This window comes from Larimichthys crocea, chromosome XII, assembly GCF_000972845.2.
Source record: "Larimichthys crocea isolate SSNF chromosome XII, L_crocea_2.0, whole genome shotgun sequence".
NCBI lineage: Eukaryota > Metazoa > Chordata > Actinopteri > Sciaenidae > Larimichthys > Larimichthys crocea.
This window is the reverse complement of record NC_040022.1, coordinates 22,570,365-22,708,321: the sequence shown is the minus strand read 5'-3', so window position 1 is coordinate 22,708,321 and position 137,957 is coordinate 22,570,365. Positions and strand designations below refer to the sequence as shown.

General features: G+C 41.5%; 12 protein-coding genes across 24 annotated transcripts; 6 read left to right on the top strand and 6 right to left on the bottom strand.

Annotated features, from left to right (window-relative positions):
- The first annotated feature begins 22,418 nt into the window (after positions 1-22,418).
- cbx4 (chromobox homolog 4 (Pc class homolog, Drosophila)) lies at positions 22,419-30,241 on the top strand. Its single transcript, XM_027285526.1, has 5 exons — positions 22,419-22,888; positions 23,012-23,055; positions 23,716-23,781; positions 25,870-25,936; positions 27,358-30,241. Exons 1-5 carry the CDS (start codon positions 22,820-22,822, stop codon positions 28,759-28,761), a joined length of 1,650 nt encoding a protein of 549 aa, XP_027141327.1. The 5' UTR covers positions 22,419-22,819; the 3' UTR covers positions 28,762-30,241.
- Positions 30,242-35,342: 5,101 nt separating this feature from the next.
- Positions 35,343-38,122, top strand: cbx8a (chromobox homolog 8a (Pc class homolog, Drosophila)). Its single transcript, XM_027285529.1, has 5 exons — positions 35,343-35,594; positions 35,718-35,761; positions 36,152-36,217; positions 36,668-36,734; positions 37,121-38,122. The coding sequence occupies exons 1-5, from the start codon at positions 35,526-35,528 to the stop codon at positions 37,943-37,945; spliced, it is 1,071 nt and encodes a 356-aa protein (XP_027141330.1). The 5' UTR covers positions 35,343-35,525; the 3' UTR covers positions 37,946-38,122.
- Positions 38,123-40,502: 2,380 nt separating this feature from the next.
- LOC104918859 (meteorin-like protein) lies at positions 40,503-44,568 on the top strand. The gene is made up of 4 exons (XM_019277268.2): positions 40,503-40,724; positions 41,089-41,495; positions 42,939-42,998; positions 43,702-44,568. The coding sequence occupies exons 1-4, from the start codon at positions 40,636-40,638 to the stop codon at positions 44,037-44,039; spliced, it is 894 nt and encodes a 297-aa protein (XP_019132813.2). The 5' UTR covers positions 40,503-40,635; the 3' UTR covers positions 44,040-44,568.
- A 2,389-nt stretch (positions 44,569-46,957) lies between these two features.
- Positions 46,958-48,490, bottom strand: aqp8b (aquaporin 8b). Its single transcript, XM_010730678.3, has 5 exons — positions 48,246-48,490; positions 47,852-47,978; positions 47,550-47,764; positions 47,233-47,367; positions 46,958-47,132 (listed from the first exon to the last, which is right to left on the bottom strand). The coding sequence occupies exons 1-5, from the start codon at positions 48,488-48,490 to the stop codon at positions 47,090-47,092; spliced, it is 765 nt and encodes a 254-aa protein (XP_010728980.3). The 3' UTR covers positions 46,958-47,089.
- A 2,785-nt stretch (positions 48,491-51,275) lies between these two features.
- On the top strand, positions 51,276-73,004 carry arhgap17b (Rho GTPase activating protein 17b). 5 transcript variants are annotated; one of them, XM_019277280.2, is made up of 21 exons: positions 51,276-51,671; positions 55,717-55,756; positions 61,900-62,004; positions 62,520-62,596; positions 62,821-62,932; positions 63,236-63,312; positions 63,426-63,528; positions 63,808-63,876; positions 64,040-64,121; positions 64,756-64,883; positions 65,461-65,572; positions 65,655-65,736; positions 65,870-65,950; positions 66,398-66,511; positions 66,614-66,705; positions 66,805-66,943; positions 67,767-68,066; positions 68,725-68,846; positions 68,931-69,344; positions 71,071-71,122; positions 71,656-71,793. In XM_019277280.2, the coding sequence occupies exons 1-20, from the start codon at positions 51,619-51,621 to the stop codon at positions 71,076-71,078; spliced, it is 2,310 nt and encodes a 769-aa protein (XP_019132825.2). In that variant the 5' UTR covers positions 51,276-51,618; the 3' UTR covers positions 71,079-71,122; positions 71,656-71,793. The 5 variants fall into 5 exon arrangements, with proteins under 5 accessions (XP_019132825.2, XP_019132826.2, XP_027141325.1 ...); XM_019277281.2 differs by having other exon boundaries at positions 71,071-71,116; positions 71,656-71,791; XM_027285524.1 differs by having other exon boundaries at positions 71,071-71,112; positions 71,656-71,678.
- slc5a11 (solute carrier family 5 member 11) lies at positions 72,631-79,622 on the bottom strand. Its single transcript, XM_019277283.2, has 15 exons — positions 79,483-79,622; positions 78,685-78,756; positions 78,450-78,554; positions 78,312-78,371; positions 78,112-78,216; positions 77,920-78,025; positions 77,745-77,825; positions 77,447-77,652; positions 76,594-76,729; positions 76,275-76,382; positions 76,036-76,186; positions 75,426-75,594; positions 74,976-75,191; positions 73,645-73,795; positions 72,631-73,552 (listed from the first exon to the last, which is right to left on the bottom strand). Exons 1-15 carry the CDS (start codon positions 79,609-79,611, stop codon positions 73,320-73,322), a joined length of 2,028 nt encoding a protein of 675 aa, XP_019132828.2. The 5' UTR covers positions 79,612-79,622; the 3' UTR covers positions 72,631-73,319.
- Positions 79,623-80,766: 1,144 nt separating this feature from the next.
- On the bottom strand, positions 80,767-106,871 carry grid2ipa (glutamate receptor, ionotropic, delta 2 (Grid2) interacting protein, a). 5 transcript variants are annotated; one of them, XM_019277242.2, is made up of 23 exons: positions 106,411-106,871; positions 104,611-104,864; positions 104,205-104,537; positions 103,959-104,113; positions 94,916-95,191; positions 93,894-93,979; positions 93,654-93,723; positions 93,144-93,440; positions 92,291-92,442; positions 91,956-92,117; positions 91,431-91,537; positions 91,187-91,334; positions 89,992-90,323; positions 85,904-88,402; positions 85,683-85,770; positions 85,301-85,390; positions 84,967-85,163; positions 84,711-84,866; positions 84,419-84,505; positions 84,163-84,292; positions 83,907-84,025; positions 83,616-83,780; positions 80,767-82,363 (listed from the first exon to the last, which is right to left on the bottom strand). In XM_019277242.2, the coding sequence occupies exons 1-23, from the start codon at positions 106,490-106,492 to the stop codon at positions 82,283-82,285; spliced, it is 6,066 nt and encodes a 2,021-aa protein (XP_019132787.2). In that variant the 5' UTR covers positions 106,493-106,871; the 3' UTR covers positions 80,767-82,282. The 5 variants fall into 5 exon arrangements, with proteins under 5 accessions (XP_019132787.2, XP_019132788.2, XP_019132789.2 ...); XM_019277243.2 differs by lacking the exon at positions 106,411-106,871 and adding an exon at positions 106,125-106,210; XM_019277244.2 differs by lacking the exons at positions 91,187-91,334; positions 91,431-91,537; positions 91,956-92,117.
- Positions 106,872-107,749: 878 nt separating this feature from the next.
- e4f1 (E4F transcription factor 1) lies at positions 107,750-114,099 on the bottom strand. The gene is made up of 14 exons (XM_010730685.3): positions 113,941-114,099; positions 113,576-113,700; positions 113,401-113,482; positions 112,771-112,952; positions 112,484-112,604; positions 112,235-112,387; positions 111,932-112,122; positions 111,611-111,847; positions 111,275-111,380; positions 110,893-111,110; positions 110,614-110,812; positions 110,365-110,525; positions 109,209-109,271; positions 107,750-109,076 (listed from the first exon to the last, which is right to left on the bottom strand). Exons 1-14 carry the CDS (start codon positions 114,026-114,028, stop codon positions 108,702-108,704), a joined length of 2,301 nt encoding a protein of 766 aa, XP_010728987.3. The 5' UTR covers positions 114,029-114,099; the 3' UTR covers positions 107,750-108,701.
- Positions 114,100-116,321: 2,222 nt separating this feature from the next.
- Positions 116,322-120,889, top strand: narfl (nuclear prelamin A recognition factor-like). Its single transcript, XM_010730686.3, has 11 exons — positions 116,322-116,429; positions 117,761-117,856; positions 117,959-118,102; positions 118,202-118,331; positions 118,405-118,539; positions 118,718-118,836; positions 119,133-119,262; positions 119,343-119,415; positions 119,511-119,648; positions 119,957-120,114; positions 120,214-120,889. Exons 1-11 carry the CDS (start codon positions 116,364-116,366, stop codon positions 120,453-120,455), a joined length of 1,431 nt encoding a protein of 476 aa, XP_010728988.3. The 5' UTR covers positions 116,322-116,363; the 3' UTR covers positions 120,456-120,889.
- A 63-nt stretch (positions 120,890-120,952) lies between these two features.
- Positions 120,953-126,070, bottom strand: LOC104918824 (hydroxyacylglutathione hydrolase-like protein). Of its 3 annotated transcripts, none has more exons than XM_027285531.1 (9): positions 125,859-126,070; positions 125,506-125,648; positions 123,482-123,546; positions 123,280-123,397; positions 123,080-123,188; positions 122,797-122,900; positions 122,442-122,540; positions 121,937-122,016; positions 120,953-121,830 (listed from the first exon to the last, which is right to left on the bottom strand). In XM_027285531.1, the coding sequence occupies exons 2-9, from the start codon at positions 125,608-125,610 to the stop codon at positions 121,680-121,682; spliced, it is 831 nt and encodes a 276-aa protein (XP_027141332.1). In that variant the 5' UTR covers positions 125,611-125,648; positions 125,859-126,070; the 3' UTR covers positions 120,953-121,679. The 3 variants fall into 3 exon arrangements, with proteins under 3 accessions (XP_027141332.1, XP_019132792.1, XP_010728989.1); XM_019277247.2 differs by having other exon boundaries at positions 122,442-122,543; positions 125,506-125,616; XM_010730687.3 differs by having other exon boundaries at positions 122,442-122,543; positions 125,859-126,069.
- A 358-nt stretch (positions 126,071-126,428) lies between these two features.
- On the bottom strand, positions 126,429-130,500 carry LOC109142687 (hydroxyacylglutathione hydrolase, mitochondrial). 2 transcript variants are annotated; one of them, XM_019277260.2, is made up of 9 exons: positions 130,343-130,500; positions 129,114-129,298; positions 128,610-128,674; positions 128,402-128,519; positions 128,208-128,316; positions 127,962-128,065; positions 127,755-127,856; positions 127,574-127,653; positions 126,429-127,455 (listed from the first exon to the last, which is right to left on the bottom strand). In XM_019277260.2, exons 1-9 carry the CDS (start codon positions 130,407-130,409, stop codon positions 127,356-127,358), a joined length of 930 nt encoding a protein of 309 aa, XP_019132805.2. In that variant the 5' UTR covers positions 130,410-130,500; the 3' UTR covers positions 126,429-127,355. The 2 variants fall into 2 exon arrangements, with proteins under 2 accessions (XP_019132805.2, XP_027141331.1); XM_027285530.1 differs by lacking the exon at positions 130,343-130,500 and adding an exon at positions 130,156-130,316.
- Positions 130,463-131,757, top strand: fahd1 (fumarylacetoacetate hydrolase domain containing 1). 2 transcript variants are annotated; one of them, XM_010730690.3, is made up of 2 exons: positions 130,463-130,561; positions 130,725-131,757. In XM_010730690.3, exons 1-2 carry the CDS (start codon positions 130,559-130,561, stop codon positions 131,484-131,486), a joined length of 765 nt encoding a protein of 254 aa, XP_010728992.3. In that variant the 5' UTR covers positions 130,463-130,558; the 3' UTR covers positions 131,487-131,757. The 2 variants fall into 2 exon arrangements, with proteins under 2 accessions (XP_010728992.3, XP_027141333.1); XM_027285532.1 differs by having other exon boundaries at positions 130,507-130,613.
- Positions 131,758-137,957: the final 6,200 nt, after the last annotated feature.

The following is a 137,957-nucleotide window of genomic DNA, read 5'->3' as shown; positions in this document are numbered from 1 at the left end:
CAAGACAAGTCGAAGTATTCAATATAATGTGCAGTAATTGTTGCTGCTTAAATCCCAAAATGTCCCCAAAAGATGCACAAGTTTGAGTAACATTTACTAAAAAAAAACACTACAGTTCCCAGCTGTTTCAGAAACATCACCGAGCCTTTTGTTAAAGAATTAAACTGTATATGTGTGAGACAATTTTTCAAATTTATGGGCTTCATATATAAACTATAGCTAATTAAGCTAATGAAAACAAAATGGCCTCATCATTTGATGTAAGCTTTAAGGACTAATCACTTTTCCCTGTAATTACAATCAACCGTTGATTAGCTTGGAGCTTAAAGTCATCTTGACAACCATTAGTCATGTTGCCATGATGTGTCCACACACACTCGGTGCGTTAAACCTTCCTGCTGTCCCCTGTTGTGCTTCGATGGGGCCGTGGGATATGTGCACTGACGCAAGCTCCAGTCTCTCTTGGGCAGCCATGCAGGTAAATAAACTGGTGATTGTGAGCTGAGGGAGGACAAGATGAAAAAGCTTGTTGATTACTGATCGGCCAGCCAAGCTAATAACGCTCTGTATCCTGTCTCTTAGCCTCAGGATGAAGTCTGGATCAATCTTTGATGGTGTGACTGAAATACAAACGCGGGGAAATTCTCCTTCAACCTGCATCATTCATTTGTGTTTAATTGCTCGTGCTTCGCAGCGAGGTATTGATTTCAATAAAGGCAGGTGATGAAAATAGTCTTTCACCTTAGTTACTGATCACTGTAAATAAATTGAAAGTCTCCTGTCATTTCATACGCAACAACATTTCTCCTCTCTGCCTTCACTGTGGATGACTTATTGCTACTTCATGCCACTGAGTGAGTCTGTGGCGCTGACACATCTTATCTTGGTCAGAAGATCATGATACCTCTCTTGTGTTGGATCAGCCTCAGTGTTACACTCATGTTGTCACTCATTATTAACGTCTGGAGAATCTCTGTGGCTTCTCAGCAGACAGTTTGGTCTCTTTATAGTTGCCTTGAACTGTGGTAAACTCACGCTTTGTGTGTTTTTATACCTGCCATATTTGTGAAACAGCTATGTCGGTATTTGTTTGACTCATGGTTGAAATATGTCGCTGTCTGAATGCGTGTAAATAAGCTACGTGCCATAACCATGACTGTGTTATGAGTGATTTCTGGTTCTTTTGATCCATTTCGAGTGAATGCAACCTTTATTTTAGCGTTTGACATTCAAGGTTAAGTTGTGAACACACACACACACACACACACACACGTCAGGGTTCTCATTAAGACAATAGCTGTCATTTCCAACAATGCCCCAATTAGAGTGTATCTTGTGCTAACAAAGTGCCTCGTTTGGCGCTCAGTTCCTGCCGTTTTTGAATCCAAATATTTGTCACCTCAAATGAAAAGCACTTGTAACATCACAAGGCCTATCCACCATTATCCCTCTTTACTATTATTCTTCTCCAATAAGCACCACAGCTACCCTCAGGGCAACAAGGCAAGGTTTGATGCAATTCAGTCCTAATCAGACACTGTTTGTCTGTTTTTGGATTGCCTGTTATGTTCTCTCACGATGTGAAAGGCACGGTGCCTCAGGCACAGCTGACTCTGAAGGGGGCCCCCACGAGGGACCCTATGGCCTCTCCATGGGGAGGAGTTCCTAATCCAGGATTATTCTTCCAGACTCACAGCCAGCTGGATTAGGAGATAGTCGGTGGAAAAGGGCACCGTCAGCACTCTTTCCTTAGCAGCTCAGTGGATTAGAGCCGTGGCTGCCTGCGAGGTGCAGAGGAAACGAGCGAGACTCGTCGGTCCCCTCGCAGCCACACAGCAGCACCATACATGGAGATGGAAAAAAGGAGATGGTTGAGTGCGCACTCACACACGCGATGATTTTTCCATTCTTGACTTGGGCTGTTCGAATATGGTGTCAGGAGATAATGGCTGTCTTTACAGGTGGATGGTGTTAAACTAAATTGAGGAAAAAGAAATTTAAATGAAAAACTGCATTCACACATTTGTAGTCATTATATCTCCCAGCTCCGCTGTGCGGGGCCGCACAGTCCGACAGATGACAGCTTCCATACAGCTGCAACCTGCCATCCCTCATTAGAGAGATTATCTACATTACAGTGTGTGTGGGTGTGCATTTCTACATTATACAGTGTGTTGTGTGTGTGTGTCTGTGTGTGTGACAGAGAGAAAGAGTGTTTGAAAGCAGCAACTGGTTGCATTTGTGTATATCTTGTGTTCATTGAGCTCTGCGTGTGAAACCGAGTGCACGGTTGCAGTAGCAGTAGCAGAGCAGTGTCAGATACCCCAGCTAGATTCTCCAGCCAGTAATCAGCTATTGATTGTGAAGTAGTCAATGAGAGTAGAGTCTCAATGTGCCCTCAAAGCTGCCGTGGACGGGTCGATCGCGGCCTGCTGCTGAGCCTTTGTGTGACCTGCATACTGGAATGTGCACACCAGTGTTTGCTTTCCTTTGGTGAGAACAAAAGAACATCTCTTGATCATTTTTTTTGCAAGATGTTGCAGCAATAGGAGATGTGTGGGGTTTTTTTTCTTGTTATTCATAAATTCAAAAGCAATTGGTTTATTACTGTGCAGACATCCATGAGCCCAAGATGCATGCAACCACATTACCTCCCCATCAAAACCACTTCCTATCAACTTAATGCAGAGAAAGAGGCCGCATTGAAATTGCCAGGTGCCTAATTTGGTCTTTGTCGCACATAATTGAAACCACTCATCCCTCCCCCCACTGTAGGGGAGAAAGAGAGAGAGAGAGAGAGAGAGAGAGAAAGAGAGAGAGAGAGGTGTGGGGGGGCGGGAGGGAGAGAGAGGGAGAGATAATTGCCTTATAAGGCAGTAGGCTGTTATGAATGTGACGTCTCATTCCCAGCAGCGTGCTGGCAGATGATACGGTAAAGCCCACATCTCAAATCCATCTGAAGAAAGCTGGCTCTCACAGGCTTTGGTTTGATAGCTCCAGCTGTCTCGTTTAGGACTGCATGCATGTGTGTGTGTGTACATGTATATATGTGTTTATGTGTGTGCTCAGAGGGGGGATGGTGCATGTTTGTGAGTGAGTGAGTGAGTGAGTGAGTGAGTGAGTGAGTGCATGTGTACCATGTTATTGACTCCTGAATTACTTCTCTGCAGGGGGATTTTGTTGGAATTTTGTGTGTGTGGTGGTGGCGGGCAGGAGAACATGGATGATGAATAGAGATGTGTGTGTGTGTGTGTGTGTGTGTGTGTGTGTGTGTGTGTGTGTGTGTGTGTGTGTGAACAGAGTGGGATGCTGAGTCAGGTGGTTGATTTACAGTGTAAGCATTGCAGTGCAGGTGGAGACACACACACACACACACACACACACACACACACACACACACATGTTAGACACGCCATAATTTTTCTGTTCCTCTTTTTGTTTTTTCTGCCCGGCATTCCACCTCCGATCCCGTCTCTCTCTCCCTCCTCCCCTCCTTGTTGCATCCTCCTCTGTTGCTCCTCTCTTTCCCCTCTCCATCACTATCCCTCACCGTCTCCCTGCATCTCTGTGTACCCCTCCCCCATCCAGACAGCCAGGCTGGATGTATGTGTGTGTGCATATGTGTGTGTGTGTGTGTGTGTGTGCTCTCCCAGCTGGGGGCAGCAATAGGGAGGGATGCTCTTTGGGGAAATGGAGGACGGTATGCAGTCTGCTCCTCTTGGAAAACCGTCAGTGTATCTTCTCTCGTTTCTCTCCATCCTTTGTCATTGCTTCTGTTTAAATACATCACAGTTTTATTGCATCTGATTCCTCCATCGGCTAAAGAAATATTTCACTCTACCTGTCCCCACCTCTCTTTATCTATTCTCCTCTTCTCTCCACATTGATGTGCCAGGATTTTTTTTCACTGTTGTTGGTGTCCTCTCAGCATGTGCCGCTGTCCCCCACAGAGAAGATTTTCTCCTGTCATTACACACTCCTCACAGGGTATCCTCTCGCTACCAACAATCTCTTTAAAGACCAGCCCTCCATTTATCTCAGCTCCCCTTTTCTTTTCTTTTTTTTATCTGCTCTCCTCCCTTTTTTTTAGAAGTGCCGCAAGCTCCTTTCAATTATCTTCCCCTGCCTCTCGGCGGTCGCTGGGAGACAGCTTTTCTGTGCAAATATTTGCGTTTCATGAATATGCCATCATTAAGCACCCTGCATAGGTGTGGGCGCAGCACCGACGAAATGTTAATTGTGGCTCGGCGAGGCCCTCTCATGCATTCCTCCCCTTGCAGGAATCTGGCAGGAGCTCAGACAGGGAACAGACGTCTGGGTCAGGGCAGGCTCAGGCAGAGAGAGTGCAAGAGAGACCCGAGAGGGAGACGAAGAGAGAAGGGAAGTGAAATGAGGAGTGTGAATAAGGGAAATAAGAGCGAAACTTAGCTTAGACAGATGTAAGCATGAAGAAGAAAATAGCTTTTAAAACCTCCATGTGCAACACAAGGTTCAGGCCTCTGGGTCTGACATAAACCACAGGGGAGTTTCACATCCCGGAAGAGCTGCTTTGTACCATTTGAACACACTTCCCGACCACCTGAAGGCACACCAGACATTTAAATGAATCCTGCAACATTTCTTAATAAGTCACTGCAGTATTTCTAAGTTACTAAAAAGCCAACCACTTATTCTTATGCCACAGCTTTAGATTCAGCCTTTTCCCTGTTGTTTTACCTGCTTTTAATTACCATGTGGATCTACGCTCCTATTTCCCCTTTGAGATTTGCATTTAATGAAACATGTGTTATTTATAAAATGCATGATCACTATTATTATTAAGGCCTGAGAGTGCATATGCCCGAGGGAGTTCACTTGTCAATTGTAGCACAACTGGATGAGGACCAAGAAGCCAGCATGAAAAGAGGGATTAGAGTCCATTTCAACGTGGAGCTGGTATCTGTTGCAAGATCGCCTTAATATGGTGAACAGCAACGGCTTTGTTTTAGGCAAGGAATGCAGCCGGTTCAGCTAAATTAGAGGCAGCCATTTCCGTTGGCATGAGGGCTTGGCTACGTTGGCAGAGCTCCTCATTGGGGAGACCGTGGACGCTGCGATATGGAGTAAAGCAGTCAAGAGAGCCAACTGGGAACCAAAAAAACATCGGCAATGATGTAATTGATTGAGGAGATCTTGACCATTCGTTGGCGATTCTCTAATGTTGGTTTTTAGACCTGCAGGATCAACGCTGCACCTTCGTTGGAAGAAGCACTGATGTAATTTAGTTAGGTGCCAATACAACCGTGCACAATACTCCATTGCAAGTTAAAGTCTTGCATTCCTTGAGATTGGAACGTGTGGGTATGTGTGGAATCGCTGCTGCAGACAGACAGGGTGCAGTCACAGGGCTTATGGATGACATGATTGTAGTTAGTTACACCAGACCAACGTGACTGCTGCCACGGCTGAATGAAGCCGGTTTGACACGCTGCGTCTGTCCTGCATCGCTCCACAAGTTTATTTTCTCACATTAAGGAGAGATGGGAGCAGGGAAGTTGCTCCTCCACATTTTGCCTCCAGGTCTATACACCGAAATGCACCTGACATGTGGATGTTTGTTTGGGTGGAAACTCACCAATTCCACCTTTTTTTTTCTCCGTTCTTTTCTTTGCCGCTCACTCCATCTCCATCTTATTCAACGTTTTCTGTCTTTCTTTCGTTGCTTTCGTCAACAATCAGGTGTCAACAACCAGAATGTGCAGGTGTGTGTGTGTGTGTTTATGTGTGAGTGGATAGAAAGATGCTTTCTTCCTCCTCCTCATTATCCTCCGTTTCATCCTTTTGCTCCGAGCCAAAAACCTAAACCTAAATCCTCCTCTCTTCCTCAGCTCTGTTTCTTTCCACAGGTGAATTCTCCACCACCCTCCCTCCTTTGTCTCTCGTCTACCACCACCCCTCCACCCCACTCTCTCCCTGCCTGCTGCTGCTTTCCCAGAGAAGTCAACCTGTTATCGGCAGGATCTATGAATAGCACAGGGTTGGAGCTGCGACCCACTCACCTCCCTGACATAGCTCATGTCTTATGCATTACGCCTGCATGTAGAATCTCTCAAGCGTTATTTCTACTGTTACTCGGCTGTACTCCTGCTACAACACCTAGTATCCAAAAACCATACCTTATAATGTCGTTAATGATGCTTTGAATGTGCAGATTCAAGGCACAGTTAATTAACAGCAGAGAGTTCATCTTCATGTCTTGAATGTGTGTGTCTCAGGTGACGTGCATCAGCTTTCTGCTGCTCTTGAGCTGAAAAAGATGATGTGTGAAACTGCTAATAAATACTTACTCTCATTTGCATTCTGCCCACATTTTCTCCTTCACTTTTTTTTTTGTCCGCACCAGACACCAGCACATACTGTATGTTCATCTAGAGATTGCAGTCAGAGCTGCACATGTACGCAGATGCAGCACAGAGATAAGCAACTGCTGCCGTCGATGCCATCATTCTTCCTATGTTGCTCCTGGAAATTCAGTTATGGCAAGATGCTTATTTCCCAAACACTGAAACCTGTTTACAATGCAGTGAGCAGCAGCATCATCCTCCCAGTGTTTCTCCTCTATGCCACAGCTCCAATAATACACCAGGGACAAGGAGCTTAGCAGTGACAGCCCCAAATCCCTCTTTCCACAGGACTGATTTCTGGATTAAGGAGGGGAGATTTCCACACCTCTGAATTGTATTGTGTTACGGGGCTCACGCATCTTTTCATGCATCTTTTCTTCTGTGGCGTGCATCGAAATTGGAGCATTTCCTTATTTACACAGATTTAGAGCGATTCTGGATGGGGCATGGGAGGCTATAACATGGATGAGGTTTGAGGCAGGGAGAAGGTGGTGAATAAGAGTGATTACTGTGGTAAACCTCCATTATGGGGGGGATTTTGGAGCCTTATAATGAACAGAACACCTAAACAGAGCGCTCGTACATATTTTGCTTCCTGAAAAGCATGTTCACTCAAGACAGGGTGTTTTAAAATCAAGCTGTGCTTTAAATCTGTACTCCCACTGTAGCTGTACTATTACTTTGACAGGTTTGGATGCCACAAAAAGGAAATATTTTCATTCCAGCGTGATTAAAAAAAGAACAAAACCCCTCCCTACTTCATTCCTCTTTTTCCGCCTCCTCCACTTCTCAGCCACTCCTTTTTTCCTCTCCCTCACTCCTGTCCTTCAGGACCTCCCTCACGTCATTTCTCCCCTTATTCCATTGCCCAACATTGTTTTGACTTTGCAGGTTCCGCATTCCTCTGTACGGCATACCGACCTGCCTGACGGACCACCGGAAGAATTCCTGACCTGTGATTATCCACTCATATTTCATTCACACACACTCACACACACACACACACACACACACGGGGGGCAATAAATTAATGGAATGGGCTGTACTCTTTTATTACCTCTGAAGAAAGGTTTATTGTTGCTTGTTGCAGGGGGTTGAATTGATTTACTGATACATTCCAAAATGTCCAAATGTCATTGATTTGCTTCTGAGCGATCAATCTAGGGAGATTTGTGTTTTTTTAACAGATGCCGTATGACAAGCTGAGCGTGTTTGTGTGCGTGTGTGTTTGTGCATGTGCTTTACGGTAATGTTCTTCTTTGTGTGCCAAATTAAACACAGCTTTATCGCGTGTTTATTTTACATTTACTGAGAAATTGACTTCCAAAGAGCAATTAATTAGAAGCCGGAAATTATAAAAATCTAAATCAATCAAAGTGAAATTTCCCTCATGGTGCAGCTGCAGATATGTATGTGCATTCCTAATTACGGCAAAACACACACTTTGTCTGAAAAACAGTAATTTTTGTCTGAATGGATAAACAAATTAAACCAGTTTATGTATCTAGAGCAGACACATTAATGCATGTATACACGCATGCATGTACATGCTCTCAACACAACACACACACACACACACACACACACACACACAAAAGTTACCAGTTGGCAGTGGGTGTTAATTGTGTTGGGCCTCAGGGCAAAAATAACATTGCACCAAAGACAGACAGAGTGTGTTCTGTCGTTCAGCAGCCTTCTACGAAGACAAAACGACACAATCATGCTACAGTCAAGAAAACACTGTAGCTCCTTTATTAATACAATAATTATATACTCTGATTACTACTGATACACATTAAGGAAAAATATATGCGCTATGTTCTTTTGTTCAAAATATCTTTCTTTTCTTAACTACAGCCTTTATCCCCCAGTGAATGCCAACAGACAGTGTTTTCATGACTATATGGCTGTTAATTGCTAATTAGGCTGGTGTAGCAACATACCCCTGTGTGAGGTGATAGCACTGTGTCAGTGTACACAGAATAATTACAAAGAAAGGTGTTGTAGGCGCGTGTCAAAATCTGTTCCCCGTGTGGCTGTAAGACAGGAGAAGGTCTGTGAGAGGAACTCTCACAGATGTGACAGGATGAGTCGATGAAGAGATTTTAAAAGCAAGAACTGAGAGAATATTTTTATATTAAATACATTTTCCTTCCTTTACATAGAAGCGTATACAATAACTACTTGTATTATTTAATGTAAATTGCATCATTTAACTTTTTAGATATATGTTTTTTTTAATATACAAGTCTGTAAATCCTAAATATAACTTACCTTTTTTGCAGGAAGATTTGCCCACAAACTAATACCCACCCACGCATGATCAGTAATTTCATTGGTAATTCACAGTGGAAAGCAATGACAGGAAATTTGTCAAGCTAAAAACAGTAAAACAGGGTTTAAAAGTTGAGAATTGCAACACACTGCTGTCGTAATGTGGCTCACATGCAAAACAGACACGCGGCCTCACATCCTCCTACGTTCTTCTTAACTCGCTGCCTACGTGAAGCATGCGTGTGAGTTTGAGGTTTGGGACTGCAGCATGCTGAAAAGCTTGTCTGTGGGTTGAACTGTTCTGAAAACACATGTTGGTCTAATGGATTTAATATGGCTGTAAATTACAGTCAACGGAGTGCTGGAGCGTCAGTAGCACTCACATGGAAATGAGCACTACTTGAGTGCCTTTTAACGCTGTATTCAAACCTTTATCAGTGGTGTGTGTGGGTGTGTGTGGGTGTAGCATCTTCATTTCCACACATCTTTCAGCAGACTAAGTTTGTGGTCAGTTATCTCAGTTATTCTTTTTTCTTGTACTACGTCCTCATGATTTCTTTTACATCATACATTTGTTTCACATGTGCGTCATGCATCATTTGAGTGGATTGTGTAATAATCCTGTTAATGCTCCTCTGAATTTGAACTTTAATTTGACTTTTATTGCTCAACATATAACATAGAAAATGAACACTTCTGAAAGTTTTTGGGGCTTGCTCATCTGTTTTTTGTTTTGTTTTTTGTTAATACAGCAACACAACGAGCAACACAAGTTTACCATTCGTGTAATTTGTCACATGAATGTTAATTTAAACTGTAATTCTTCTGCAGGGCTGTAATGCAAGACTGGATGTATGCATGTGTGCGCACGCATGACTAAGTGTGTGTGAATTTAAACTGTTGATCGTGCGAACGGTGGTAGCATGCAGGCAGATTTTAACCTGCGCCTCTGCCTCATTAGGCCTGCCTCCGTTGCCATGGTTGTCTATTAGAGCAGCAGAGATTAAAGACTAATTTACATGTGAAAGAGGAAAGAGAGAGAGAGAGAGAGAGAGAGAGAGAGAGAGAGAGACTGCACTCTACTCACTTTAGTGTATTCTAGGGGAAGAGGGTCAGATAGGGTGCAGGCAAATGTTTGCAGAAGCACTGACCAACATTTTGACCATTTACGTACTCTGTGTTATCGATTTGCTTTAATTCTTGCAGTATATCTTAATAAATGCAATTAAATACATTTTAGCAAACTTCTAGCCATAAGTGCTCATAAAAACATTTATGATTACGCATCATTATGGCTTGTAATTTAAGACAAACCGTGTAATCACACTATTTGCTGCATGTGAACTATCTCGCTCTTGTTGCCATGTTGTCATGCCCCCAAAAGATCTTTTAAAACCATTTAAACGAACCGCATCCATGCGTCATGTTTAAAGTTTGACATCTTCCTATTATGAATATATATTTGTGTGTGTGCTGCACTGGTTAGTGTGAGACAGGTGGAAGTTTTGCATATTGCATGTAGGCCAACATCTGGTATCCTGTCATACCTGATCCTCTAAGAAAGAAAAAGAAATGAGGAGAGAAGTGAAGTTGAAAATTAGCTATATTTCATAATTAGTGCAGAGAAGAAGAAGAAGACAAAAAAAAGCGACATAGAGGAAATGCTGTAATAAGTAGTCATTGTGGAGCTTGTTGTTCAGAGATCTGCAAGGTGGACTTAATGACTTTGAGCATGTAATTACCGAGACATGGGAGGCATGAGTCACCTCCTCACTCTCTCTCTCTCTCTCTCTAATGTTCATCATGAACTAAAGCAGGAAAGCAAAGCACTCTTTCACTCTGACTCACTCCACCACGGTGGCTTTGACCAAAACAAGCCACAAGATCAACCAAGTGACTCTAAAAACTCACGCTGCAGCACTGCACCATGAACCTGCTATCACTCAGCACATGGCAACAAATTCACAAACACACCAATTAGTCAAATAAAGTCTGATATTCGACAAAGAAAAAAGGAGACAGATAGTCTGCTGGATTTTTAACATGATCCGTGCCATGTATCACCTTCACATTTTCAGTCCACACAGGCAGTGCATGAAAATCACATTTGCTTCTCCCAACAGAGAGTCTGCTAGCCATATTTTAGATTCCTAATAAGCCAAGTCTGTGGGCTACAGGCAGCAACAGACAGCAAGGAGAGAATCTTCTCTATGAATATTAATGTGTGGTACAGGGGGAGGTTGAGTTGCGGGGAGGGTGGGGAACCAAAGCCTCCTCCAAATCCTTCGCAGATAAACTGAGAGGGGAAGAGAGATGATTACATGCATGGTTTTTCACAGGGCTCCACCAAATCTCATTTTCTGTAGTGCATTTTAATGGGATCCTTGCACACACCTCAGCCGGCTAAGTCTCTGGATGCTGCTGTTAAAGAGGGGGCCGATAAAATTCCCGGATCGCGTGAATTTTTTATGCAGCGCCACAAGGGTGTAAGGTTTTGTCACTTTTTTTTTTTGGTTTAATGCAGAGTAAAAACTGGGGCCTTGTCGACCTTTTGTCTCCGTAATGTGCCGTATGTATCACTGTCATTTAAATGCAAGGCTCAGACAATGGAGAGCTCGCGAGAGATGGATGAGATGAGGCGATGAAATGGGAATCAAAGTCATTCTCAGCTGCAGATGATTGAGGAGGTCACCATGCAGCAGCCCGCAGGGAAAAAGATTTGGACATATGTGTGACATGAAGACATGACGGGAAATGAGTTCATATGAAGAAGAATTGGTCACATTTGAGGCGGTATTTGTAGGCTCACCATTTGTGTTTAAAATAAAAAATAAAAAATCCAGAATGGACCTTTACTCTCCATAAAGTCATGTCACATGACATGATTTCCTGTTTTGAAATCTAAGACCCAGACATTGATCTCCGTCCCCTCTCTGTGCATCTTGTGTTTATTGCTGATAGTCATCGGATGACCAGAGCACACACGAGGGACTGTTTAATTACACACTGTTTCTCCACGTGTCCATCAATAATCCAACTGATGCAATCATTCATGTGGCCACTTCAATCAATACCTTCAAGAGAAATGCAGTCAAACTCCGGGGTCATCTGACTGAGTTTTTACGGCATCGTTACTTACGGCCATTTTACTATCTGGAGTTTACCAGCCATTTACTGTCAATCTGTTGGTTAAATGGGGCCATTCATTAGACTTAATGTAGTGACTGTTGGGGAGGGGATTTACAAACAGACAGATTAGCAGCTTTGGAAACAGGGTATTTTTGATATAGTTACAGATTAGCTTCGTCCCATGAGAGGAGGTGAGCTCAATTTGAAGATCCATTTTAAAACATGCCAGTTGTCTCGATGACTGCTTCATGTAATACTAGATATAATCAAACATGTTGAAAATTTAGTTTTTTTGTGTGTTTTTTGCTTCTGTATTTTTGCATCCCACCATTCTAATTTTCTTCTAATCTCATATCTCCTCTTATACTGTTAATAGCATCATTTTTTCTGAAGTAGCCCCTTTGCAGAAAAAGCAAAGGCCTTCAGGGAAGTAACGAGAGCTGATATCAGGAAGTAGTTTGTACCAGGAAGTTGTCACAGAAATAATTAGAATGTGTGCAGAATCATTCTGTTTCCTCATAACTATGAAAGTTATGAGGAAACAGAATGATTCTGCATTGGTTTACTGATAGCAAAGACTTTTCATAGGGGCCTGCAGAAAACGAGCAGACTTGTGTATGCGGCGCTAAAACAGCCTTGTCCTTCTCTTCGGCTTTCGAACATGTGCTCATGGCTCGTAGTGTGTGTGTGTGTGTGCTGAGCTGAGCTGCTATAAACAACACGATCTGACAGTTCTGCAGAAATATGAGAAAGCAGATGACAAAGAGTATGATAAAGAGGATGATGTGTGCGTGCGTTTTGTGAGAACTGTCTGAATTTGAAACATGATAAGCAGAAAGGTCATCTTGTTTGTGCAGTGACGGCTTGTGTAATATGGCCCACTTAAAGGTCTGGCCAAATGCATGAAATCTTTTTTGGTTGTGTGTTGGATTTTTGCTGTCCTCTTCCACCACAAACACCTCTCTATATAATCAATCCAGGTACAGGAAGAATCTCGCTTTTTTTTGCATAAATTTGTATAGTTGTTTAGCCCTACTGACGGTGAGTAAGAGTTACAAAAAAAAGGTTTCTCTCTCTCTCCTATATGTGCATGCATGTTTGCCTGTATGCGATCAGTCAGATTCAGTAGGAAGATAGAAAGGTGTGAGTGTGAGATCAGCTAGTGTGCTCAAAGGTGTTAGATTAACATCACACATGCCAGCGCTCATCCACTGCTCTGAAAGTCTCAACCCAGGCAGTACGGCATGCACAGAGAACTGTGTGTGTGTGTGTGTGTGTGTGTGTGTGTGTGTGTGTGTGCGTGCACACTAGAGAAGAGTCTATGAAACTGTGATCTCTTCCATAATTCACTTTCAGCCACAGCAGCGATGGGTTTGTTTGGCTTTGTGTGTGTATGTATGAATTCACACTGCGCGCAGTGTATGTGCGCAGTTTCTGCAAAGGTGTGAAGAGTGACACAATACTGTCTACAAAACAACACTTCAACTCTTCATCAGCCACTGTGATGTCTTTGTTGGTGTGTTTGCGTGTTTGTGCGTCTACTCTATTGCACATTGTCTATGTGCAGGAAATGCTGCAGCTTTTTCCAGTCCCACAGATCAATGGAAACACAAATAAGAGGCTCATCAGGTTTGATCAGACCGTGTTCGAGAAAACTGGATCACACTGACAGCTTGTTAGTCGTCCCGTTTTCTCAGGCTGCGCGAACACAAAAGAGGCTCTTTGAAAACGAGCCCCAGCCTCGACCCAAGGAGCTTGGCGAGAGCTTCACCCTGACGAGGACTCTCCAACTTGGGACACAGGGAAGACAACATTCCCTTTGTCAGTGCGGGAGCGTGGGTAAAGCTGAACAGTCGCAAACTGTTACTTCAGCTGTCACCATATCTGGATGTGAAGTTTTACTCCCTTATTTCCCACCTACAGCATCTACATCCATGCATACCTAAAAGCTATTGGCTACAGTGGTGGTGGGAATGATTAAGCAGGATTTTCTGTTGATCCTTAACCATCTCCTCCTCTTCCAGCAAAGCCAGGTTCATAGCATTTCAGAGGGCAGTGAGTCATTGAGGAATTGCGAGCTGTGTCAGAGATAAAGACGATGGAGGAGACTCTGACTGACAGAATGGAAAGCGTAAACACAGAGGACCTCCGGGCGTCTTGTCTTTTGACATCTTTTCTCCCTGTGGTTTTTAGCCTTCGCTGGTGGTTGGTGGAGATTCTTTTCCTTGTTTTGCTTGAATTCTCTCCTCCTCCTGTCATCTGCTCATTCCTTCCTGCAAACCCCTCAACTACATTCCTCTGTGTAATCATTCCTGTCTTCAATGCCCAGTAGGAAACTGCTGTCCAATCCATAAGTCATGATAACAACCATCTTCCTCCTTCCCTCCCACAGACACACACACACACTGTAACACACACAGTGGAAAACCTCCTCCTTGTTCAGAGCATGATGTCAGATGTCTGCCTGGCTGACAGTTCTTGCCATGGGAAAAACATGCTTAAGTGTGTGCGCACACCACAGTGGCCTTGCAGGCACATGTTTGTAAGCGCACACTAAATACACATCCACAGCTGTAATTGAACTGCCCACACACCGGACGAAGCCCACTGAGAATAAAAAACAAACAAAATGTATTTCTTGATTTCAGAAGGCAAATTCGTGACAAAATGATAAAGGGAAAGCTTGCATTCAATTCCTTAAATGGCAAGAATGATTAAACATTTATTTTTATAATTCAGTTTACAGATCCATTTATTCATTTCTACCAGAACTCCAGTCCAATTTGGCCTCCCATTCTTTAGGCCGCTCTATGAAATGCCCACTCTCCTTGTATGGTCTGCGTTATTGATTTGCCATTATGTTGTATGGGGGAGAAAATCTATGGCTCTCCCTTTAAATAACCATCACATGAGGACAAGAGAGATATATCATGGAGAAACCATATCGAATTGGAACACATGGGATGCCCAGTGTAAGCGAGGCAATCTTCTCTGTGTGTCTTATGTCTGACAAAGACGAAGCTGCTGAATTATCTTAAGCTTTGCTGAATCAGGCTTTCCGAGAGACCCTGATCTGTGTGTGTTTTGAGGGATTCCTCTTCACATAGAGGCTCCACCGATAAATCTGCATGTATTCATATCACTCAGTCAGCATGGTTGTGGTACTGTAGATGTTTTTTAAACACAGTTCTTGAACTTAGAAACAGTACTTTGACAAAAATAATCTAAACTCCAGGTGAATTTATGGTTTTTCACCAGCCAAATCTAATATAAGGCATCATTAGTTTGACTTAATGAAATGAAATCTTTGTGTTTTTAGAGGAAGAGTCTCTTTTTGTGCTATTTAACCTTCGCTGGCGCTCATCAAGGAAACAAAAAGAGGCAATGTTGCACTAACTTTGGCCGTTAACCACTTGATTCGACTCAGACTGCTGAGCTTTGGCTCAACTTAAGAATGCATTTTTGCACACAGCGAGTGAGGACTGTGGATTTTGTTAGGAGGGATCTCTTTAGAGCTAGTACAGAGAGGAGGAACAATTACACTTCGTGTAAGGGCACGTGAATATTGTTTTAAGACAGACATTAAAAAGTTGAACCTATCCTTAAATGAAATGCTGTTAAAACACCCACGCATCTAAAAACTGCTTTCATTCCTGCTTTTATTTAGAATCATAGATTACTAAATCATTGTTCACTGGATGCTGACGAGTAAAATCTTGCATTTCGTAATAGTCAACTATTCATAAACAAAGCAAAAACAACCTTGGTTTAGTCAGATAATTTTGAGTTTGTGTAATTGGCTTGGATATATATTTTTATTTATTTTATTTATTTCAAAATACATTAAATATGTTGGAAAATAGTTGTTGAAAACATGTGAAAAGACTTGAATGGGAAGACTGAAGTTTTCAGTCCAGGATTTTTTGGGTGGTCCTTAAAGGGTGGCTCGATGACACGCTGAGGCCACCCTGAGCGTACGCCTGCACAGAGATGAATTCATCTCGCTCAGAGTGTTTCAAAGTTAGTCATGTCATTTTCTGAACTCATCTGTTTCAGTTTTTAGTCGCTTCAAAATTGCTGCTGGGCATGGCTTCACCATATTCAGCAGACACGCCCCACACAGTCCTGGAGCTAAAAATACTGCTCATTGTTCCCTGATTTTGACACCTAATTTCATAAACTTGTCGATATTTTTACACATTCAAATTTGGCTGGGTGGTTAATAACGCTGTATTCTTTGGACTGACAAACTCAGAACAAATATTTATTCTTACTTCACGCAGACTTTAAACAAACCCAAACTGAAAACTTGGTTCTCTTATAACATTAAATATGAGTGTTAAATGAGCCAAGATCTATTGACATTGGAAATCAACCAAAATAAACCAAAATAAACCGTCCCACCAAATGTCCGTTGTCAAGTGTTGATAGATCTCGGTTGGTGCACAGATGTAGGCCTACATAACGACTCGTTTTCCACCTGAGCAAAACCTGCAGGAAGCTCAACAATTCAACAGCACAGAGACTTGAATGTGTAAGTTTGTGAGCTCATTTGTGAGGACTTGTGTGCTTCCATCATTCAGACTCCACATTAAATCCACGTGTTGAAGTACTTTGTGCTTGTAGTGTAAGCTCATGCATGACTGACAACAGCAACAGGACACAGTACAGGACATGCAACAGACAAAGGCAGCGCTGTTGTGTTCAGGAAGAGGCCTGTTTCGCTCTGATGTGGCGAGCTGCAGTACCTGTGACATACACCGAGTTCCTGTGTTGAGTGTATGATGTCTGGTGCACGTGGCAGGGTGATGAGTGACGCACACGCTGCCAGCTCTGCCTGTATGAGTCCTGACAGGCTTGCCTTAGGCCATCAGTGTGGGAGTGAGAGGTGATTAGACAGCCATGTGGGTATTATGGCTTATTGCCTGAAAAGTCCTCTATAATGTAGGATGATTTTATTCAAATATGACTGCACAGAAGATGGGTAAACAGCCCGAGTTGGTGAGATGGAAAAGTTTATTTCTGAAAGCCTGGGAGAGAAGAAGCGACAAAGAAGGAATAAGAGCATGAGCTGGAAAACAATAGATAATATTGAGCTGCAAAGTCTTTGTTTATATTGTGCTGCGGATGGCAGTTTCTGTCACTTTTTTTTTGCCGAAAATGGCCCCTCGATTATCTCTCTAAATATAATACAGATCTCAAATCCCTGTTGTGCTCTGTGCTCTTGTAAAAAAAAAGCTTGCTTTATCTCACAGCTCCTCCTCTAAAGCTCCTTCTCTTTGCTCTCCACGCAGCCAATCAAAACCACAAAGTGAATTATGATAAAAAAAAAAAAAGAAGCAGCAGTGGGGTGAATGCCTGCGTGGCCGAATTACCATATAGATAGACGGGAACATTAAACTTGTCTATCTGCAAGCTCACTGTACATTCTTCCTCTTATTACATTTTGATGGAGAGATGGCCGTTTCATCTACATCATCAACTTGCAACACCCCATATACCCTGTCTGGCTCTCTCTATGTGCCGTGTTTCTATCTGCCCTGGACACTTGATTGGTTCTGAACCGGTGTTGACCCCTGTGCCTGTATTTTTTTTCCCTTTTTTGCTGTATTTATTTGTAACCTCACGGTTGCTGTTACTCAATCTGGCCTCTTCTTCCTCCTAAAAAAGCTACAGTTCATGATTCCTCTGTGACGAGGAAAAAGGGAAAGAAGAAGGAGAAAAAAAAGAAAGACAGCTCCTCATCACGGTGCTTCCAGGCTTAAATGTAAATTAAAACGCAATTAAAAACAGGCAAATAAGCTGTTCCCTGGAGATGGGGAAGGGGAGAGGGAGGCGAGAGGAGGAAAGCGAGGAAAAGGGCTCTCAGGATAAGGGCCTGCGTCACTCATCATTAGCATGGCATTAGACTGAAGGGAGCTAAATCTGAACGCTGGGTCACAGGCACATTTAGCAGGAACTGTGTCTGCCACTGCGAGGTCTCCACGCTGTTGAAAATAACCACACCATCCTGCACAGAGGGAATCATTTCTGCTTCAGATCTGAACAAAAAACACACAATTATTCAGTGGATTATTCAGCCATTGTTCTCAGAGGCGTACCATTGTGTGCTTACTATTGTGCTTCATGTACGAGCTCACTATTGTGATTTCCAGCACAAAGCCGTGGAGTATCTATCATTGATGGCAGTGAATAAATAATTTCAACATACAGTAGCACTGTTGCTGCGTGCAAAGAACAAGAAGGTGCAGCTGTACGCCCTCTCAGCAGTCAAACATCCATGCTCTCCTGCTCGCCTATCGTGCTGCAGCTCAATACAGTATCGACAAGTCGGGCGTTCAGCCGCATTCTGCCAGAATTCCACTGCACCACCTCCTTCCTCCTCTCCTGGCCTCGGCTCTCACCCCTACCACCCCCCTGTAAGCCTGGTGTTCAGTGTACAGGCCCCCCTCCTTCATCCTCTTCTCTCTCTCTCTCTCTCTCTCAGGCTCCCCCCACCTCCTGCTCAGACTCCTGGGTAGAAGGGGGATCAATGGGGGAAGCGTTTGGTGGTGGTGGTGGTGGTGGTGGGGAAGGGGGTGAACCCCACACGACGGCAGCCTTGCAGGCAAGCAGGCGGTAGGGCACGGAGGGGAAGAGGAAGGAGGTAGGGAAGGAGGGAAGGAGGGAGGGAGGGAGGGAGGGTTAGGAGAGCCCACCCTGGCAGAGGAGCACCCCTCTCTGCAGACCTGTCGCCTTGGTGCAACAATGGCCCTGACAATGACACTGGAGGAGGAATTTCCGCTGCCCCCCCTTCACCACCACACACACACACACACACACACACACACACACACACACACACACACACACACACACACACACACACACACGCCTCCCCACCCCATCTTCATAGTGCATTAAAACCGGCAGCGCAAAGATGAATGGCTTCCTAATAGCTTTCATTTGTTACAATTATCATAATTAAACATATGTCAGGGGCAGACAAAGGAAAACGGGAGATTTCTGTGTTAGCACCTGAAGCTGCCTCTTAGCAGGCACTGGAAAGGGATCGCTATTGTTACAGCATAATTAGTCTGAATAGACTTGTATGTTGTAATCATACAGCATATTTACAGTAGCTAATTAAAGAGCTTCTATTTCAGTAATTCAGCCAGTTTCCATCTTGTTTTCACCTCCATTCTTGTGTCTTCTTTGCCACTGGTGTGCATGTTTCATCTGTGTGTCCTTGCTACATCAGCCTGTTTGATAGTGGAGCTTAATGACCGCCCGCTGAGCGCCGTGAGAATGGCTGCAGGGCCCTCTTAACATTTTTTGTAATAACCCCCACCCCTCGTCCTCCTTCTTCTCCTCTCCACCCTTGTCCTTGCATTCTGTCCCTTAAACCAATCAACTCTTTTCTTCCTCGTCACTGTGGAGGAATGAATCGGATGCTCGGCCATGGACGATGCAGAAATCCTTCTTCTCTCTTGTCTCATTTTTGTCCCCTCTGTGCTCCTCTTTCCACCACACCTTTTTTTTCCTCCTCCTTCCTTTTCCCCTCACCCTCTGCCATCAATCACACTTTCCCAGGCTTCCCTCCTCCTTTCCCCTCATCTCTCCATTCCCTCAGTTGGCACTCCTGGCACCGTGGGTGGCGAGTGCCAAGGAGGGGAGGCCTCCTGGCTTTCTCCCCTGAAGCCACCATTTTGTGGATCCCTTTCTCGAGCGTGAGCCAGCTGTGTGCATGCAGAGTGTTTGTGAGACAGAATGAAGAAAGAAATTGGTGTTGCAATGAAAAAAGAAGGTCACAGGGCTGAGCTCTGTGTGCTTTCTTGCTGAGACAGACCAGAGATCAGGACTTAAATTGACCTTGGCCCTCCTACAGACAAACATTTACACCCATGTAGATATACTCCATAAATATTCTTACATGCACTCAAAACCATCCACTCCCTCACTGTCTAACAAACAAACCTTTAAACTCAGATAAAAAAGTTGCGATATTTGTTGCTTTTATTCATCTTAAATAAATATGTTTTCTCTTCCCACACAGGAGAACAGCCTTGCTGTTGAAATAATGGCTCTATAGGTTGTTTGAGAAGAGTCCAACTGAGCAGGAGATAAAAAACAGACTGGCTGACCCTGAGTTTATCCTCATGTTTTAGATAACAGCTTATTTGACCTTGACTGCAGCAAGGACAAAATAAACGTTTCTACAAAAGCACAAGAAAAAAACAAGTCAAGAAGGAAGAGGACAATCTTTGTTGTTGATTTAAAGGCGTTTTCACACCGCAAATAAGTGCGGAAAATGGGGGTAAATACACGAAAAGCTACGCTGAGTTGTTAAATGTGGGACTGAGCAGTTTTAACTAAACCATATGACCTGTCCGGTCGATTTTGATCAGCGCCTCTTTTTTAAAGAAAATAATAATTCGCCTGCATTTTGCAGCTTTTGTCCGTCGGGAATCGAAAAATAACTGATTGATTAGTCACCGACTTTTATGAGCATCTCGAATGTTAAAAAGTCACGGGTGAACAAGTGCAAATAAAAAAAAAAAAGAAAAGAGGCATGAACTCACCTGTGCGCATTCCTGAGAGGACGCACAGACCTGGGATCAGAACAAAACATTACAAAAATAAAAAAGAGAGATAAGATTGTGTGTGAAGACACATGTTGATGCTTCAAATGATTTGGTCTGGATGTGATAAGATGATCAGCAATTACCCAAGGTAGCAAACCGATTTCAGACAGAGGGGGAAATATGTTTTTTTAAATTAAAGATCGAACGAATGGTTTCTAATCTCTCAAAGCTTCGGACTTGACGTGGAAACCTGAAGTGTAAAATAAGGGGAAAAACACGTCAGTCTGCGTGTTGGTGCCTATGAAATGATTGAAGTCTTCTCTTTATTTGCTCTATTGGTTTTTGTGAGTATTTCCAAATATATTCATCATTCATATCATATCGAGCTGTGATCAGATCACGCCGACAGTCTGACTCAGAGGATTTTCTAAATGATGATCTCTGTGTTGACGCAGACTCCAGGCGTCATTCCCGTCAGTACAAACACAAAATGATACATAATTTGTATTTTGGGTACCTGGTGAGTAAACAGAGCTGACAGTGAACACCTCCAACTCCATTTTTCTTTCTTTCTTTTTTTGGGGTTTTCTTTTCTTTGCTCTCAGACATTTCAGTATGCATTTCGATTCGATCAGATCTATTCAAGGACAAAATGTTTGAGGAAACGATGGCTGCTTGGTGCCATTTTATCAAGAGCTCGTTTGTTTGTCACAAACTTAAATTCTCTCTCTCTCTCTCTCTTTCTCTCTCTCTCTCTTTCTCTCTCTCTCTCCCCTTTCATGCTGTTGCTAGGGAAGCAGGGCGTATGCGCTCCCTGGCCGCGGCTGAAGGGCACAGGAAAAAAACAGGAATAGGGCGAAAATCAGCTGTTTTAATCGAGCATGTTGGCCGTCCACACAGTCTTAACTCCCTCCTGCATCAGATTCAAGACCAAAACTCGAGAATTAATGTGCGTAAAACGCATTATTTCGGCGATTTGTGTCCATTGCCTTATATGGCAGGGCAGAGATATATCGTGCCTGTATTCAATAGGCTGGCCGCTGCCGCTCTGCTTAGAGGCTTCATTTTAACCCTTGTGCTGCTGAATTATTTTTAGAGGAAGAAAAGCATCGGGTTTTAGCTTGTTTGAGTCTCTTTTGGCGCCTAAAATGCGAAATACTCGAACGAAATACGCATTCTTTGGTGCCAATCGTGCGCAAAAACGTGTATTTGGTGCACGGAGGCGCATTTTGCTCTCATGTTTCTAATTAAGTAACCCATAAATCCAAGTTGAGTTAATGCAGATGACATTTACAGCACAGAGTACACACTCACTGGTGATGTGGTTTATGCTTTTGGATTTAAATTGTCAAGATGCAGATAGATAACCGATATTACGAGCGGTAACAGGCTGTAATGTTGGTGTTATACGGGAAAGAAGCTGGGCGCTGTGGCTGTGAAGGAGTTCACCATTAGAAAGTTGCCACAGGTAGACTGAAGGCTGCACAGCAACACTCTGCTGCTGCTGCTGCTGTGTGTCAAATTAATGACAGTTGAGCCCAGAGGACATGGCACTGGTTTGACAATCTGTGTGTGTGTGTGTGTGTATTTGCAGGGCGCAGTTAGTACATCGAAGTGTAAGTCTGCCTCGCACATCTACATCTGTGCTGCTTTAAGAAGGATCGGAAATAAAAGGGGAACTTATCTTTCATCAGCGCGCCAGCCTCGGTTAAGCAGTGATAAACAAGGCTTGGTGACACAGTGTCTATCTTTGTTTGGTGCATTGTTAAACAAGTGTCCTGATAAAAGTGTACTGTGGAGGTCTGAAGGTGGCAAAACGGGTCCCTCAGGTGCAGCTTTGCAGCATTAAACCGCCTCATGTGTGTCTTATTTGTGTTTATTTTTAACAGCACCAAATGCACCAACTATTAATTAACATTCAGACATGATGTCTACTTGAAACAATCAATCAAAGTCTTGTTTGGTCCTCTCATGTAGACACTACATGAACTGTGGGAGGAGGAGTTCCCACCAGAAAGAAACGAAAGAAACGATCCAAGTGCACAAGTGGATCTTATGCATGCGCGCTGTGACAGTAACGTAGGGGTTGATTTGAATTTCCAGACATCCCTCCTGCAGTCCAGTACGCACGGGATAAACCCCAACCTCTGTGCAAGGTCTCCACCTCCCCCTCCCCTCCTGACGTCATGCACCGAGCTGAAGCTATTGCACGAAAAGAGCTGCTCGCAGCCGCACTACTGTGAATATCTGTATGCTCATAGTCAGGAGTGTGGAGTGTGCAAAGGAGGGAGGGAGTGAGAGAGAGAGCGAGAGAGAGAGAGAGAGGTGGAGGGAATACAGTTGGATTTGGATACAACTGGAAAACTACCAAGCGCGCACAGCACGCACCGAGCGGAAGGCACATCGACGGTGCGTAGCCAACATTTCACCTACTCCCCCCCCGTCCCCTACGATCGGATTCAGGCGAGAATGGAGCTCCCTGCCGCCGGAGAGCACGTCTTTGCGGTGGAGGGCATTGAAAAGAAACGCATCCGCAAGGTAACAGAGGGAGAGGAGCAAAAAAAAAAAAAAAAAAAAAGCGCTCCGGACGTTGTGATATTGGCGCTAATATTGACATGAGCCTCACCAATTTTTTTTTCTCCTCCTTCTCCACCATCACAGGGCAAGATAGAGTACCTGGTCAAGTGGCGAGGCTGGTCTCCCAAGTAAGTCCTTTTTTTTTTTTTTTTTTTAGTGCAACATCTCCAATCATATGCTGGAAGCGGCGTTGTGCACAGATGCATCATTTTGCAACAAAATCAAGTGTTGTTAGTTTAAAAATATTCATCAGGGGTGTGCGCGCACAGTGTGTGTGTGTGTTTGTGTAAAGTGGGAGAGCGCGGTCGGTATGTGTTTCAGTGTATCCGCGGATGCCTTCACTAATTTATGCGAGGGAAGGGGGGGTAGGCACAGCCATGTAATCCCGTTTTAATTATTTCTGCTCTGCCAGCGAATTTACGAGACAGTGGTGCTAAAATGGCCGACTGTACAGTATGTTGGAGCTTGGAGGAGCGTTTTGGAGAGAGCATGTACACATGATGTTTGTCTGATATGTTTTGCTCTGCAGGATGCATGCCCTCATGGTTGATCTGCTGTAGCTCGGATAGTTTTTTTTATTTCATCCACACAAACACAGTTTTCTAACATTACACTTGGAGGCCTGTCCACTGCACACTGGCTGCACAGTTGTGGTGAAAGATGTGGGAATGTGTGTGTTTGGACAGAGGCCTGTGTGTGTGTGTTTGTGTGTGCCAGTGCTACAAAAAGGAAGTTTGCACGTGATGTCCCTCTGACAGTTGTTTGCGCCTGTCTCTCTCTCTCTGCAGATACAACACATGGGAACCAGAGGAAAACATCCTTGACCCGCGTCTCCTCGTCGCGTTTCAACACAGGTGAGAGAGAGATGTGGACTTCGGACGAGGCCGCGCAGCCTCCACAGTTCAGTCATGGCCATATATGGGCATGGGAGGAGGGGCGCTCCAGTAACTCTATCACTGATCCACCCCGCCCCCCATCTCCACCTCCTGTCTCCTGGGGGGGAAAGGGCTGTGGATGTGGTAGTGAGAATTCCTAAATCACGCTAATGGAGATGATCGGACGCGCGTAAATACGCATGGATGGATGTAATAGTGACGCAAATTGTAACAAATTATCTTGTGTCTTATTGCGTGATCCTGCGTCAGCTGAACGTATGCCATGACCCAGTTTCACAAAGAAAGTAGCTGCCTGTTTTTGTGCCAGAAGATCCACGGTGGTGGACAAATGCAAATAGAGGAGGAAAAAAAAAAGCAATGCTCCTCGTGTAGATCAAAGTAAAACAAATATTTGTATATATTCATATTCATTTAGCAGTTCATTTGCCTCTGAGCTGTAAATGTGTAAGAGCGGGACAGGTGCAGTTTGTTGTGGTTTTATGTGAGGAGGCCAAGCTGCTGCCTGATGGGATTGTCATCACTACCAGTATCAGGCTGAGCTGTGCTGATATGGTGTTTTCCATCCACGAAAACACTAGTTTTGACATACCACATGCAACTGCCACTTTTATTTAGCAGTTTAGTGTTATATATCACCTTGCATGCATGAATTGTCAACCTGCTTTCTCTCTCGGGTCAATGGAGGCCTATGAAATAATCAGAAACTCATAAATGCCAATCTCAGAGGTTGAGATGCTAATGAATACAAATGCTAGCCCAGCGGCGCATGCAGCCGCATCTTGTATGGGTTGCTGGACCCATGAGGCCTGTGAGATATACTCTGCAGGCCACTAGGCCGCTTGTGGGACTGGGTGAAGACATGATGGCTGGGGAAAGGAATTCGCATTTCTGAAAAGGCTAATTGACACACAGTGCTCTCCAGCGTTTCCAGTGTACCGCTCTCATATTCCCCCCACAGCCTGCCTGCCTGCCTGCCTGCCTGCCTGCCTCCCTGCCTGGCTGCCTGGCTGTGTGTGTGTGTGTGAGTGTGTGTGTGTGTGTGCGTGCCTGGCTCTGTGCTGATGGTCATGGAGAGCTGCCTCTGCACTGTGTGTGTGGATTCCTCTCTGCTCCCAGAGGATGGGGGAGGGGATCCGACAAGGGAGGCTGTAATTGCCAAATCTTCTGTGAATAGGGGTCACCCCGTTGGACGCTGTTTGAAAACGCACACATTATAGCATTAAAATGTAGACTGTTTATTGTGGCAATTTTCTGGCAGCTCTGATAGTTTGAACATCTGTAGCAAGAGGCCAACAATAGGCTGGGTTTTTTTTACGCATGCCCGATGACGCCTGTGTGCAGCCGGCATTCGCCCACCGCTGGTTATTTATGAGCCAATGATGAGTCAAGGTTTATATCAGGGAGCAATATTTCACAGACAACCCAGTGCTTAGTCTAGGACGTTACAATAACACATTTCGTTCTCTCCGCCCTCAATAAAAACTGTTCCAAGAGATGTTTGTTATTAGTCTGATATTTATTGCGAATGTAGGCGATGTGTTGCACAAGCCATGGTGGTTGGCTTGTTTTCAACAGCAGCATGCATCCCAGAAGTACTCCACAATGTTGTTTTTATCCCATATCATCCCTACCTCATGACCCTAATTAGAGATTGAATGTAAGAAGAGGAAGGGCGTGCTGAGGGAGGGAGGATGTTTGAGAGACAGGGAGAGATTCTCCCTGCTGTAGCCTTAATTGAATTTCTCCAGGATAATGAGAATATGGAATGGGCCGATTACCATGGAGAGCTATGCAAATAAGGACCATAATGCTTTGCAGCGGGTCACATGCGGGCATTCATTAGTCCTCCAAATCAAAATTCCACATTTGACCTTGAATAGGTGGAAGAAAACGGAACGAATACTCCAAATGTCATACCTGTAATTTCCTATGTGATATAATTAGATTTTTAATGCAGAAAGGTGAAACACTGTCTGTCAAATGAGATGTTTTATATTGAAGGTAAATATGCTGAAAGAAAATGTAATTATCTTTTTGTTTTCACAGAGAGAGGCAGGAGCAGCTGATGGGATATCGTAAACGGGGACCAAAACCAAAACATCTTTTACTGCAGGTAATTATCGTCTTCATCATCGATGAATCATCACAGATGTAACAGCTTCTGAGGAAAATGTCCTGCCTTTCCTGAGTATTTCTGTAAGTGTCACTTGGTGAGAGGCCAGAAGGGGAAGGGTTCTGTCAGGTGTTTTAGAGTGGTCGTCATTATGCTTGTGGTTATTTATAGATTTCTTTGCAAGAGATGGAGTAAAAGGCAAAGAGAGGATATGTTCTACAGCGGGGTTTCTCACCACACTCGGGAAACCTCGGGTTTGTTGCCTGAGGTTACATAAGCATTGCTTGAGTGCACTCATTTGATCTGCATGTTCATTGTTTCTTTATGCTTTAAAGCTTTATGTGCAAAACACAGATTCTTCTTTGAAAACGAGCTTATTATTGTATGGTCAAGAGAATCTGTATCAGGACAATGTTTTCTGTCATTTTTATGTTTGCAAATGTTTCCAGAGACAAGAATAGATGGCCGAAAGTATCACTCCAGCAGTGCATTGACTATCTTAGTTCAGGGCCGTATTCCGGGCCAAATGTGATTATATATTTTGAGAGACTCTGGGCTGATTGCTATGCAGTGTCACTCCTTAAGAGGCATACCACTCTGCCAGAGTCACACGTGGCCAGCGATCAGGGATAAAGCGTGACATGTCTGGTGGCACTTCTCTGACCTGAGGTCACAGCCAAAGCGTCTTGAGCGTTCCACTGCAGTGCCCCTCTGACGGCCTGAGGGGTCAGCCTGTACAGGAGGAGGGGGAGGGGGAGGGGACAAAATGGTGGGAGGGAGGTCATACGCTGGGCACTGATTGGACAGTTTCAGGTAGGCTTCAGCATCCCTGTGAACTTTGTTTTTATCTGGATTTTAATGTGCAGGTTGGCATATTTTAACTGTAATGCATTTGTTTGCAACTTTAATTATTACGCTCAACTCTTGAAAACATTCATGTAATGGCTCCAGTCTGAGAAAATAATGATGTCATAGTGATGCCATCAGGGTTATCTCAGCTCGGGCTTGCAAATTACAAATCTCTACATAAAACCCTGAGTTACAAGATTGAGTATGGAGTTTGAAAGTTACTGGCATATACCATGTAGGACAGGTAAAACACACTAATATCTTATTTGCATTATGGGAAATGTAGGATATGGTCCTTATAGACGTTCATATATACTCTGGGCTAAAATAGGGATATCTGTGCCTCTGTTGCTTTGATTTTTGACCATTCTTTTCTAGTTCTTGTGAGGCCTCCAACTTTATGGAAGTGCAGTATTAAATAAATATATTAAGTACCCCTACAAGGCCTTAAAGTAATTTCAAAGAGATCCCAGCAGTGCCAGTCCTTTTTCTCAGGGTTATTATAATCTTCAGCTGACAGTAAGATTTTGATTAAAACATATTAAACTTGGTGTCTCGCCTCTTTCTTCAAGGTACCCTCATTTGCCAGAAGATCCAGTATTCCTGCTGGTTTTGAGGAATCATCTCAGGATGCAGAGGGAACCCTCAAGTCCGATCCCGTCCAGTTCCAGCGCCCCCAGCCTCAACAATACCAGCTGAACAGCAAGAAGCACCATCAGTACCAGCCCAGCAACCAGGAGGTGCCTTCTGACCAGCTAACCAATGGCAAGAAGAAGTTAATCTACCAGCTCAACAGCAAGAAGCACCACCACTATGAGCCTGACCTGAATATGTACGACGCACAAGCTTCGAGGCTCAAAGAGGTGGTCAAAGTTCAGGAACCGGCCAGTAAACCAGCAAATCCTGGTTGGAACTTACCTCTGGCCCTGCAGCAGAAATGGGTTCGTGACAAAGACACAGGCTGTTTAAGCAAAGTCAAAGAGTTGGCTGTGGAGGTCAGGAAACCAGCTGTTAAAGAAGCTGAGAGCGAACATGCCCTTAAACCCAATCCTAAAGACGCAACCCTACCTAGTGCTATTAGCAGCAAAATGAAGATAATCAAGAACAAAAACAAGAATGGACGTATTGTTATTGTCATGAGCAAATATATGGACAGCAACAAGGTTCACGGAGCAAAGGGTAAACACGGGGAATCATCAAGTGAAGAGAAACCCCAAAACACCAAACCATCAGAGAACAATCCAGCACATACAACCAAAATGTTGGAGTACCCAGAGAACGGTATCCCCAAAGAAATCTGTAATGGCAGCTCCCTCCCTGCTGCAGAGCATCCTATAAAGTGTTCCCCAAAAGACAGACACTTCTCCAAACCTTCGCCAAGCACAGCCGAGGAATACAACACCGAAGTGGCTCGTGGTCAGGCTGATTTACCAGACGATCTACCCCTTCAGCTGACCGCTAGCTCACCCATGACATCATGGGCTGTTGATACCAACATCCCAACCCCTACAGCCGTCGACCAGATCAGGATCCCTTCTTTTCCTAACGACCGCAAGCGAAAGCTATCAGATCCCGTGGAGGACAGGAGTGTTTCTAAAACTTACCTGACTTCAAGAAGCTTCAGTGTCCCCAGCACTGTGGTCACGCCGCCTCAGGACAAACCTATGGACCTCCACTGTAGTGGCCCACGCCACACCAGTACATGTACATATGAAGTCATGGACTCTGGCAGCCAAGAGGAGCCGATGGATCTCAGCTGCCGAAAGACTCAGAAGCAGGTGGAGCCGGAGGTACAGCCGGAGCCTGAGCCTGTTGTCCAAAACACACCGCCTGTGGTGGAAGAAACAGAAAAATCCACAGAGAAATCTAAAGAAGCACCTGTTAAAAAAATCTCCCCTTTTATGGGAAATATAATAATCACTGACATCACAACAAACAGTCTCACCGTCACCTTCAAGGAATATGTTTCCTTCTAAGAAACTGTTTTTAAAATGGGACTACCAGTGACCGACTGGATGATCCTGTTAATATGTGCATATGTAAAAACATCAGAATTTTGTATATGTGGAAATTTATAATTTATCATTCAAATTCAATATGTTTCTTATAATGTTTTATACTGTAACTCCTCTGTGACGTTGTAGCCAAGTAAGTGCCCTCGAGGATTTGAGCGAATGCATTCAGGTGGATGTATTCCACTAAAAAAGAAAAACACACAAAAAAATCAGTTTATTTGTCATATGGAGCTTATTGGGATGCTTTTGCTGTTGTTTCATACCTGTACCAAACTTATAACCTGAGATGTATGAAGGTTTAGACATATTTTGTATGAATAATATCACTTATTTTGGTCCCGATAGAAGGTAGAGAGGAAGTTGTTGAGTATGTGGTGATCAAAGATCAAATTTAAAGCACTTAATTACATTTTCATATGTTGGTTTGTGTAGTGGAGAAACAGCTGTTCTCTTTAAGTCTTATTTCACTGATTGTGAAGACCGGTAACCTCCAGATTGAATCGACATATTTTGTTATAAGTGTGTCTGAATAGGATGCACTCGCCTCTTCAAGTCTTTTCTTTCGTCAGGTTTTTGTCTTGACGCTGAGATACATCAAAGCCGTCAGTGAATATGCTGTTGCAACACGATCTGTTAATATATTGCACATCTCACCTTTGTCTACATTTATGGAATAACACGTGACTTGTCAAAGGTCAGTTAAGGAAATGGTGTCGTTTATCAAAAGTGTGAGTTCCCGTTAAGACGACATTTTGATTTGTACCATAATTAGGTTGTGATTTATTACCTTACTGTTGACCTCACATTTTGCTGGAGTTACTTTAAAAATACCTACGCTAGTCTCGTTAGGAGCCTCCTAATGTCACACAGATTAGCAATATTCATCTCATTTTGCTATTGAAGCTCATTATATGATCTGAAAAAAACACATTGTTTCCTTTAGAAAAAGCTACCAGGGTCATTGATGAGGATGTTACGCAGATTAAATGTGAGTTGCGAGGCTGGCTTTCCATACTGTTACATGCAATCCAATGAGTGCAAGTTTTGATTATGCTGCTGAAAGTTCACACGTCAGAGCTGTTGGATGTAACCTACATTTGAGTCTAAATTGCCTTCCATGCACATTTAATGCAAAACCAGTGAGAATGCTAAAATGCTATGATGATGATAATAAAAATGAAGAGTGCATATTTATTGACGATTTAATTTGTTCAAAAACATTACAAGATGTAAGCGTCAGAAGCTGCGAGTGATTTTTTCTGAGTCCGTTTGCTCCTTTTTGTTTATCTTTGGCTTTGTTTTGCTCCTTCTTTCTTGCACTTGGTTCAAACTAATTGATTGTTATAAAGTATCTTCTACCACGAGTTGGTTGACTTATTGCCGTTGGCACAGCTTATTTGGATGGTATGTTTCACAATAAAGAAAGAGAAATGACCTCTGACATGTTGTCGCATTGATATGTCCTGGGTGCTTGATACATTAAACATATTTTGTCTTTGTTTTATGAGCAAACTTTCATGTTAAGGTATTATTGTTCATGTCCTGGACGAATGGAACATTAAACACGTGAAACACTAACTTGGTTGTGAACCGTGGATAGAAAAACAGATCATGTTGCATAATCACAAACTATTCTGTACAAAGGGCCCTCTGTATTGCATAACTGCACTGGCCACTTGTATTATTAAAACCTAATCCGTGCGTTATTTTTCTATTGTAGTTGGACTCCAAGCAGGAATGTAAACACACAACATAACTGGAGGTGGGGTTTTATAATAAGCGGCTATTATGTAATTCAGATTCTATCTTGAAAAAGGCTCCATGGAGGGCACGTATTTGGCCACCACATAGCTTACAAGTGTGAGTAGTCTAGCACAATGTGGTAGTGAAGGGCGCCAATTATGTGCCATTTAAATAGAACGTGTCTGCAATAGGCTTCGTGGCATTTCCAGAACATTGGGCAAGTTGTTATAAAAGGCTTTGTTTTCTCATGAAAGGCGTGTCACCATGACACAGCAATTCTCCCTACATCATTATCATACAGCAGAATTTAGTTCAGAGGCGAGTTTAGACCCACAGAGACGCAGAGTAGCATGCAAAGCTTCAGATACACACACTTTAAACGCTGACCTTTCATGACATTGCCAAATGTTTTGTGTTTTGCCTCTTTAATTAAAAGAAGAAAAAAGTCTGTCTGATCTAAAAATGCAGGCAGAACTTCTTGTTGATGTGCTGTTATACTGGAATCTCAGGTTTGCAGACAGATTGATTGTATGTTTTGAATGATAGACAGGGCCAGGAATGCGTGTGTGTTTGTGTGTACGTGCATGTGTGTGTGTGTGTGTATGTGGGTGTGTGTAGTTTTGGCAGCTGCCTATCAAGGAATGCTGACACAGAAATAGAGAAACCTTCAAGAGGAAAAAAACAGGAAATAAAGCTTCGATAACTTTAATAAAATATAAATAAATAATAATGTGTTCCTCCTGGGTTTATTCCAGTTAAATCAGATGGATTCTAGTGAAACGAATGACGCCACAGTTTTCCACACATTTAAAAAGAAGACGAACAAAAAGAAGCATTTCTCTGAACTCCTCTGATCTGGATTTGGTTTCCAGTTAAGAGTCATTTCTCTTGCAGGTTGCAGGATTTCTGGTTGCGGCGTGCGTAAAAAAGAAAAAAAAAAGAAAAAGCAATATAAAAATCATATACAAATCTTACAGGCCAACAGAGGGTGAAACATTAGAGATAAACACCAGCGTCGATGCCGCTCACAGATCTGTAAATTGTGTGTGATCTCATGCATCACGCAACGATTTCACAAGAATTATCTCATATCCTGAGGATGATTCATTCTCCACCTATGAACTCATTTTGACTCCCTAAACATCTTTCCCTGGGCTGTCTGGTCGATTAATTAAGAGTTTGATTCTGGCCACTTTATAAATCTGTTAATTAACAAATGAAGAGTGTGTGAGCTGCTGTGTGAGTTCAAAATATGGCATCCAATCGATTAATATAAAAGGGCCCACAGGGCTGAAACCACGACGCATGACAAAACTTAGTTGCTGTCGCACATCCTCTCTCTCTCTCTCTCTCTCTCTCTCTCTCTCTCTCTCTCTCTCTCTCTCTCTCTCTCTCTCTCTCTCTCTCTCTGTGTGTGTGTGTGTGTGTGTGTGTGTGTGTGTGTATGTATGAAGGCTATAGGCCTTTCGTGGCTTTGCACCAACTATGTGAGTCAGTCATGCAGCAGTAGGAAACTGAAACATCGTTGAGCAGACGGGGTGGGACATATTTATAGACCAAGTGTGATGTTTCACATTCCCCCTTTATCGTCGTACCCACCAGCAGCCTGCACAGTGTCGGTTTCATCTGAGTGCAGCCTCACAGGATCATGTCAGCAGCGGGATCATTTAAAGACCTGTGTGTGTGTGTGACCCGGCGGAGGCCTGCTGCTCACAAAAAGAAATAGTTCTCGATAAATAGATATTTTAATAATAATAATCATTTTAAAAACAAAAGTGGTTTCGGTTAACTGTGGTGTTTTTCTTTCCAAATACATTTAGGAATAGACTGAACCTCATTTGGGGGCGTTCATTTCTTTGTCGTTCATCTAGAAAGAGCTGCAAATAGGTCTAACCTAAAAACCCAAAATAGTTTCAGTGTGAGAAATGAGAGCTGCTGCTGCTGCTGCTGCTGCTGCTGTGGTGGGATGCATCAAGCTGCTGTAAAGGATGCTTTCTAATTCAAAGCATGCGCTGAATTGTGGCAAAGCATGCAGGTCATTGTCTAGGTGCTTGAGGTTTGGTTTTTTTTTTTGTCTGTTTGCAGCCACCTTCAGCAGAAAATGTCGCCCGGTAAAGTAGGACAGTGAACAGCGAGCTGTGTGCAGCAGTTGCCCAGAAACCAGAGAGCCAATAATGTTCTCACAGAGCCAGCACTGTTTATTCATGTACGGCTGTCGCCATTGCGGCTCCTGCAGACTCACTTTTCATCGAGTCGTGGCCAAATATGGAGAGAAGCAGTCTGTCTCCTCTCACACGCCGCCGCAAGCAGCCGCGCCGTGTTTCTCTCTGAACACAAACCGTGCAGGCTATAGCCATTATAGTACCGACAGGAAATGTCGGTCTACAGGCTATGACTATCAAAATGGTGGTTCATATTTCGACGGCAGCCCACAACGCATCTTTTGTCCGCGGCGCGCCCGCTTTTGTCTGCGCCAAAGCTGGGAGAATTGAAACAGACAGATATCCGCAAAGGTCTCATTCAGGGGGTTATCTTTGAACACCGAGACAGACAGACAGAGAGAGAGAGAGAGAGAGAGAGAGAGAGAGAAGAGGGAGAGAGAGAGAGTTGAGATGCCGCTGCACCTCTCCACAGGACGGACTGCCTCCATGCATGTGCTGCGATTTCATTTTACACATCTGCACTAAATGATCACACATCTAATTAACCTGGATTCAAATCCTGAATATTGACTTTAAAGTCAGGATTTCAAGAGCGCACATCAAAACTGAGAGAAATGCATGTGCTGGTAATATTTGTTAATGATATGAAGAATTTAGGGTAAATTGTAAAATGTTCTTTCAGATGTGAAAGCTCAAATAAAAATCAGCGCACTGTTCAAATAATTTATTTGCCGTCAGTCAGCGGAACTTTCTGTCCCCGCAGACATCCCCAAACACCTTAACGCTGCCTCTTTGACTCAGTGAATAAACCGTGACAGGCCCGCACAGGTCGGATTGTTTGTGCGCGTTTTAAAGAAACAATCTGCAAATCAAAAAATATATATTTCTAGTTTTGTGCTCACGCTCTGTTCTCTTTAACACATCATCAAAAATCTGTTTGACCCTCAGGTGAGTGTTTGATGTGCACCTGGAGACTTTGGCAGGTGTGAAGGCTCCAAGATGAAGACACACTGATTTAAATGTATCTTCATTTCAATTTATTCTTATTTATAATTTCAAATGAAGAGCTGAGGAATGTAGAAAATTGCACCAAAAGGCCTCCAGATGATGAAAATGAAGCTCCGAGCTTCACTCCTCCTCTCGCCATCTGTTTCTTAAATTATCTAAATAATATTTAGTCAATTATCACCAGAAGCCCAGTTCAAAATATTTCAGGATTTTTAAATACTAAAAATACTACTACTGCTGCTACTACTACTACTACTACTACGAACTACTAATAATAATAAAAAATAATAATATAAATGATAATAATGATAATTGCTACTGAAGCAGAAATACAAACATTTATATTCAATTAAATTGTAATTGGTCCTTCGTTTTATTGTCAGTATCAGCCAACTAAATTACAAACACACACAACACCCCAATAATATAAATAAATTAATAATAATAATAATAATAACAATAATAATAATAATATGAATCGGAAAAGAAGAAGAAAAAAAATAATAATAAAATTAAAAATAACAATAAAAAACACTTCAGCAGGTTTAAAAGTCTATTTTAAATGTATCCAAACTTTAAGTTATGTAGATAAATCAGACTCTACTCAGTGAACCAAAATAAAGTCAAACTCGGAGTACCGAATAACAGAATTTGGCCCTTCAGAATAAAAACGTTTATAAAAGTGGAGAATATTCAGCTGGTTTTGGGCGAATGACTCGATATTAAAGCGTTTTGTATTTCATTTTCATGTCATTTTGTTCGTCTTATAGAAATCTGTCACCTCTCTTATCTTTAATAATGAGTTTAAATGAAGTGACTTCCCTTTAATGTTTCAGTGCGATAGATTGAGCTCATGCTGGGACAAAAAATGTATAACCTCAATCATCAGAAGCCGACACACTTTTATTACATATTACTTTTTATTCGCACTCCACTTATCAACGCAATCTTTGTGCACTACAAGCTGAATTATGTGCGCAAACAGGGAGAGGCGCTGACAAGGCGTGCGTAAAATGTTAATGCGCAAAAGTCCAATTATGCACGGTGCGGCATTACACCAGCCTTTTTTCTTTTAATAATCACCGTGAACCTGAAATTTTAAATTCTTTGATCTATTGATCTAAATCTAAAACATTTTAAATAATCAATCATGAACCTGCAAAACCATTGTGAGTCTGATGGGAAGGTTTTTACCTCGGGTAGGACAGATATCTAACATTTATATCCCCATTTGATACATATTGACTGTATTTGTGAGTATATAACTTTGATTTTAATTGTTGAATAATTCATGATTTTACATTTATAGATAATATTTACAGATGTTTTGTGTAAATGAGTTGTGCGTGAGGGAAAAACCTATTAAACCAGCCATTCTCCTCTCTCACTGGCCTCATTTCTCTCTCTCTCTCTCCTCTCTCTCTCTATATATATATATTTGTGAAATTAAACTGTTTTTTTCTTTTATATTGGACTATACTGCCTCTCGGGGACCTCAGGAGGGGTCCGTGGATCCGCTCCGGGAGCCTCTGACTTCGTTTGTCCCACTGTGCCAGACATTCCTGTACAGCAGCCAGAGCAGCGGGACTCCTCCCCTCCACTCAGAAACCCAGAGCACGTAGCAACAACTGAGCCAATGTGCTCCACCGCGATCCGTCCTACCGACTGCGGTGCCTGGCAACAGAAAAAGACGTGATGACGTCCTCTCCAGATTGCGTATTATGGGATGTGCGGAATTAAACAACCCGAAGAGGACACGGGGAAGACAAAAATAATAAAAGAGACAGAAATAAACGAGGTGCATGGTGAATCATGGAGCTCTCGGCTGTTGGTGAGAGCGTCTTCGCAGCCGAGTCCATCATTAAACGGCGAATCAGACGGGTATTCGCTACGTTTTTTTCACCCACAGGCTGTGTATCCACACCTATTACGCAACCGTTTGTTTGTGCAGCGCAGACAGTCAATCCTCTGATAACCTGAATGTGTTACGGATATGTTTTGCAGGGTCGCTGGGAATATCTCGTAAAATGGAAGGGCTGGTCTCAGAAGTGAGTATAATAGCCGAGGCTGTGAAGGACAGCGCTCCATCCTGGCCGCTCGCACAACTGCACCACCTCAGACTCGTTATTCCGCTTCAGGATGTGTTTTTTTCGTTTTTTATTATATTTGCTCTTTGTGCTGAGGTACACTTTATTGTCTGTCTCGTGGCTTGTGTGCAGCAGTGTTAATGTCCGACCTGCGGAATGTATTAAAGTCCACAGTAGCTTTAGCAATGGTCGGGTTCACCATGCGTCACTGTCCGCTACGTAGTCTGTAATTGCAGCTCACGCAGCAAGAGACTGCTTTGATAAAAGTCTCGCATCGTGTGTGTGTGTGTGCGCGCTCTTTGGCATTGTTCGGTTACGCACACCTCTCCTCCCGCTCGTTGTTGTGTTCAGGTACAGCACTTGGGAGCCGGAGGAAAACATTCTGGATGCACGACTCTTCACTGCCTTCGAGGAGAGGTGAGGGTTTGACAGCTCAGCAGTAGGCCGCTCCGCAGAACCGAGATGGCACCAAGATCGAATTCAGTGCTACCCATGAAAATAATAAACAGTCCATAAAAATCTGACATTTAATGTGGCTTTTAATAGTTAACTCCGTAAAGGAAGTGGTAACAAGTGTCAGTGGAGCGACATGATTCCGTTTCCAGTTCAAAATGTTACAAAGTGTGACGCCGTTTCTCCATCACAAACTGTTTATCTGCTTTAATCTGACACATTTTTCATTTTAATTGAACTTATTTGTAACAAAAAGTTTTTCTGAAAAGTGAAGAAATATCACTTCATTTGGCAGTTTGGCCTTTACTTAAAAAATACAATTCATGATTAGATTATAGACTTTATAAAAAATGTGTGAATGTTATCTTTATGTTGTTATTAATATGCTTTGTGATGATTCTTTTCATTCATCAGGGAGCGCGAAAGAGAGCTGTTCGGGCCGAAAAAGAGGGGACCCAAACCCGAGACATTTCTCTTGAAGGTGGGTGAATCTTTTGATGCGCGTTTCTCTGCTTTTCATTACACCTTGTCTTTTTCAAGCGTCGCATGTGATGAATCATTTCCATGTTATGACATCTGCTGTCTTATTAATATCGAAACTGCTCGGCTGTGATTCAGACTTTCATACAAACTAGACCCAAAGGAAAATCTCTCATTTGATTTTCATGGAGTGTTTATATATATTTCAAGCATGTTTATATGTTTTATGTTCTCTGTATCTGGCTTACTTTAAAAACTGAAGCAGCTTTAGGGTGAGGCCTTCACTCCCAGCAAACAGCTGCTTCTCTTAACCATTTAAATTTCCTCAGGAGACTTTTCCATCTCTGGGAAGCCTCCACTCATGAACGTTGTTTGCTCTATCTTCAGGCCAAAGCCAAAGAAAAGACGTATGAATTTAGAGGAGAGGCTCCCAGGTCAATCCAGGTTTCCTATCCCATCCCGGAGCCTATTATAACACCGAGGGCCCGGGAGGGTTTACGCGCAGTAGTTCCCACAATCTTCCCACCGAGCGCGGTCAACAGAGGGGAGAGTGTCCACGTCCGACCACCAGAGCCAGAGAGGAGGCCCAGACCGACTCCACCAGCTGCTCTGACAGTCCAAGAATCCGCCCGGCTCCCCAAAAAGAGAGGCCGCAAACCGAAGCTGCATTTACACTATGAAAAAGATGATGGAGGCAGCTCAGCAGAGCTGGATGACAAACGGAGCAGACTGCTGGAGGAGCCATCGTCACACGGTTTGTCCAAAATGCCCCGACGCTTGCACCATCACGGAGAGACGTCAGATCACACCCTCATCCAGCTGACCAAGAGGTTCCAGGAGGAGACCACGATAACACCCAAATCCTGCGGCGAGCAGAGACACGCGGGGTTGTCCTACAGTCGCACGTTCAAAAGTGATCAGGGGGGGCACAGGACTAGTTATGTGAGTAAGATGCCTATTCCTCAGCCAAGGAAGCTGAAGCACTCTGCAGAAAGCCGGAGACATCAGATGAAGGAGTGCCGTCCTGGACCTGCTGTCATTCCCACACAGGCCGAGGCCATCCTCGATCCATCCGCGCGACCAACCTCGTCCTGGACCCCGCGTTTCACCAACGTGGACTCTGTGACCGTGACAGACGTGACCATGAACTTCTTGACAGTGACGGTCAGAGAGAGCAGCACGGACAAAGGCTTTTTCAGAGAGAGCAGATAAGTGCGTGCTTCAGGTCAGAGGTGGATAATATATGCGTATAAATAATTGTTTAACAAGCTTCTAACTAACATGCCGACTGTAATACTATATTTTTTCTATGTAACTTTCAGACTGTACATACAAATATTTAATACGCTGCTGAGAAAATTAAAAATGAACGTGGTGTTGTGAGTTTAAGTGTTTTGTTGCGGGTTCTTTTTTTTCCACTTCTCCGCTGATCTATTTTTAAGATTATCCATATCCATAAAGGCATTTTTTATCATTTATTCTTATTAGAAATTGTTCAACCACATCATCATAAACAAGCTTATTATAACTTTTGTAGAATAATCACACATAATATTAACTTGGTTGTGAAAATAACTTACAATTTTCCAATCGTGTCTTTCACGTTTTTATCCAAAAAACACGAGAGTCTAATAAAGTTCTGAATTCAAGGTTTAAATATTTATTTTAAATTCCTCCAAACTGATTATTAAGGATGTTTGTAGGCAGCAGGGTCGTGTCAAATAATCGAAATAATCGATCCAACTTAGTGATATTTGATTCCTTGAAAATGAAACTCCAACATATTCAAATGAGCAAAATAAATTATCCATGCGTTTCACAAACTTTAAGTCTTCAAGACAAGTCGACACTGATCTAAAAACATAAATTATAATATATTTATAAATGTTTTACTGTTGTTTAGTACAGAGGTCACGATAATTCCTGAGCACGTTTTGGTTTGTATGAATTATTCTCCCCAAGATTTTGGTGAACAGAATTAGACATGCAAAAGATAAATGCTCGTTTGGATTGATTTAAAAAAGATATTTTGCCGTTTTAGTTTTGTGTCTTCAAGTTGATCATATTTCAACAAAGGGCCTGAAGTTGAAGAAATCCTGCAAAAAGAAAAAATGTATTCTTAGTTTTAATCTGCAGACTTTCTGTTAACAAAAAATAAAAAATAAATAAAAATGTGACTCATATCTCACGGGAAAGAAAGAAAATCTTAAACCTAATTACAATTAAAAACTTGTATATTCTTGTTTCATCATCATTATCTTCACCTCTGACGAGGTCACATTGCAGACAGAAAGACTTCAAAGGGCCTTAACGCCTCCAGCTAAAGCAGTAAGCTGCTTTTGACAGTTTTAATTTAGAGACACTGTAAATCATTTTTAAGAAGATTACACAATGGCATCAGCGAACCGTTTGACTGCAGTGCGCACAGAAGACTGAGCTGTGGTTTGATCATTTGAAGCGTTAAACTGTCGGATTTTGATGTGAGATCATGTTTTTCTGGCATCACCTCAGGCTCCGTCTATTTACAGGCCTACAGTATATGAAGGATCCAGGGTATACTGCGCCAATAAGAGGCCACTTCATCCAGGCACAAAGCCCTTCATTCATTCTGACTTTGCTTTGTCTCTCCGGGTGCGCATGACCCAATCTGACCATCCGGTACTCCTGTGAGGAAACTCTCCTTTCTGACTCATCATTTTTAAAATGTATAAATCTATTTTGCATTAAAATAAATAAATGCATTTCAACACCTCATATCTGCCATATCCCAAAACGTGTCATATTATCAGCTATCCCGGCTGCAATCATCCCCACATATTTTTGCGAATACGCGCAAAGCTTGTGGTGACAGATGTGATTAGATTTCCAAACTTTCAAGATTTAGTGACCTGAGCAGCAAAGTCTTTACCCGCAGCTGAGACAACATCTGGCTATATTCTCCACATGAGTGTAATTTACTCCACGACGTACCCATCAAACCCCCTTTGATCTGATGCTGCCTGAGGGCCTGCAGGATATATAAGCTAAAGCTTGAGTGAAGCTGCAGCCTGGCCCTGCCTGGTTACGGTCCACAGAGTTTTACCTCCACAAGATGTCGCCACCAGCAAGACTTTGAAACGGTGCCAAATTATTTCTAAAAAAAAAAAAAACAAGTTCAAATGACGTGAGGCTACAGCATAGTTAGATTAATCATTGCTGAAAGCTGGTTCCAGTTTGTACTCATCCACTATATTAGAGGCTGTTGAGTTACACCCTCCTCCTGCTGTCGGTGTCTGTGGGCCGTGAAAGCCTGCAGCAGTCTACATTTTGTCCTCCAGATGTGAGGGGAGTGTGCGCTGCAGCATCCCGCCACTAGATGAAGCCCGAGCACAGAAACATGGACGTTTCTACATCTTTATCCTCCTTTATTTAATTATTTTTATTTTTTTTTCAGTTGGCCTACTTTTGAAATGATCTGAGGTGAAGTGAGTGAAGTGTGACTCTTTTCATTATTTCTAGTTTCTTCTCTTTCTTTCTTTTTTTTTACTCATTTTTTAAAAACTGCTGTTTTCTTACAGAGGAGAAGAGAGTGTAAATGTTTAACAGAGAAAGTGAGTAAAATAAAAGAATTAAATTTTTTTTTTAAAAAAGCTCTCAGGAGTGAATGAATTTATTGTGCACTGATGTTAACAGATGGCTGGAGGCAAAGACAAAGACCTGCAGTTTGGCCGGCAGACCCCAACCACAACTGGATCAGACAGACAGAGAGAGAGAGAGAGAGAGAGAGAGAGAGAGAGAGAGAGAGGAGTCGTGGACCAAAGTTGAATCTCGCTGCAGAGCTCTCTCATACTTCAGACAAACCTTCTTCTCGCCATGCACCGTCGTCCACTTCTTCCTAGGGGTTTTATCTTTGTGCGTATGAGATGTTGCCAAATGTGATTTTTTTGTTGTGCATGATGCTCGGTCTCCAATCGTGGCACTGCGCAGCTGATCTGTGCAACTGGTCTGGAAGGTGAGGAAACTTTCTACATTTCTCCAAGATGCAAACTGCAATTTAAAATGAAATGCTTATAATGGCTTTGTTAATGTTAATACATCAATGGATCCGTTAAAAGACATTAAGAAGAACACATTTTGGCTCTGGGTGTACACAGAACTGCAAACCTGAAACCATTTATTAATGACTCATTAACATGTATAGCTGCTTATTTAGATAATTGTTATTTTTAAGAAGAAACCCGAGAATTTATAGTTAATTTTAATGGTATAGAGCATTAATAAATGTTTATTAACCATCACTAACGCCAAGCTCGATCACATTTGGGCTTTGCATTCATTTTTTAATTGTAATTAATATGAATTCCTCGTTTTTCCAGCGGTTTTGCAGCTGGTGTGGATACCAGGATCGTACTCCAGGTGCGGCTGCGCTGTACAGAGGGCTCGGTGAGGTGGATTTACCCGGGTCAGGCTCTCCGGGTGGTCCTGGAGCCTAATCTGTCCTCCGCCCGGCGCACCATCGTCTGCATCAAACCGTCTCCCTCTTTCCGCGGAGCGAGCGTGTTCATTGAACGGGCCGGGGAGCTGGAGCTGCTGGTGACTGACGGCGAACAGCCCGAGCAGCAGGTGTTCTGTTTCCGGGCTGATGGTCCACACAGGCCCGTCATCTATCTCCAGTCCAGTCCGCAGATTGATGGAGTCTGGAGCAGACGCACGATGGGCTTCAGATATGAGCTGCTGGGAAACAGGAGTGCTGCACCCAACCTGGGCCACAGCGCGTTACAGAGTGAGTCCTGGATAAGTCTGTATTAACTATAAATTGTGTTATGTTGTGTTAATAAATGGTAGACAATTAACTAAAGTTATATAAGCCATTAATCAGAACATTTTTAGGTTGCCAGGTTGTGAGAAATCCCTTTTACTGATGAGACCACTGATGAACGCTTACCTTAGAGAAGGGCTGCAGAGGAGCTTGACCAAAATCCAACACACTGATTCTTCTCAAACTGGCAACTCAAACTGGCAACTCAAACATGTGTTTTTATTAATGACCATTAGTGAACGCTAATAAGCCATCAATGCACCTTATAAACCTTTTAAAGCGTCTCGTTAGAAACCGAACAGGTGCATTTGAACATTTGGTACCACTCCAAAGCATCTTTTATTAAGGGTTTAGTAAGTTGTGGCCCTAATGACATTATTAATGATTAATTAATCATTAACTGGAGCTTTATAAATATGTAATAAGCTATTAATAATTAGGTACAGGGTGTAATTATGTATGAAAAGTCCCTTTTAGTGATGGGAGTGTATGACGCCATATGGGCTGCAGAGAAATGTGACCAAAATCCAATTAATTATCAGCTCATTAAGTATTTATTAATGGGTTAAGAGGTTTAACTGTCTCATTAGCAAATATAAATAATAAACATCAACAAAATGGATTTATAACCCCTTTATAAATATTAGAATGTGGAACCAAAAATTTTAATACTACTTTAAAGATATTTGTGAGGGACTGACCAGTCCTAATTCCTAGAAAAAAATTAATTACAGACCCCAATCATGCTGACTGGAGTATGCAGCTGCTGGTCAGTCTTGTGTTTTGTCTGGCTGTCTGGTTTCCATCGGAGGGACAAAGCAGCAGGGACAGAGCAGACCACAGGCTGCTGAAGGGCACCGGGCCAAAGAGCCTGAATTGAGACTGCAAATACTTTGCAGATTCCACAAATGCCTTTTCATTGTGCATGTCTGTTTATTAGCATTTATCCATGTGTGCGGGCCTGTCCCAGTGTGGTGATGTCATTCTGTGTTCATAATAGACAGCTGCTGGTTTATCTTTTCTTCATTGCCAGTCTGGCAGAAGTGTTTGACTCCTGCAGTCTCCTGTGTTGGCACAGGGTCACTCAATTAGGTCGATACAATAGGAGTCAAACATGGGGGTCAAGACTAGCCCAGCATTTTTTGATCTGGAGGCGCTTTAGGAGCAGCATTCCTCCATCTAACCCCGGGTTTCTTCACTCTTTGATGTGAGGAGGGAGATGAATAGAGCTGGTATGTGCGTCTGATTTTAGGCTAGCGAAGAGGTATTGAGGAGGAGTGACACCCATCGATCCATCAATGTCAGTCATGGGAGAGAAAATGATACCTGACAAAATGATTTGATGCAGGCTTCAATCCACTTTAATGTCACCATGGCAATAAAACCACTTCTTCATTTTCTCCACAGCTTCATGCCGACCCTGCAATGATACAGAACTCCTCATGGCTGTCTGCAACAGTGACTTTGGTGAGTACTCAGTTACTTGCTGTACTATATAAACACGCTGACAGAGCACCGTTGAATTCCTACAAAGATATACTGAAGCTTCCGTGTCGTAGGCAAAGTGTAAAAAAAAAACAACTGAAGAATATAAATTAAATTTGGTCTGTGAGATAAATGATAAATGTAAAGGGGCGGGAGAGGTCCTGGAAATAAATAAGGGAATAAATGAACAATAAAGTTATTGAAAACACAGTAATTTACTGCATTAATTCAAATTATGTAGTATAAAACTACTATTATTTACGCAACTTTACACCTCCAATTTTCACGGCTACAGTTACAAGTTCCTCTGTAAAGAGCTAAGATCAGTGTGATATGATTCATACAGGATGTAAGATTTGTAGTAGAGGATCTGAATACTGCGTCCACAGCTGGTAAATCTTACTCAGAGGAATGTTAAAAATTGTTCTTATGGTCTGGTTTAAGCTCAGAAAGCAGCAGCTCTGCTGGCAGTGCAGAGGTCAAACAGATGTGGGGGGGGGCTGCTGAATGAGACTGACCTGTGCTTTGAAGCAGAAACAATATGTCCACCGGACAAAGGAGAAAAAAGAAGAGAGAAAAGAAAACATAACATGATGGAAACTATTAAAGATTTGGAGGGAATTTTTATAAGCAACTATAACTTAAAGCATGCTGTTTTTTCATGCTCTGCTCTTTGTTCTTTCAGTGGTCCGAGGCTCCATCAGCAATGTCTCCCACGATCCTGCACGTCAGACATCGTTGGTGGAGGTATCAGCAGCGAGAGTGTATTGGCAGCGCAGTGGAGTGTTTGAGCAACAACCTTCCTCTTCCAGGTCATCTCTGCCGGTCCTGTCTTGGCGTGGACACATCCATACACTCCTGCAGTGCCACGTGAAGCCTGGGGATGGAGAGTTTCTCTTCACGGGGTCAGAACACTTTGGGGAAGCTTGGTTAGGGTGTGCCCCACGATACAAAGACTTCCTGTCTGTCTACCAGGCCGCCTGGGCGGCACGCCGGAATTCCTGTGACTTCCCTTTGGACTGAGGAAGTGTTTTGTTTTAGCACTACTGAGCCCTACCAGTCTCTTATCCACAGGCATCCTCACCCCTGTACTGGCACTGTGGGATTCCTATAATGTTGTCGCATGCCAGTAAGGTGGCATCCAGCATCACCAACAGGGACGAAGCTGTTGAATCGCTGGTAAAAAGACACATTTGGAGGAGCAGAACAGGAGCAAACAGCAGGGCCTCCTGAACTGAGGCTCATAGAGAGTCGGCCTTTGTCTCTCTCCCTTCACTGCCCTCAGTCCTGGGAGACTAAGAAGGGGTTGGATTGCTGCTTTCTCTTTGTGCTTCTCCCAGCATCAACTAGCGTTCACTTTGCTGGCTCTGTGTGAAAATTAACCTCTGAACTGACGAGAGAGGGACGACTGAAGCCATTTGTAATCAACAGTTTGTCCCAGTGAATAAGTTTGTACATATATGATTGTAGAATTATTTTTATTCTATTACGTTTCATATCCTCTGTGCTTTGTCTATTTATAAGTGTTTTTCTCTATACATGACCTTTGAAATAAAAACTTTTGTACCTACCTCTGAAGAGTCCACTGTAATTGTGACCATTTCTTTGTTTTTAAAATGAGGGAAATGATTTTTATTTTACAGTTTTAAATTTGCTTTTAAAGCACATAATAATAAATCATATTGGTCTGATTTTCATGAGTAGGATTTTATATTTTAATATTTGAAAAGTTCACAAGAACTAACAAATCAAACATTTCCTCATTCTGATGTACACATTCATCTTGATCATGCCATCATATGCCGTTTTAATAAACTATATGAACGTAAACATTTGATCTGTGGCACACAATATTGTTTTTTATGATCTGATACATATCTACAATTCATATTGTGCTTGTTTTAGCAGCACAATAAAAGCAAAATAACATTTTTAACATTGTAATTTGCAGGTTGTTTTGCATTTTGACAGAGAATCTGCTCAGTTCATCTATCTGTGTGTCTGATGAAGTGTTTAGAAGTGACCACAGCTCATGAAGAGTGCATCAGAATCTAAATTTCATGAGGTCCTCGGGTTTATAAGAATTCTCTGGCCCCCTTAAGACTTAACGCTCTTTTTGATGGTTGGTTTGGTAAAGGCTTAAATGAACTTACACCCCCACTTTTCATCATATGCTGCATAATCTCTGTTTTTTTCAGGAGAATGGGATTTAGAGCTACAAGATTATTTTGGCCCTTTTCCTTCTGTGTCCCATCTTTTCCCCTGTAATCAGATTCGTATGATAATAGGATAGGCCAGGCCTACCATTAAATAAAACACAAAATCTCCTTAAATGGCAAAAGCTCTGAGAAGACTGAATTGGACATTTCTTTTGAGCTGTGTGGCCCCTGCATCACATCCCGAGAAGACAAATGGACAGATGTGAGGCCCCTAAAGCCTGGGGATCCTCCCCTTCAGCCCCTCCCATAAGAGGGGAACAATTAATTGACTTTTAAAGCAACTGCTTTCTTAGCCTATTCCACACTTCTCCTTGGCTGAGCGGGGCTCACAAATTGGTGTGTTGAACTTTTTATGAGGACTAAATAGCTGCCAATGAAAGTGTAAATGACTGTGTGGTGAATGGGGCCCGCACAATGGCCCTGCAGTGACAAGCCCTCTAGCAGACATAATGACCATTGTCACGGCTGCTCTCATCTAGAAACCATCAGGGCTCATGAATCCATGAAGCCTGTGGAGGTGTAATCTTTGCCTTTTACTTTTACTCAGTCCACACCCTGTCTTCTTGTGTTTATCTGCTCTATATTCTTATTCCTCCTCTTTGAATGCATATTTTATCCTCACGTTTCACTTAAGCTTAATTTTAGACAACATATACGATACATATAAGATATCTCAGTTAATAAAAACATATTTCTAGACTTGTTTTAGTTCATTTTATGTCTTTATTATATAAATTTCAGATTAGAAAAAATATACTTCTGGCACAAAAAGCTTTAAATCAGTTTTAAAAATCACTGGTTATACGTGAAAATATTTTTTTGTGCATATCTGATTGTGTTTTTATATATAAGACATGGTTAAATGTTGCAAAAACAGCTTATTTTGATAAATGTTGGCCAAAATTCAAGCTTTCCACAACTTTTTTTTATCCTACAGAAGCCCAGTTTGAAGTCTCCTCCCTCAGTATTGTCCCAGGGGGCCACCATGTCAAATTTCCAAGCAAAAATATAGCCTCTCTGCAGGCTTTTGAGACCACACAATTCTCATCTCTGGGAATTCCAGCAGGCTCTCATGGGGAACGAACCCAGGAGGGCTCGGCCCGGAGCCGCTGCGTAGTGCAGCGGCAGGAGTCCACCCAGACTGGGGGGTAATTGGTTTATCCCACCGCCTGGCCTGCTTTCCCATGTGGGCCACTGCTGCGGGGAGGCCCAGGGGTACAATATAGAAACAGCATGATACTCTCCAGTGCCGAACAGGCATTCACTGCTCCGGCTATAGAGAGCAGGCACAGGGTACCGAGAACACAAAGCTGGAGCAGGGATGTCTCTTGGCTTTGAAAAGGTTGCCATTTGGTCTCTTTTTAACAGTGAACAGCATTTGTTGCTGAAAATCTAAAGTAATTGAATTTTGGCTTTTTCTTTTTTTTTTTAAATAAATGTTCTTCTCAATTCAAAAGGTAATGAGATAAGTTTTTCTAAAGTTCTACGTATAATTGTCGTCACTCATGCACCTGTCATGCACCTGGCTGAAAACTAGATTTTCCTAATGTCTACAACCCTGTTTAACTTTAACTATGCATATCGTACTGTGACAGGATCAGTATCATATTAACACATTGCGCTCCAGGATAAGATTACAGGCTTTGTTTTATCAAGTGTTGAGGTACGACCTTAAAGTGGCCAAAAAAAAAACAAGCAAAAGTATGTAAAAATGTCATTTTTATTATCGTATTGCAAAGAGTGCATAATCATACACACACACACTCAGTGGAATGAAAGAAAGGTTTATATTGTAACTGTAGATGATAAAGCACCATCCTGATTTATCTTCTTTAAGTTCATGTACAAAGAACCTCATTTAAGAATGAGTCGAATCTCCCTGTCTCCAAGCAGGAGTCTGCAAAAGCAGGAAAACAGTTTGTAATTTGTTCTGTAATGAATCTTAATTATTAATGCAATCAATTAAGTATAAAGTGTATATGTTGTGTTGCACCTACCGAACCAATGCAGCCGCTACAAGGCCTCCTGTTATGGGTCCCACCCAGTAGACCCAGTGATAAGTCCAGTAGTTGTTCACTATGGCTGGACCGAAGGCTCTGGCTGGGTTTAGACAGGTGCCAGATACATCTCCACTGAAGAACCATGAACAGGGATATTCAGATAAGTTTCACATTATTTATATAGAAGACAATGATGATATGTATTGTTTCCTTCACTTGGACAAACCGGTAAAACACTATGAATGCATCTCAACATGATATAAGGTCTCACATGAAGAACGAGTGTACACACAATCTCACTATTTGTTACTCACCCAGCCAAGATGTTGATGATAACAGTGCAGCCCACCATAAATGGCACCAGGGGACTTCTGGTCTTGGCATTAACAGCCCCCAGCAGCACCACCATGGTGACCAGGCAAGTCATAGCAACCTCTCCAAACACAGCGCCTCCTATTTCATCGTTTGACTGCAGCAGAGCAAATGCAGCCCCGTTGGCTTTGGTGTAGTTCTCTCCTGATGTCATCCCCTGTTGGCACCAAATTTAGCCATAATTCACCTCCATGTACATAGAAGAGATGGGTATTTTGATGGCACAAAAATGAGACAGGTTTACCTTTGCCATGGCGGCTCCAAGCACCCCTCCAAGCAGCTGAGATGCTAGATATGGAAGCACCATATTCATCTCCATCCCTCCACATAGATAGATGGCCAGAGTGAACGGGGGGTTGAAATGGGAACCGCTGGAGAGGCAAAAACATTAAACATTAAATAATTGAACAGAACTGAAATGAATGAGGGTATATGGTCAGTAAGTACTGATTTATTCAGATTTTTAGTAGCACAGATGAGAAATGTCACCTAGAAAAAATGTTTCTGAAGTTTAATATGTAATTAATTATTGTCCATTCAACACACATAGACACACGCTCATTATTCGTGTCATGATAAACGATGCACGATGTGTATAAACTGTTTAGTTTTGTAAGAACATTGACAATGAGCCTCACCTGATCTCTGCCATGCAGGCAACCATGACGGCCACAGCAAGGCCGTGCACCAGAGCTGGCTGAAGCCTCCCTGCAGACTCCACGTTCTCTATGACTGAAACACACCCGATAAAAACAAAGAACGTAGTTCCCACCAGCTCACCCAGACACGGCTGATATAACCTCTCAAATTTGTTAGGAGGTCTGGCTGGAGGTGTCTTAGTCTCTGAAGACATGAGAGACGACTCAACTTCACCCATCTCCATCTTCTCATCAGCTCATGAGTCTTCAATGAGGTCCGGTCGTGCGAGCTGAAGATGTGACACTGAGTATGCTGAAGGGCACAAGTATCTTTATGCCTCCTAATCACTCGGACTTTGGTGTGTAAAGTCTGGCAGTGTGGCCTCATTGACCTGCCATTTAATCCACGGGCCCATTTTTTTTTAATGTTCAACACACACTCTCATGACAGTGTGCATTTGCAAGAGTAAATATTTCATGCATTTTCTAACAAGTTAGTGAACTGTGGCATGTACTGTTTAAAAATCAGCTAAATTTTGTCAATGATTGTTGTTGTCTTAACCAACATGTCTGCAGATGTTTCATTTCCATGGCAGGGTCAGAGCAGGACAGACCAGAGGCAATGGCAAAGACTTCTTACTAATTTTGCAGTAAACTGAGTAAAACATATTAGCTGTCCGTCAGTTAGTTCCCTCTTATTTTGATGCAGATGCAGTAAGATTTCAATACATACAAAACATTAAGGATGCAAACCAGAGCACTTGCTAAATGTTTACCCTAGAGTAAAGTCTGTACCTTGTTTTCTGCTGGAACTGGACTTACTGTAAGTTAAAATGTATAATTTCATGATACAGCACATTGCACTTAGTAATTAATGATTTCCCACAGGATGATCACACATTAAACGAAAAGATTTGAGAACACATACAGTAGACATGACAAACAACTTTATATGGTGAATATATTAGAAAAGAAAACTAATTATTTGCTGTTCTTATAGGATGACTTGTGCACAGCGGTTGAGTGTTGACCAGTTGAGATCCACCAGTAGGTGGAGATATCAAACAAAAGATCCTTTTTGGGTTGATGAGGAGTGGACTGGATATTTTCCACTTTGGACTGAGTATCTGATGTTAGAGATTTGCAGGTCTCCAAAGAGACAAGCACAAACAAAACAGTCACACTGAATGATCATAGAGCAGCAAGATGTTTTTCTAAACCATACATAGAAAAACCTGCAAGAACTATATACAGAACAGAAAAGAAAAAGTAGAAGGGGATCTATGATGCAAGATGAATCAGTTATTTCGACATGCAAAGGACAAAAAGTCAATGTACCATTGTCATCACGTCAGAATCACATTTGCACGTGTGATAAAAAAAATTCTCTTCGCATTTCAAGAGCCTCTTCTACCTTTTCTGTCACCATGAGGGTCGATTTAATATGAAATGGCACTGCTGGTTTTGGAAACACACACCTGATACTATTTTTGAAAAGCCACAAGAGCACTTTCATATTTCATATTTCACTTTCATAAGCTGCATTTTGTGACTTTAAAAGTGACGTTAAAAGCAGCCCTGAAAAGAAGGTCTTTGGACTATGTGGCAGAAACACTTCATAGAAATAGATACCCTGGAAAACAGGGACAAATTAAGTCTAATTTTATCACTACAGAAGAGAGTATATGCCCTCTCAAAAGTTATGTGTGGCTCGCTTGACTTGATTTACTGCTTGCAAATTGAAGATGTGAAACTATACCACTAGTTGTTCTTTAACGTCAACAAACCAGGGTTAAAGTTTCAAGAGTTCTCCACATACACCCTTAAAAATAAAGGTTAGAGTTACAACCTAAAGTGGGTTTTCGTAATGATGCCATAGGGGAACTTTTTTTCAGTTCTCTGAGGAACCTTTTACCCATTGGTTCTCCAAAGAAACAGCTGCTGCAAAGAGTCAACCTAAAGAAAGTCATCCGTTTTTTAAAGAGCCTTTAAAGTTGAAATAATAATAATAAAAAGATTAAACATAAAGAGGTTCTTCAAAGCACCAAAAGTGCTGCAATTGTGACTTAAACCATTTTGCATTCAGTTACCCAAAGAACCTTAAACAACAAAAACATGGTTCTGAGGGATAAAATGGTTCTCCAGAGCAGAACCGGTTTTTCTCCAAGTGTAGGAATGAACAGGAACCACGTTTCACTCCATTTATAGTCTGCATTAGTCCAATGATAAACAGGGTTCATAGTTCTCACTGCTGCTGCAATCTATAGATTACTGACCCTCGTAATATAGGCTACATTGGGTGGATAAGGCAGAGGAGTGTCTGGGTTATTTTTAGCATGAATGTCATGAACTCTAAAACAAATCTATAAAGGGAAATCACTGTTACACTAACAGGAAGTGAAACAAATTCAATTCACCTCCATTGCACTTGGGTAGCAGCATGAAATCTCAGAGATAGTGTTGGCAACCTGAATGTTCAGATGCTGATGATTTTCAGGGGGTGTGGATGGATGAGATACAGACTGTAAAGCGCTTTGAGTGATCGGAAGACTAGAAAGGCGCTGTTATATATAAGTGTAGTCCATTTACCATTTACTATTACCATGTCATGACAGAGAAACAGCCACAGGGTGGCAGCATATCACAGAGAACTGCTCCAGTGTTTAATGACTGATCTCCAGTCAGTCTGGAGGACACATTACCTGGAGACATCTAGCACAAGTGACCAAGACTGAAAATAGGTGTATGTCTGTTTGTATTTGCAGCTGTTGATTAACATTTAATATTCATCTCTCTGACATTATAACCTCTTTTTTTTATTTTTGTAAATATTACAATTTCTTGTATGTGAAAACCTGCTTGTCAATAATTATATTTATGACTTAACTCTTTAATACAATCTACAATAAAAAACAACTTACTATAGTCCTCTAACACGTATGTGACTTTGCCATGACCATGACAAACCAATAGCTGAGTCAATGCTTTTTTTTTTTTTTTCTTGCTAAGGTATCACATGTCACCATTGGGCTGTGCAGCATACAGTAGGGAAGTAAAGGCACTTCCTTCTTCCTACCACACTGGTTGCACACAAACCAGTCAGTTTAATAGGAAGTCTGGTATTCATGGCGATGGGGATCCAGACGCTGGTCGGGGACTCTTTTAACTGAGTTTCTCTGCTGTCACCGAGTCCAATGTCACCGTGTTTCAAGAGGAGAAACACTCAGCTGTAGTTGTGTTCAAGTGCTCGGAGCTCTTTCTGCCACAATGGCTGCGACGCAGCGTAACTTTTGGATCGTACGGTGAATCTGCGCTCCGAGGTGCCGCTAACTTTTACTGACTTAACTGGAGACGAAAGAGGAGGAAAGGAAACATGAAGAAACAGTTTAATCGCATGAGGCAACTCGCCAACCAGACTGTAGGAAGGTGAGTGTTTATTCTAACAACACGCGTCCTTACGCAGAATATCATTGTCATTGTGGAAGGCCAACAATGCCAGTTGTTGTTGCTTTTCATGATTTATTTCATTGTCATCTGTTGGTCGGAAGGGCTGGGCTACGTATGCGTAATAAATACCTGAGCAGTGTGTGGAGTTTGAGGAAAGTGGAGCATGTCAGGGGAGTTTGAAAAGTTAAATAGCTTTCCAGATGTAAGCGTAAGGATTTCTGTGTGGAAAATCACTTAAATATTCTCCTACCATCTATGTGGTGACTTATAGTGTTACTGTTACTAACAAGTCAGTGCCTTATTTACATACTTTAACTATTTTCACTATGACTAATCTGTCCGTTTTGGGGGGTTCCTCTATGAAATGTCAAAACAGAAATTGAACAATCATATATTCTGAAAGCCCAAGATGACCAACAATCTAAAGCACAAACATATTCATTTTAAACCTGATAAAAGCAACAAAATCTCACAATTTAGACCTATAACCAGCACTTCTTGTTTGGCAAAATTGCTCAAACTAGTTGCCAGGTCATTTTCAGTCACTAATTGATTAATTGGCTGATTGTTTCTGCTCTAATTAGATTAAATCATCTCTATATAGCTGCAAACATGAATTCTGGGTGTAGAACCCCCATTTACTTCAGTAGTGTGACTGATGTGTGCTGTTACTTCTGCAGCTGCACACACACACACACACATTTCCTGATGTGTGGTGATACTGGCAGTTATTACACACACACCAACAATATCTATACAATCTCTTTTCCATCCTCTACGCTCCCACAGGGGTTTCCAGCCCTGCTCTCTATCAGCAGCCACCACTGAGATGATTTCTCCGGTTATAACAGCATTAATGGTGCATGCAGATGATGTCCCTCACAATGACTTTCCAACCAATAGCCTGTAGCCACCACCGGATTCCTCACATACATTCCTCCATATGTTGTGCAAGAGCAGTAAAACTCAACTCAGCCTGCTTACTGAGGCATTTAGTGTTTACAGGCACGCACCCACAGTGGATTACTGCTGGATAGAGTTGGTTGAATTGTTAGTTTTGGTGCCATTTGCAGCATGAGCAAAACAAAGTGGGAGTGATGTAAATATAAATAAAGATATAAAATAAAGGTCCATATGGAGTCAGTGATCACTGAAAAGTCAAATGTCAAATTAAATGCTTTCCTCAGTCGCTATTTCATCTAAACATTAGTTTAGGGCTGCAACTAAAGATTTGTTTTTTTTTCATTATCCTTGATCTGCGAAATGTAAAAAAAAAAATAAGCCAAAATAAGCCAAATTTAATATTAATGAATGTGGGTTTGAATTGAATTTGTCTGCCCGCACGGCTGTTTGTGATGATGTGGTTCCCTGTTTGGCACAGGAAGGGCCAGACACGAAGGGTTTTTGTGGAGTAAGCATTTCCACGTTGTCGTTGTTGCTGGGGACACAGTGGAGGGCTGGGGACGTCACACAGTCACAGATGGGTGTTTTCTATAAAAGAGGAAGCCAGTTTTATTTACATGAGATTGACAAGGAAACTGTTTGATTTAAATGTTGTTGTAGTGGTGTGGTAGAGGATTGCGGTTTAGCAGTGTTTATGAATCTGTGCATAGCACTGGAGAGATACAGTAAGCTTCCACAGAATGCTTTTAACAAAACTTTGATGAAAAGAACGTAATTTTCTCACTGGCTCACTGGTCTACTCTTTGTGTTTTGAGTTCTCTGTCAGAGTCTGGGCTTCAACATCTTGAGAGTCTATTCTTAGAACAATAGCTGCTGGCCAGAGTCGAGCTGTACTCCAGTCAAATCAATGCTAATTCAATATTGATAGGAATCTAAAGATTGCTCGTGTAGCTTTCTCCTTCAGAGGCGAGCCAGTAAAGCCATAATGTGTAATGTGATCATGTGGATCAGTGTGTAAGTATTCTGGCTGCAGATTGTATCTCATGCCATCAGATATATCTAATAAATTTGAGCCTTTGTTGAACTGTTAAAGTAATCAGTTGTGTCATTTAAATAAATCGCATATGTGAGATCCATCTGCATTTGTAATGGATGTGTTTTAAACATCAGTTAGGATGTTTTATCTTATCCTCTAATTTTTTTGGTATTGATATAGAAAGTATACCAATTGTACCAAGAACCAAATACCAAGAACTGTCTGATCAAAGAATAACTGAACAAGATTATAAATCTGACCAGACATTTCATGTCATATAGGGCTGCAACTAGTGATTGTTTTCATTGTCAATTAATTTATCCAATTTATCCAGTGTAGTATGTCTGAAAAGGGCGTAAAATGCATGTCAAAAGATCCCTGAACTCAAGGTGATGTCTTAAAAATGTTTTCTTTTGTGTGACAGTTTAAAACCCAAAACATATTCTATTAATTATAAGAGAAAGAAGCAAGAAAACCAGACAATATTTACACTCTGTGTATGTTTACCAAAGTAAATAAAAGATTAAATGTATGAAATAGGTGCTGAATTATTTCGCCACTCTGTGCCGTAATACTGAATATCCTCATTACAGCATGTTTGGTTAGTATTTAGACTGAATGCCAAACAGCAAATCATTGATCACAGATAATGAAAAACTGTGGCTTATCACTGATTTGCAGCTTCACCATCTTTACTCATGGTATGAGCTGCAGGCAGCCAAAGGCATTTTGGATTAACAATGAGAGGCATTAGTGAGGTAAAGCTGTCTGTAGGGTGTAACTTACAACAGCATTAGGTAATAACTCTTGTGTGGGAGAGGGTTAATTGATCCCTGCGAGATTTGAATCTATAGTGTGGGCCTGCTCCTGTGGAGGGAGGGTCTTTTGGGATTTGTGTGAGTAGATGTAATAAGTGTCAGCGTTGGTGTATTTGTTAAATATCGACATGGTGAGTAATGGCCTCGCTTGCTGGGTTTCACTAGCTCAGCAAGAATCAGTAGAGAAAAACGATTTCTCTGAAATAGGTAGAAATCTGATACGAGAGCTTTGAAGTCACACATGATGATCTGGAGAGTTTGGAAAATTAGAACCATTTCCTAGAAGTTGCAGAGTGATGCCACTATCCTATTTTCCGCACACTGCCACAATATGTAGTGTGTTCAGTGTGTTTCAGCCATCAACAAGCCTCCTCCACACAAACACACACACCTTCTTCCCTGTTGCCATAACAAACAAGGTGGAGATGATACAACAGGAAGTGTGTGCTCGGACAGAGTTGAGGAATCCTACAGGTCCATCATGGAAAACAGCCACAGGCACAAGTGGTGCATTTGTGAATACAGTACATGTTGAGTATGTATGCACAAATGGTAACCAGTAATTCAGAGATACTCTTTTTGAATAATTTCAAACAATTATTTATCATGTGATAACATTCTATTGTGCATTTGGGAATTTGAGGAAATTGCTCCAGTACTGAGCGAGAGTGCCAAAGCCGGTAACCACGGTCAATGTATATCCACTAAGAGTTTTTGTTTTTGCCACGAGAGGCTCAAATTGTGTCTGACAATATTATAGAAAGGTTTCTACAGAGAACAATGTTTTTGTTAAAGAGTATGATCATTTTTGTTGGCTGCTGTATCGCTCTGTTTAATGACATTAGCAAAAAACAAAAAAAAAATGTAAAATTGACCTGTAACCTGGACTATGGAGTCCAGATTGAAAAATACTAACGTTTCCCTTTTAGTATGTTCTGCACCGTGTAACTTTGCTTCAGGCACAAACTGCAGACAGGTCGGGCTGGATTGAGTCTTCTGCTTTAGCGTGATGGTCTTGTTTTCTGTGTGCTCATCAGTTCAGCTGAGTTTAGCAAGTTAGGTCTTGTTTAGCTGAAATACAACAGAGCTCATCAAAGTATGTCACAGTGCTGAGTGAGACAAATCCAAATACTATACTGCTATTATTATTTAGACATTTTAGGTGCTTACGGTGTGTCCTACAACTAATATTATCTGTTTGCATTATATTGTATTATTTAGATTTGTTGTAAGATGTTTGGCTTCATGTTTGTGTTTCCTTTAACAGGGCTGAGAAAACTGAGGTGCTGAGTGATGACCTCCTGCAGGTGAATATGATTTTCTGTTCTTCTCTATCTATCTCTGTTCATATACATCAAATGTGAGGTGGCTTCAGACTCAAACTGTATCTCTTGTTACAGTGGATAGTTTTGAATGTTCATACACTGTCTGGATTTTAAAGATAAATCATGCATCTTAATTAATCAACAGAACATTAATCAGCAGATTGCTAAATTGAGCAAAACAAGCAGTTTGAATACATTAAACCGCTTGTTCTGTGTCGCTTGGCCCCTACATGTCTGAGAGAGCTGCTCTTTCCTGTGGTGTGCCTCAGGGTTCTATCTTGGGTCCTTTATTTTTCGCCTTATATATGCTTTCCATAGGTCACATTATTAGCCAATTTAAAGGTATCACTTATGTTCTGCTGATGATATCCAAATGTATGTGTCCTTTAAGCTTGACTAGGACTACCATTAAGGCCTGGATGACTAACAAATTTTTGCAGTTAAACGCAGACACAGAGTGTGGTCTTTATAATTTCCTGAGAAAGCTTCCAAGGTTGCTCAGTGTACTGGGTTACTTTCTTTTAGTCTTACAGATCTTGGTGTGTATATTTGATCAATTTAAGTACTTTAATCATTAATAAAAACACTGTCCCATTCGTGTTTCTTCAACTTAAGAAACATCGCCAAACTCTTGGCTGATTTATCACAATCACATTGTCTCTGGAATGTCTACAAGTTGTTCAGAACACTGCTGCAAGGCTGTTGAACAGGTCCAGGAAAACAACTTACACTACAGCAACTATCCTATCTGGTTTACACTGGTTTCTCATTAAGTTCAGGATTTATTTAAAAGTAAACTTCTTTTCAAATAGATCTCTTCGGGGTCAGGCACCAGCATGCACATCTGATCAGCTCCATCCTTATATCAGCAGTAGTTAATTTAGGACTTGGCTCTGGCTCACTGATTGTCCTTTCACTCTTAACTGAAAATAATATGTGTTCGTGCCTTTTAGAAGTAGTGGCTCCAACATTGTGGAACACTTTTCTTATATACTTATATTCTGTGGTCTTTGTTGAAGTCTTTAAAAAGCTGCAGACCAATTTATTCAAAATGGCCTTTGTCTCGCATCTATCTGTCTAGTGTTTTATGTTGTGTTGTTGCTTATGTTTTATTGTTTGCTTCTTTTTATTGTTCCATGGTTTCATTTTTAACAGTTTTCTCTTGTAAAACACGTCGTGAAAAGTGCTATACTGAATAAGCTTTATGGTTATAACAAGCATGTTTAACCCTCTTCTGACACATCATAGACTTAATGATTAATTGAGAAAGAGCAGGTTAGATTAGTCCATAATGAAAATAATCCTACTTAACATATACTTGACATATTATTATACAAAGGGTTAGGACTGGAAACCTTTGGACCTAAAAGGGAATAAGTAAGGACTTTTTTGAGTCAGACTATAATTTGTTTTTTGTTGAACTTTGTAAAAGTTACTGTCAGTACATCAAACCATTAAAACTAGTATGACGTATCATACTGAACCATGAGCTGGTTGTATGGTTGTGCCCACAAGAACTGGCACAAAATGTTTATGTGTGAATGTAACTGTGATTCACACTTGAAGAGCGTTATGTCCTGTTAACTCTCTAACCTGCCTTATTTTAGGCTCTGAGATCTCAGTGTAAAACTTCTGTTATAGAAGTCATTTTCTGGGAAAGTGAAATAAGGAATTTATCAAAGGACCTACAAGTTCTGCTCGAAGGCTCTGGTAAAGCCATCATGCCTTACCAGCTTGCTGATGCCAAGTCTGTCTGCAGTCTTGGAGTACAACTGCTGGCATTAAAACGTCATTGGGCGAGTCTTTCATTCAGTAATGCCTCGCCAGCTCAGGGTTTGGCGCTGTAGGAAGGGCCTCATGGTTTTTCACTCAAGGCAAACCCTGGCAATGTTCTGTTATCTTGAAATCATACTAAATCATGCATCGAGAGTGCGTTTGTGTGTTGGGGGATGGGAACACTCCAGCTAGCGAAACTGTGAGATCACTGCTAGGGGGCGGGGGTGGGGGGGTGAAGAAAGACTCAAAAAAAGGTTGGAGTGTGTTTACTGAAAAAAGGGAGCGTTGTGGAAGAAAAAGTAAAGATGAAATCCTCTCATTGAATCATAGAAGTTTTATGACATGCAGCAGTGAACTATGAACCTCATGTGGTGCACACACCCAGTAATACACAACGCAAACACTTGAAAATGATTTATATCTTGTTGAATAAAAGAAGTACATGCATGTTCTGTAATCAAGACAATCAGCAGAGGCTTGTTTTTTGATTTAAAAAGTCCTAATACTTAAATGTATTTGTCTATATTGTCCCTGTAATACAAAGTATAAACTGACCCAACCCTTCCAGGGAATGCTTTCTCTTGTCTTTGGTCCTCGTCCTGAACGACAGGAGCTTTGTGCTGCGTTAGACATTCCTTTAGGTCGAAGACTCAGCGAGGAATGTGATTGTCAGGCGGTCAGCATAGTGGAAGTGTTTGGATGTCTTAACAACACCTCTAAGTTGCCTGCTGTGGTTATGTAAAGTCAATCAGGACTCACAGTCAGTTTTCAGATATGCAACCCGATTACACTCATCTCTGTAAAATGTGCAGCTCACAGTTTTCTGAATCATAGAACGGTGAATTACTTTTGGCATTTTAATTCAATCTCACTTGCTGAGAAAGTTCTTTCCCCTCTTTCCAAACATGAGCGGGGAAAGAATAGTTTTTCCTTTCCCCCTCCCCACATGCTCCCCACATGCTCCCCACACCCCCTTCTCTGTACCGTCCAACATGAAATTTGACTCTATAATTTCCATGGTGTCGTAGTAGTCTTTTCTTTTCCATTTTTCCATAGTCCTTTGCATTGGCTAAGGCATTTATCTTGTTTGGACACGTCCTGCCTCAGTGGGAAAGTTGAGGAGCCTCTCAGACCTGCCTGGCCTCATACAGAGAAGATAGTCAGGCTAGAACCGGTCCCATATCTCAGTATTTTTAATACAGCTTAGGATACATACAGCTACTGTTGTGGAGACTGGTGCATACTCACATCTAACATATCTGTCAGCTAAAATAATAATAAAAGACGACTCCTTTGTTGGTTTTCGTTGTCTTTGGCACTGGCCAACACTGGCTCGGTCTGTCAAAGGAAGTTATATTTGGAAATGTGTTTATCCACTTTCTCTCAAGCGTAAGATGAGAACATCAATACATAGCTTAACACAAGGACCGATTAGCCTCTGAACGTTATACCTCGTTGTTTAATCTGTTCAAAAACTGAAGACTAAAACTGAGATATTGTTGTTTTATGTGTATGAGCTGTTACTTGGCTGGTCCCAGTAACTTCCTGTAGTCTTGTCATCACCGTGTGGTTGCCAGGCAACCAGCAGAGACTACAGGAAGTTACTCGTCCCGGCCAAGAAATAGTTCGGCCCTTGTTGTAAAATGGCGAATTGTCGTTTTTACACTCGAAAATGAGATATAGTGTGTTTAATTAGTGAGCTTTACATGTGCTGGTATGCACACTTTGTCACAGGCTAGCTGTTCCCCCCTGTTTTCAGTCTTTATGCTAAGCTAAGCTAACCAGCTGCTGGCTGTAGCTTTTACAGGCGGACATGAGAGTGGGATCGATCTTAGTATTTCCTGAAATGTCAAACTATTCCTTTTAGCAAACATGTTGCATTTGAATCCTGTTTCTGTTGCGTCATCAGCTAACCAGACGGTTAGCCATCCTGCCAACAAGGTCAGCCAAAGCAGCTCAAAGCCAGAAAACAAAATCGTATCCACCCGCCTGGTTCCTCTGTGACACACTAAACGTTCCACATTTTTGTGCTGTGGAAAGTCAGAGGTCGACAGCTTGCACTGTTCACAATTTTCATTCCTGTGCAGGAAAAAAAGAAAAAAAGATCTCAGTAACTGGCTTGTAAACCTTTGGACAGCTCCATAACTGGAGGGGCAGGCAGAAGGGATAGTAGAGTTTGTGCTTGTCTGTGATCAGGGAGTTTTCTCTCTTCTTTCAACTCAATGACTTCAGTTTGTCAAGAGTATTTCTGTGTGTGTACGAAAGTCCATAATTGAGTTTCCCCCCGAGGACAGATCTCTTTTTTTGTGAGCACAGTAAAGCCTGTATGAGACACGAGACTGGCTAATTCAAAGATCATCAGACTTCTTTGTTAATGAGTTAGTATGTCAAAAGGATTACTGAATCTATGCCATACATCTTAACATCATCTATTGTGTAGATAAGAAGGTACATAGAGAAGAAGAGCTAAACTTTGACACATTTGGTGTGTGTCCTAAAGGTCTTTTTGGTGTACACTCATGGGAAAACACTTCCATCAGCAGAGATAATGCTGTCACCCAGCCTATCTAGTCCGCCGTACCGTCACTCAGGCCTCTCTCTTTCGTTCTTGGCGATGGTTGTTGGAGGTCTGGATCCAATTGAGGCATCACCAGATAGAGCTAGACTTCCATGCATTAATCAGAACCGGGGATCAGCTGAATGGTGAGCAAATCAATTGGATCCAGGACGAGGAAGCCAAGTCCAGCTGTGGTCTGGCATGGAGCATACAGCTACAGGAAAGAGAGGAGGAGAGAGCGAAGGGAGAGGGAGGAGGAAAAGTTTGTGTGTGTGTGTATGAGAGAGAGAGAGGGAGAGAGAGAGAGAGAGAGAGAGCCCGACAGTGAATTAGTGGGGATGAAAGTAAAGGAAGAAGATAGAGAGCAAGATGGGGATCAGACAGCTAATGAGGGGCAAATAGTGCAACAGTGGGATGTTTACACTGAAACAGGAAGAGGAAGTGAATACTTAAGAGACAGACATTTTGGTCTGTCATGCATGTTTCATATCTCCATAGTTTAGTTTGGTTTGTTTGCTGCAGTTTGGTTTTAATAGTAGGACAGTACCGTGAAAATCAGCCGGTAGAAACTTGAAACTTGAGGCTTGTCATAGTTACGGTATTGTCTCGTGAGCAGTGACTGAAAACTCTCACTTGTGGTGCATTCGAGGACAGCGTTGGATGCTGTGAAAACCCTCTGGCCTGTTTGCTTTTATCTTCTTTGCTCTTTCGCTTTCAGGTTCATGTAATTGGTAGGCACGGCAGGGATTACCTAGGCCCATTGCTTCCAGTCACACTATAAAAGATGTCACCTGTTCACATCTCATCTCTTTTTGCAATTTAATCCTGTGGATATTCAAGCTGGTTGTGTCAGTGCCAAATGGCCTTTTTCAATGCACGAAACTACAAAATGTAGTAATTCTTTAACTCTTGGATACACCTTTTTAATATTTCTTTATACATCCAGCCCTCTCCTGTTGGATTGTTCTTTAATGCACCACACATTTTAGTTGTAATATGTGATGAAAATGTAATTTTCACAGGTTAAATTGATAATTTAAAGGATTAACTGCCCCTAACTGTAAACTTAAACCGCCTCCAAACGTTTTTCTGTCGAAGTTTTCTGTTAACTTACTGTAATCCTTTGTGTATACTGTTCTGTTGTTTATTCCAATGAGTTGCTGCACTGAAGAAGCTGCTATGTAGATTTTACATTTGAAGAAAAGAGAGCAAATGTCTTGGATGGTTAATTAATATTGTCAGATAAACGTTATAGTTTAGGTATCATAATCTGTATCAGGAGAGTAAAAGTTTGATCTCCAGTTTCAAGTCTCAAAGTACAAATTAATCTGAAAGCATATCTCATGCTCTGGAAAGTACACATAAAGTAGAGGTAATGTGTTAAAACATGCAAAACCACCATACTTTAAATAACTGCGTAACCAGTAGATCAGGCCACCACAGGCCTGCAGTCAGAATGATTCATTTGTTTTCTATGATAATACCTCTGCATGAAGTCATCATATGTAAGACAAAGAAGCTTTCCCTGTTCTTCCATCAGCTGGTGTTCGTTATCAGCTGTGATTTCATCTGGCTGTCAGTGCTGCCAGTTTTAACAGTCAAACAGTAAATTCAATAACAAGCAGGGTGGAAAGTTTAGAGATAGATGTGCGCTAGTGCAGCTACTGTGTTTTGATTTGTAGCTCTCACCTTCGTTGTTTCCATTGAACTGGAAAATATGTGTGAACTCTGCACACAATAGGTCTTGTTTTGTTTTGTTCTGAGTCTCTAACATTTTGTGTCCTATGTGCAGATTGAGAGGCGGATGGAGCTGGTGCGCTTGGTGTCGCACAACACGCACAAGAGGCTGGTGTCCTGTCTGCAAGGTCAACTGGGCACAGACACAGAGAAGAGACATGTAAGAAGCACTTCACCCTCTCCAACTTCAAGCTGGCCTGTCATAACCTTGTCTTATTATCTCAGCTACATTCTACAAAGTCAGGATCACTGTGAAAAACTTTTCCATTTCGCTGTAAGAGTGACTCAGAGAAATGCTGGTGTAGTATGTAGCTCATACAGAAACTGAATAAGGGTGAATCACTGTGATACCGTTGTCAGGATTAGCAACGACCTGCTATCTTGTGCTAGGAACACATTGCTTCTCCTCTTATGTAACACGCTGATATCTCTGAGTGTGTCTCAGGAGAAAAATATTCAGCTCTGGCTTCCTGCCAGCTTCACTATCACTGCATGACAGACCCACCTCAGCTGTAGAGACGCACGATAAAACGGGCTGAACTCAGAGAGAATCAGAGTTATATGTTGCTTTGTCTGTGACATATATATATTTTAAATACATGCAGCTAATAATGAAGTTATCTATTGGCTATTTATTTACCAGACATTTTAAAACTTTCTCTGCTCTGCTTGCAGAAAAAGCTGCCTCTGACGACGCTGTCCCAAGCCATGCAGGAGGGAGGCAGTCAGCTTGGAGACGAGAGTCTGATTGGGTGAGACGCAAAAGTTGAACCACAGCAGTATCATAAGATAAGATTTATTATAAGAGTAGAGTGTCTGTCTCAAAAATGTATCCTAATTGACCAAAATTCAACATTTAAAGTGGTTATTTGAGTTAATTGACCCCTTAGTGTTACAAGAACATTGTCCTCACTGTGAGAAAAGTAGTGATAACCCTTGTATTTGTATACATTCCCATTTCTGTGCGTGTATGCAGCAAGATGATGGATGTGTGCGGGGAGGCAGAGAGCAGGTTAGCGACTGAACTGATGCAGCATGAAGTTCAGATTGAGAGAGACATCCTGGATCCTCTCAACCAGCTGGCAGAGGTAAAAACAAAGCAGCTTCATCTTCATACTGAAGTGATGCGTTCATGACCTGCCTGACCTGTCTGTATTTTTAAGTTTTAAATTTATATTTTTGTGGCTTAGAAAGATTTGTTTTTAACCAAATGAGTTTTGCCTGGAGCGTTCAGTGCGCCTGCCTTGCCAAATCCAACATGGCCTTTGGCATCTTTTTATGTTAGATTACCGGCCTGCATGAATCATATTAACAAAATGTTCTCACGGGAAAGGTGTTATCACAGCTGTAAAGTGCGTGTGTACTCATAAGACTCACTGTTTCTCTCACAGATAGATATTCCTAATATACTAAAACAAAGAAAACAACTCGCCAAGTTGGTTCTGGACTATGACTCGGCCAAGACGAGGTACACTGGTTTATCATTTATTTAGCCCGATCATGTTCAAGTGTTAAATGCAATGCACACTTTCATGTTTTTGTAGACCTCCTTTAGCATCTAAAACATTTCTCCACCTGCAGGTGGTACCAGGCAACAAAGTCCTACAACCCGACTATGGCAGCTAAGGTCGATTCCCTCAAAGACGAGATGGACGAGGCTCTCAACAAAGTAGAAATATGCAAGGTATATTTTGTTTTTAAATTTGTACATTCCAGCCAGGGCCTCTTCATGAGGTTAGGATCATATCTTATGAACTGACTGAACAAAGGAAGCCTTGTAACAGGAGTGGATTAGGTACAAACATGCTATGCACATTATTAGGACCACGTAATTAAAGGTCATTGCTTTGTCATCTGGAGTTCATTTGTGTCTAAATGAAAAGTGTTTCTGTGTGAAGCAGAAGGTTTAAGGTTACAAAATGTTTTGCCGTGTATGGAAATATATATATATTTCATCCTACAGGACCAGCTCTCCGCAGACATGTACAACTTTGCTTCCAAAGAGGGAGATTATGCACGTTACTATGTCATGGTGGGTACACCTCAGTTTACTGTGGATTACCTAAAATGGAAATGTAATGCAAATATGTTTTATTTCACTATAACAATATTGTTTGGTGATACAATATGAATGACTGCTTCACTATATGCCAAAGAGTCTGTATAGATGACCTGTGTTTATGTTTGTGTATCAGTTATTAGAGGCCCAGGCAGACTACCACAGGAGATCTTTGGCAGCTCTGGAGGCAGCTATACCAAATATCCAAGTACAACAAGGTGATCTCTTATTAAAACCCCAATATATATATAGTCAAGATAACATTCATGGTTGTTTATCAATTGCACAACAGTCAAGCCGCTTTGTACTCCGCTGCTGATAAACGAGACGGGCTTGTCGTTGCTTGTTGGATTTAAATCAAGTCAATAGTTGGCTCGTTTCCCAAGTTTTGTACCATTCTCATCACTGTTGTGGGACCAGGAATTGCATATTTCAGCCTCAAACGCCTCAATGTGTCTATGAGAGGCTTTTATCTCCTTTGTGAAACCCAGCAGCACAAATTAGCATGAAGCTTCATTGTCTCTGACTCTCCCCTAAGTTGTCATGCTGTTAAGTAACCAGTTTAATCTAGTTTCTAATAAACTTTTAGTATTACTGTGACAATAAAGCAGTAGGATGAATCAGGTCATTACATTGAGAAATACGTTTTTGTTAAGAATAATCCATCCCTCCAAGTCAAGCTCAATGTAAAACAACATAGATCTAAAAAAAACATGATATTAAACATAGTGTATTAAACTTAAATCTTTTAAAAGTTGGATTAACCATTGAGTATTCAGTGTCAACTAGACAGACACAAAACAGAAATGCTGTCATACTCACAAAGACGCTGATGATGCTCTCCTCTCCCAGACTCCTGGATGGAGAAGCCAGCGTTCGGCACGGCTCTGGAGGAGCACCTGAAGAGGAGTAACCGTGAGATCGCTCTGCCCATCGAGGCCTGCGTCATGATGCTGCTGGAGACTGGCATGAAGGAGGAGGTATGAATGAAGTGATAGCAGAAGAGAAGGAGAGACTTTGGTAAAACAGGGCAAAGTTGAAGGGTTAATTAACCAGAAATTTTGGACATGAAGTCTTACCCATATAACATCACTGCTCCGCTTTGTGGGAGCTGGAAGGAGATGTGGGCCATGTGGACTGCTCTCTAGAAATGATGGCACATACAGTCTGGAAACATCTGCAGCCAAGTTGTGGTCAGTTAGCCTTGAGGCTGCAGGAAAAGGCACTGTGTGTGTGTGTGTGTGTGTGTGTGCAAGGCATCTGTTATCCATCAGTATGTTACTTTTACCATATCACTGGACTCCCTAAGGAAGACATTTTTATTAACGGAAACAAAACGCTTGCTGTACGTCTGTCTGCAACTCATCCCGAAAGAGCCACATCTCCCTTGACTTTCTCAGTCATTCATTGGATGGTACACTTTATATGCTTTACTTCTCCTTTCCTGATACCGACCCAGACTTACTTCTTCAATTTAAGGATTGAAACCAGTCACCTGTCGAGAAAAAAAAGCACTGTCAGGTGATTTTCCTCTACATTTTTATTTTTTTTTTGCAGGGTCTCTTCAGAATAGCTGCCGGAGCTTCAAAACTGAAGAAGCTAAAAGCAGCTCTGGACTGCTCCACCTCGCAGCTCGAGGAGTTCTACTCTGATCCCCACGCCGTCGCCGGTACAACCTCTTCTACAAATCCACAAAAAGTGAAACCATCTGGTGCAGATCGTTCTCTCATAGCTTTTCTCCTCATACACAGGAGCCCTGAAGTCCTACCTCAGGGAACTTCCTGAACCTCTAATGACTTTTGGCCTGTACGACGAGTGGCTACAGGCCTCCAAGTAAGAAGACACACAGACCAACTCTTTTAATATCCTGTAAAACACACTCAGTATGCGCTAATAAGCATTAAACTTTGAGCTTTAGATATTCTGGTACTAGATAAACTAATATATTTTGTGTGTGTGGTTGCAGTATCTCTGACTCTGATAAGAGGCTTCAGGCCTTGTGGGTGACGTGTGACCGTTTGCCAAAGACTCACAAGGCAAACCTCAGGTAAGGGCATCTTCACTTGTGTTTCTGAAAAATATGTGTGTTTTTGCCACAGCAGAGGGTTGATCTTTGTCTCTAACAGAAGTTATTGTATAGAGGTAATTTCTGTTCTGTTTTTCAGTCGAGACACTACATAGTCGATAATAGAAACCCATTTTACCGGTGAGGTGAAGTCATTTCGATGCCTTATTAGACATCTCATTAGAGCACTCACTTCTGCTTAGAATAGTGGTTCCAAACCTGGGGGTCAGGACCCCACAAGAAGTCCCAAACAAATGCAACAGTATGAGAAAGAAAAAGGACTGCTCACAACTCATGTCCACACTAAGGTCACTCGCTGGAAGGGGTCACAATCCCATCAGCTTAGAATATCAGTTAGCTGGGTAGCATAAAAATGAATGGTTGCAGTAGCATTGATGTGTTTTAAAGGAACTGGACTCTCTGTTGCAGGTATCTGGTGAAGTTTCTGGCTAAGCTGGCTCAGGACAGTGACGTCAATAAGATGAGTCCCAGCAACATTGCCATAGTCCTGGGGCCCAACCTGCTTTGGGCAAAGACTGAGGGGTAATAACTCTGTGAGCTGTCACCTCATATTTATGTTACCTCTCTGAGTTAAAATGAAGCTGAGGTCGATAAATCTTCCTGTCTGTCCCCGGTTGTATTCAGGACGCTGGCAGAGATGGCAGCAGCTACATCTGTCCATGTGGTCGCCATCATTGAGCCCATCATCCAGCACGCTGATTGGTTCTTCCCAGAAGGTAAAACATCTGTGTATTGTATTTGTAATAATACATCTTCTCTTTACCATCATAATTTCCATCATATCTTCCCCATCATTGCTTCCTTCTTCCCTCCAGAGGTGGACTTCAACGTTTCAGGCATGTTTGCCATGCCCACCCACCCAGCCACCCCAGAATCTGAACCCAGCCTGGAGAGGAAACGTCCCGGCAGCCTGGTGGGGCAGGACGGGGACAGTCACACCCCCCGTAAAGACAGGTACCTGTCTCGCCCCAACCTCAGCCTCAGCCTGCCCCTCACCCTCCCGTCCCGTCCCAAGACACTGAGCAGGCAGGAGTCGCGGGGCCCAGCCGTGTCGGCTCTCTATGTAGTGGCCAACGAGTCCATCACAGTTACTGAAACACCCACTGAAGATCTGCCCAGTCCAGACTTCAAGGCTGTGCCGTAGTCCAATGTAGCTCCCATGAATATATTTACTGAAAGCCAAAGAAGGGAATGATGTCCTGTGTGATGTTTGCACCACATTTCTGTCATGTTTAGGTGATTTTAACACAAGCTAATGTTTTCCTCAAGGTTCGTACTGAAAATGATGAAAAAGCTGACATTTTTATGAAACATTTTTCAGTGTCATTGGGATACCATTTTGTCTACAGCTATAATTCTCGTGTGTTACTCCTGTGTGTACTCTGTTATCTCCTTTGTTTCCAATTAAAGCTTAGGTCACACTGTAGGTTGCTGGTTTTATGTTTTGTGTGGGCTTTCTCTTTTGCATTTTGTTTGTACGGTGTGGCATCTGTCTCTTCTGTTCCTGCAGAAATGTCGCAGTTCAGAGATTTTACAAAGGTCAATGTCATGTGGTTTTATGTCCTTTTTGGGTTCTTCTTTCTGAGCTGGTTTCGTTGAACACAGGAAGTGGCGTCTCCTTCTGTTTCTCGCACCATCTCTCTCTGTCTGTCTGTCTGTCTGTCTGTCTGTCTGTCTCTGCTCTCACTGTTGTGTCTCTCGGTCTCCTGCTCTTTCATTCTGTGTTATGGCGTGTGGTTTGCCCTCCTGAACTCTCTCCCCTCTCCCCCCTCCCTAGCACTGTTAACAAACAGCCGGAGCCTGCTCCACGTAGAGCCAACACTGTAAATAGAAAGCAGCCACAGCTAACCTCACCCACCTTCCAACCCCCACTGCCCCCTCCGGAAGCTTGGGTTCCTGTCCAGCCTGATCCCCAGCCCCAAGTTCCTTTCCCGGCTACAGAGCACCCTGGCGTGAATGGTGGTGGAGGTGTTGGTGGAGGTGGTGGTGGTTGTTTTGGAGGTGGTCTGGGTGGTGGGGTCCAGGTAGCCACAGTGAAACCTCAGGTTGTAACCCAGCTCAGCGCAGAGGAGAGCAGGTAAGGAGGAGCGAGCTGAGGTAGCAACAATAGTCCTGCTCCGCCTGCTCGCAGCCAATCAGCCAATCCGGAGCTCAGCCAACCTTTTTTATGTTTGTCATGTGTTTGATTCGTTTTTTGACGTTTTTTCAGCTCCCGAATCAGAAGTCCTAAAAAAAAAATCACAAGATAACAATGTCTATTACGTCCACAGCTTTTAATGTGGCTTTGTTGTTGTTTTTTAACAAATTAATAATGTAATGCAACAAAAATCATGTGATGCTTTCATTACAGGCTACTTTTATCCTCCCCCCTGCTTGTTGTGATGATTGATCAAACTTTATTTTGAAAAATATACTCCACCTCCTTCTTGCCTGCCTGCCAGCGTGTCTGTCTGAGTAACTACTTTGTGGCAATGTCTGATTTTGCATGTAACACATGACTGAACAATGGTTTTTGCATCCTCTTCTCAATACTTCTCTTTCTATTGTATTGTTTTTTGTTATTCTTAATGTGATAACCTTCATGTAAAATTACCCTTTGAATGGAAATATGTTTGTTTTATTATGCATGACTTCTTGCACCGATGCAGCACTTCCTTGTTCAATGTAAAAAAAAAAAAAAGATGTGTTGAAGACATGTTGATGGATTAACATTTAGATTTGTTGTATTTCCACAGCCCGGCCCGTGAGCTCATGTCCACCCCTCCACCCCAGAGGAATGGTGCGACCCATCTTACAGTAGGAACCCCTCACTCTCAGGGTGGATCCAGGGGGCCTAGTCCACATATGGTTCGCAGAGGTGAGTGAATTAACATTCCCATTCCCATTAGTATTTACTGTTATTATTGTTAATGTTATGTAATCATTATTTTAATCCCTGAAGGCACCAAGAAGCAGGCCCCAGCCCCGCCCAAACAGGCCAGCCCCTTTGCCTCCCATCCCAGTAGCACCCAAACACCCGGCTCGCCTCATCACCCACCTATCACCCCCCGACGCAACACCAGCAAAGACAGCCTCATCCATGCCCCGAGCCACCCGCCCCCGCAGCCTCCTCAAGCCCACCAGGCTCAGGGGGAGTCAGAACCCTCCCCACCCAGCACTCCCACCCCTCCTGACACTCCGCCTCACGATGGCCCGCTCTCCAACCCGCTGTCTTCCTACCACTCCGGGTCTCTCCCTCGTCCCTCCAGGCCAGCTCCAAGGCCACGGCCCCGACCCAGCATGCCGCCGCCCCCTCAACCTGCAGCAAATGACGATGGCAATGGCATCTGCAGCTCCGCCTCCAAGATCATAACAGGTAAACAGTCTGTTTTCTCACAAGTCCTGTTTTTATAGATAATATAAGAAACAGTATTCAGTATCATATTTAAATGGTAACAGCAATGCATAAAAGTAACTAAACATGTTGAAAACATAAAGGCTCAGCAGAAACCAGGAAAGAATAATAATAATAATAATAATAATAATAATAATAATAATAATAATAACATTTTATTGTACTCATTCTTAAAACAGGCATTATTCTGTGTGTATGCGTGTGTTTGTGTGCATGACATGTGAACTGTATGTATGATCAAGTTTTTTGAGTGGAAACTTTCATCAAGCCCCAAATAGAGCAGATCTGGCCTCTGGCCTAGTGCTGTGGTGCAAAGAGCAATGACAGTCAGGGGTGAAATAAGTATTCATAACTAAAAGTAGCAACACCAAAATCAGAAACTATTCTGTTACGACTCAAAAGTCACGTATTGAAGATCCTACCTAAGAACAAGCACAAAAGTATCATCAGAAAAATGTACTTGAAGTCCCAAAATTAAAACTACCCGTTATGTGAAAAGCTCCGGTAATTGTGATAATAATACAGATGCATTCATGTTGTAGCTGGTTGAGGTGCATGTATGTTTAAAATGTAAAATCATAATCTGCAGGAAAAAAGCTTTTGGCAGTGTTGGAAGTACTCAAATCTTTTACTGAAGTAAAAGTAGCAGTACTACACAGTGTAGAAATACAGTGATACAAGTGAAATACTAAAGATGAAACTTAGTTTCTTATTTTCACAACATAGTTTTTTCATGCGATTTTTGGCTATTTAGCTTCTATTATATTGTCTGTTAAGTGGAAAGAAGATAATGAAGATGCCCAAAATACACATTCAGGACTTTGTTTTATTATATTTGTCTATCTCTGTCTGTAGATATCGCCAAAAGTTAGCATTAGATAATTCCTTGTGCATATTCAAACATAAACTTATAATAATAGTCCTAATGTAAGTAATCAACTGGGGACGTTTCATGGTGATATGTGTTAGTTAAAAAAAATGTAATTCACCTGTAGTGTCTCTATTTAAAAGGTGCAATATGAAGAATTTGAGGGTTTGTAACATGAGAAAATGATCAACAGAATGTGGAGAAACAAGATTTGACGTCATGTCAAAGATGTATTGTGTTGCAGAGATATCTACTAAAGTTAGGATGCTAAACAGATAACTTCCACCCATCCTGTCTTGTGATTACACTCTGTGCCTCAAGAGGCGATAGTCTGACAGTATACCTCATCATTTATTTGTTAATCATATTTTGTATTAATTATTCTGTGTTGCTAAAGTTGATTTGCAAGAGTAAAAATTACTATATTTGCCTCTGAATCTTAGTGGAAGTACAAAGTAGCATAAAATAATCAAGCGTAAGTACCTCAAAGGCATTAAAGTACTTGAGTAAACATACTCATTGAAGAAGAATACTTTGATATACTTTTACTCTTCAGGCATTTAATGAAAGATGTAACTAACCACATCTTTAGCGATGTTTAACACTGTTAAACATGATTTCCTTGTGTAGGCATCGACAGAAATCACTTGCTGCTCGTCTGCTGATACTGTATTCAGTATTGAGTGATTTCAGCTTCCCTCTCAGGGCATTACTGTATGTAGTTTTCCTGGCTTTTGGTTTCACTGTGTCATAGTGCCTCACACACTAAATGTAACTGTGGTGATCTGACGCATGACAGAAAATGTGTAAATATTGCAGATGTCTGAGCTGCTGCCCTGCCTGTAAGATGAGCTTTGCAAGGCAGGTAATGGTAAGGATCTGATTGGCTGATGCTTCGACCTTGCTTCTTGTGTTCACTGCATGTGTGTGTGTTTGTGTGTGGGGAAACACTGCATTCAACAGGCTCCTTTTTATAGTGTGAACCTGCTGGCTGTGCACATACTGTATACATATATTTATGTATATTAGTATGCATTTGTCCTGCACTTTAACCCTGCTGTGCAACAAAAATAACACGCTTGTGATTCCCACACCTTCCCCTAATGCTGCTAACAGTTTCCTGTGACAACTAACATGCCCTTAAACATACTAAACAGACTTTGAACAGAAAATGTGTCGCATTTAAACATTAACACACAAAGGATTCTCTTCAACCTCCTCAAAAAATGATACTTTACTGGAACTATTATGCAATATTGACTTGATTTAATGGAAAGATCAATCCTTGGTGTCTTAACTGAGTGTGTAAAGCGTGCAGCGCGTGCACTCACGCAGTTTAAAACACTATTGGTTCTTCGCTTGAACTCTGCTTGCTGACCCCCACCACCTAACTGTCCTGCACAGATGGAGGCCTGGTCCTAAAGGGGCCTGGACGAGCCCTCATCCCTGAGGTGATTGTGGACCAACAAGGGGATAGCTCTGCTGGTCAAGAGCCTGCCACCACCCCAGACCTGCTTCTAGACCCTCAGATCCACACAGAGAGCACCGCTCTGTGAGGGAAAAAAAAGAAAAAGAAAAAGAAAAGAAGAAGAAGGATGATGGAAAATCCTCCTTCTCTCTGCTGGTCCACGTAACGGATTCGAATGCTTAGAATCAAATATCAGACAGGTAACTCAAACCTATCAGTTAACTCCAGCTCTTTACGCTCCACTCACACGATGCCAGACTGCTCTCTGGAAAAGAAAACGGCTGCCTTTTCTTCAGTTTTTTTGCTGAGACTTGAACCAGAAACCTCATCTTACAGTGGTGGTATAAAGCACAAAACTCCTGTCCAGCTACTAGACATCATATCACTTTTGTCCTAAATACTGCTGGGTGTGTAAGATTGGACTGCGCAGCCTTGCTAGACTCGAGGCTATCAGAACTTAAAATCTCTAAGCTGACATAGCAGCTGAAGCTTTTAGAGCTTTCACTTTGTCTCCTGCTTATTTTTTTAAATGTTGCTATCAATACTAAAGGTTCAATGCTCTGAAAAAACATTCATTCAGCAGCACAGTTGTGTGGCGATATTTGAGTGTTAGCCGGATGCTGGTTATCTATTTATCATGCAAACACAATCACATTCTGAAATTTCCATTTTCAAAATTGTCATTTTAAACTGGCTACATGTGATGTTCAGCTTAGAAGAGCTTTTCAATGACCGCCACACACTAAACATACTAATGTAAAGGACCAAAGAAATGGATATAGGCCAAAGGAAATGTAAAATTTAGAGCTTTATTATGGTTGCTAATGACCAAATATTTCGGCAAGAGTGCAATATCAAATGCAGTTATCTTGCACAGTAATCTTTGGTATTTCAGGTAGTTTTACTTCAAGTAACCCATTTTATTTTGTTTTTCATCTGAAATTCCATTTGATTTCATCTGACCTGATTTACCAAGCTCCAAATTGATGCTCAAAGATGAGCTTTTATCATAAAAACGGGATTTTCTTAAGACACTGATTGTGATAACTGTGTTGTCAATACAAAGCCTGTAACTGATCACTCCCACTAAAGCTCAGAGCTATGACCAAATACAGCCAAATAATTCAATTCTTCTTCTTTTGTGTATTATTTTTTTTATTGCAGCTGACAATCTTTACCTTGTTGGGGTGTTTGATTATGTTTTTTTTTATTTCTTTATTTTTATGTTGGCTTTATCATACAATGCATCATTACTCTTAATAATTAAAGATTGTTCAACATTTTACAGCGTTGTCAGCCTCTTCTCAAAAGTTATTTGTCAAACATAGTTATATGTCAAACAAAGGTGGATACAAAGTGTGGAAAAAAAACTTCACCTGCATCAGTCATCATAATCATTGAGTATTAAATATTTCCATGTTTCCTTTCCATGTACAGTATGTCGAGTTTGGCATATGATTCATTTACAAGCAACCGTTTTAGGGAAAATAGCATCACTGTATGAACATATCTCATTTTACTTCAAACTAGAAGAAAGTGCAAGAAGAAAATACTGTACACCCCAAACACCATGTGTCCATTAAGAGTCATAACCTGCCTGTCAGCCCCAGTAGCCAATGATGAAGACAGCTACAGAGAGGCAAATGATGAGGTTGACGTTAACGATGTGTCGTAGACATGGCTTTTCTTCCAGAGAACAGATGGCCCGTTCAGGTTCAGGAGGCGTCACAGGATTACTGTCTTCTTTCTTCCTTCTCTCCATTCCACACAACCAGTAGAGGGCAGACATCAGCTTGGACTGGCTCTGGACGCTGGACACTGAGGATGAAGAGTCTGGAGACACGAGAGAGAGAGGGTGTGTTTATCGGCAAGACTGACAAATGGTCAAATGGAAATGAGTAATAGCACGCAGGACAGAGACCCACCTTTCCTGCGGTGACGTGTCTTTCCATTGCTTCCCTCCATCTCATTCATCTCAGTAGTAATCTCCTCTAAGGTCTTAGTGCCTTGCTCCACTGTGACTTGCTCTTTGGGGTCCACTGCGTCAAACCTTGTGAACCAGGTCAGACGACTGATCTGTTAAAAAACAAACAAAAAAAAAAGACATGAAACACCAAACAAAAAGTTAACTTCCAACTTAGACATTACAGAAGTTTGAAATCTGTGTGCTGCAAACAATATCTGTTTGCCTTAAAAATACTCTAAGGTGTTGACACCTAGTGGTGCTGTAGATTGAGGATAATCAGCTGTGGAGGAGGAAGTGTTTGAGCTGAAGTATTCAGATCCTTAAGTCAAAGTCTTGAATATCACTGAATATCCTTCTTAAATAAAATTATGCAAGTATAATCAAGAAAATGTGTTGAACGTAAAAAGTACTCAATGCAGAAACATGTTATAGTGTTATATATTAGATTATTATGATTTTAATGTAAAAGCAGGATTTTTTTTGCATAAAACTACTGTTTAATTTATTATTTTAATTGAATTTATATAGCACCAAATTATAACAAACTTAATCTCAGGACTCTCTTCATATAGAGCAGCTTTAGACAGTCAATATATAAATAGTGAGAAATGCCTTCACAATTAACAGAGGCAAAGTGACACCTTATTATTAAGCTTAAATTATTAAAAATAAAAGAAGATTGTTTTTTTTTTCATCTTTTTGAATCATTACAGTAACAGCTGAAGAGTGACAGGAAGTTAGAGAAAGCGAGTGGGATGACACACAGCAAAGTGCCACAGGTCAAAATGAAACCCTGGGCCACTGTGGCAAGGCCTGAGGCTTTGTACATGGGCTGCATATGAACTACTAAGGCGCTGCACACTCGGGTAGTCCAATTTAAAATACCATATTTTATACTTTTCATATGTTTATTTTGCAAAATTCTTGATTTGTAAAGTAACTAAAGCTGTCAGATAGGTGTCTAGATGAGTGAATTTATTTTTTTTACAACATTTCTTGTAATGTAGTAAAGTATAAGTTGAAGTACCTCAAATATGTACTTGAGTAAATGTACTAGCACCACTGGTTAAAATGAGAAGAACCTTTATATCATGTGCGATTAATGGACCATAGCAATGCTCCAGTAAAAGAAGAAGACTGATATAAGCTGCATATGTCAATGAAAAATCCCAAAATTAAATTCTACATCTCAATCATGATGATGACTCTCTTAGGAATATGAGATAAAGATATAAATAAATAAATAAATAAATATAAAAATGCAACAGAGAGTAGCCCTAAAGCCCTCACCTGTTCTGGTTTTGGTTTCTCTGTAGCCAGGCTGATTACGACGACCACAAACAGGGTGAGGAAGGACAGCATCGTGGAGAAGTACAGGTAATGGACGTATTTCAACACCGCAGGCCTGTCGTCCTCCTCATAGCACAGGGGTGCAGGGTAAATGAAGTCCAACAACATGCGGATGCAGCCCACCAACAGGCCGATAGTTAGGCCCCAGAATGCACCCTGAGGAAGAGGAGTGTCAATGAAGACCACAGTCACACATTTCATATGATCCAGTCAAAGCAGGACTCAAAAACTGTAGCAAAGTATAGGTTTTTAAAAAAATATTTTCCCCTCATATTGCTATGAAATTACATAAATGTGAACTTATTAACTAATTAATAAATAACTATTCCTTACTCCTTCTCAGTAAATAAATAATATTCTTCATCAATCTGACCAGATTTTTTACCATACCTTCTCATTAGTCCTCTTCCAGAAGCAGCCCATGAGGAAGACGATGGAGACTGGTGGCTGGAGGTAGGTGCTGATGGACTGGATGTAGATAAAAAGCTGGCCACCCTGACTGGCCTGGACAACAGGAATCCACAGCACAGACACCACCACCAGCACAAGCACGAACGCCCTGCACGTGAAACATAAGATCTGCGTTCTTAATGTCAAATTATTCAGTTCAGAACTGCAAAGATGTGTAGGGAGTGAAAAACATTCAGTTATGAGTGTGTGAAGGCTAGAAAAGAAAATCTGGTAAAGTCGTTACTTAGGAATATGTGGAAAGAGGGGCTTTTGGTTTGGGAGGGCATGACAGAAAATGTAATAAGTGCATTATAATGTCATGTGGCTACTTTTTAAATACAGCTGGTTTAAGTGGGAATAACATATTCTATGGTATATAAGCCTTTAACCTTTAACTTGAGATCACAGTGGAAAGAGCAGAGAGCAGGGACGCCCTCTGTGGAGTGTTCTTCATAAAATGTTGAAAGTTTACAAAAAAAAAAGAGACCTAAATTGTGCTCCAAACCAGTGCTGCAGTGTACCAAATGCTTTTCCAGAGGTGGTCACATACCTGCCCACTAACATAAGTTCCCACTCAGTTGCATGGGATCTGAAATACTTCCAGAGATCCATGGTAAAAATGGTGCTGGCACTATTGAAGATCGAGGTCAGAGAGGACATGAGGGCAGCGATCATTACCGCCATCATCAAACCTCGCAGCCCTGGAAGGGAAAACACACAGAGGCTGGCATAAAAGAGATGTATACAGGCACACATGTATGCAGCAGAAGGCAGGACAGGAAACAATACCTGTTGGCAGAAGCTCCATGACCAGTCTGGCGTAGGCGGTATCTGAACAACCCACTGGGTTTCCACAAATCTGTTCACACAACTCGGGGTCTGCACACGCCACATCATCTACACAATATCAAAACACACAACACTCAATCCTAACTTTAATCTATTTAAAAGCATAATTTATTAAACATTAAACTCTCAAACACCAACATCTGTCTGGTATTTAAGACCTGTTCATTCTTTTAAGGTGTTAGTAACTATTCAAATTCATTTATAGCTTAACTTAAGCTGCTGGCTTGATTCATTAAAATATATTTTTTTAATACCGTACCTGTGTAAAGTATCCTGCTGATCATGCCGGGCAGCATGATGACAAAGAAAGGCAGGATCTTCAGATAACAGGCCAGCAGGGATCCACCTTTTGCATGGGTCAGGGTTTTAGCAGACAAGGATCGCTGCACAATCACCTGCAGAGAAACACTGACCCTCAGTTAACTCCCAAGGATGGCTGGTTAGTGAGCAATTAAGTTATGAAGCGGTATGTAAATACATTTTAATAGGGGGCAGTTTAATATGGATCAGAATGGATAAAGAAATCACTTGTCGGCTTGTGTTGACCTGTTGACACAGGTGTATGGCAAGTATCCAGGTTAAAGGTTTTATGTGCACACATTAGATAAAAGTGCTGAACTAAGAAGACAAGAAATGCTCATTAAAACTACTCATGTCTCAGGTTTAGCTGGTTAGAAAACTATCTTACTGATCGTGTATAAAAGGGAATTTTCAATGTCTCTGAAGAGCAAAACATGCCAAATTCTCAAGATGGGGACTTGACTATGAAGACTCTTTCATACCTAACTTCAGAGAAATTTGTAGGATAACATAAACAAGATCGAAAAACACTAAATTACACTTTTTTTTAAGATAAACGACCTCTTGATATTAGTGAAATAAGTAAAAGAAATGATGGTTTAGTTGCCCTCTCTGTAGAGATCTGGCTTGCCAGCAAATAATCTACAGATGAAACCATTTTTTTTCTATATCCTGAATTGTGATATTTGGTTTTACTCACACAGTTTAGACATTTATCATCACCGTATTGAACCTGCAATACCAATTCTCTATACTTTCCTTTGCTCTTATTTGTAGAAGAAAAGTGCTACCCATCTTTTTCATTATAATACCTGGTCAGAACACCAGTACCACATGGAGGGGATGGACATGCCGATGATGACCCCAGGCCAAGGCAGGTCAGAGTTCACTGGGTCTCTGAATATGTGGAAGGAGTCATGTCGAGGGATGCCACAGGTTGAGTTTGGCACACGAACTGAAGGGATGGCTTTGCCGTATCCCTCCATCAGAGCATTCCAGCCTCCGACCTCCACAAAGCCTCAACGGGGGGGGACAGGAGTAGTCAGACACACTGGACTACAAAGTGCTGGTGATGTGTGAGTGTGTCATGTGCAGCCAGATTTAACTCACTGAAGCCCATGAGGGTAAGCGATCCTGCCAGCATGATAGCAGTTTGTACAGCATCTGTGTAGATAACTGCAGCCAGACCACCTGAGACATGAGAGAGACACAAGAAGCAAACAACAAGATCTTAAAATTTCTAAGCAAGAGGTGTTTAAAATGGAGACGGAAGGAGAAAGGTCACCTGCTACAGTGTAGAGAGCTGTGACTGACAGCAGCAGCACCACAGCCAGGTAAATGTCCCACTGTAAGGCGAGCTGGATGAAGAGTGCACCTGCATACATGTCCACCTGGGCCAGAAGCACACACAATGGGTCACATGTAGTACAGATACAAGATAGAAAATAACAAAAACAACTTGTGCAGAAAGTCATACCGATATCTTTGTGAAGATGTAAATAAATAAGGACAGGACAGTTATAAACAACTGTGTTCTTCTCCCACCAAACCGTTTCTGCAAGTATTCTGGCATGGTCGTCACCTGAAAACGAGAGAGAGATCGAAAATGATTATGAAGGAATGAACGAGCAAAATTATGCCCCTGCACATCATGTGTGATACGTGTTGATGCCTCACCCCAGAGGCGATATAAATGGGCAGGAAGAGCCATCCCAGCAGCAGCACCATCAGCATACCCTGTAGAAATATGAACAGCAATTATGTTCAATGTATCACACTTGTTTTCGCATGAAGAGCATGTATACAGTATCTTACATTCCACTCATATGCAATAGCGCCAATCCCTGCTGCAGCTCCTGACCCTGCCAGGCCGATGAAATGTCCACTGCCAATGTTACTGGCAAACAGTGACGCACCCACCTAATTATAGATGAAAGTGTCAGAATCAGGATCATCAGGATCGGCAGAATATTTAGTCTCATATCTAAATTCAAGCCACTAGGACTTGCTGTCAAGGGTGATACACATATCTTCATAGCGTTTGACTCACCGGCCACCAGGTCATGTTTTTCCCAGCCAGGAAGTATCCATCCACTGTGCTGCGCTTCGTCCTCCACATGGACTGGTAGAAAAACAAGAAACCTCTTAAAGACTCTAAAGAAATGTCGATTCATAACACCTGAGAAGAATGTTACATTTCAAGGATCCCAAGCTAAGTGAAAGGACAGCTCTATTCAGTGCTGTATCAAGAACTAAAATCTGGCACCACACTTTGGTGATGTTGTATCTCAATCAACGAAAGTCATTGAATTGTTATTCAAGGTGTTGACAGGGTTGGAGGAAAATCTGATCCATGCAACAAGATCCCAGATAAAATAAAAGCTGCAGGACCTGTTACTCCAGCACTTCCTGTTGCTGCATCGCAGTTCTGCTTCCTTTTAAAGTTAAAATGTTTGTAAAGCACTTTAAAACCCTTAGCTTAATTATGGGCCTTATTTCCATGCTGCATGTAAACGAGCAGAACGTGTTGGGTTTGTTCATATTCATCTTGATCTGCTGCAGTTTTCTTTTGACAACTGTAGTTCTGTCTCATACTTAACAGATGTTCTGAAAAACTTCAAATGTTCAGACCATAAAACACTTCCTGGATTCAAACCTTTTTGCAGTGATGGTAGATCACAAACAAAGATCAGTTTATAGTACTGGATATGTGGTCATCATGCTGGACAGGTTGTTGATGTGTTTAACAATCCATTATCATCAAATTGTTAATAGTAAAATCACATCTCTTTTGAACATGCAAATGTTTGGCTTATTCATGCAGCATGTTTCCCCCCTCTGTACTCACCCAGAAGCCAACAGCCAGAACAAGTAGAAAATAGACTACCAGCACCACTATATCCACAGTCTCCAGGCTAGTCCTGCCCCCTGGAGGAGGCGAAGAAGAAGGGGGCATGCTAGTCGCTGTAAAATCCATTCTGTCACCTGCTGTGATAGTGAGTAAATGTTTAGATTTCAGAATATTTCTCATGAAAAAAAAAACTACATGTACCTGTGTGCAGTACTACTACAACTTTGAGGTACAAAAGTTGTGTTTCTACCTCTCCACTACATTTATTTGACAGATATTTAATTTAATTGGATGGAACACATGATGAGTTTATTAAATATAATCCCTTGTTATAAACTACGTTACCCAGCAGTATGAAATGGAGGCAGACACACATGCACATAAAAAGTAATTAAAATACAATGGTGTAAAAACCTCTGGTGAACATTTGATCAACTCTTGTCAGCAGCTGTTAATACTTCTGTACATTCACCAAAGTAAAATACTGAACGGCTTTTCTGAATTAACTCTAAGGAAGTTTTGTGAATCAATACAAATCAAATTATGACACATACATAGGACAGGTGCCATAAAAAATAAACTTTACTTAGGTCAATCTCTGATGACAAATCTAGTGACATTTTTACAGCATCTCAGATTATCAGTCAAAGCTACAATTATGTGTATCGGACAATATTATCTAAAAAGTAAATAAACTCACCTTGAATTAAGTTTTCACGCTGTCTATCATTCCAGATGGACTGCCTGGAGCTGCGTTACCCAGCCCAAACAATACAGCATGACAATTGCATGAAAACAAGGGCAGAAATTTCATGTTTGTCGGGAACCTTCCTTCACTCGACAAAGGATCAAACTCCACTTTCACGTCTTGCGCTACAAGGGTTTAGTTAACATGTAAGGAATTTATTACTCTTAACAGAGAGGCGTTTGCACAACACAGTTAAATGATTGCTGAGTGAGCTTTAAATGCAGTTCTATCACAGAGAAGACGTGGACAGTGAAATCAGATGGATAACTGCAATACATTTATGTGTGTGTCATGAATATACACTTACAAACACTATATACCTACTTATCTCACAAGATCTTGCAGTAGAATAGATAAACTGGTATAGTCAGCAGGCAGAATGTTGTTCATAGCTTAAGAGTTGTATGACATGTAGAAAGAAGTGTGCGTGGCCTCTGATGTGTCCTTTTGTACTGTTAATAATAAACCAGCAGATACAGAATCATTTTTCTGGAAGGCAACACATATAATTTTACATTAAAAAAACACAGACATCCAGGCAAAAGTAGATTTAATACCACTCTTTATAGTTGTCAGCATTGTTAGGATACAATATAAAACACAGACTTAACACTTTATAGGCCTTATATGGACAGCAATGTTTTAGAGGTTTACATTCTATAATTTAAGCAGAGAGAAATTAGAAAACAGAGGGTTTTTTTTTTTACGAGCTGCACACATTATTCTTATAAGCCTTACCATTTAAAAACATCACCCGCAGACTAAGCTTTATGTTTTACAGAGCGCTGAGAAGCTGTTTCATTAATTTGTTTGAAAATGATGCTGCATCAGCTACACTAAACTTAATGACATTTCTGTCACTGTAAAACTTTAAATGACACAATCAACAAAAGAAATATTTGGGGGATACATGAACAAAGTGCTCCGTACAGTATATTGCGGCGACTGTACCTGTCTTCTTTACACCCACTTTCATTCTGTACAATACAAACACAATATATCTCTCTTATATAGTTTAAAGAGTATAATATCTAACAGTGGAACACAGCTAAACATTCACATATTGCACACTGCCCGCTGTAGTCGCCGCATGATCCCACTTCCACTCTCTGTAATTAGTGTGTTCATGACTTTAGACTGGTTAAAAATTATCTTCATAACAGTTAAAATTGTCTTTTATAAAAACAAGTAGTAAGTGCCAACTTCCCACTGACGTTGTCTCATATATACAAGTTTATAGCGTTAGAAGTTAAATATCATACAAGAGCAACAACATTTTGGAGAAAAAGCAATTATATGTTTATAACTGATGGTAGGACTTTGGAAAATAAAAAATAAAAAAACGCTGACAGATACAACGCAGGAAATGAAACAATCTGTAATCAGGACAGCTGAGTATTTAATTGAGAAAAAAAGCAACACTTAGTCAGTAAAGAATTTATGTTACATTCAGTGTGGTGGGTGGTTTACAAAAATACAGAACACTAACAGGAAAACTGCTTTTATGGTTTCTTCCAAACCACCAAGTGAATGTGAATGTCTTTTAATTAAATATCTATTTCAGAATAAAGTGTATTTTTTGTAAATCTATGTCTTATTCATGGATATATCACAAAGATTTGACTGTAGAACTGTAATAACACTTACAGAGGTGACCTGAACTCAGGCTTAGAGAAAGGAAACTTAAACTATTGGATGTTACTGAGTAACTATCTTTCAAATAGTAGAGATACCTTGACGGCCAAACAAGGTTGTTTTCTATGTAGTAGACTTTAAGTAGCCATTTAAGTTTTAGACTTTTGATAGCATATACTATACCACTGGTATAAAGCTAAAATCCATCTTTGATGCAAAAATTTCTCCCTCCTTAAATTTGATCAAAAACTCAATAATACATTAAATCTTTTTGCTCAAAATTATGAATCGAGTGGTGTGTTTGTGTGCTTGTGACAGTATACTTTTGCATACCTTATGTCCATCCATGTTTACATGTGTATATACTGTGTAGTCATCTCCATATGTGTGTGTGTTTGTGTTTGTGTGTGTGTGTTACCAGGCCAGTGGAGAGGCCATTCGTGGACTTCTGGGGCTCTTCAGACTTTCTGCAGCTTGCCGCTCACTGAGAGCTCTCTGTGGTAAACAAAGAACAGGATTAGTAAGGTAGCATAAATGTTGTTATTACAATGTTATATACTAGCTTGAGTGGAACATACTGTTGGGTTAAGTGTATATTTGTGTATGTTCGAGAGGGTTAAATCTGGGGCAATAGACAGACATTTCACCACTCATCCAAGAGGGACTGAAGAAGCCTCTTGGATAAGAGGTGAAACGCCATCACAGATCTTCATAGATGTTTCTCGAAGAAACCTTGATGACTGAGAACCTTTACAGACTTCATGTTTATTTAAGATTTTATTGACATTTTCTGCTTTATTAAATAGTGACAGCTGGAGAGATGGACAGGAATTTCAGAGGAGAGAGAGGGGATGACATGCAGCACAGGACTCTGGCTGGAATCAAACCCAGGTAACTGGGGTAAGGACTTTATCCATGATACAAGGGGCACACACTCTTCCAGGTGACCGTTGCACCTCAGACTTCATATTTATTTATGGTTATTCTGTGCTGTAATTTTTTTTATCTTATTTATATTTTATGTCTTTTAATAGCTGCTGGATAATAATTACTTTATGAATGTATAAATATGATGATATGAAAAAAGTCCAACTATTAAAACCTAGAGCATGAAATAAGTTATGCAAATCCATAATTCATAATACATAATAATTCCACCAGACCTCTCAGTGAATATTGGTGCCCCTCTGCATAAATCTGAATGTTTTGTTCATGAACTGCTGACTTTAAACACAGTTTTTTTTAATAACTTAAACTTTAAATTTGTTTTTGAAAGTCTTTCTTTATTCAAATCCGGCTTCTTGGGAAAAATATTCAGACTTGACGGCTTGCCAGACTGCAACACAGTGCTGAATGCTTAGTGTCAATATGATCCTGATCCTGCTGCTGTGTGTAGCTCATTATTAGAACTGTAGCCAAGCAGACTTCCTCTCTACATCTTTGATGAAATGCAGGCTGTGCTCATTACTGAACACACTGCATGGGCCTTTCTAAAAAACAAAACATTGGCAGAGTATAAATCTAGGAAGTAATTAGGTAATCATTACACAGAGCTTAGTCTTTATCTGCAACCATTAAAGCCATTAAACCATTAAACTAATGCATCACGAGCTGTTTGAAGAAAAAAATGAAGGCTTTCTCAAACCATTATGTTGAATAGTCTGGGCCGAAGGATGTCCTACAGAGGATAGGAATCATATTTATAGCCATATTTGAACAAATGAATGCCTCAATCTTTCTTGCTCACCTCAAACTTTGCCATGAACTCAGAAAAGATACCAAAGAAGGCCTCAGTGTTTGTTGCTTTTCCGTCTTCTCCGAAGTAAGAGGCAGTTTTGCTGAATTCTTCCATAGCTCTCTGTTGCAGGGACTCCAGAGACTGGACTGCTGGATGGCTGTTTTCCAGGAAGTTCTGCACATACTGGAGTCAAGGGACACAAAAGCTTCATCATCTCCTCTACTATATTAGTTTCTTCTTTGTATCAGCCTACATATCTCAGTGCTCAGTGCAACTATTTGGCAGTTTTGTGAAGGATACACTCATGACGACAGCAAAACGATCCTCAGAAGTAGCGGGCATCTTCTGACAGGCTGTGCGAATGTCCTGGATAGTTGTATGAAGGTCATTCAGATCTGATGTAATGGTCCTCTGGTTTACTTTAGACGAGTATGTGTATGTGAAGAAGGAAAGTACACTTAAAATCAGTGGCAAACAAACAAATCTTTAATAGGTGCTCTGTTGTACGGTATAATGTTCAAGCTACAAAGCAGAGGTCAAAGTAAAACATATCTACCTTTGGCTGCAAGAGGAACCATGGTTAAATCTTTAGAGAAATCCAACACATCAGGAAAGTGTTGACATAACGACTTAACCAGAATATGTAGAAATGTTGATTTCCCATCCACTGTTTTAGTTGTGCTCAACTGCAGGACACAATGCAAAGACATAATAAAGTTATTAACTGTACAAGCGAAACACGAGAAGAAAGAAAACAAATACTACTTTGAAAGACAGAAGCTTTAAATTTAATCTACTAGTATATGATGTACCTCTGTAAGGAAGTTGATCTTGAAACCTGTTGTCTTGCTGGTTTTAGGCTGACTGTTATTCAAGTAGTTCCCCATCGCCAACACAAACTAAAGAAAGGCAGAATGCAACAACCAGACCTGTAACTTTCAGCTAATCTTTGATTACATTTCCTATTGCAATACATTCTTTCAACTCTCATATGTACTCATGGCTAACTATTTTTTCAAAGAGTTGAGTTCTTTATGTGAGGGTATAGTCTAGTCTAATTCTAGCTGAAGATGATCTCCCACAATGCATATATGAGGAGGCTACCTCTAGTATCTTAGCCAGCTTCTTGCTGGTCTTCAGCTCCAATGAAGCCTTGTAGAGGCATTCGTACGATCCCTTTAACTCCTCCGTCTTCTCCTGCAGAGAACACTTGAAGAGGAGACACTGCAGGCGGGTCTTGTACTCTGGTACTGATAACATCTAATGGAGAACACACACACACAATGAGCAAATAAAGTGAGTGATGGTCAACACAAATGCAGCACAGACTCAGGTAATCCACACAACCATCTGATTTTACCTGCAACACAAACTGGTCTGGCTCACTGAGTTTGCTGGGGTCCTCTCTGTACTCTTCGTACTTTTTCACCTCCTCTGCATCGGGGGCATAGAGCAGCAGCTGTTTAATGTGGGGTGGCTCTAGCCTATCAGTGGCCATGTTCATCAGCACCTGACGCAGCTCCCCGGGAGACAGCTTCAGGTGAGCTATCAGGATGGCTAGAAGTTAAAAGGAAGATAAATATGAATTTAGATGATTGATTCTGAACCAGAAAGGAAATCACAAATTACATTTTAAAAGACTTGAAGACACATATAGAAAAAACATAGTAGAATAAAACATCATTTATACTTACAGGCATTATAGGCCTTCTTATGGGACAGAATTTCAATCACATCTTTCTTCTTGAAGGTTTCTGGTTGGGGGGAAGGCTCTGGCACTGGCACTGAAATGGAATCAGTGTTAGTGAAATGCCTAGATGTTATAGCATTACAGAGTAGAGAGACAGTTAGAGAGATGAGACTGCAGAAAAACTAGATCCCACAATCACAGTCCAAAGTCAGAGAAATTCTAGAAATAATGACATTGTGTCATTCCACCCAATCAATCTCTGATTAAAATATTTGCCCTATACTATAAACATACACGTGAATCCAGAATTCTTTCCAAGTTCTTTACAAGTGCCTCTGTTTAAAGCACTGCTGATTGCTGATATGAATACATTTACTTGTACTCACTGGAGCTCTTCTGTGTCCCAAAGTGCAGCTCCAGATCCAGATACTTCACCATGTCATGCAGTTTTTCATAGTCAGAATTGGCCCCCAACTACCAAAGACATACAAAAATAATGCTACGTGAAGTTCATGACTGCTACATTTTCAATTTGCAATCACAAATATAAAATATGTTACACTTTAAGAGGCCTTAGCTCCCCATGTATGAACCCCACAACGCTCACCTGTCCCCAGATAGTTCCCTCTGAGTTTTCCACCTGCTCCCAGCGCAACCTCTTCACACTCATGTGGTTGGAGTCCATCCTGGAGAGCGATGGCCTGGGCAGGGGTGGTGGGGAGCAGGGTGGTGGTAGTGGTGGAGGTGGCGGGGGCTCTAGATGCTCTGTGGGGTCAGATAGAGAGTGGGGGAGGGACTGGGGCTGGCCTTGTGATTGCTTATGGTGGGACTGAGTTTGCGGTGGGTGTGGCGACTGCAGTAGATGATGTGAGGGCTGGGATTGCGGACGGGTGGCTTGAGTGGAGGACTGGACTTGGTGCTGGGATTGGTGGTGTTGGGGCAGAGGCTGGAAAGTGGAGAGGGTGGGCTGGTGTGGCTGGAGGGGCTGAAAGGTGGAGAGAAGAGGCTGAGGCCTGTGGGGCTGCTGAGGAGGGTGGATGACGTGAATCTGGTGTTGGAAGTCTTGCGGAGGGGGCTGTGGGGTCATGTGGTGGATGTGGTGGATCTGAGGTGTGCTGGAGTGGTGGTGGGTCTGCTGGATGGAGTGGGGTCTTTGGGGAGAGGGTTTGGTGGGCTGTGGATGATGGGTTTGGTGGATCTGTTGCTCTGGGAGTCTCCCTTGTGGTGACACTTGGGTCTGATGATGACCTTTAAGACTTCTCCGACTCTGATGGGAGTGGCTGTCTCGGTTTAGCTGAACAGGGAGAGAGGCAGGGTCTTGCTGGGCTTGATGCAGAAGCTCTGTGGAAGAGTGATGGGGCTTAGTTTGGTGACTCTGATGAGTTTGATGGAGCAGCTCTGTGGAGGAGTGGTGGGGCTGGGGTTTGTGCACTTGATGGAGTAGCTCAGTGGATGAATGGTGTGCTTGTCCCCGATGCATCTGGTGAGCTTGATGGAGAAGTTCAGTTGAGGAGTGGTGGGGCTGCATTTGCTGTATCTGGTGAGCTTGTTGCAGAACCTCTGTTGAAGAATGGTGGGCCTTGGTTTTGTGTACCTGGTTGAGCATTTCTGATGATGAGTAGTGGGCATGGGCTTGTTGCATCTGCTGTAGCATCTCCGCAGATGCGTGGTGGGCCTGGGATTGTTGCAACTGGTGGAGCATCTCTGCAGAGGAGTGATGGGCTGGGGCTTGGTGCATCTGATGGAGCATCTCCGCAGAAGAATGGTGGGGTTGGGGTCTTACGCCCTGATGACTTTGGTAGATGCCCTCAGAGTACTGACCTTGTTGGCTGGGGTGGGCAGTTGGTTGCGGTGATGGCTGGTGTGGAGATGGGGCTGAACGGGACTGGCGTCGATGGTGATGACTCTGGTGGGCCTGTTGCTGCTGTGCTTGGCGCATCAAATACAGAGGATGGTTAGCGTGGTGATGTGAGGAGTCTGAGGGAGAGGGGAGTGGAGGTAAGGACTGGTGGAGTTGTTGGAGAGGCAGTGGTGAGTGGGCTTTCTGCTGCGTTGGCTGGGTAGGCATTGAGTGGTGGCTCTGGTAGATCTGTTGCATCTGTTGCTCCTCATAGGCTTTACGCTCTTCGTAAGCTTTTTGTTCCTCATAGGCTTTACGCTCTTCGTAAGCTTTTTGTTCCTCATAAGCTTTGCGCTCTTCATAAGCTTTTTGCTCCTGGTAGGCTTGAAGCTCCTCAAATGCTTTTTGCTCCTTGTAGGCTTGACGCTGTTCATAAGCTTTTTGTTCTTGGTAGGCTTGACGCTGTTCATATGCTTGTCTTTCTTGGAAGGCTTGCTGCTCCTTGTACATTTGTTGCTCTTCAAAAGCTTTTTGCTCCTCATAGGCCTTCTGCTCTTCATAAACCTGTCTCTCTTTGAAAAGTTTCTCCTGATAGGCCTGTTGTTCCTTGTAAGCCTGCTGCTCTTGGAACAGTTGTTGCTCTTCATAGGCTTTCTGTTCCTCAAACGCCTGCCTCTCTTTGAATGCTTGTTGGTCCTCGTAGGCTTGTCTTTCTTGGTAGACTTGTTGTTCCTGGTAGGCTTTTAGCTCTTGTATAGTAGCGTGGACCTGCAGGTCCTCTCTAGTAGGCAGCACTTTATGTAAGGAGTGCCTTTTTGGTGGTGGATTACTACGGGGTGGAGGTGGGGGAGGCGGACCAGATTTCCGGCGGATGGGCACATATGTTCTTGGGGAGTGTTCAGGGGTGTAGGCAAGTTGTTGTTGCTGCTGCTGCTGTTGTTGTTGTTGCTGTTGCTGCTGCTGCTGCTGTTGCTGTTGCTGTTGCTGCTGTTGCTGCTGACTCTGTGCAGGTGCTGGAGGAGGCGGCGGTGGGTCATTAAACTGAACAGGCGGGGGTGGCGGAGGTGTCATTGGAGGTGGAGGAATGTGGTCGGACGACGAAGAGTAAGTGAGGGAGGAAGCGTTCTCTTCTCCACTGCTACTTTGAACATCACTCGGGCTGCTGAGCTCTGGAGCCACAAATCCACCATTTTCATCTTCGTCCACCCCCAACTCCTCATCATTATCCTCATCCTCCTCATCTGGGAAGCCCATCTGCACAATATCCTGGCATTAACACCAATTACACTTCATTAGCCCTTTAATGTCAAAGTGGAACATTGTTTATTGGTTACAACAGGTTTATTCTTACCCAAATGCTAAATCCGAGATATATGGGTGTATATTAAAACTGGTCAGGTTCTACAAGATCTCCAGGATATATTTCTTTTCATATTTCATGGTTAACATGGCAGGTTTGATGACAATTTTGGCAAATCGTGTATAAAATTTATAAAATTTGAGACTGACGGTGTGTTTTGAACACTCTTTTGTTTACATTTGGATAACAGATTGTGTTTTCAGTGATTGTGATGGACAAGAAAACTTCAAACAAACTGTAGAGGGCAACCGTGAAAGAAGGGTGAAAGAAATTTATATGTAATGTCAGACGTTTGCATTCTTTTCTTAACCTAGTTTTATGTCAAATCATAAGTTTTTAATTATATAGGAAAGTGTGTTCTGTACCCATTTTGTATGTGTAGCTCTGTTCAAGGGTCTGACCTATTTTACATTTTGGACCCAGGTCTTTCATTACATCACTGTCGGGAATCATCGTGCTGTTCCAGAGGGAATTAACCCACTAGCACCAGAAACTATGGAATCATGGGTATTTTCACAAGAAACATTACAATGAGTACTAGCTTGTCAATTGACTGTGTGTCCTATAAATAGGTGTAGAACTTTGTATGCCAGGATAACCTCCAGGATATTGAATATTTTTTGTTTTTTGTTAGTTCAGCTACCATATAAACCTTGATAAAAAGAAATATTATATCAGATATGTGATCCTCAAAGCCCTCAGGATATTTGTGCAATAAATTTTAATTTCTTAAACAAACAGAGCAGACTATCTGAAGATTATTTTATTATACTTCCCTTTGCTACTGAGAGAAAATAATAGATAAGGTGGAGCATGCACACATAAAAAGATTTCAGATTGTTAAACTGCTAATGTCATGAGGTGTCTGCACATAGATGCATAGTCACATACTAATGCTGATACTATTATATACATATGGGTTATATGAAGATACTTGCTTAGTCATGGGTTGTTATCTTGATCAATGCCAGGTCAGAGGTTATTAGGATGGAGGTGCCAAAGAGCCACCAGGTTGGCACCGCTGCCAGATGTGTAGACAAGATAATGACTTCTTTAAATGGATGGATAAGGGGCAGGTCAATGGTTAAGCCTTCAGGTGGCCTTTCCTGGGAAAGGAATTTCTTTGGTCTATCTGTTCCTTTGACTTAAGTGACTTCATTGTATGGTTTGGCACGAGGTATTTTAATTGTATGTTTTGGGGGCATAACCTACCTATATAAGGGCTTGTCCCGTATAGGTCGGGAGAGTCTCATCATTCGGCCAGGAGCTCTCCAAGTAACGTTTTACTTGTTACGATGCTGAACTTGTTGTAATAAATTTGTTATACAACTAAGACAGTGTCGGCGGACTTTCTCTTCAAACATCTTCAACTGCATCACCACTGAATATACGACAGTCATAAGTGGATATTATATGCACATGCACTAAATACATATCAGTAGCAGTCAAATAATTATTATTTTTGTAATGAGGATTCATATAACTGCGACTTTACCTCCTCATAGTCATTCTCAGGAGTCAGGAAGTCATCAATGATGGCGACCCTCTGTCCCAGCTGCTCGCTCAGTGCATCCAGGAAGCGATCTGTGTCTTCTGAGCGTGGTGGTTTAGAGAAAGTGTAGCGCCGCTTGCTGCTACGGTGGGTTGGGGGACTTGATGGGTAGTCAGGGGGTTCTGGAGGTGACGGAGGGGGGCTGTCCAGGCTGATGTAAGGGTTAGACTCCCCACTGGTCTGGCTTGTCAGCCCTGATGGATAAAATTGGGCTGGAGGGGGGCTGGGGAGAGGCTCCGGCCAGGATGTAGGTGGTGGGGGGCCTTTACGGCTACCTGAGATAAGGAAGAGATCACAGCCAAAACATCATTTATGTAGAGAGATATGTCTTTCTGCTGACTTTCAGAGGTTTAAATACATAAAGGCTATCGACGACTCTAGTCCCTGACAAGTAGATTAATTCAGTTATGTGAGAACAGGTCTTCTCACCCTGCATTTATAGATATAGAAAGATTTTAAAGTACATGTCAATGTAAGAAGAAGCTTTCCCTTTGGTTCTGCACAAAAGGCAAGAGGAACCATTGCAGAAAACACTTAGTTTTTATAGAAGGGGGTCTTTAACTGTGTGTTTTCTAGTTCCACTTCCACCATCACCATATCCTTCTTATGAGGTGCAGTATTTCTGGACTATATTTGACTACCATCTACCTAACCTGGCCCTACTTGACATAGATCGGCTGGGGGTAACAGGTCAGTCTTGTAGGGAGACAAGCTATGGGCAAACCAAATCAAGTTAAAGATGGTAATGTTAAAATAGGTGTATACATGATATAAAGCGGGTTCCTCCACCCCCAGGTGTGTGACCCTCTTACTCAGGTCCAAATTTAACAAAACAAAAATTTGATTCAAAGCTGTGGGTTGTTTTTTGACTATGCTGTGCTGTACACTTATGTATAGCATGAAATTCTATATTTAAAAAAAAAAAAGTTTCAAGGATATTCAGTTGAGTCAAAAATAGGTTGGCTATCTTGGGATTTATCATCCTTGCACTGCAGTACTTTTTAAAACATTTTGTTATCCTCCATCTCTTACACAACACACATGCTCACTCATGCAAGGTATTCATTACCTAAGTACACCAGCTAAATATAATTCCAGCTGCTATTTGAGTTTAGTGTAAATTTATACTTTCAGCTACCTGTGTTAGCATGTATTGTAGGGGAAGCTGTGCGCGAGGGTGGATCCACATCCAGCAAACTCTCAGGGGCAGGAGGAGGACGACTCTTCAGAGACTTCGACCTCTTTGTTGAATACATGTTCTCCAGTTCAGCGTACACTGCTGACAGCTTGTATAGTGGAAATGTACAAAGAAATCAGAGTAAGACCTCTTGCCCTAATCACGATGAGTCCAATGCTGATCTTTTCCTGGGCCTGGTACATACATTGGTGAGGTTGTTGGGAGTCTCAGGAAGGGAAGTACCATCTCCTGATTGTCTCTCTCCTGGGGCCAACCTCATCCCTGTCTCCAGCATTGGCTCTGCACGGAGGCCTATGACAATACACCTGTTAGCACGACTGAAAAGGCCATGTTAGCCAACTGTATCTGAGGACATTTGGCCATTTGTGTCCTGACAGAAAGGAGCCCGCTCTCGCCTGGTTTGTAGGATGTGGGATGGGGTGATCAGACTATCTTTAGGCCAGTAATGGAGGAGCCAACCAAGCGATTTTGGAAACATGGGAATATGTTATTACTAACTATTATCGAGTATAATAAACTTAGAGAAAACATACAGAATTAACTGAACTAGTATGAACTACTCTGGTCACATATAAGCTGGAAACAAAATCAGATTTTAACTAGGATTTAACAGTTTATGATAAAATTGAGCATAACGTGAATGTTGAAAAAAACAACAACCGTGCTGATAATAATTGCTACGGATAAAGAAGATAATGAAGTTCTGTACCCATGCCCAAGTGTGTGCCAATGACCAGGTCATCAGAGCTACGTCCCCTCACACTGCTCCTGTACGTGGTCCCTGTCACCCTCATGGAGCTGCTACGTCGATGGGGCTCAGGGGCAACCTCAGGCTCCGGAGGAGGGGGAGGAGGTGGTGGTGGTGGTGGAACTGGAACACACACACATATTGGCAATGCAGAGGAAGAGGAAGGTGTATGAAGGTCTGCAGCACCTGAGTCGCTCTGAATCAGTGAATGTATTCCCCAGCGTCCATCTCTCACACATACACACCCCTTTTCATTCACACACACACACACCCAAACTAATTAAAACACCACACACCTGGTGATTTGTATCCAAGAAAGCGTGAGATCTTGCTCTGGCAGTGTTCCTGCTCCTCGTACGTCAGTAGCTGATAAACAAACTGCCAGATCACCTGTTTGGCTGGAGTATCCAGCACCGGGAACACATCCACGATCAGAGTGTCAACATTCCTGTTGCCATGGAAACACAGGCAAGGTAACAGAGATCGCCTGGCAGTCCATTTACAGGTCAATGATGAGCTTGTGGGTGTGGTCACCCATGTAATAGAGGAAACCAGACACAGAATTAACAGTGTACTACACCGATTTTACACATGAAGTCAAGTTTACCGATCTCTTCTAAGGAAAATCATAATCATCTCTGTTTAGGCTTAAAAATTGGAAACCTTCATATGTAATTAGAGTGTCTAATGAAGTGGTGCTAGTGGTTGCATTATGGGAAACATAGGATGTAAATGTAGTGTTGACCTGACCTTCCTGAGGGATGAAAACTTAGGATATCATAACCTCTGCATCCTTCTTGTCTCTCGTCAATCTCTAAACTTCAAATCTCCCATAAGTACCCATTTTATTATGATCACAAATTCATAAACATTAATTTGTCTGAATTTGTGACTGCTGATGAACATTTTGATTAAATTGTGGCATTTAACCACCTGATTTTAACACATTTGTGCCTCCACAATTGCACTACTAACAAAAAATGTTAATGTTCATTGTAACTTTACATGCCAATTTGTGATTTAGTATAAATGCACACACCAAGCCCAGCAGCACAAAATACATGTTTGTATATCACTTCTATCTTGTAGCTATATCTCACCCGACTCTTCCCTTTCTTCTCCCTATCTTTTTCCCTACCATTTGCTCACCTGTGCTGGAAGAAGTTTTCCAGAGCCTTGCAGATGGTGTACCTCTCCTGGATGGTCAGCAGGTGCTCCAGCTGCTGTCCGAACGTGCGTCCGTGAACCCGGATACTGGGAGGCAGAATCTCTGCCACCCACTGCAGGGAGCTGAGCACAGGGGAGCGGGCACGTTCTGTGGGAATCCCACCGCCAGCGATGTCCTGCTCTGATAGGGTGAAAGTAGGCGGACCATCCTCCACTACCAGAGTGGGCATGGCACCACTGCCCTGGAGCATGGACACCACCTTCTCATGGGAGGAGGTTCTACAGGCACACATGGTACACATGGAGAAACTCGCTTCAACAACTGTGTGAGTTCTATAAACCACAAAACATCTTCAGAAAGGAAACTCTATTGGCATATTTATGTTTACTTGTAAATCCTGAATTATATATTGAAAAAAACATGTTTTATGTAGAGTTTAGACGCAAATTTGCAATACATTTGAAAAGTTTTTGCAGGTAAAAGAGCACAACCTCATGTCCAGTCCATTGAGAAACAGGATGCGGTCTCCTGGCTTTAGACCTGCTTTGTCGGCTGGACTCCCTGCAGAAAGAGAAAGACACTCTTGATTTAATAATTTCCTCTGTCTGGAGTCTGGAGGCTTTGTAACTGTGTTATTTTGTTATTACAGTGTAATAACTACTCGTATAAGAACAGCTTGATCCTTTACACACAAAAATGATCATACTAATAAAGCACCATCTTTAACTTACCGGGTATGACAGAGTCGATCCACACCGGAGCATGGCCTCTAAGAGTGAAGCCAAAACTCATGTTTCCCTTACATACTCTTACTGTCCTGAAGAGACAAAGTTGAGCTTTGGTTAATGACAGGACTGAGGAATGACCAGAGGTCCTATCAAGTAAAAAGAAGGAGGTAAAAATACTACTTTTTGGTTTTTATTTTCAGAATATGGCAGACAATGGAATATAATATTCATTACTATGTTTTTATGCATGTATAATCACTTGAAAATAATAATCTTTTTATTTTTATTACTTTAAAATTAGACTTTTATATCTACAGTGGGAGCGGGTCCACATTCATTGAGGCTGCCATGTTGAAACACCATGTTTCTACAGTAGCCCAGAACAGACAAACTAAAGACTGACTCAAGACATGGCCTTTTACCTCACACCATCACACATTATACGCAAACACTAAATCCTACACACAAGTAAGGGTGTTTGAATTGGTGGTAGTAATTCCCATAGCCCATTGCACACAGTGTTCAGAAATCTGTCCAAAAAGTTGTCTGCAATGAGACGAATAATGCAACGGGTAGGAGTTCCTCCAGCTGTGACCTCCTGCAGATTTCATATTCAGCAAACTAGTTTTAATAAACAGGAAACAACGTCATATGGAGAGAGCAAGAGAACAGGTATGACTGTCTAAAATAGGTTTATGTTCCCATAGGTTTACCCACTGAAGGGTCTATTTTTCACTGAACTCCTACTCATCTTAATTCACATGAATTCCATGGTTACACAGGAATACCTGTCACAGCCGTGGACTGTAATAAATCTTATCAAGAAAGAGAGAGGATGCTATTTTAGGAAAATGGTTTTCTTTGAAGGCTAAAAATGACACATGCTGTGTAGCTGATGGGATAAATAAAAGCTGTGACTCCAGCTGATAAAAGGTCAGAGCACGCAAGAAATGAAAAGTCAGGATGAGCAAAGAAAATCCTATTAAATAAAAATCTGTAATATCACTATGTCACTTAATACAAACCTGCAGTTGGTGGTGGTGCCACTGGAGTGCCCAGCTATGAGAGAGGTGGTCTTGCGCATGCCACGGGCTGGGGGGACCACGCCTTCCTCTGCGTGGGTGCGTGGCACTGAACTGGCACGGGTGGAGACCAGGAGGCGTTCAGGGTGGTCCTCACTCCGGCTGCGACGAAGGTGGTTACGGCTAGGGTCACTGAAGCTCCTCCCTTTGAGCCGGCTCATCAAGCTCTGGTTAACCACCTCGTCAAAACGTTCCCGGTGTTTCTTGGGAATGAAGATCCTGACAAACATTGTGGGATCAAACACAACCTCAGATTAAGAAGAAAAACTCAAGGAAAGCAGAGATGGAGAGGCCACGTAGATGTCCTGTTCAGCTTCTTAACAAAATTACATTATAGCAGCAAAAATTTTCCAAATTCTTTATCCTGGTCTTTCAAACCATCCATCATCCAAAGTATCCACAAAAAAAAAGACACAGGGATTCTTGGTCTGATTACGTATTGTTCCAGCTGCAGAATCCATCTAATTGGCTCAGAAATAGTTCAGTCCATCTCATCTTGTCTCATGGGAGTGCTGAGGCAGGTAGAAAGAATGGGTCCACCATTAGTTTGTGAGTATGCATGTGTGTGAGAGAGAGATGAGAGAGAAGCTTTGTTTGCGTGGTCCTGTCACAGCTGCAGGTACGAGTGTTCAGTATCAGTGACAGCTCGCAGCATGCAATATGCGAACAGGAGGATGCTCAGAGCCACCTCTGGGAGGAAGCACTCCACTCCCCCTACTAGTGTTATTTTCCCCTCCCATAATTCACTTCCAATGCTTCTTTTCCTCTTAAAGGAAAACCCCACCCTCAAATACTACTTAAATATCAATTTGTGATATTTAGTGTGTGTTCCAGTGGGGGTTTTGTGGGCACTTTCCTCATTTTGTGTGCTGTAAACATGTAGTCAATAAAAATAAATAGTGGAGCAGTAGTGTTGGCTATAACTGCTTGTTCAAATACTTATCAAAGAAGGCTTGTGTTTCAGATGCACAAGCTGTCTATAAAAATCGATTGTGCCGCCTCTCGATGACACATTTCTCCCTGTAAGATTGTTCCACATGAGCAGCCTTTTATTCTCTCATTTACTACTGATGTTTTAGATTGCTTAAAATGTCCACTCCCAATAAGCTATCTTGTAGCTGTGCTGTCTGCTGCATGTGGTTTATATTTGTCCAATTATCTGCAAGAAGAAGAAAAACAAAACAACAGAACTGACCCAGAAATATAAGAGTAATTGCCAGTGACTATGTTTTGAAAAGTGTTTTAGGGTGTGTTTCTTTCCCTTGAATATAGGACACCATCTCCTGTTTTTCTTCATCTTTCATCCGTGGTTCTGCGCCAACACATACACAAGCAATTCTTCATTACCCACCCATGCACACACACATCATTTGTTCCTTTTCTCTTTTGCATATCTTACTCCCCATACTGCCTACAAAATGATGCTGCTTCCATCCTCAACACAAGCCTGTCTCTATCGCTCTGTCTTCAAAATGAATCTCCTGAGTACTTCCACTGTGCAGAGGAGAAAAGAGTGCTTTGGTTTTTCAGAGTGTACTGTAGATGCACAGCTCAACTCCTTACTCAAATGCTACTGTTGAGGATAAGGCAAAGTTTGGCAAGCACTGGGAATTAATTATTAATTTATTAAGAATGACACATAAGCTGGGCTGCCTCCAAACCAGTACCTTATAATCCAAAGTTAAGGGGAAGCTAACAGATATATCCTCTTTGGGGATTTCTTACCTTGATGAAAAATCTCACTCAGTAAAGTTCACAGGCTTTGCAAACATGTGCTGACACCCACACCAAAAAAAACATGCCTGCGAATACAGTTATCCCAGACACCCTCACATTGATCCAATAAAATCTGAGACCAGAGATCTAAGTATAAGTATAACAAACATTATAGCAATACGTTGCAAGAGCAATTGTTCCTAAATAATATTAAGTCAATAGCACTGCAGCAGTGTGAATCTGCAAAAAAGCAATAACGCTATTTACAGCATTAGAAATGTTGTAATTGAGCCACTTTTAGAGGCACAAACGTTCTTGTGTTTCTTGATTTCATCATTCAAAACTGTCAATCACACTTTTGTATGAGAATAACTAGAAAAGTGTATGTAAGTATGTTAAATTGTCTCAACAACGATGTACATGTACAATTTCTGTCAAAAACAGTTAATTCAATATTTGGTGTTCCACAGGGATCAACCGTGGGTCCCCTTTTATTTCAACTACTATTGCAGATGAAAATTTATCTGATGTGTTTCTAACAAAATGAACCAAGTAATAATAAAGTTGTATTGTTTAGTCATGTTTAACTTTCTTTCTCACTCTCTGGTGTACCCAGTGATACCCACATTTACCTGAAAATTATAGAAACTAGTAACAGGCAATGACATGCACCATTACCTGAATAAAACTATAGATTTTTCTTTCCATTGTTGGAAACATATGGTGTAATGTAAGTATAACAACATAACAAAATACATGACGAGACATTTTAACGTGTAAGTTACATATTATGTTTCTATTATTACCATCATTTTTTATTTTTATTTTTTTTTAGTTCTTACCATTTACTGTGGACATACACAAGTGGATGTGCCATAACAGTGCTATAAAAGCTAAAAAAAATAAAAGCTCAACTTGATTCATTGTCTCTTTAAACAATAGATGTAGTTAGAAGTCAGTCTGCAGAGGCTGCAGATTGTTATAAAATATCAATAAATCATATATATGTAAAAAATACCTTTGTGAGTTTGTTGGGAAAAGGCAAATGTGTATCTGTGTGTAGAAATTCAGTACAACCCTGGTCACTCAGTGTGGGCATCATTAAAAGGATAATAAGTTCACTTCCATATACGCTTTCTATAGAGGCATCAATTTAAATAAAGGCCAAGGCAAGGTGTACGGAGGTGACAGTGATTAAGTGCAAGGTTTGTTCATGCAGCAAAAAGTCAAAACTTTCCCCGAGGGTTACAATGTGCTCATCTGCGATACCAGGCTGCTCTGAACTGCTATCTACAGGTTTAGTTTTGTATAGTAAGAAGAGATCTAGAACAACTCTTGTCAGAGACATAACACAAATAGTAAATAAATCCACACTGAGTAAACCTGAGATGCTCAAAGAGACTGACAGACAAGCTGTCAGAAGTGAGAACTGATATAAAGAAAGACAGAAACAACCGCAGAGACACATATGAAGCCACAAGCGGTAAAATTGACAGTGCCAGAGACAAGAAAAGAAAGTCGAGAACTAGAGCTCTTTCTAGGCCAGGGTCATGTAACTATTGGGAATGAAGGAGGCTAGTCTGCGCTTACAGGCTATGTAGGCCACAGAACTTTCACAAACAACACTCATACATCACCATGATTTGCACAGACAAACGGTGGATAGGGAAAACTGAACAGAATGGGGCCATTTATTGTGCATTTATGACAGTCACAGGTCTTGGCTCCATTTCATTCTATGCACTATTGATTTCTATTAACTCCATCACCTCTCTGTCACGTTACAATCTCAGTCAAATAATATTTCACTTGTCATATCTTGGAACCCGGCCAAAACACGTGAGCAGAAACTTTAAAGCTTTCCTACACTGAAGTTGGATGTAGGCCTCGGGATGCCCTCAATTATAAGGAGGGCGAGAGGAGTCTATAATTAGGTGTGAAGGAGGGGTAGATCAAGGACGCATCTCACAGAGGGATGAATGACAATTGCAATCAGCTGGGAAAGTCACAGTAACCATTATTATCAGACCCACTTCTGATCAGCCAATTTGACTGCTGGGCCAGATATGAATTTGTAAACACAAAGCATGGCTTGAGACACAGAGTGGAATTAAAACCCCTCAGAAACAAGGCTACAATAAGACAGAATACTCAGTTGTAGTAGTAGTAGTAGTAGTAGAGTTGAGTTTTATGCAAATCTAGCAAGTTACCATGCTGGAGTCAAATTTAGAGACAGATTTTCATATTTTGACATGCAGACAAAAAGTTTTTTTTTTTAATTAACCGATTCAGTCTTTGGTAACAAACACACAGATAGCAATTGCACAGCAATACTTTCACAGATATTTCAGATACAAGTCAGCACAAACAACACAAAGCACAGCTAAGATCAAAGGAAAAGTACCATACCGAAAGTGTCTGGAAAGGCTCCTATCCCTTCCCATGGCTCTTTAGGGCTTTGAGGAAGTGCCTCAGCTCAGTTTAGCAACGCAAATGCCTCTCCTCTATCTCGGTGAGTCCCCATCTAGTTTGAAAAACAAACTCTCCTGGATAAGTCGGGGAAGAAGATAAGAAAAAGGGAAGGTGTCCTGGATCTCAAAAGCGTTTGCTGTTGGCTCAGAAAGCAGCCAGGTGAAGAAAGAGAGAGAATGAGAGAGAGGGAGGGAGCAAACAGTAAGAGTGGCTGTGGTTCACATCCCTCCACACCTCCAAAACATCCCCAGGCAGCATCATCAGCTGTTCTCCAACTTCATGTGTGGGGCAGCACTCTTCCTTAGTTCCCATCTTTTGTCCCCTTCTTCCTTCAAAGACTCCAGGGTCAAGGTCAGCACAGGGTACCCTTCTCAGTCACAGCTAAAGGATAATCCTCGTCATCGAGTCATCCATCATTCGGCAGTAAGAGGAAAGTGAGTGACAAATCTTCTCTTCCCTCAGTGGAGGAGGAAGGAAAGAATGAGATGAACAGAGGAGTAAGTGAGGAGGGAGAGAGGAGAGAAGTGGAGGAGTGAGGAGAGCCCCAGTGGAATTTCACAGGTAGGTCAGCACAATGACTACGTGAGTGTGCAAGAACCAACAATGTGCATAATTCAACGTACAGAAGCTTTGCGGTCATGTCTGTGCAACACATGCTCACATGCAGCATTCATAACTCTTACTTCCACACGTATGATTACATCTATCCAAATGTCTCCAAACATTTCCAACCAAAAACAACTTGATTCACTCATAAAACTGTCAAAAGATAGAAACACTGCACTGCACCGCCAGTCCTGGGTTCATACGGCATCAGTCTAATTAATTCACGTCTTTGAAGTCTATATACAGACACAGTATGAGAGACCTACAGATCACTATAATTACATTCAATTACCATAACGATACAGAAACACATGAACAAAAGAGCTGGGAGGGGCGTTCCAAGACGGTCTATAATGACACTCCAGATACACAGTCTTTTACATAACTTTCAAGTGTTCAAGTGCTTCCTAACCCCTGGGTTTTTACAGGCCATTTAAGAATCAACGCCGGCAAGTGCGTCAGAAACCTAAGAGAGAATTTATTAAAAGAAATAGGCTGCTTAAAAATAGAACACATCCTGCGGGAGGGCGAGGCAAATCGGAGGGGGGACTGAGGCAGACTGAGCATGAGTGTGGCCCAGCCGGTCAAGTTTTACAAGGCGTGCAGATGAAATAACTTCATAAGCCTGTTAAGCACACCTCACATCCTCTGATGGACAACCTCTAAATTAACAGACCGAGGTTGGGCGGGTGGAGAGTTTTCATATGCCTGTGTCACAGTAAGTGACATTGATTGAAGCAGAGGGAGAGAGACAGAAGAGGGGGGCGGAGACAGTGAGTTAATTAAAAAAAAAAGAGAGAGCGATTCAGCTTCAGTGGCAGACACATTGATTCTCCACACATCAAACGACAACGCTGGCACGAAGCTCATCACTAACAATCTCTTATATGATACTGCATGTTGCTGTTATATCTTCAACTGTGATTCTGAGCTATAGCAACCAGTAACTTGAGATAAAGAAAATAAAGAAAACAGACAATCAGTATGGGAGTGTGGAGGGGGATATATCTATCTAATATTTTCAAGGTATTTCATGCAAAACCACAAATTTCAGACTCATGTTGGTACCAGGGAAAAATTCAGGGGTCACCAAAGTCATTCGGATTGATCATCTGGGAACAATGAATGTTTGTACCACATTTCATAGCGATCCATCCTATAGTTGCAGAGATATTTTTAAGAATAAGTAAAGATGCTGACCTGCTGGTGGAGCTACAGGAAAAGTCATGAGATCATAAAAGTTATAAGGATTCAACCTCTGGGGAACATGCCAACAGTATTACATTTTATGGCAATCCATCCTAGTTAGTTATTGATATATTTCACTCTGGACTAAAAGTAGTGGACCAATAAGCTCCATAGGCTCCACCGTGACCCTGATGAGGGATAAGTGGTTACAGATAATGGATGGATGTATTATCACAAGCGAGTGTGCAAGTGTTTATTTGGCAAATTTGGTCTCTCTCTCTCTCATGCACCTGTCTTGTGAAATAGATATGCAAAGTGTTTTTTCTGTTCTGGACCAACAGCCTTTGCCTAATAAAGGTTTGGCACCGAAACATTGCAAATAAATGTATTATCACAAGTTAGAGAGTGTGCAAGAGTTTATTTGGCAACTATGGACCTGCCTCATGAAATAGATACACAAAAAGTGTTTTTCTGTTCTTACTTTGCCATTTCTACAGCCATGCCAAAAACTATAAAAGCAGCCTCTAAACACACCTATTAAAAATATCATCAGTGACACATTTCCTCAAGAATAAAGGATTTCCAAACTGCATTTTCTCTCCCCAGACACTCATTTTCAGCAGCATCTATTTTCATCAACATCACCCTGAGGCTTGGCTCATGGACAACCTGGAGGCAAAACTCCCCAGGGCTCCTACCACATAAACATGATAACCAGATTCTGCTGCAAACGTCAGGAGTGATACCAAATTTGGGATATGAATGAGACTGTTAGCCCTTTACAGAGAATGCAAACCCACCAATACCCTGCAAGATTTGAGCAACCTAATTGGACACAAACTGTGCTGATAAAGACAACAACTCAATGACACATCAGCCAGAGACACAAAGAGGAAAGAAAAAACTTTGCACATTAAAGCCTGTCGAGGTCACAGCACACCAGGGTGTAAAACAGCTTTCTGAAGTGGATTTACATTTAAAGAAATGCTTATTGGGAGAGTTACTGTACATTTCTCACAGCCTAAATGTGAGGGGGAATTAGTTCTCAGTCCTCTGTGGATCCAGCTAATGCATAATTAATTGGACTCTGTGCAAAACAAACATTACATTGCATTTTGTACAGGCCACTTTCTAAGGAAGGAAATGTGCTACCAAATCTGTGATACAGACAGCTGTGTCAGAGGAAACTGAGATGGCTGGACAACAGCTTTGTTTAGCTGGAAGGACAACGGATTACTCCCCAAAAATGAGTCACTGGAAAAATCCATTACTGATTGGTTGTTATGAAACTGTGACTACAGAATGATTAAACCGCTTACTTATATATTATTAGACGGATACCAGACAACGCTTTGATACCAAATTTGATGACATGTTACATGCGACAACTGTTACAAAACGTAGTAATAGTTTTTCAGTACTCACCTGAGGCAGCAACTCATAATTTCTCCCAGCATTGAACCTCAAAGCAAGGACGAGTGCATGTGAGAAACAGTGCCTGTGCACATGCAGCCTAAGCATCTACATATTGTTCTGTTTTCGTACTGTATGTGTGCATATCTCAGCCACTGGCAGCAGACTGGCTGTAGCAGCTAAGAGCTGCATGCAGAGGAGGGAATAAAGAGGATCCAGTGATGTGATCCACCGAGAAAATTGGTGCGTGTATCAAAGAGTGCATCACAGCTGACAGGGAATTGGAAAAGAAAGAGACCAACAGAGAGAAAGTCAAAAGACAGAAAGTGTGGGAGAGGAGAGAGGGGGGGCTGACAAAAGAAATTGCAAGTGTGTGCAGTGGTATTGTGTTTGGGGTTTTGATTTTCCGATCACTGCTGAGGAAGAAGAAATGCAGTATTCAGCTGAGAATTTCTAACTACACCCCAGTGTGCTGTACCTGAGAGGGGAGAAACATGACAACACAAAGTGACTTTCAAGCACCCAAAAAGCAGCAGCTACTGCCTGATATCAGGCCAGAGTTATTAATATGTGCTCTTGAAGTACACCTACATTTTGGTTTTTTTTGTTTTTTAAACATATTTTTTATTGAGATTCTCACATTGATTTAAACATAGACACTTTAACCAATGACATGAATACATTATCCCCCTAATCTGGCGAAAATAAAAATAAATAAAACATAAAAGAACCTACATTTAATAGTAAAATTCTGAGAGGGGGAGTCCTACTAATATTGATTTTATGATGCAGTTAGGAAGTTTTTGCTGCCCTCACTGTGCCCCTATTGTTGTGTAAGGCTGGACCACAGCTGAACTGTCTATATGACACAATGGACAATAATTCTCCCTAGTGCAACCATAAAAAAAAGATAAGCAGCGAACTATTTGAAATGTCAAACACAGCTCATCTGCATTACACGTTGCCTGGTTTATTAATTCACAGACTCAGCTAAATAGAATTGCACGTCACTGGATTTAGATTTATTTAGACACGTCGGTTTTGAGTGCTTCTCTGTCTTTCAAAGCATAATTATTTATTGAAACGCACACTTTGGATTAGTTGGAATATGTTGCTAGGCTTGTAATAAACTGTGCTCTCATGTTTTGTTAATGTTTCACAATTTAACAATGAACCATCCAAACAAGAGTTTTGGTTGTTTGCTCATTAGACAGTAACCTCACCCACAAATCATCTTAGTTAATTCCCAATGCATAAAGCACTGAAATGCAACTCTTTACTAGCTCATACCCGTTGAGAGTTTAAACTGGAAGCAGCACTGCTGGTTAAAACATCAATGAATTGTCCTGGTTGCTGCACAGATACTGAAAGCAGATGCAAATCCAGATGCAAAGAAATCTGTTTTAGCGCAGAGGAAGAGGGGATATAAACAGTTTAAGAAATTCCCTTGTATTTGACAAGGCTTCTTTAATCACTACATGAAAAGAACTAAAAAACGTATTAGTGATGCAGAGTCTCTAAACAAGAAACTCACACACAGACATGTTTGACATATAGGTATGAATGTATATCTGAACAACTGATTGGCTACCTGACACTGTCAATCAGCTGCTGATGATCCTCCGTGATCAAGATGTCGGGCAGGGCCTCAGCCAGATTCTCCACGTCCCTCTCAGCAGCGTACTGCTTGAGCACCTCAAACAACTGTTCCTTTATATCTGGCTCCTCCCCTAGCACTTCCTCCACCTGATGGGCAAATAAAAGCATAGACATGAATTATTAATTACTGAAGTAAACACATAAATATGTTTACAGATTACATTTTTTCCACACCCACTTTTTTATTGAACTCCATGGCCTTGTGGGCACGACTCTCCCTGACACTGTCCCCACTCTGTGATAACACTCTCATGCTGCTGCTCAGCCGCTTGGGCCGCCGGGCCATACTGAGCACGCCAAGGCGCAGAGGCCGACCCTGAGCCGCTTTGATCATGGCTGCCGCCGTTTCATGATGTTTCACTGGGATGCCGTTGACCTCCATGACGTAGTCTCCTGCCTTGAGGCCACTGCGACCGGCCGGACCGTTGGGCATGCAGTCCTCCACCATCAAAGGGCTGTCTCCAACGATGGTGAAGCCAAAGCGGCCATCAGGGCCGGGAGTGATGTCAATCTGAGGGATAAACGCATGGTTACCACCATTGCTGAATGTTGTATGTGTTTATTGTAAATGTGGTCAGGCTGACCTGTTCAATCCTTGACACCACTCCGATGCTTGGAGGCACCGTCTTGAGGGTCTGAGCCAGAGCGATCAGTGCCGGTGTGCTGAGGTTGGTCACGTCCTGGCCCTCGATATCCACCACCTGGTCCCCGGGCTGCAAGCCAGCTAGGTAGGCGCTACTGCCCTCCACCACGGACAGGATGTAGCTGGGCCCAGTGCCACCCAGTCGGAAGCCAAACGCCTCAGGCCAGTTCTGGTTGGTGGCTGGTAGGCCGAGGTCTGAAGGAGGACAGGAGATTAATGTGTGTCGTCTTAGATTCTCGTAGGGAGGTAAAATGTTTCACTGCTTGTAGGATATGTATGTCATGTTAGATCATTGTTAATCTGGCGCAAGCTGCTCATACAGACGAGCGGGTTGTGAGCTGTAAAATGGAGGTCAAATGGTTCATTGGTTTAAATAGGGCACCTAAGACATGGAGCTACCCTGCTGTAGCAGCAGGTACACTGATCTATTTAATGAAGCCACAGGATATAAAGACACCAAGGTCATGTCGAGAAGCATTTTCAGATTGATGGATTTGTTTTTCCTGTTTGAAGTTGAATGGCAGCAAAAAGGAAATATAAAGAGTGAAGGTAGTTATTTCTGACTGCTGGTATCTAGCCCACATGTTGAACTGCTGGCCTTCCCCTGGTCACTGGCCTCATTCTACAGCAGCAGAAAGTGTCCCAACAGGCTCACTTGACTTCATCTGCTGTCATCTCCAGCCATCTGGATACGTCAAAGATAAATGTAGGACATTATAGGGATTGGTCAGTCACTGTTACGAGGGTGATACAGTGTTTTGTTGATATCTTGCCAAACCTCGAATCCACAGTTTTGTTTATGTAATTTAATTTTCATTTCCAATCTTTTTGCCCTGCCCTCTTGTCTTTTGTACTTTTCCACATCTATATTACAAGAAATAGAAACTTCACTGACTCTACTCTTTGCAGATTTCTGTGTAACGGCAGAAAAATCTTGGATGTAAGTCAAGGTGGCACAGCCACTCCCATCAACACTGATTTTTCATCTTATCTTGAAATTCTTGTGATGAAATAACTTCAAGGTGCAAAATTAGAAAGGAAAACTTGACACTTAGAAATATAGCAGAGCTACCCGTACAGTATCAAGATACATTATAACACTGTAGACACACAAACAATGGCATGCAGTTATCCATCAAACAAGCAGCACCAAGCGGCTCTGGTTTTCTTTTTCTAGCTGAACAGAGGATTAGAAAGATGGAGACAGAGGGAAAGCGAGGCAGATGGTGAGAGACTAAATTAAAGACGGAAAGTAAGAAAAGTCAGTAAAAAAAGTGCATGAGAAGTCTGAAAGATTTCTGCAAAGAAATGCAGGAACGTCAGATCTACAATGCAAAAAAAAAAAAGACAAATCGGATCTTACTGGAGCAAGGGGCTACATATTCAATGTGAGATGTGGCTGAGTGAATAAAACATCTGTCAAACCCAAAAACTCAAAGTAGCAGAACACAGAACTTGGTATCATCTTGCTGACAGGAAACATCAAACTGCAGCTGATTATTGTTTAAAATAGATTTGGAAATCCATTTGAAAATGGAGCCGTGGATCATCTTTCCTCCCCACCACAACGCCAGCGGCACTCAGAAGATTGTCAAGACATCTCGTTGTCCTATCTTCCCCAGTCTGCGCCCCTAGAAACACAACCTCAGCTTCAGCTCCTTTTTTGCTTTGTTCTTTATCTCACCTCCAGCAGATTTCATGAGCATCATGTAAAAACAATGATTCGGAGAAACAGACTTACAGAAATCTTTGGAGGCACTCCGGGTCCCAGATTTGCTCTGGCGCAGGGAGAAGCGACCCTTTCTGCTCAGGAAACGCCTCATCCTTGCCCGGCTTGCGGCAGGGCACGTTCCAGCCAGCCTCCTTTCACCCCCGGCCTGGAGGTTGACGCAGCCAAAGAGTGTCCACGGACACCCTTGTGCTGCTCCTCACCTGAGCTCACTGCCTCCGAAATCCTCTACCCAGCTAGGCAAATCAAGTGCACCTGAAAGGTCACATCTGTAGGTTATCTGGGCCAGTGCCTCCTCCTGTTCTCAGAGAACCAGCAGTCTACAGCTGAGAAGAGGAAGGCCGGAGGAAAGCGGAGAGCGTCTGAAAGTCAGGCTCTCCATCCTGGGTGAGGCAGTCCAGCCTCAGCCTCAGCCCAAACCCTATGGCTGAGCGACGATCAGAAAACTGGGACACGCTCACTTGGTCCTGAAATGGTTCTTTGCAAGAAAAGGTACTGCGAAGCCCCATTTTTCTATAAATACCTTTTCCTCGCTCTCTCTCTCCCACCCTCACTCTCTGTCTTCCTCGGTTGCTCATATGGATGGGGCCCTCTCAGAGGGCTGAGGACTGACCCAGAAACTGTGTGGTGTACCAGCCAGGGACATTTCTCTGATTATAGCGACTGTGTTAACCTCAGTGAGCACCAGTTACAGAGATACAGCCTGCTCAAGGTTACACCAAATGCAGCAGCATTTTAGTTAAGCCTAACTAAATGTGGTGAATTTGGCAAAGAAGCAAAAGTAATACTGTAAGACAAAGTAAACGGCTTGACTTTGTTTCTTAGTGCACCGGTCAGAACGAGCCCTGTGGTGTGTACATGAGTCCCAGAGGGAGATGGAGCGGTGGATGCTGTGTTTTACCTGGCAGGTGTGTGTGGTTTCAAAAGCAGCTGGTATTCCCATGATGAGCTGGTGGAGGACATTCACTTTACAGCCACACACTTCTAAAAACAAAGAAAGAAAATGGAAAAAAAAAAGAGGCTGCTACACCCGATGATAAAAATAATGCAAAGATACTACCTGATAGTTGTATAGCACCTGATATTCAGTTGTTTTGGTGAATTTAGGGGAACAAGTATGAACGAGTTGATTGGAAACAGCCAGATTAACAGGCCAGAGTAAATTATTTCTGTAATAGAGACAGAGAGATGCAGTAAAATTGTCCATCTTAAATAAGGCAATGGTGTCTCAGAAAGGTTTGGGTTGATGTGGTTGTTTCTTCAATGATCACAAAAATCTAAATAATCACAGTGAAAGACAATATTCTCAATCAGAAAAACAGGACACCAACAAAGAGAAGAGGAAGCCAACTGTCTAAGAAAATAGCATTTATTTGATGCAAACTCTGCTCGAGTAAACGTTTTTAACGTCTGGTGTATCTGTCATGCTTAAAGATGCATTACGACTGACCAGGAGAGCAACATTGTACCATGGGAGATTTTAGTCTCCCTGAACGGCCACAAACAAGCAGTCACACGCACACACACACACACACACACACGCACACGCACACGCACGCGCACGCACACACACACACATACATACATGAGTAAGTCAGTCTTTAAAGGGCATCACATTTTGAAGCGGATTTTGACTGACATCAGAGAGCAGAAGTGAAGACTGCAATCGAGTGATGCCATTTCAGGTAGTAAAAGAAAAGAAGGAATTTCACTTTTTGACTGCAGAGAAGACGAGACCAGGCTACAACCGATAAAAGGAAAACACATGTTCAGTTTGAACCCCCGAAAACGAAATATGCATCTGTTCAGGCCGTCAAACCTTACAAAATTAATGGAAGTTAGTTTTAAGAGGTCCAGTGTGTAAGATTTAGGGAGCTCTATTTACAGAATATGGCAGAACGGAAGAAACTAAACACTGACTGTAGATAAATTGCATTTTTCATCGTAGTTTCTCCTTCACACTAGAAAAGGAGATGTTAGGTGTGTGGGTTAGATGCCACTAAATCCTACTCACTGGTCCATTAAGCTGTAATGTGCCTAAAAGTTGAAAAAATTAGCTAATTAGTGCTTTGTTTTAATAAATCAATCCACAAATATGAAACACATGATAGAGCAAGTCCTCATGCACACTCATTTTTTTTTATGTTTCACACACATTTCTTTGTAGGCTGTTCCATTTCTGTAACTATAAACCTTATAAATACTTTGGCCTTTGTTTTATAATCACACCTCACACACGCTCGACAAACTCTATCACAGTCGAGCCAAATCTATCACAGTCCGTAGTTAGTATCCTCCTTCCATCACACAATGACAGTCTGGATCTCCACCTCCTCTGGGGAGGTGATGACATATTCCTCTTGCTGCTGCACCATCTGTATTCCCTCCTCCACCGCTTCCTCTGTGGTAACCATAGTGACAGTTCCGTCCGGCGTCTCCACGGTGCCTGCCGTGGCCAGTAGCGTGCCGTCACTGATGGCAGAGGCCAGCGTCATGGCCACCTGCTCTGTCAGGCTCTCGGGCGTAGCGATGGTGATGGTGTCGCCGCAGTCAGAGATGGATGCTCCCTCCTCGTCCACCGCCATGTTGCGCACGATGATCTGGTGGCTGCCCGTGCCACCGGCGCCATGTGACTGACTGACGATTCGCTGCACCACTTTCATGATGTGGTTTCCCATCTGGCAGGGAGAGGTTCGATATAGAGACGTATAATACAAACACAATTAAGAGCTCTGATCAGATGCTTTGGTGTAAATATTAGAGATGTTATATATTTATAAATATGCACGTGTGTATTTGTGCATACTGACCTGATTTTGGTTGTCTTGAATGAGTGTAACCTCTTCTTCCTGCATGTCCTCCTCTGTTTGAGTCTAAAAGGACATAAGACAAGCAGAGCAAACTGAATAAATGTAAGAAAAGATAGGTGCGAATAAAAGAAAAAAATAAGTAGTTGCCCATAATATGTAGAAGACATTGTTTATGTTATTACATAAGTCACCAACATAAACCATAAGAAATAAAGTCCTACAAAATGGATGACCATAACGTGCCAAAGGCAACAATTCTAGTTGTGTCTTCAGTTCATTACTCTACAACAGCACACAGTATGTGAAGCGTTGGTAGTTGGTCGAGCCGCTTCACAATCAATAGCTCCAACATTGTTTCCTGCAGTCATGGATCAGGAGCTACACACCGCTCAGATGTATTTTGGACCATTTATCTTCACAGGCGGTTATTCTCTTTTTCTAAGAGAGATTTGTTGCATCCTTTCATATATAATAAAAAGACTCCTGATCAGTGTTGCTTTGTTGTTATTTTTGTTTTTTTTACTGTGGACTATGTTGCAGCTCTACAGTACTATGGCAGCTTCTACAGATTAGGTTTTAGAAGAAGTGTAGCCTTTAGCAGGCCCACAAATGCTTACTTCAATTAAAACTCTTTAAATTTTGTTTCCCTAATATAATCAAGCTGAAGATGATAAGATAAGATGATACATTCAATTTAGATATTTCCATAAACAGCTGCACATTTTGTGAGCAATTGTGCTGACTGATCTACGATGTACCATGGAAATAAATCATTTGAGTCATTTTTTTAATACTGACATATTATCCCTACACAAATTAATGTAGAATACAAACATACAGTTGAAGTTGTCTGCTTTAAGAAGACTTTAGAAACTAGTTTTATTCTTTTTTTAAATACAACTAGTTTCTGTGAACTCATCAGCAACTCAATCAATTTCCTGCAGATGTGATCGTCTGAGTGAAATTGTTTTGCTCTTCAGGTAACACTTCAATCAGTGATGTAACAGCACGCCTTCTGCTATTCACTGCTAATAGAAAATACCCGCCGTGACATTACTGATAGGGACAGAGGTGCTTGAACAAGTCTGATCCCAAAATTTCCTACTTATGATTTACCCTTAAATGCGCCTCTTAACGTTGCTTCCCTGCGGCTCACCTTGATGATGTACTCTTGTGTGTCTGCCACCACTGAGGAGAACTCCACCAGGACAGCGTGAGGATCCTCTGAGATGATGGCTGCCGTAGCGAGGTCGTCCACCGCCTGCTCCTCGGTTACCGTACCCTGCTGCTCGCTCAAATCGTCCTTATGGCAGCCTCCTGGTGGAGATAACAGACTGTGTTGTTAGTTCTGTCTGTATCACTGCGAGTTTTCTTTATGTCTTGTCGTCTGTCGATGCACACTGACCTTTGGCACGCATGTGCCGATTGAGAGTCCCGTGCTCGGCAAAGCCTCGCATGCATTTTGGGCACTTGAATGGCTTTTCTCCGGTGTGATGGCGGATATGTCGCACCAGAGAACCTTTCTCCCTGAAGCCTCTCAAGCAGAACTGACACACGTAAGGTTTCTCGTCACCGTGGGTCCTCTGGTGCACCTGCAAGGCATTCTGACCAAGACAAAGAGATATGTTAGACAGGAATGCCTTTTATGTCTCAGTTTAATACAGCACAAGAACTACAAAATCACCTTGGTCTTGTACCCCTTGCTGCATCTGGTACAGTTGTAGGGTCTTTCATCCGAGTGTGCCCTCATGTGCTCACGTACATGCCCAATGGTTTTGTACAGCTTGCCACACTCACCACACTTGTACCTCCTCTCACTGACATGGACCTCCATGTGTTTCTTGAGCAGGTAACCAGTGAGAAACTCCTTGTGGCAGAGTGTGCACTTGAATGGTTTGTAACCTGCACGAAGAGAGAGGACAAACAGAAAATTAACCCTTTATGCATGCACCAACAAAAGATTGTTGTTTTCTTTTTGCATGTGAACGGACTAACACTATCAACTGATGTCTAAGAGGGGAGCGTGCAGTGATGCTGTTAGCCACTGTTAGTAGTTGTGGACTTACCCAGATGGCCTTTGACATGAAAGCGAAAGTAATTCAATCCCTTGAAGGAGCGATTACAGTGTGGACATGTGTGCAATTTTGAGGATGTCTGATCATCACCTACTTCCTACAAAAGAAACAAAATCAGACAATAAAACAGTGAAAAAAAGTGCAACACTAAACTCAGCTCTGCTGAGAACCGGTTCAAACATTTCCAGAACTGATCAGATCATTGTCTCCCCTATCAGTTTCAAAAAGTCTGACAGAAACTGTTTCTCACGTAATATGAGATACAAATATTAAACGCTGCTCCACATGTCTTCATTCACGATGCAGTGCAGTATGTCTCATCCTTACCTCTGTCTCCATTTCCACAAACTCTTCTTTGACCTGGATCTCTGTGATACCCTCGTCAGCATCAGGGCAGTCAGAATCCACTTGATGTATCTCTTCCATTGTCTGTGTGGTCTCTTCAACCACGGCCTCCTCTGTCTCCAGTGCAATGCCAGAGTTGATGATGGCCTGACAGATGAGGTTGTCACCTGCTGCTGCTGCAGCAGCCAGGGCCTCCGCCTGAGACTGCCCAACCACGACCTGACCACAGGGAGAGCAACGGGTCAACACTTTGCCCGTAAAGTGTGTACCTTTAGCTAGACGTGGAACCTTTTCTCCGCTCACCTGTTGCTCCTGTGTTGTTCCGTCCACCTCCATTGTGAAGTGGACCTGATGGAGGACCTCTTGGGAACCAGCGTCTACCACACTAACGACAGCAGTCTGAGCCTCTACCAGCTCCTGCTCCTCTGGCTGTTGCTCCACAACCACCACCTCCTGCTGCTGGCCAGCCACTGCAGCGGGATCATCTTCGACTCCTGGACAATTCACACAGACCCAAATCCAGTACTCTACTCTCAACTTTGACATAATAGATTGTGCAAGACCATCAAGGTGCCCTCTTCAGCAGAGACACTACACAAATCTGACCTTTTTGTACTCCGTCTTTGCTGACCAAGATCTCCTTATACTGCACGAAGCGGATCTTTTCAGTGCAGGGTGTGAGGGCCTTTAGGTGTCTGGTGAGGGCACCCGACTCTCTGAATGACTGACCACATAGAGTACAACGATACGGACGCTCATCTGCAAGAGAACAGGGTGAAAAAAGTTATTATTGGGTTAACTTCACTAGAGGATGTTCAATTCAAGACCAAAACAGTCCCGATTTACTGTCTGTACCAGTGTGACGACGATTGTGACGAATCAGGGAGCCTTTCGTACGAAAGGAAGTTCCACATAGGTCACATGAGAAGTTCTTCTGGTCGCTGTGAGTCTTCATGTGAGTTCTCAAGATATTGGTCTGTTGAGTGAAAACAGAACATATTATAGAAACGACACTGGCAACATGAAGTGCAATAAATGAAAATGAATTCTAACTATTAGGAAAGCTCATGTTTCTCATCTCGGGTACCCATGAAAGGAATATATATATATATATATATAACCATTTACAACAAACGACTCACTGTTTTAAAGGTCTTTTCACAGAGTTGGCAAATGTAGCGTCCATCTTGGTTGACTTTGTAAACGCGCTTATCGCTGTCAGCGTTGTCAGATATGGATCCTTCGGTCCCATCTGACTGGTCAGTAACTTTAGGCACCGCGTTTTTCTTCCTGCGACCTCGACCCAACTGACCGCTGCTTTCATCTGTGTTGAAAACAAACAGATTGACTGATCAGATCAACAAAAATAAACTGAACATTCTCTCATCTGCGTGGACTTTATATGGTAGCAAAACTGAATATCACGGGCAGTGGTTAGCACTATCGCCTCGCAGCAAGGGCTCATACGTGTGAATGTGAGTGTGAACGGTTGTTTGTGATGCTTGTTCGGGGGTGTACCCCGCACACTCGCCCAAAGTCAGCCGGGATAGGCTGCAGCAGCCTGTGACCATGATGAGGTGAGCGCTCATCCTCATCATGGTCACAGTTTATGTTTGTTGACAGATGGACGGACTGTATATTTTCCATTTTTGGGTTGATGGTTGCATAAGCCAGCTTATCGCCTGCAGGAAATTATAACGCACTTTTATATAATATAATTTAAAAACATTATAAAACATTAGCTGATACTTAATAGTTAGTTGCTGACCCACCATTGGAGCCTTTCACTGGTTCATCTGAGGATGCACCGTCAGCTGTTTTCACCTCTGAAGCACTCCCAATGGCTGCAGCAACCTGTCAACATGCAGACATGAACATTTTTGCTCCAACCTCTGCTGTTTATAAAAGCTCCTGGATATAAACCTACACTCTCACACACACACTCACCTCTTGGTGGCTGGCCTCGTCCCGTGCCTCCACACGCTTGCAGCTGTGTTGCAGCTTGTGCTGGATGAAAGCCTCCAGCGTAGAAAACTCCGTCTGACAGCGTCCGCACTTGTGCACGTCTTCATCTGACAGCACGGAGACATTAACATCATATTGTAGTTATCTGTGGCTCTACCAGCTGACACACGCAGCTTGACGCGTGTAAACACTGCGGTGACCGGCTGGACTTGTATATCCTGACTAAATGTTGTTGCTAATGGCAGCTAGCTGCGAGCTAGCGACATATCATGATGGAGGAAGTCGGCTAGGCCCAAAACACAGTTAGTGTTAAACGTGTGAGTGCGTCTGCAGCGAGCAGGACTGACCTTCGTCTCCCAGCGTGGTCTGGATGGTGATCGTCTCGTTGCCGTGCTCCCCGTCTGTCTCTGCCGTATGATTATTTTCTACATTCATGTCGTTCGGAGTTCTCCGTCTCTGTCGCAACGCTGCTACGGGAGGGAAAACATGGCGGATTTACGACCCCGTAGTCATAACAACAAAAGGGCGCGTGCCTAATGTCTTTGCATCTTTACATCATAAAAAAAACATTAAAAAAACAAAAAACATTAATAAAACATGATTTTAATTTGAGTTCATGCTTAAAGATCGACCTCAAATAAATGATAAAATAAAAAATTAAAACAAAAACATTAATAAAACATGATTTTTGATCGACCTGAAATAAATAAAACTGTGTTCCGTACACATTATAAAGACTTTCATTCATTTTCTGCAGTCTGATGTAATTGTACATATTGTTTTTATTTCTATTTCTATGAAAACAACATTTATTTTTATTTTATTTTTTTTATCTAGTTTTCTATTCTGTCTTTGCACATGTTTAATTTAAATTAAAATAATCTTTATAAGTTCATTTTATTGTATGTTTAATATATTGTTTTGTGTGTCATGCATGAAGTATCTATATATAGTGTTAAACCAGTCTCAAGACCACTTTTGAAGGTCTTTGTCTCATCTATCTATCTATCTATCTATCTATCTATCTATCTATCTATCTATCTATCTATCTATCTATGAGCTTATAATATTATATAGCGCATTTCGTGCAAACATGCACCCCAAAGTACAGAATCAGAAATACTTTATTAGATGAGACTAAGACCTTCAAAAGTGGTCTTGAGACTGGTTTAACACTAATATATAGATACTTCATGCATAGATACAAATAGAAAACTAGATAAAATGAATAAATAAATAAATAAATGTTGTTTTTATAGAAATAAAAAGAAATAGAAATAAAAACTATATACAATTACATCTATCTATCTATCTATCTATCTATCTATCTATCTATCTATCTATCTATCTATCTATCTATCTATCTATCTATCTATTCTATCTATCTTCTATCTATCTATCTGCAGCAGTTGTAATTCTATTTCTTATACCGTAATATGGAGATGGTTTTTATTTGTTACATCTTTTAAGTCATGCCAAATTGGTCCTTGCATATATAATTCATTTTTTTTCTTTTCTTAATGGTTTTGATTTATGATAATTTTTATCATTGTATGCTCCACAGAGAGACACAAGAAGTCTTTCTTACCTGTGAGCACCAGCCTCTACAACTCCTCCCTCAAAATAACAGACAAGCTATCGAACTGGCTTGTGCAAGTGCATCTTCCACACATGCATACTGCACTTTAACAATCAGTCTATTCTCTGTACAGTTCTCAAAGACTAAATTCTTTATAAGGTTTTTTTGATTTACATATCGATAGTTCAATGTTATTTGGCTTTTTTTACTGGTACTGGATTTTTATTTATTGTTATTTATACATGTGTATTAGTGTTAAAATGTTATCTTATGTGTATAGTGTTAAAGTTTTTTTGGGGGGGATTTTACTATCCAACCTCGATAGTGTTAAACGTTTTTCTTGGTATTACTACTATCTAACTTACCGTTTGGGAGCTGCTTTAACAAACACAATTTCCCTGCGGGGATTAATGAAGTATTTCTGATTCTGATTCTGATTCTGTACTTTGGGGTGCATGTTTGCACGAAATGCGCTATATAATAATTTCTGTAAATCAAAAGTCTTGATTTATTATAGACTTATAGATAGATAGATATGATGATAGATAGATAGATAGATAGATAGTAGATAGATAGATAGATAAGAATAGATGGATAGACAGACAGACAGACCGACAGACAGACAGACAGATTTACTTTATTGATCCCGAAGGAAATTCAAGCATCCAGTAGCAGCATGCAAACATAAACTAAACATACATTAGAATTAACCTATAACACAGTAACCATATGTTAAAATTAACCTAAGATAGCTCTAAATGTAAATATGTACAGAGAAATCAAACATTTGTAGCTAAATTAAACATTTTCAGAGAAATTAAACATTTGCATAGGATTTAGATATGTACGGAGGAATTACAAATGTAAATATAATATAATAAAATAAAATAAAATAAAAAATGAGCAGGAGAATTAAACATTTACATAGAAAATAAATATATAACTGTGTTAAGAAGTTAAAGCGTGCTAAACATCTATACAAAAACTATATTAAATAAATATAGAGTGACCGTAGAAATGAAAATGTTTAATAAAAACACGAGAAATGAGTACAAATGGGGATAAAGGACTGTGTAGAGTTAAATTAGGCTGCTGTAGGTGCAGACACAGAGTTCAGTGACAGCGAGGTGGAATCAAGGATAAGCTATTCACGACAGAAAGGTAAACAACAGGCACTTTACGGCAGTAACTATGGCTTCTCAGTTCAGCGGCGTGCTGCAGCTGACAGACCTCGATGATTTCATCACTCCTTCACAGGTACTGAGACTATTATTATTATTATTATTACACGTTATAACGTGAGATTCACTCTGAGGGACACACAGCTATCGATCAGGATCCACTTCACGTTTGAAAAGCAGACAATAGCGAAATCATGCTTACCTAACTGAGACAAGCGAGACTAAAATAACCGCGACAGAGAGGAAGATCCCCACAAAAGCTTAACACGGAGTAATGTTAACTATTTGTTTTAAGTGTTGTTCACAGAAAACATCGTTATATATAATATTAAATGCGTGTTAGGCAGCAGGTTAGCCTGCGGCTAATGTTAGCAGTGATGTAACCAGATGACACAGCAAAGATAATATATATACTGTATATATAAGACTGCAGCTGTCGTCTAAACTGTCTGTTCATTTATTATTATTATTTATCGTTTAGCATATTTAACACCAGCATGACTTCAGGACTTTCTTTAGCTGGACTTTCTCCTCTCTGTTTCTCACTTGTGAGCAATTTATTGTCAGCTTTATGTACACAAACTACTGCAACAAGAGAGTCTGTCTCATTGTAATGAGTCCTCAAGGCACTTTAACAAAGAGACATCTCTCTCACTGCCTCTGTTATACAGAGTCTTTACTCCCCTCTTAAAACCCACCTCTTCTCATTGGCTTTTATGTGTATACGTGCATATTTTTATTTACTTATTTCTTTGTGTTTATTTTATTTATTTTATCTTGTGCGGGTAGTGCTTTTTATTCATTTTATTTTTATTTTCATTGCTTTCTATCTTTCTATTATCTACTTCATGTTTTTATTGTGTTTCTAATGTGGTATTTATTGTACTTCATGTTTTTATTGTGTTTCTAATGTGGTATTTATTGTGTTTTATCTCGTGGTACAGCACTTTGAAAACCTTGTGTTTTACTAAAATCGTGCTATATAAATAAAGTGGATTGGATTGGATCAGTCTGAGTTTACCTCTTCTCTGTAACCTAAGACTGTCCCCTACCACGCTTGTTCTCCAGCTGTCCTTGAATGTTGAATTGGTTTCTGTGTTTACCTTTGGGACACTTGTACTTTAAGATAAGATAAGATAGACTTTATGGATCCCACACCGGGGGAAATTCACTCGTCACAGTAGTTTGTATACACACAAGAATTTCTCACAATTAAGAAGCATATAGAAAAAAGAGTTGTTAAAGAGGCTGAGTCTGTGGGAGTATCAGTCTCTTGCTGAAGGAGCTGGTTAACGCCCCCACAGTTTCATACAGGGGGTGAGAGGAGTTGTTCATGATGTGTTGTCCTCGTCCAGGACAGAGCTGGCCCTCTTGACCACCAACATTAGTTTGTTTTCTGTTTCACAGGCATGTGTCAAACCTGTCAAAGTAGAGAAGAAAGAAGGTAAATCTGTGGCCAAAATTCAAATAGAAGATGACGGCAGTTACGTCCAGGTCAATCAGGTCGGTATCAAGGGTTCATCAACACTTGTGTGAATGTGAATCATTCAAATTAAAGTACTTGCACTACTGTTTACCTTGAATTAATTCGCCATGTGTTTGTAGGATGGTGGGAAGCAGAAGCTGGGCAAAGCAAAGATCACACTGAATGACTGTTTGGCCTGCAGTGGCTGTATCACCTCCGCTGAGAGCGTCCTCATCTCCCAGCAGAGCAACGAGGAGCTTTTTAAAGTGCTGAACAACAACAAGGTAGAGGCATGTGTTTGAATGCTTGTGTCTGATCATGAATGCCTTTGTGACAATTATAATTTTGGGTGCCTGGGTGCGTCATTTGGACTCCCTCCACAGACCGGTGGCGCAGAGCAGAAGGTGGTGGTGGTGTCGGTGTCACCGCAGTCCAGAGCCTCCCTCGCAGCGCGTTATGACCTCAGCAGCACTGAGGCAGGCAGGAAGCTTACGTGTTTCTTCAAAGGCCTTGGTGAGTGCAAATATGAGTCATGCGAGCGAGAGGTTCATTTAGGCACTTCTGAAGGTTATTATCGCTGTTGCAGGGGTCCATCATGTTTTTGACACAAGCTTTAGTCGGACGTTCAGCCTGTTGGAAAGCCAGAGAGAGTTTGTGGAACGTTTCCAGAGGAAGGAGCAGGATAGTACATGTCTGCCCATGATGACTTCAGCCTGTCCAGGTATTCCACTATAAACATTATCTTTGTACATATTTTGATTTTTGCAACGCAAAATTCCACGAATTATTGATATGCTACATAATAGTCAAATGGTATCATCATTATCTTTTTACTCACTTGTGTGTGTGTGTGTGTGTGTGTGTGTGTGTGTGTGTGTGTGTATTTGTGTTGTATTCAGGTTGGATTTGCTACGCAGAGAAGACCCATGGAGAGTTCGTTCTTCCGTACATCAGTACCACTCGCTCCCCTCAGCAGATGATGGGTTCTCTGGTTAAAGGCTACTTTGCTGAACAACAGGTACAGGAGCAACTGCACATTAGATGTTACAGTCAGACTTCACGGAGGTTAAAGTGATATTTCTTCTCTCTCAAATTCACATCGTAATACATATTACTGTTGCAAAGTTCTGTTTCAAATAGATGTTTTTGTATGAAGTTGAAATATTTAGTATCAAAGCAAATAGAGAGAGTTGACCTCTGCAGTATTTAGAGCTGTGATTGTTATAAATGTGCGTATATATATATAAATATATATATATATGGTGATCAAAACAGAGAGAACAGTGAGTTGAGCTGCGTATTATGTGTTGTTAGGGGCTCAGTCCAGAGCAGATCTACCATGTGGCAGTAATGCCCTGCTTTGACAAGAAACTTGAGGCGTCGAGGTCAGACTTCTACCTGGACAAATCTCAGTCTCGAGAAGTGGACCTTGTCATCACCTCTGGTACAGTAACTATTATAATGCTCTTTGTGTGTATGGATGTGAAGTACTTTCTCTTTTATATCATTAACTGTCTCACACAGCTGAGGTTCAGAAAATACTGGAGGAGAAAAACGTGGCTCTTGGCGATGTGGAACCTGCCCCTCTTGATGCAATGTAAGTTCTGCGTCTCATCTTGTCCCATTAAAGTAAGCCGTAACATGAACTTCCATAAGGAACAGATGATATGCTCCATGTTATTCTTCACCCAGGTTCAGCCATGTGAGTGGGGATGAGTTCCTGAGCCATGCTGGGAGTGGGTCAGGGGGTTACCTCCATCATGTCTTCACCTATGCTGCCAAGGAGCTGTTTGGAGAGGAGGTGAAGGAGCTCACATACAAGACCCTGAGGTGAGTGTGTCTCAACATCTTTTAGCGGCTCGACTCATTCTTTCTGCTCATTTGTGGTTCAGGCTAATTATGTCTGGAAGATTCAAGGTTGAAGAAGAGTTCCTCAGAATAACTTTCCTTGTAGATCATGCTTAATTATTATGTCACTCAACCTGGATACAAGCTCATTACTGTTTTAGAGGATTTAACATGTGTAGGCGGAGAGGCTGTGTAAAAATTCTGAATTGCCCCAGTTTAATTGCCTTGTACCTTTTGTTGTAAAAGAATTTCCCAACCCCTGTTTTCCCATTTTAACCCCTCTGCCACAGGAATAAAGACTTCCAGGAAGTGACTATAGAGAGAGACGGGGTAGTCTTGTTGTGCTTTGCTTCCACATACGGCTTCCGCAACATCCAGAACCTGGTGCAGAAACTCAAGAGAGGGAAGTCGCCTTACCACTTTGTAGAAGTTATGGCCTGTCCATCAGGTAAAGTGAAATATGCAGAAGTAAAAATTCAAAAACTATGTTCCTAGCACTGCTTGATTTGAATGCAAATGAACACAGCATGTTCCTCCTCACATTCAGGTTGTCTAAATGGTGGTGGACAGGTGAAGCCCTTACCTGGTCAGGACCCAAAGGAGCTTCTCCAGAAGGTTGAGAAGCTCTACAAGGCAGAGCGCCCCCTAACACCAGAGGAGGATGCTCGTGTGTCCGAGCTTTACCAGTCCTGGCTTCATAGTGTTGGGGAGGAGAGAGCCAAAGAGCTGCTTCACACACAGTACCACACTGTGCAGAAAAATATAAACGGCCTCACTATGAAGTGGTGAATCGTGCTTCTGCTACAATCCGTGATCATCAGCAGACAGGATGTTTGTTGAAGAGTTTTATTTTTGCTACAGAACCGTCCAAATAAATGTGACCATCTTCTCAGAGAAGAGAGTTATGGGCAAAGTCAGATATGAGCAAGTTTGACGTGTGCCAACGACGTTTCAAGCCACTTCTCTCTCAAAAGTTGTGTGCCTAGTGAGGTGGAAGACCAAGGAGTAGATTAAAGACACAAATCTAAAGCCACCATATAATAACAATACAATAATAACACAACATTTGCCCTTACACTGCTGATTTAATTAATTAGTCTGGCAACTGTTACACTATGAAAATGAGAGCTGAAATAACACAAAGCATAATATAATCATTCCTTGTTTATTTAAACCTATTATATGTTGTGTATATTGGAAAATAAAGACATTATTTAATTGTAGGTGTTTGTATTTGAAGTTCTTTTTTAAAGATGTGAAGAATACGACTAACAGCATATTGATTTAGGCTGATATGTTTTATTGAATAACCTTGACTCTGACTTACAGTTATTTAAGCTTTTGCAAAGTGAAGATGTAAACTTTGTGATGAAAAGCAGTTTACAGTCATATTTGTTCTGACTGCATGTTTCTTTTCCTTCTCATGTACAGTTAATGAGTACAACATCTCAAACTCTGGTTACAAAACACTGGGTACAAGGTGCAAATTAACTGAAGTTGTATTTTAAGATTAATCAGAGCATTCAAGTGCAAAATTGAGCAAGAGAACAATTGTAAAATATATACAGTATGTGCAAACAGAAATGGGTAAAAAAGGTTAAATGAGAAAGTTCACATGAACTACAGTTTAATACAAAGAAAGAAATTAAGCTTATTCTCTCCCCAAACCAGTTATTTAAAGGAATAAATACACAAATCTCAGCAGTTTTTTTAAATGGAAAAAAAGGCTGATGTTTCCTGGTGCATAACAGACTGGGAGACCAGTCCTTAAAATGATTTCAGGAATATTTAATAAAAGCAGCTTGACTGTATACTGGCCTTTTTTGTGCAGACATTGATTCATAGGTAGTAAAACAACCTGCGTGCCCGTGGGGGTCAACAGTAGCATAAACTGGTTAAATGTAAGGTTAAAGCAACAAACACCACACTCTACAGTCTTGTGTCTTGTTGCATTCAAACTATTCCTCCTCGATGGCTGAGTACGTCACATGTTCAGAGATCTGAAACTGGACCTCAGGGTCTCAGAAGTCCCCACTCCAAAGCTAACATGGCGTGTGGAGGAAGTCTCTCCTTGGGCTTCTTAAATTTGTCCTTCTCCTTCCGCAGGACCCTCAGCACCTCTATGGGGTCTGTCTTTCCTGTGAACTTTTGTACTCCTTCCTCCCTACAGTAAGGAAGAGAGAGGATTACTCAGACAAATTATAACACAAAACTGTGGCAGGAAACATCGCATATCTTAAAACATACTTTATATAAATATGCAAACTCACGAGAGGCGAAGAAAAGGGTTGTATTCAAACTCCTCCATGAGGGTAGATGGCACTGTTGGTTTGTCATCATCATCTCTGGCCTGCAGACAGAAAAACAGAATATATTTAAAGCATAAGATGGAAATATTCTAGATTTCTGTCACAAATACTAATGAAAAACAACAAAAACTGCAGCTAACATCAATCATTAACCTTAATGCGGGCACTGTAGTTTATTTTGATTTAATACCATAAAGAGCAATAGGAAGCTACAGGAAGTCACTCACTAGAACACCACATGTGTATTAATCTGCAGCTGAACATAGTCCACAAAACTACAGTGCCCAGCTGTTCTAGGAAAGCCTTTATTTATACTGAAAACATACATTTGTGATCAGCTTTTAAAGATTTGGAAGGAATCAATGGATTTAGTGCTGAAACAGAAAAGTAGGAGTCGGACTGATAGTCCTAGTTTTGGTTTTCTGCTGAATACTGCAAGCTTTATTCACTTTGTTGTCTTGCTCACCCTGGCCCAGCTCAGCATCTCCTTAACCTTTTCATTCTCTGGCTCTACCAGCATGGCAAACTTCAGGTTCTTTATGGTGTACTCGTGTCCGCAGAACACCTTCTACAAATAAACAGAGCGTGATCAAGATTTCTGATTAACTTACACACAGCAGTAAAGTTTCAGATGTTCAGATTTTGTACTATGAAGGGAGAAAGGAGAGCCAAGCTCCACTCGATCCCTCCATTGTATGTGTGTTTATTCATCACAGTAACTCAGTCTTAACAGCTCTTATCTGAGGTCATGTTAGCTGATGTTAACCCTGTGAGGGATGCACACAGTCACGACACATACAACCACTAATATTTCCACTGACCGTGTCTTGAGGTAGAGTGCCAAGCACCTGGGTGAGATTGTGGTACATCTGCTCGGCCGTACCCTCAAGAAACCGCCCACATCCAGCGATAAACAACGTATCCCCTGACGACCAAAAGTAAGGACAAGTGGAGGCAGTGGTCAGTCCCTGAAGCACAATGGACAATGTACTGGCCAACAAAGATTCATATCTCTAGCCACTCAAAATGAAGTCATTATATACGCTATTTTCACATGATTTGATATAACTGGTTCACCAGCTCTTTATGTTTACAGACAAAGACCTGTGAACACAGCAGGGGCGTCAGTGCACTCATCCTCCCAAACAAAGTAGCACATGTGACCAGAGGTATGGCAGGGAGTGAACAGGCACCTCACATTGATGGAGTTAAACTGCAAAATGGAGAAAAGACAAAGGATCTATCAAAGGATAACATGGCAGACTCAAAACATAATATGTAACTCTAAGCTATTTTGTGGGCACCTTGAGTTCCTGAGCATTGGTGACTTTATCCGTCAGCCCCCCGATTCGATCGTCTCCCCCGTACACCTTCAGCTCAGGAATCTCCTTCAGCAGAGCCTCATTCCCCCGAGCATGGTCCCTGATCAGTGCAGACGGGTTAGTTCATGATTACTTTAGCAGTGGTTATGTGTTGGTATTACTGATAGCTACCAAACAGTCTCACCAATGATGGTGTGTGGTGAGAACAGCAGTCAGAGTCAAGCCCTCTCTCTTCACTATTTCTAATAGCTGTCAAAAAAAGTACAACAGATAAATCATCCACAATAATTTGGATAACTAATCAATCAGTTAAGTTATTTTTTAAGCAAAAAGGCCAAGCACTCCTTGGTTCCAGCTTCTAAACTATAAGGACTTGTTGCTTTTCTTTGACTATGCCGCTGGCATAAGTGGTTGCTTAGGGCCACAACTGCTAGGGGGTTGCCTACAGAGTTGATTGAGAGAAGATTTTATTGATTACTTATATGTCAGAGGCCTTGCCCCAAGTTATTTAGCTGATCTTTTAATGTCCTATGCCCTCTCATGCTCCCTTAGAGCCTCAAATGTGTCATTTCTGATTGTCCCTCGGTTCTATATTTATACAGACCGAGCCTTTGCAGTCAGGGTTCTAAGACTGTGGACTGACCTGTCTGAGGAGATCAGGGCTGCAGACTCTCTGTCAAGTTTTAAATCGCTTTTAAAAAATATTTTTTAAAAAGGCCTTTAGTTGATCTTTTTATATTGTACGTCAGATTTTATGATGAGCATGATTTATTTTTATTGATTTATTGCCCTTAACTTATTGTTGAGTGTGCCTGAAAGAGCACACTATGTTATCCACCGTGCTTCTTACGCTTATTATTCTTACGCCGTTTTTTTGGCTCGCTTCTCCTCCCAGAGTTTTTGTCGCACACACACAAAACAGGTATCAAAACGCGCGGCTCGGCTGTGCTATGTTTCCTTACGTCGTTTCCTTGTTTCCTTCCTTTCTTGTTTCCTAGTTTCCTTACGTTGTTTCCTTGTTTCCTTACGTCGTTTCCTTGTTCCTTCCTAACGTAAGGAAACAAGGAAACCCCCGTAAGGAAGGAAGGAAACAAGGAAACGACACAAGGAAACAACGTAAGGAAACAAGAAAAAGCCATAAGGAAACAAGGAAACGACGTAAAGAAGAAAGGAAGGAAACGACGTAAGGAAAAAAGGAAACAAGGAAACAACGTAAGGAAACAAGGAAACGACGTGAGGAAACAAGAAAATGACGTAAGGAAGGAAGGAAAAACGACGTGAGGAAACAAGAAAATGACGTAAGGAAGGAAGGAAACAAGGAAACGACGTAAGGAAACAAGGAAACGATGTAAGAAAACAAGGAAATGACGTAAGGAAACAAGGAAAAAAGGAAACGACGTAAGGAAGGAAAGTAAGGAAACAAGGAAAAAAGGAAACGACGTAAGGAAGGAAACGACGTAAGGAAACAAGGAAACGACATAAGGAAACAAGGAAACAAGGAAATGACGTAAGGAAACAAGGAAACGACACAAGGAAACAAGGAAGGAAGAAAGGAAATGACATAAGGAAACAAGGAAATGACATAAGGAAACAAGGAAACAAGGAAACTACGTAAGGAAACAAAGAAACGACGTAAGGAAGGAAACAAGGAAACAACGTAAGGAAGGAAACAAGGAAACAACGTAAGGAAACAAGGAAACTACCCCCTCCTCCTTTTTTTAAGCTTTTGTGTCTCTTCAGGGGACAGAGGCACACACACACACACACACACACACACACACACACACACACACACACAGGGAGTAGAGGGGAAGGGCTATTTTCAAAATAAGAGTCAGAAGGCAGAAGCCAGCAGGCAGAAGCCCAGCGGTGGCCATTTTAGCAGTTATTGGCACTTCATTTGAGGTTGTCTGTCTAAAATGACAGTGTCAATAATAATGTATGGGGGCAACGGGGCCAGAGTCAGGCACACTCAATATTTTTTTCGAAATTTTCTAGTTATTGCGGTTGGTTTCCTTCCTTATTGTAAAGCAATTAGTAGCTGTGTTTGGAAAAGTGCTACAGTATATAATAAAGTTTTTTATCATTATTATTATTATTATTATTATTATTATTATTATTATTATTATATTTGGTTACTTGTCCAAACTAAATTTTATAAAGGCCAAACCCCCACTGTGCATGACACAGACCAAATCTGTCTCTTACCCGGTGTGGTACAGCAGGGTCCACAGCTACAGCCTGTTTACTCTGCTCCTCAATCACCAGGTACATGTAGTTATCCTCCAGGATGGAGATCACCTTTACCTTCATGGCACCCTCCAACGCATGCGCAGCACAGTGCGCAAACACTTCAGCAAGAGTTTAAATCAGTCAACATTATTCACAACGACATCTGCACCAGATGTTAAATTATTATAACGTCCTCTGCTCTCAAGTGTAAAAAAGACGCATGCAGACCGATGACGAGGACGTTTAATCCACCTCTGAATGTTTGTCAGGAAGCTCAAACATTTAAAGCAAAGTCATCAATCTGCGCACGTCAAGACAAACACGCTTACCTCAGATGAAGTGACTCCGATCAGGTCGTTTTATCTCTGTGAAAATATCTGCAAATTATCCCTCCACATTTCTGCATTCAGTCCGTGGATGTATTAACTCAGACTGGGAAGTTATCGCGACATCGTCGAGTCAACATGTCAAACCCAAGACATCTTAATCGAGCCCGGAAACATTCAACAACTTTCAATATGTGATTGTTTGACATGTTGTGACGGAAAATAGACATTTTGACATGAAAGAGTAGGGTACACACAGGTGTTACTAATAATACTAATTGAGGTCCCGTCCCATTCAGGTCAAACAGGGTCAGGGTGCTTAGTGCATGTTGGCTGTAATAAATGGAACTGAACCTTAATTAGTATCACTGGAAACAGCTGTGTTGACTAATATTTCATAATGGCTGCTGTGAAAAAGGTCTATTTGTCTTCATTTATTTATTAATTGGTTGTTTTATCAATTATGTTTCTCGAACTTGAATTTGTTCGTTATATTCTGCTCAGTATTTTGTATTCTGACTGTCAGACTTGGTTGAAAATAGACTGTTTTAAATAAATAAAACAAAATTTTAATCTGGGTGTAAAATACTTTAATAGAATCCAACACTCTCATTGGTCATTGCCAGTACTGATTCACTCTAGTACTTCTACACTTCTACTTCACTAGATACCAGCGATGAAGAGCAGCTACGCTTGGAATGCCTACATATTTATATACTTGTAATAATTCAATAACATATATTACACTTTCAACAATAGCATTCTGCATGTGTACTTTATCCCTTGAGTACTTACTTAAAGTACATTCTGAATGCAACTTTTGTTTCTACTGTCTTAAAGTACAAGTTTTATTGCTTTCTGCAAAGATCGTCATGCAACATTCTTTGTAAATTTTTACTTTTCATGCAAAAGAGCATTCAGGATATCTAACATTTAATGCTGACACACCAGTAAGCAGGCAGACATAATAACAAATAAAATAAGAAATAAGAAAAAAAAGGCCAAAGCTCACCTAGTAAACAATAAAACTAGCAAATATGTGAAGAAATGTCTTGAAGAAACATTCCAGGTCAGAATAAAACATTCATACGAGTCTTTAAAGAAATTACTTTATCAATTTACAGAATTTTTTACAACATTTGTTATTCATGCAGGTCCCTGTCTTGTTAATGTGTTTTTGAATTTGAACACTTCATAAAATAGTCATTTGTACATATATTACAACATAAAACTGCCATGAACAGATTTAACAAACTCTTTTCTCATTTAAAGCATTAAATTAATGGCCATATATTCCTGAAGATTATCACACCAACAGCATCCAAACAAACCAAATGCAACTAAAATAATGACAGATAAGTTTAGAGCCATATTAGGGCTTAGTGTGTGTATTGACAGGGTGAATGTAGCAGATCTACTGATTATTAAAGTGGCTTTGAAGATGAACTGCAGATTTACGTAGTATGCTATTGAAGGCTTGTAAGCATTTCTGTGTGCACATCACTCCTTGGGCACCCGGAAGCTGTCTTTCTCTTTCCGGAGACTTCTCATGGTTTCGATCGGGTTTGTCTGCTTTACATGGTCCTGGACAGACTTCTCTCTGAAATAAACATTAAAAAAAATAATAAGCTGAGTTAACAGTAATAGGCTCTAAAAAAAGTAACACATGAATATGCAACAAAACATTTTTATTGCAATCTCCTGAAATAATTACATACTTTACTCTCATAAAGGGGTTGAATGTGAATTCATCTGCCAGAGTGGACGGGATGGTCGGTTCTCCATTGCTGCATTTCTCCTACAGAAATAAAAAAAAATACACAGTCTCGATATTTATTTTTATTTTCAACTGTTTCGTTGCTTGATCATCTGTTTGGATGTGACAGGACAGTTAAATACCTTCGCCCACGCTAGCTTCTTCTGAATGACTTCGTTGTCTGGTTCCACATGACGCGCGAATTTCAGATTGCTGACGGTGTACTCATGACCGCAGTAAACACGCTTCAACACAAACGCACAGTGGTTAGTCAGTCGGCTTAAGAATACTATCAGAATGGGACAAAATGTGAGCTGTATCATATATCTCTGATGAGGAGGCATATTTACCGTTTCAGGAGGCAGACGTCCAAGAATTTCTATCAAAGCTTTGTGCATCTGCTCTGCTGTACCTTCAAAGAATTTACCACAACCAGCCACAAAAAGTGTGTCCCCTGCACGGAAAAGACAACGTCCTTAAAGGCACTGAAGGTAACACATGGCCGAGCGCTGACTTTTTACAGAGGCTACAACGATACTTCTCGATCAAGCATGTATTTATTTGTGTATCTGAAGAGTTTGTGTGAACAGGCATACCTGTGAAAACAGCTGGTGGCTCACTGCTGTTTTCTTTTGTCACATAGTAACAGATGTGACCAGTTGTGTGACATGGTGTAAACAGGCATTTGACATTGAGTGATCCAAGCTGGGAAAGAATGACACCGGTGAGCAAACATCAGGTATTTTGGGCTTATACTCGGATTGTAAAACAGACAGTTTGATGGACTTACTTTGAAGGTGTTGGAATGAGAAACTTTCTTTGTAATAGCATCAACCCTGTCATCTCCTCCATAGACCTTCAGCCCTGGCATTAGCCTTACCATCTTCTCATTTCCACTAGCATGATCCCTGAGGAAAGAGTGAATATTTGATTCAGGAGAAAGGTTTTGCGTTTTGAGAAAGTGGCACTGAATACAGACAACAAAACATGTAGCTTACCAGTGGTGATGAGTTGTCAGAACTGTCGTGAGTTTTACACCATGTTTTCTGATGGCTTCCACAACCTGTCGAAAACACAAAAGAAAATTAATCACCAAAAAATTGATAAGTTTTCTAAAACATTCATCAAGTGCAAAATATTTGTTGGCTCCAGCTTCGCGTGTCAGGGTTTGTTTTTTGTTTTTTGTTTTTTTCTGCTTTAGCTCATTATAACAAGAAAGTTTTTATTTGTTAGTTGTAGCCCTAAACGGAAGAACAAATAGAATAATATAATATCCATAAGCTCATCCTTTTTCTGTGTCTGCTAATCCGTATCAGGATTGCAGGAGTGTGGCTGGAGCCTATCCCAGCTGGCATTAGATGAGAGGCGAGGTGGTGCAATACATGTTGAATGACTTGGCAGTCCTGCATTCAAAATATTACTTGAATAAAAGTACGGAGAGAGGGCCAGAGTACACAGTGTTTAGTTTTTTTCATTAGTGTTGATATAATATTTGCACAGACCTTTATTGGCTCCACAGGGTCGACAACAGCAGCTTCTTTGGAGTCCACATCGATCAGGAGGTACATGTAGTTGTCAGTGAGAGCTGGGAGAAGTTCAATCCTCATATTTGCTTGATCCACCACAGAGGACTTCCTCACTGCGCTGTGAAGGAGAGCAGCTGTCTGGGCCTGGACTTCTACAGGTGCTTCATAGACAGACAGACAGACAGAAGACTTTATTAATCACCAAAGGGAAATTAGGTCATCATATAGCAGCAGTCCGGGGAATTTGAATACAATAAAAATACAATAGAATAAAATACTGGAGGTAGAAAAAAATACAAAAATAAAAACACAGAATAGGACAATAGGAATAGGTAGGTGGATAAGATGCAGTGGCAGGATGATGGTAATAGTACTGATCGGAATCAGAATCAGAAATACTTCATTAATCCCCACAGGGAAATTGTTCTCGTTACAGCAGCTCCCAAACGATAAGTTAGATAGTAGTAATACCAAGAAAAACATTTGAACACTATCGAGGTTGGATAGTAAAATCCCAAGAAAAAAAAAACTTTAACACTATACACTTATCAGAATCAGTAATACTTTATAATTATTTAATAATATATCTTATATAATAATATATAAGATATCCATTTTAACACTATACACACACACACACACACACACACACAGGTAAATAAGTTAAATAAAAACCAGTAACAGTAAAATAAAAGCCAAGTAACAGTGAACTATACAATATGTAAATCTAAAACCTTATAAAAGAATTTAGTCTTTGAGAAACTGTACAAAGAATATACTGATTGTTTAAAGATATGATGGTAACAGTATAATAATAATAATAATAATAATAATAATAATAATAATAAACAGTATGTGAAATTTAGAAGAGGGTAATAAGTCAATATTTGACTAACAGCAATGTCAAGAGTACACTGAATTAATCATAAACGAGCCATTTTCTTCCTATTTAAACACGCTTTCCATAATAATGTTTATTTTATGCAACCAGGAAACTAAAGCATTGCATTGCTTTCACCTGGCTAGCGTCACTGTTATGTAAGAAGGTGCAGGTGTTGGCTCAGCCAGGCCTGCTGTGTTCATCTCAGCCCTCTCAAGACACGACACAAGACAACAAACCGCCTCATTTGACGAGTTAAATCCACTTTACGCACGCCAACACGCCAGCTGGATGTCTGTGTGCGCGCACCGTGCAGCGGACGTACCGAGTTTGAAGGCTGTAGCAGCTCCCAGCAGAGTGCAGGCACTCCCTACGAGTGACTTGAATAACATAACAACACCTCCTGTCCTTATCTCATCCGCGTAAACCAGAAAAGTTTGGTTTGTTGCTTCAGTTCCGCTTCAACTTTAACCCCAGCGCGCTCCGCCAATCAAGCGAGGGGGAGTGGATCGTCAGAAAACAGCTCCGCACGTGGAAAAAAATGGTTATTTGCACATTTTTGCACGCTGAATGTGTAAAGATAAAATAAGATATATGTAAGGGGTTTTATTTTATAGTTTGATGCTGTATAAATCGTCAAAAACAGCCTTATAGAGGCTTTTATCCTATTTTTGACTTTTCTGTGTGTCCCCCCGGGCTTGCCGTAGGTGAATCATCTGACTACAGGAGCGTGTGTCGGTCAAAGTTTAGTCCACCTGACCCGGTGCAGACTGCTTCAGAGCGGATCAAGCTCCTCACGTTTCTGCACAATGACAGCCCGAAATATATCTCGGTTTTGGGAATGGGGACGGAAGATAATCTGCGTCGGGAGAAACTATGCAGACCACGCCAAAGAGCTGAAAAACGCCATCCCCACGGAGCCCGTGCTCTTCCTCAAGCCACCTTCTGCATATGTGAGGGAGGGATCACCCATCCTGGTGCCCCTGTACACCAGCAACCTGCACCATGAAGTGGAGTTAGGGGTGGTCATCGGGAAAGGGGGCACGGCAATCCCTCAGGCTGCAGCCATGGAGCATGTTGCAGGTTATGCTCTGTGTTTGGACATGACAGCCCGGGACATCCAGGATGAGTGCAAGTCCAAAGGTCTGCCCTGGACTCTGGCCAAAGCTTTCAACACCTCCTGCCCCGTCAGTGAGTTCATCCCCAAAGAGCGCATCCCTGACCCGGGCAGCGTGAATCTGTGGCTGAAGGTGAACGACCAGCTCCGGCAGAGCGGCTGCACCTCCCAGATGATTTTCTCCATCCCCTATCTCATCAGCTACATCAGCGACTTCATCACCCTGGAGGAAGGGGATCTCATCCTGACCGGGACCCCCAAAGGAGTCTCCGCCGTGCAGGAGCATGATGAGCTGCAGGCTGGGATCGAGGACGTTGTCACCATGAGCTTCAGAGTAGACAGACGAGACTAATGGAAATAAACACGAGAAGAGAGCGTGTTTAGTGATTATTTGAAATATATTTTTAATCTTTGTTTGTATCAGCAGATGGCAGTGCTGTGCCGCCAAGAGCTGGATCTCATCCTGATCTGTACAGAGACAGTTTGGTCACATTTTACTGTCTTATCTACTGAAACCAGGGATATAAAAAATAATTTACTGTCTTTGTTACAGATCATCAGTGGTGGAAGAAGTATTCTGAACTTGTTCTCAAATAAAAGATGTAATTATATGTTGTATAAAAGTATGTGTAAAACATTTTTATCACAAGTAAATGCCCTGCATTCAAAATTGACAGAATAACCCTTGTTAGTTTTATAATTTTATATATAACATTATTAGATTATTGTTATTATTCATGAATTAAAGTGTGAGTATTTTGATATAACTGACTAGCTGGATATAATTTTATGTTTAATGAGTTAAACTCCTTCCACCACTGGAAGACGTACTGAGATCTTTTAGTTTTACTGGGATATTTTTTACTCTGAATCTTTTACTACTGAAATACTGGAACAACAGCATAGAAATACTCTTATAAGTAAAAGTATTGTGCAACAAAATGTACTTAAATATTAAAAAGTAGAAGTACTCATTACACAGATTGGCCCGTGTCAGAATAACGTATATATAAAATTACTAGATTAGAATTAGGGATGTTTTATTTTATGTAGTTTATAAACTGTTAGCTTGGTAGCTTGGTCTAAAATAATACTTCATAATTTTTTAAGTTAATTATATTTTGTATTAAGAATCCAGATCTACAAAGTAACTGGTTATTACAGCTGCTAAATACATGTGGCGAATAAATTAGTGAAAAATTCAGTATTTCTCTACGAAGTGGAACAGAAGTACAAACATAAAGTGGAAATACTCAGGTAAAGCACCACAAAATACTGCAAAAGTACGAATACAGTACAGTTAAATACACCAAATTATAATGACATGTTGTGAGAAGATGTTTGAAATAGTCTTAATTATAGTTTAGCTCGGTACTTGTAAATGTACTTAGTTACATTCCACTGCTGTAGCTTATATTTTTATCCAAAAGATAGTAAACAGACATAGATAGAGATATAGATTCATACTTAAAGGTGGAGTAAATTTAAATGCCTCACAGACAATACATGTGTGATTATGATTATAATGACAATATAATAATCACAGTATTAAAGACCAACATCTGTAGTAGTTGAACCTTTCATACCAGATGCATTTGTGTATTTTTGCTAGCTGGTGTGCTTCAGATAAAACGCTCATCATTTCCTACCGTCAAATTAGGCACAGCACAGTTTGAATTTATGTGGCGTACCCTCCAGAAGCTTCAATGTGAAAGAGAGTTTATCCCAGATGAGTTCAAGTTGAGAAAATATTCATGTTAGTGAGGGAGTTTAGAGGACTGAGGGTTTGGCTCTGGCTACCTGTGGTTACTCTTAAATTTGGAACACATTTTGCTGCTTGTTGGATTATCGGAGACGTGTTTTCTTCAGAAAGTTTGATGGACCACGTTTCTGCTGTGAACTACCATATGGATACATTTTTGTATCTATACAGTGAACCCTTTTGCCCCTTCACCGTATGTCGTCTGGTTAGTTACCATTTAATACACCAAAATCTTTTCTTGCCAATACTTTTTAATAAAATTCTGGTGTTTCTGTTCAGCTAGTGTAATTTTGACTTTCAGTCTGTGTACCTTCATCATAACCGCATTCTTCTTGGACTGTTTAACATCTGTTCCAGGTTCAATTACAATTCTCCCACAGGCTTCTCTGTTTTCAGGATCAATCAGAGCCTCCATCAACCTGTCCCAGGCCAGTCTGCTGTAACCTGAGTCTGTGTACATCATCCCTCCACACCTGTGGGGCATGTTATCTCCAAGACTCACAGGACACAAACCCTGGCCCTAAGGGGACTCCGGGGTTATACACGTCCATCATTAGAGCAGTTATGACAGATTCAATTAGATTTGGGATCTGGGAAATGTAGTTGTGACCTGTTTTTGCCGCACTGTGTCAGAGCAGCGGTGCACAGTACGGCATGTGCGCACAGGTGTCGTCTTTTATGAGATATGAATCATACTATTCATTGTCCCCGTGTGACTGAAGGTATTACACCCTCACAGGTTTTAACAATGGCTTCAAAGCTGGAGCTCAGCTCTGGTTTAGCATTCACCACATAAAGCGGTATGTTGTCATCGAACAAGGAGACTGAGGGGGTATATTTGTTGCTTTCAAGGGAGCGGGGATTACGTGGAGACCAGAGTCTTCCGTTCTGATGTCACCTATGAATTCTCTTGTAAACAAATCCCACATAAGGTTGAGCAAAAGGTGTCTTAAAGATACATTTTTAGCAGCTTTTGGCTCTGTTTATGGCATTGCCAGTATATTTGATTATTGGTTCAGACTTATTATCTTTCTTAGATTGATTGGCACAAAATCTGGAGCAGGTATTCATCGTTCCAGACTTTTCCTCTGGTGCCAATGAGGTTTACATTTTTTGGCTTTGAGTAATATGTCTCAACAACTTTGGTTACCCCTTAACCTTTCACATACAGGCACATCGAGACCAAAAGATTATGTGCAGTGACAAACAGGGACATGCAACCGCTTGAATGAGAGTCTTGTTTAACACTTAAAACATGCCATAAGTGACATATTACCACAAACATCTGTTAGTAGCCATCAGTTCATCAGTGGGTTTAGCGTGGAGGTATCTATCTTGCTGGAGGTCACGGGGTCAAATCTCTCAGGTTCACACAGAAAACAACTTGAATATGAATACGGGCTCGAACACATATCTGGATCTTGAAGAGGAGCTCATTTGTGTAGCCATAAAGTCCAGTTAAGTTAGTTTTTATAAAAAGAAACATGCAATTTCAGTTGAAAGAAACACACAACCACCTCTTTTTAATTATAAAATCCACAAATGCTACAAAATACCTTTCTCAGATGACCAAAAGGCATCTGAAAATTTGAAAAGATTTTGCACTGACATCTTTTTGGCGGATCAAAGCAGCAGCCCTTGACATGAAAGTTATTGCAAGGTCCAACATGTGAAAATGTTTTACAATTTGGCAACGTGTGTTCAGAAAATGACCATTCGTGCTACCTCGCATTGCGTGCTGAACTGTATGCCACCAGACAGCACTGTGGTGTGGCCATTCTTAGAAAGAAAAAAAAACAAAAAACCACCAACCGACACACACGCAACCATTGGAAGCACTGAGTCAGACAGGAAGCATATGACATATCACATCAAAAAGACACACACACACACACTGGCCTGGAAATTAATTTTTATTTCATTTTTGGAAATGCAGCAGGGCTACCTGACATCAACACACAGCTTACAGTGAAGAGACTTTGTATTTTTCCCACATTCTTTAAATCTCTGACAAGTTTTGACCGGTTCTGCAGGTAAACAATTACAGCACATTTAATTAATCAGCCTCACAGTGAATGAACAAGTGGGTGGTTGGGGATTAATAACACCATGGAGCAAATCAAGAACCAATTTGTGATTTTTTTAATAGGCCAAACTTAAGGGCTGTAATTCATTCTTGTGGAATAATGAATGGGGTTTTTGGCAAATGAAAAGAAACCATGCGTGAAGGCCAGGTGCGAGCCTCTTTCATTCACAGTGATTGACTGTATATAGTGTGTTAGCATTTTGTTTGAAGATGCAGGTGGAAGGCAAAGTGGGTAGCGTACTGTGGAACATATTGTAGGTTTAACAACTAAACACCGCATTTGATTTAAATGTGTTTAATCTGTACAGATGGTGTTTAAATTTCCAAAAGATGTTTCCAGAAGAGTTGTTTTTTTGTTTTTTTTTTATTGTAAGACTGCAGTTTTATTTCTCAGTATGACAGGTTTCCATCCATTTGGCAACAGTGTCTCAATTCGTACCTCATTAACTGAGTGCAAGCTTCTCTATAAACTTTGATTGTTCAAGTTTTCCAATCAAGGCCCACTAGCAGACTGGGTTTGGTATTTTCTTGGCAAAAACGGCAACAGAAGCATGCAGTGAAACATGTCCAGAAAAACAATGTTATAAAATCCTATTGTAAAAGTTCTTAATCCCGTATCCTTAAAAGGTCCCCCAATTTGCGTTGAGCTGCCATTTGAAAATCCCTCTAACCCAAATTACTCTCTCATCAATTAAAGCTGGAGTCACAATTTAACAAGATGCTGTGAGGCCTAAACCACAGGGAAGTGAGAAAATCCCCGAGCATTTCTTCTCTGAATCGAAGGAGACTGCGGTACGGGTGGAAAATGTGTGGAGTCCTCAGTATGAACCGTCTTCATTTGTGGCTCCTCAGAGGGAAACCACTTTTACACTCTAATCCTACTTTTTATCTGCTGCAAAGAAATCAGCCCCCATTTCCTTCAACGCAGCCTTCGGAGTGGTTCATCCCTCCGAGTGTTTCTGATTAGTCTGCCATGTGCCCATTATTCCCAAATAAGAGTCACCGCACAAAATATACATCCCTCATCACGCCTAATCTCAAATAGTCACAGTGGCCTGTAACTCAATCCACACTGGGCGATTTTCACTCATGCAAACAAATCCACAATGGTAGGAATTGATGGTATGCATTAAATTGTGGGCTCAAAGCCTTGGAAGCTGCATGCCAGCCAAAGCTAAACAAATTACTGTCCCCATGAGAAGGGAAGATTTACAGTTTTATGGATATGTAATTTATTGTCTTTGCCATAGCTGTTCAGATCCAAAAATGTCTTGTGTTTCAAACAAACTTAGACAAAAATAAGTTGTCTGTCTCTCATCTGGATTCGATGTAAGTGCTGAGTCTGACATCTCTTTTTCACTCAAACAGCTGCATCCAGGCGTTGGCTCAATGTGAAAAGGATTTAACACATTTTTGCGGATGTGTTTACTAATTGAATATTGATATCATGTTAATAATATACATGCTAACATTGTGTAAGCTTCCTTTTTTATTTCTATAGCTTTTCTTATAATATATTATACATCATATTTTGTATAATGTGATAATATTGTTGTTGTGATTTCTCTTGGCCACAATAATTGTGTAGTGATAATCTGATGATGATTGTGACAGCCCTTATTCCAATGAACATGGGCACTGTAGTTTATTTTGAGTTTATTCTACACACGTCTTACATGGGAACCAAATAAGTTGGAAAGTACTGTTGGATTTTTGTCTTTAATGGGATTTGTTAACAAAACAAAATGTTTTGAACACTGACTGTATCCTGTAACTGCAACTCTTCTTTATGAATAGTTTATGAGTAGTCCAAAATATAAAAACTGTATCAAGATCAAAGTCTGTTGAATAATGCAGTTCTATGGTTATTAAGACGAAATGATACAGCACTTTCATTTCATTTTTGTTGTTTTGATATTTATTACTGCATATAGCTGCTGAGAAACCACTCAAAATGTTTAAGAATAACTGTTTTATTCTCAAAAGTATCGAATTTTACATTAGTATCAACTCAAATAAATCTGTAGTGGAAATTTACACAGCTGTACTGGATCCGTAACACCACCGTACTCTATTGAATTAAAGTAAATTAAATCATGAATTTTGTGAATCACCGTACACCTAATATAATAGATGACAGAGTCATAAAAAAATGACTAAATGCTGGTGGGTCTTGTGGTAGCCACAAATGGAGGTTGGTTGCTCATTAGCTCATATAGAGAAATATGTGCAAACACAGACCATAGACCATACTGTAAGACTTGTTTACTTAGATTACTTAGTTGGATGAAGTCATGGTTTATCAAATATGGAGTAGATCATTTTCACGAACGCCAACATATATCTTCACGCCTCGCTTTTAGAGAACGTGTTCTCAATCATACAACCATTTTTTTTCTAGCTCTTTCTTCCCTCACCTCAATTGAATTTCTCACATCATTACCAGTGTTTGGTGACAACCGTAGATTATGCCGAATGTCCTGCTGATGTAATGAAACTTAACGACTAGCTCTAGTCCTGCGAACACTGATACAAATGTCTTTCCCAGATGGCAGAATGGGAAATCAGTTATCTTTAATGCCTGCTGCAGGGCTGGCACAGCAAAAAAAGGCAGCCACGAGTATGACTGGTAATACAAAGTAATAAAAGTTGGCACAGATAAAGTGAGCCAAGCACATTTAAATTTTAGCCAGGCCCACTAAAAACTAATGCCAGACATATAAAACAGAGGAGGAATGTGACAGAAATACTGACAGGAATCAGAGAAGGCAAGATGTATGGGGCGAGCCAAAGCAATGGGTGTGTGCATGCACGAATACACACACCAGCACGCTAATGCAAGCATCCACTAATGGTCGCTCGCAAACCACTGATGCTTCCACAAACAAAGCTCAATGTTAATCGATTTGATTGAATATTCTTTGGTTTAATCACAGAATGGAAATACTGGCATATTTCCACGCATTGTTAAAAAA

What these genes read in the sequence shown, in the direction of transcription:
- LOC104918824 (XM_019277247.2), bottom strand. Translation starts at nt 125,610, where the DNA reads ATGAAGGTAAAGGTGATCTCCATCCTGGAGGATAACTACATGTACCTG. An exon ending in ACCCTGCTGTACCACACCGG is followed by an intron (nt 123,547 to 125,505) that starts GTAAGAGACAGA and finishes TTTTTTTGACAG; the next exon opens with CTATTAGAAATAGTGAAGAG. An exon ending in AGATGCTGAGCTGGGCCAGG is followed by an intron (nt 122,017 to 122,441) that starts GTGAGCAAGACA and finishes TTCTGTCTGCAG; the next exon opens with GCCAGAGATGATGATGACAA.
- cbx8a (XM_027285529.1), top strand. Translation starts at nt 35,526, where the DNA reads ATGGAGCTCTCGGCTGTTGGTGAGAGCGTCTTCGCAGCCGAGTCCATC. An exon ending in TTCACTGCCTTCGAGGAGAG is followed by an intron (nt 36,218 to 36,667) that starts GTGAGGGTTTGA and finishes TTCATTCATCAG; the next exon opens with GGAGCGCGAAAGAGAGCTGT. An exon ending in CCGAGACATTTCTCTTGAAG is followed by an intron (nt 36,735 to 37,120) that starts GTGGGTGAATCT and finishes CTCTATCTTCAG; the next exon opens with GCCAAAGCCAAAGAAAAGAC.
- cbx4 (XM_027285526.1), top strand. Translation starts at nt 22,820, where the DNA reads ATGGAGCTCCCTGCCGCCGGAGAGCACGTCTTTGCGGTGGAGGGCATT. An exon ending in TGGCGAGGCTGGTCTCCCAA is followed by an intron (nt 23,056 to 23,715) that starts GTAAGTCCTTTT and finishes CTCTCTCTGCAG; the next exon opens with ATACAACACATGGGAACCAG. An exon ending in CTCGTCGCGTTTCAACACAG is followed by an intron (nt 23,782 to 25,869) that starts GTGAGAGAGAGA and finishes TTGTTTTCACAG; the next exon opens with AGAGAGGCAGGAGCAGCTGA.
- slc5a11 (XM_019277283.2), bottom strand. Translation starts at nt 79,611, where the DNA reads ATGGATTTTACAGCGACTAGCATGCCCCCTTCTTCTTCGCCTCCTCCA. An exon ending in TTCTGGCTGTTGGCTTCTGG is followed by an intron (nt 78,757 to 79,482) that starts GTGAGTACAGAG and finishes TTTTTCTACCAG; the next exon opens with TCCATGTGGAGGACGAAGCG. An exon ending in AGCTCTCTACACTGTAGCAG is followed by an intron (nt 77,826 to 77,919) that starts GTGACCTTTCTC and finishes CTCATGTCTCAG; the next exon opens with GTGGTCTGGCTGCAGTTATC.
- narfl (XM_010730686.3), top strand. Translation starts at nt 116,364, where the DNA reads ATGGCTTCTCAGTTCAGCGGCGTGCTGCAGCTGACAGACCTCGATGAT. An exon ending in GCTACTTTGCTGAACAACAG is followed by an intron (nt 118,837 to 119,132) that starts GTACAGGAGCAA and finishes ATGTGTTGTTAG; the next exon opens with GGGCTCAGTCCAGAGCAGAT. An exon ending in AGTTATGGCCTGTCCATCAG is followed by an intron (nt 120,115 to 120,213) that starts GTAAAGTGAAAT and finishes CCTCACATTCAG; the next exon opens with GTTGTCTAAATGGTGGTGGA.
- aqp8b (XM_010730678.3), bottom strand. Translation starts at nt 48,490, where the DNA reads ATGGAGATGGGTGAAGTTGAGTCGTCTCTCATGTCTTCAGAGACTAAG. An exon ending in TTGGAGCCGCCATGGCAAAG is followed by an intron (nt 47,765 to 47,851) that starts GTAAACCTGTCT and finishes TGGTGCCAACAG; the next exon opens with GGGATGACATCAGGAGAGAA. An exon ending in GTAGCGGCTGCATTGGTTCG is followed by an intron (nt 47,133 to 47,232) that starts GTAGGTGCAACA and finishes CTGCTTTTGCAG; the next exon opens with ACTCCTGCTTGGAGACAGGG.
- arhgap17b (XM_019277279.2), top strand. Translation starts at nt 51,619, where the DNA reads ATGAAGAAACAGTTTAATCGCATGAGGCAACTCGCCAACCAGACTGTA. An exon ending in CTCAGCGCAGAGGAGAGCAG is followed by an intron (nt 68,067 to 68,724) that starts GTAAGGAGGAGC and finishes GTATTTCCACAG; the next exon opens with CCCGGCCCGTGAGCTCATGT. An exon ending in TCCACATATGGTTCGCAGAG is followed by an intron (nt 68,847 to 68,930) that starts GTGAGTGAATTA and finishes TAATCCCTGAAG; the next exon opens with GCACCAAGAAGCAGGCCCCA.
- LOC109142687 (XM_019277260.2), bottom strand. Translation starts at nt 130,409, where the DNA reads ATGTTATTCAAGTCACTCGTAGGGAGTGCCTGCACTCTGCTGGGAGCT. An exon ending in ACCCTGTGGAGCCAATAAAG is followed by an intron (nt 128,675 to 129,113) that starts GTCTGTGCAAAT and finishes TGTTTTCGACAG; the next exon opens with GTTGTGGAAGCCATCAGAAA. An exon ending in CTCATTCCAACACCTTCAAA is followed by an intron (nt 128,317 to 128,401) that starts GTAAGTCCATCA and finishes ATTCTTTCCCAG; the next exon opens with CTTGGATCACTCAATGTCAA.
- grid2ipa (XM_019277242.2), bottom strand. Translation starts at nt 106,492, where the DNA reads ATGAGGCGTTTCCTGAGCAGAAAGGGTCGCTTCTCCCTGCGCCAGAGC. An exon ending in GAGTGCCTCCAAAGATTTCT is followed by an intron (nt 104,865 to 106,410) that starts GTAAGTCTGTTT and finishes GTCCTCCTTCAG; the next exon opens with ACCTCGGCCTACCAGCCACC. An exon ending in AGGGAACTATCTGGGGACAG is followed by an intron (nt 85,771 to 85,903) that starts GTGAGCGTTGTG and finishes TGTCTTTGGTAG; the next exon opens with TTGGGGGCCAATTCTGACTA.
- LOC104918859 (XM_019277268.2), top strand. Translation starts at nt 40,636, where the DNA reads ATGTTGCCAAATGTGATTTTTTTGTTGTGCATGATGCTCGGTCTCCAA. An exon ending in CTGTGCAACTGGTCTGGAAG is followed by an intron (nt 40,725 to 41,088) that starts GTGAGGAAACTT and finishes TCGTTTTTCCAG; the next exon opens with CGGTTTTGCAGCTGGTGTGG. An exon ending in GGGCCACAGCGCGTTACAGA is followed by an intron (nt 41,496 to 42,938) that starts GTGAGTCCTGGA and finishes TTTTCTCCACAG; the next exon opens with CTTCATGCCGACCCTGCAAT.
- e4f1 (XM_010730685.3), bottom strand. Translation starts at nt 114,028, where the DNA reads ATGAATGTAGAAAATAATCATACGGCAGAGACAGACGGGGAGCACGGC. An exon ending in ACCAGTGAAAGGCTCCAATG is followed by an intron (nt 112,953 to 113,400) that starts GTGGGTCAGCAA and finishes TTTTCAACACAG; the next exon opens with ATGAAAGCAGCGGTCAGTTG. An exon ending in TCATGTCAAAGGCCATCTGG is followed by an intron (nt 111,111 to 111,274) that starts GTAAGTCCACAA and finishes CTCTTCGTGCAG; the next exon opens with GTTACAAACCATTCAAGTGC.